We start from the raw sequence: 144,179 nt of genomic DNA, 5'->3' as shown, positions 1-144,179 counted from the left end.
TATCAATTTATCCCTAATAATAATATTATAAATGTGAATGTAAGTTTTTTTGTTACGCTTTCATGCCTAAACCGCTGAACCGATTTTTTTTCAATATAACCGAACTAAATTTTAATTTAGACTAGAGCTTGAAAAACGACATCGGCTACCTTTTATTGCAAATTAATGGAGGGGTTGAAATCGGGGATGACAGTTTGTATGTAAATTAGTCACTATCGAAGATCAAACCATGAAACATTGTATTTAAGCACTTGATATGAAATAATTTATAAACATTTTTGAAGCATTTTTGAAACTTTGACCAACATGGGGATGAAATAGGAGATTAAAGTTCACAGGGAAATACTATTAAAGAGTCTGTCCACAATGACAAGGGATATACGCTGTATCGGAGAAGAGCGGTGCCAGCAGCGGAAAGAGCAGTTTGTATTTGAAAAGTATCCTAAAAGATAAAAAAATGACCAAAGTAACTATTCAACGCGGGCGAAGTCGAGGGTAAAAGCTTGTATTCTCATATTTCGTATTTGGTGATAGACTTAGTGGCATTTCACTAAGTTATATTGTCTTTTATATCCGTGTTCCTGCAATATTTTAGGTATCTAATGTCGATACGGCTTGCATGTCTGAACTGAATGAATAGCGAGTACACTGAACTTTAAATTGTATTTCCTCCATCTTTTGTGTTTTTATTTCTTAATTTACATTTGTATTTTGAGTTACTCAAGGTAAGGTGAGTGTTTGATGTTTCAGTATTTTTGTTGCATCACTTTTCATAATTATCTATATATATATAAGAGACTTCCACGTATATAGTCACTCATCACGATATCTCTGGAACCATAAGGCGTAGAGACTTGAAATTTGGTAGAAATATTCCTTTCGCCGAGTAGAGATCTAAGAACGGATTTAAAGAAATTCCATCTGGGAGGTCTGAGAATCGGTCGTCATCTATTATTTACACACCAAAAATTTTTTCGTTTGCTGGGTCGGTTAGTTGTAATATAAAATTTGAATCTAAATTCTACATGTCCGCAATTTATTTCAAAAAGTTTCACATGCATCACTCAAATAAGCTTAACCCAAGCGCTCCCGTAATAGAAACGTTTATTTTAAATGAAATGATAACATTTTAAACTCATTCGTGATATCTAAGCATTTACATATTTTCTGGTGGTTTTGGTCTACGCCCGTGTGATGTTAGCAGATAAGTATATGAAAAAATATGGAAATTATTTTAAACAATTTGCGTGTAGCTGGATAGTGCTGTTACATTTTGAATCAACTTTGGATTTTGTATATTTTTAACCGACTTCAAGAAAGGAGGTACTCAATTCGTTTGTATGTTTTTTTTTATGTTTGTTACCTCAGAACTTTCGACTGGGTGAACCGATTTCAATAATTCTTTTTTTATTTGAAAGCTGGTGCTTCCCATGTCCCTTTGCAAATCCAAAAATAATAATATTTTTTACAAAAATTAGTTAGATTGTATAAAAATACGCATTTATTTTAATACTTTTTAGTACATATTATATCTATTGTTTTGGAATAGTGTTTTTAAGTCGGTTCTTTTTTTTGTTAAAATTTATTTTAAAACCCAAATTGTAAGTTGTATCATCATAATCATCATTACAGCAGTAAGACATCCACTGCTGGACAAATACCTCCCCCAAAGATCACCAAGATGATCGATCCGGCACTTCCCTCGTCAAACCTATTCAGGCAATAATGACTTAAAGATCTTGATGTAACATATTGTTGTATATCTTGTGAAAAATTGATTGTCAACAAATAGAACCTTTTATAACGTTATCCGTTATTTCCTCAATGTATTTGTATTGTTTCCCGCCGGCACCAATCTCGGTAATATAGTGTCGAAGTGTCAGTTGAGATAATTTGTGGGTTTTGTAGCTCGATAGAGTGATTTATAGCAGGCTCCAAATAATGTTCAATGCTAAATTGAGGTTGCTTTTAAAATCCAGAATAGAATAGAATAGAAATATATTTATTTACCATAGGTTTTCTATAAAATAAGATTAACATTTTTTTATGAAAATAAGGGACGAGACGAGCAGGACGTTCAGCTGATGGTAATTGAAACGCCCTACCCATTGCCGCTCAGGATTCTTTAAAAACCCAAAAATTCTGAACGGCACTACAATTGCGCTCGTACCCTGAGACATACGATGTTAAGTCCAATTTGCTCGGTAATTTCACTAGCTATGGCGCCCTTCAGACCTCCTAAGGCAAACGTTTGGGCGAGGTCTCCTCCGGCTTCCAACGCTGCCACAGAGGCCACTCCCACCACTCCCGCGGCCCCCGCGCCCCTCTGGCCACCGCTAGCGTCACGCCCGGCGGCGTCGGTCCCGCGTCCGAGGCCACCGGCGCCCGCGTCCGCGTCAACAGGCAACCAAGGCGGCACCGCCATTGCCTTCATGTTCGAGCTGTCGGAGCAGTTCGACATAGATGAAATCACGGCCCTAACGCTAAACTATTCCGCGCGATCACCGATATAAGGAAGAAATTTAATAAAAACATTCGCGATGCATACTAACATAAGCGGACGGGTCAAACCTTATACGCTCCGTATAGCGTATTTCAACGCCCAAGGCCTTAAGCCTCAACTAGACTTGGTGAAGGAGTTCGCTCAGGAAAATCAATTAGACCTATTCTTAGAGAAAGAGACATTTCTAAAACCACGTATACGCGATCCGCGTATCGCTAATTATAACTTAGTCAGGAATGATCGCACCATTCGTATGGGTGGTACCCTCAATTATTTTAAAAGGTCTCTACACTGTATACCTATCGATCTTCCGATCCTCACTAACATCGAGGTCTCTGCTATCCGAGTCAGTATGGCGAATCACCAGCCGATCACTGTTATTTCAGCTTATCTTCCGCCTAACAAACAAATATTAGACACAGATATCGAAGCATTACTCGGCCACGGGGCCGCAGTCATAGTGGGCGGCGATCTTAACGCCAAACACTCCAGTTGGAACAGTAGAGCCACAAATAGAAACGGAATTTTATAAGATTCTCTTACAGACACGCTGAACTTTTCAGTAATAGCACCTGACGAACCAACGCGATATCCGGATATCGTCGCGCACCGACGCGACATACTAGACGTTGCGTTACTTAAAAACGTAACGCTCAATGTAAATTCAATCGAAGTTTTTCACGAACTAGAGTCAGATCACCGGCCCGTCGTCCTAAATCTAGGCCCACCGGTTAACTTTCAACCACCGACGAAAACAGTGATCGACTGGCAACGGCTGGAAAAGGATCTCAAGACTATCAAGTCCGACGACCTTGACCTTATACCGGACGTGATCAACTCGGTTGACACGGCTCACAGTGCTATCTCTCATGTGACGGCACACATCCAGAACAGGATCAAGGCCTGTCTCCAGGCAGGTCCCGACGATGCAACCGCGTCGCCTAAACCTGCCACCAGAGGTCAGGCACTTACTCACGCAGAAGCACAGAGCCACTAGAGTTTACGATAGGTATCTGTCGGTCGAGAATAGGCGCCACCTCTGCTACCTACAGCGGATGGTACGGGAACGTATCGCGGAACTCCGCGGCGAACGTTGGGACCGCTTGCTCGGCAACCTTAAGCCATCACACGTGGCTTTCTGGAAGCTGCCTCGCGCGTTCAAACAGGAGCCGCCCACTGTCATGCCTCCTTTGGATAGACCGGGACTGCAGCCGGCGCTCGATGACGATGAGAAGGCTGAATGCCTCGCCGATTGACACGTTGACGAAGTTGATCGTGAAGTTGAACGTCGCTCCGCTCTGAGCCCTTCAGGCGATGTAATAAAACCCACCTCTTACGAAGAGGTGAAGCTAATTATTAAGGAGCTTCACTCCAAGAAGGCCCCCGGGCCCGACACTATAAACTATAGGGTTCTTAAAATCCTACCCTCGACTCTTATTACTTTATTGGTTACCATTTTTAATTTTCTTATGTCTAATAGCGCGTTCCCCGAACAATGGAAGGATTCCATTGTTCTCGGCATCCCAATCCCAATAAACCTAAAGCTAATCCGAGTAGCTATAGGCCTATTAGCTTAATTAACTCGATCGGGAAACTTTACGAAAGATTAATTCTCGCGCGTCTTAATCATTACATCGCGGAGCTTAACCTGATACCCGACATACTGTTAGGATTCAGAACCGCTCACTCGTGTCCCCAGCAGGCTCACCGACTCACCGAGTACATTCTCATACGGCGTCAAGTTCACGCTACCACGGCAGCCGTGTTTTTCGATGTCGCGAAGGCCTTCAACAAGGTATGGCACAACGGCTTAGTATTCAAGCTGTATCAACTGGGAGTGCCAGACAGGCTCGTGCGCATCATACGAGCCTACCTTACTGATCGCTCCTTCCGATATCGAGTAGAGGGCACCCTATCCTCACCCAGACCCATCAGGTCTGGCGTGCCACAGGGTTCAGTCCTCTCTCTCACACTTTTCTCGCTCTTCACGAGCGACATTCCCAAGTTTCCAAATGTCCAGCTCGCTCAGTACGCTGACGATACGGCACTCTACTTTTCTTCAAGCTTCATATTTTCAAGAATCAGCCAGATTTTATATCCGTCTATCAATACTGTAAATTTTCCAATTCATAGATAGATAAAAATCAGTCCATCAATCATTATACATGTTTGAAGTGTCACATGCATACAATGGATTACAAAATATCAATTAGTCTTTGAAGACTCGCTAAGATGTCAATGTTTGGGCATTTCTTTTTTCAAAGGGTAGGGTATTATATTATATCTTAGCTTCTTCAAAGCAAATTGTATTTTTCTCATGCTTAGTTATAAATAATGGCATCTCATTATGAGTTGTGTTCGAAAATGAAACCGGTAGTTGTAACGATAATCAAGTAAGACCTAGTAAAAGTTGAAATGAGTGTTGGTCAATGTCAATAACTAACAACTACTAGCTAATGACTTCAGTCATCTTTTTAAAAGGTATGCAACTCTCTTGATTCATAAGGTGTTGCACTCAATGTGAGCGACGATGACTTAAGGCGATGCTAAATGCCAGCGACCTTGAGCGAATAGGGAAGAGCCTGCGTTTGCACAATGCACATTTTTATTCCATTATGCGCTATAAACTTTCGATAGGGATTTTATAATATTACGATCGTCAAAATACATTACTTCAATTCATTTCATTTTTCTGCGGAGTATAAGCGTCTGCACTTTGCGTGTTAAGCAATTTATTGCCGCCCGTCGCCCACCAGGGCCCCCGATACCTTAATTTGTCAAAACATAATATGAAAAAAGGGCCTATTTTAAAAGATTGCCAGATAAAATATTTATATTTTTATAAATTAAAATTAATAAAATTTAATATATATAATTTTTAAAATTAAATTATTTATATTTATATAAATTACTAGCTGACCCAGCAAACGTTGTATTGCCGATATTAAAATCGCGATACAAAAGTAACTGTTGATCGTAGATGGGTGATAAAATTTGAAGTTGTATGTATTTTTTAATGCAGACTCATAATCAAATTAAAAAAAAATGACAAGAAAATTAAAAAAATTTTTGGCGTGGACCACCCTTAACATTTAGGGGGATGAAAAATAGATGTTGTCCGATTCTCAGACCTACCCAATATGCACTAAAAATTTCATGAGAATCGGTCAAGCCGTTTCGAAGGAGTTTAACTACAAACACCGCGACATGAGAATTGTATATATTAGACATTCATAAAAATATACCCAATGGTTTTTGCCTGATTGAAAGTAAATTTTTTAACACTATGTTTTAAAAACAGATATTCAGATTTGAAATCACTAAGGAAATAGTCTGGTTTTACATTTAGCTTAATTTTGAAACAGACTAGCCGATAGATGTTTTGTTGGATTTAAATGTATGTATAAACCTGCACAAGACAAAGGCACAAACGAGGTACGGGTCTTCCTGATGCTAAAGGTAACATCAGAACCGTACCTCACTCTTTTGTCCTCCTTTTCCATAAAAAAGTCAACCCGAGAGTATAACGCTGGAAACAAAGTAAAGAAATCGAGGAAAAGAAAAACATCCCGTTAATATTTCGACCTTGTACTAAGTACTTTGTGAATAAACAGAATAAATTAAAACGTTATCTCATCACCAATTGCAACGGGGCTTCAATCAAAAATTTGAACGAAAACTAAATTGCTTTTACACAGTTAGCATTTTACGAGAATTTTTCATAATTGTGTGGGCTAAGAGGAGGCTTGTCCTCGCGGACACTGCGATAATTTTCGGTATTTTTTCGCAGACATTTAAATGGTTTTCTTGGACTATAAATACCACTTGGAATATATTTGAATAACGCCTACAGATGGTATGATGTGCAATGTTCCCAGCAGGGGTGGAAGGCCCTTGTTTGACACGCAGACATTACGTATACCTTACCACTGGGCTTGTCAAATCATACAAAAAAGCATAAAAAAACTATCCTGGAAGAGTATCTTATTATATATTCTCTTAGAGTGCCATTGTTTTCGGCGGTGGAAAGTTTTAATTGACATTAAAAAGTATTCCAAACAAATAAATTTTGAGATGATATATGTATTTTGTGCATTTCGATACAGTAAAAGGGTTTTTCTTCACTTTAGATATCAGCTACGTAATAAAGTGATTTCAATCGTAACGTGGGACACTGAGGTCATTCTATTCAATTCCGACAATAATTAAAGAAACTAAGGCCCGGTATCCACCAGAGCGGAGAGGAGATGGGACGAGAGGAGATAAGCAGCGAAGCTGTCAGGTTATTTCCACCAGAGCGGAGAGGAGATGTGCACTGTGTTTATAGCAATGCTTTCGGGTGTGCGCCGCGCCAATTTGATCGCTCGACGCGGCACAAAATTCTATAGACAAATAAGGCATCTCCTCTCCTTTCCACTTGATCCATTTCTGATTGGTTATCAAAATACATCTCCTCACCTCTCCGCTTTGGTTAAAGCCTTTATTTTACAACAAAAATAAATACAATTTACGTGATAGACTGTAGCGGTAAATATAATGATGTTTCAATATCCGCCCAAGTTGAAATATTGAACAATTCAAACATAATTATCTAGGTTGAGTGTCGTGTTTGAATTGTAGAGTCTCTGGAGTACTGTGTATCAGATCGATACAGTGAGTGATCACAAGACAAATGACAACGTTTGAAGACTATTCATTTAATAATTTATATTATGTACGGTTGATATTGTAGTGAATAACTTATACTCATGAAATTACCGAGAAAAACCCGTTACACGCTGATACTTTAAGGTCATCTAAAAAAGATGGCGTGATCAAAATAAAAATAGAAATAAGGCTGCCAGTCTGTGTCATTTGCGCGTAATCAGACGTCAGAATGTATTCTAATTAGGACTCTTTCTAGTCACGCTACGTGTATCCTAACAACATATTGTCGCGTAGCAACGCTTTGACGTACATGACGAGAGTTGTCAAACTGCAAGGCATTGATAATTTTGACAGCTACGTCAACAATACTCGTAGAAGCTGGAGACCCGGGTTCGATACCTACCAGTGTAATGATTTTTTTGGTTTTGTAAAATTAAAGGATATTTCTAGTGAATTTGATCAAATTGTACAGAAAAAAAGGGTGGAAAATGTGTAAGCAGGATACAAAATAGTTAAAAGAAATTTCTAGTACAATAATAATAAATTTAAAGATAGAAGAGAATCATTTTGAAAATGGACCCAGGTGTATATACCCATAAGCCGTACTAAGCGTGGCCTACGGCACTTCTAGATCATACTCAAAAGGAAAAGAAGGAAAAGAAGAGAGAGTAGTGGAAAGAGACTCAGGAGGAGAAGAAAGAAGAGAACGACTGTTCGATGCGGTGTGATCTGCTGAAGGCACCGCAAGAGGAACAGCGGCAGACCTGCGAAGTGTAAGTTCGTGGAAGTGAACACAAATAAAGACTCCTTCCTTTAAGCTGTGTATTACTCCAAACCCCACTCTCATGACAATATTTTCTTCACAATAAACTTCTAAACTATGAACCGATTGAAATTAATCAAATTATTTGAAAAATTTAAATAATCATCATAATACACTGAGTTTAAACTTGAAAGATAAGATGCGTAGTATTTATTTGGGTTTTATTTCTTACTCAATCAAGTGTGCTCTAACTCGAGCTTAAAATCCAATAAACGTATTTATTAATTTTTTAATGAATAGTTCCTAAACTATCTATTGAAAAAATCCTGCTTTTGGAATTCACTCTTATCCATGAGATTGTTGACTTTTTTTGTTGCGCTATCATGAAAAATGTACAGAATATTAAGTATTTTTTTTATTTTTTCTTTAGAAGTTAATGGCAGTTGAAAATTAGTATGTATCTGATTGAAGTTTTTGAAAATGACAATTACAGCAATGCCTCAGAATTAAAAAAAAAATTAATGCTTAACAGATTAAATAATGTTCATAGAATGGTGCCGGCTCTCAGCCGAGCGGTCTGCAACCTATTTCAGGCTTTTGATCTTCAATAACCAATTTATTGACTATTGGCTGTATGGATTACTTTTGCTTTGTTTGTTTTTGACAAAATAAAATTACCCTTGCTTTGAGGTAAGCAATCCAATTATTGGCACTTTTTTTATGGAATAGGAGGACAAACGAGCGTACGGGTCACCTGTTGTTAAGTGATCCCCGCCCCCACAATCTCTCGCAACACCAGAGGAATCACAGGAGCGTTGCCGGCCTTTAAGGAAGGTGTACGCGCTTGTTTTGAAGGTACCCATGTCGTATCGTCCCGGAAACACCGCACAAGGAAGTTCATTCCACAGCTTTGTAGTACGCTGAAGAAAGCTCCTTGTAAACCGCACTGTGGCGGACCGCCAGACATCCAGATGTTGAGGATGATATCCTAACTTGTGACCAGACCAGAGATGACAGCAATACTCCATGTGTGGCCGGACCTGCGCTTTGTACTAGAATGTGGGCCGGCTTGAAGTATTGCCGTGCTCTATTAATGACGCCCAGTTTCTTTGAAGCCAATTTGGCTTTGCCCTCCAAATGGCCACGGAATTGGCAATCGCTCGAGAATTCGAGACCCAGTATTCCGATACTAGGCGAGGCTTTTAGGGAAGTGTTGTCGAAGAGCGGTGATACGACAAATGGGTTTTTTTTAGTGGTAAACGCGCAAACTTGAGTCTTCTGGGGGTTAAATTGGACAAGGTTCAATCTACCCCATTCCGCGACCTTCTCAAGAGAGGACTCGATAGAAGACACAAGTTTCTCCCGGCACTGGTCGACGATTTCTCGAGAGAGACCTGCATGGCCCGTGTATACGGCATCACCAGTGCTGTCGTCTGCATAGCAATGCACTTTGAGAAAAAGTTTTTTCACATCCCAATAATAAATACGTTACCATATTTGAGTGCAACCATACGATAATTTATTTATGTGTCGTTAATAATGTCAAGCCACGAGCGAGTACGAAGATGTTATTGTGCTCGTCATGGCTCAGGTGTAATCAGCGTGCGGTGCGAATGCGGTCGAGACAGAACGCCGGGCGAGCGCCGGGTAGGCAGTCATATAGCTGTGAAGTGAGACGTTTCTTACAGATTATATTATGACTGTGTTTTACTTGCTGTGGTGTTAGATGCGCACAACAATGGACGAACACCACGAAGATGCTGACCATGTTACTGGCCTTGCTCCGTCATATACACATATATCAAAATCAAATCAAAAATTTATTTATTTAGCATTTTAGTACATAGTATTTGAAAGACTTCCCTTTTAAGTTCGCAGAATCTATGTTAGGGAAGACCGCTCTTTCCAACGGATAAGAATGCTTACATTTAACAAAAACGTAAATACTTGAATAAACTTATCTTAAGCATAAAATAAACAAACTAAAAATGGTTTCAATATTGAAAGTAGATTAACATTTGCGTGGCTCACACTAAACATATTTATAAACAATTATTTATATTTAAATAAAGTAAATCATATATTTTCATATTCAATTAATAGTATGATAACAATTTTCTACTAATTGTTTATTTTCTTCAAGTTACATCAGGGAAAAGGGCATTTAACTCAATTGTATGTCCAATAAAACATAATTAGTTTCTAGACTTCGACAGCTTATTACTTTATAATAAGACTAGCTGACCCAGCAAACGTTGTATTGCCATATAAAGTAATAAAAAAAATTTTGGGTGTAAAAAGTAGATGCAACTGATTCTCAGACCTAACAAATTTATCGTACTACAATTATTGTAAGTATTGATCCATTGCCATCTTGCAAGCCTATAGCGGATTTGTGGATGGAATAGAATAATATAAAAATCGCGATACAAAAATAGGGGTTGATCGTAGAGGGTCGTATGTATTTTATAATGCTGTATCATAAAAAAAGATGGATGAAAATTTGAAATTGTATGTATTTTTTAATGTTGATTCATAATCAAACAAATTTAAAAAAAAATGTCAAAAAAATTAAAAAAAAAATTTCGTGTAAAACCTTTAACATTTAGGGGTATGAAAAATAGATGTTGGCCGATTATCAGACCTTCTCAATATGCTCACAAAATTTCATGAGAATCGGTCAAGCCATTTCGGAGGAGTACGGGAACGAACATTGTGACACGAGAATTTTATATATAAGATAAAGAGATATTTGTAAGATACTGACACGGGGGCGGGTCAGGGATTGGAAATAATACTCCGCTTATAGGAACGAGTCATCATTTGCGTTCACTTTTTTTCGAACTTGCACTTCGCCGGTCTGCCGCTGTTCCTCTTGTGGCCGGCGGTACCTTCAACGCGTCACACCGCACCGAACACTACTTCTCTTCTGTCTTCTTCTTCTTGGAACGCTTCCACTTTTCACTATTTCTTCTTCTCTTCTTCTTCTTTACACTTTCGAGTCAGAAGTAGAACTGCCGTAGGCCACGTTTAGTACGGCTTTTATATACCCCCGGATCTGTTCTATTTTCAAAATGATTCTCCCATTCCATCTTTAAATTTAAATTGTACTAGAAAATTCTTTTAACTATTTTTATTCTGCTTACACATTTTCCATCCTTTTTTTCTGTTCGATTTGATCCTAAAGTTACTAGAAATTTCCATTAACATTACAAAACTCAAAAATTTCCATACACTGGTAGGTGTATCGAACCCGGGTCTACAGCGTCTAAAGTAAACACTCTTACGCTAAAGCTACGAGTATTGCTGACGGGGCTGTTGAAATTATCAATGTCTTGAAATGTGACAACAATCGTCATGTACGTTGCTGCACGATATGACGTTTGACAACTCTCGTCATATACGTCGAAGCGTTGCTACGCGACAATACTTATCTTTAAATATGATTTTTATAAATGTGTGATTCTATTTGATACTGGGGTAATTCTGCCATCGACACTTTTTATCCCAGTTTAATATATTTTAATGTTTGGTAAATATTTATAAATGTATTACTACAAAGATGAAATAAAATATGAAGAAAACATTAAAACAAACTTCTTTGTTACATGTTAAGTGAGAATGGAAGGTTCATTGTGATTGAGGAAGTTACAGTTGGCGTGTCAAGTAACCACAGTTATAAATTCCTTCTTTTGCCGAGCTGTCTAAAAGGGCAAAGATAGGAAAGGTCCTCGTAAACTTACAGGAAATGTGTTGACGTTAAGATTCAACGAATACATTGTTGTTTGCAGTGTTGAAATGTTTGGTAACATTTAAACTTTTTAGAATTACATCAGTTACATTTTACTTACTAGGTACTTATTTCTTTTCATTGACATTTATAATTACAAGTCAAACGATGAAAGATGACGTAAATTCAAAATGGTAAACGACAACAAAAATCTAATATCTTGTATATATATATATATCGAATTCTCGCCCCCGAAACTACCTGTATACTAAATTTTATATTTTATACAGTTATATTTTATGTTTTATAAATATATATATATATATATATATATATTCAGAATATATATATTCTGAATCTCGGAAACGGCTCCAACGATTTTAATAAAATTTATACTAAATTTTATATTTAAAATTTATACTAATTATTATATATATATATATTCTGAATCTCGGAAACGGCTCCAACGATTTTAATAAAATTTTGTATACAGGTAGTTTCGGGGGCGAGAATTCGACCTAGCTAGGTTTCAATATTAAAAAATGTAATTTATCCGTGTTTTATAAATATATCTTATATCTTTAAACGAGCAATTCTTGTATATATATATATAATCTGAATCTCGGAAACGGCTCCAACGATTTTCATAAAATTAAGTATGCAGGGGATTTTGGGGGTGATAAATCGATCTAGCTAGGTTTCAATTTAAAAAAAATGGTTTTATCCATGTTTGAATGAGAAACAGCTACAATAACATTAGAATACAAAGGTAAATTTCGCCACTATATACAAGACTATTATAGCTCAGATGGGACATTGGGTGATCCGGAAAGCAGAAGATCCCGGTTCGAATCCAGATGTCCTATTAGTTTTTTTTTTGTTCAAGTTTTGTACATTCTTAAAAATCCGAGCAAGGCTCGGTCGTCCAGATATTATATATTATATACACAAGACTATAATAGCTCAGATGGGACATTGGGTGATCTGGAAAGCAGAAGACCCCGGTTCGAATCCAGATGTCCTATTAGTTTTTTTTTGTTCAAGTTTTGTACATTCTTAAAAATCCGAGCAAGGCTCGGTCGTCCAGATATTTATATATTATTTAAGAATTTCATTTAGAATGAAAATGAGTACATAAACTCTAACGGCCTTACAAATAAACTTGATAATATAAGGTTTTGCCTGAGAATAAAACGAACATCTGAAAAATGTTTACAAATAGACATTTTACTTATGATTGATTTATTCAGACGTATAACGTTTCCGAAACCTTTATTTCATGCAAGGCTGATTGAAGTTCGGAAAACTTCAGAATTATCATTATCACATTGTTGTCAGTGGTATAGTCAAAATTTTGCTTATTATTGCTTTATTCTCAGAAATGACTTTTTACCAAGTTTATTTGTAAGGCCGCAAAACGAAAGGATCCAAGCCTCTCTTCTCTCCGTGACATAATTTGATCAACTACATTGAAGGCAATTTTTGTCGATATTTCCATACAACTTAGCAGTGAGGAAACCTGTGATTGATTAATGTTTGTAGTTATCTCCTGCCCATTTTTATTTACAGCTTAAACTGCCTCCGTTTGTAGCCTCCCTAAAATATTTATTTTTGTGCAGTAAATCGGAATGAACAATCTATGATATATATATTTTTATTTTAAACTAGCTGACCCGGCAAACGTTGTTTTGCCATATAAAGTATAATTCACGCGATAGTTTTATAAGTAATAAAATATTGCCTATATTATAGCCTGTATGTACAGGTTACAGTTACATCAGACAATAGAACAAAATGATGTCATTTTGTTCTATTGTCAATAGTTTTTGCAGCGCACGCAAAAATAGGTTTTCGATTTTACACCTTGTGATACAAAATAGCAATTTTATTACGGATCCCTAATTTTGAAAAAAAAACACATAGCCTATAGCCTTCCTCGATAAATGGACTACCCAACACTGAAAGAATCATTCAAATCGGACCAGTAGTACCAGAGATTAGCGCGTTCAAACAAACAAACACTGCAGCTTTATATATTAGTATAGATTTGTTGTAGTAATTTCATTCGTATGAAACACTCAGAGCTCTTCTTCTCATTTCTTATTTATAAAAGCATTTTTTCAAACGCTACTTCGCTTGAATATTGTCGTTAAAACGCTTTTATTAGCTTCATGAATGTTTTATTATGTAACGGAAAATTTGAACAAAATTTTCTCCCACTTTGAAATGTTGGACTGAATTGAAACTGCACTTCCAAGAACCGATTACAATACAATAATTTAAATAGACTGTCCCTTTTTTACTAGCGTGGTATGTATGTCTGTTTGTATTTAACAATTTTAAAACGTGATTTTTGATCCCTTCAAAACCTCGGATTAATTTGATATATTTTACACTGGTCAAGGATTGTTAAGGTGTCAAAATAATTAATACCTTTTAATTATTATTAATAATTTAATTTATATAATCTGTCCCATTTTCCTTATCAGGATCTTCAGGATTATCGATTATTGTGTCAAAGACTATGCCACGTGCTAATCCGTTAGACATTACAATCATTTTAAGCCGAAAAAAAAACAATTTAGAAAAAACAAAAAAACTATATTTTTCGATTATTAATTACCTTCTTTTGTTACTAAACCACACTATTCGTAGTTCAGGCTTATTAAATATTATTTTCTACATTTTTTTATGGAAAAGGAGGACAAACAAGCGTACAGGTTATCTGGTGTTAAGTGATCACCGCCGCCCATATTCTCTTGCAACACCAGAGGAATCACAGGAGCGTTTCAGGCCTTTAAAGAAGATTTTTTTGAAGGTACCCATGTCATATCGTCCCGAAAACACCGCACAAGGAAGTTCATTCCACAGCTTTGTAGTACGTGGAAGAAAGCTCATTGAAAACCGCACTGTAGAGGAACACCACACATCCAGATTGTGGGGATGATATCCTAACTTGTGGCGTGTCGTGCAAAGGAGGAATTCGGCGGCAGGAATCGGATGAAACAGCTGTTCAGAACACGCGCCATGATAAATGCGATAGAAGACACACAATGAAGCGACGTCTCTACGCAACGCCAAGAAATACAGCCGTTCACAGAGCACTGGGTTCCCGCCAATTCGAGCTGCTCTGCGTTGCACGCGGTCAAATGGATCGTGCTGATACTGGGGTGCGCTGATTCTTCTTAGTTTAGTCTATTATAAAGCGCGTTTTTTTTTAAGTGTTTTATAACATTTTTTTTAAATTACTCATTTACATAAATGTGTTTAGATTCACAACAAATTAATCATTTCATATCATTTAAATTGTCTCATCACAGTAATGTTCTATTGTTCTGTTTCGTGTTAATAACTTTAGACCTTTTAGGGGGTTCTTGTATTTGTTGTTCAAATACAATAAATTCATAAAAATATTTACATATATATTGGAAGATCAGCATTCGAAAATATTTCGGCCTCTGAGCATGAAAGGTAAGCATATTGTTCTAACCCGTATTGAGTATTTATAAAGGTTTCGAATTTCCTATTTCAGACAAAGTCACATGGAAGCAAAGGCAAATACAGCTACAGAAAATATCGACTTTTACACATATTTTTTTTTTATTTATTTGAAGAATTATGTTTTCGTTGCTATCGTCAAGTCTTACAAACCATTTTTTTGTGATAAGAAGTAATACTTAATGAGACTTAACATATTAATTTAACTTTTACCAGTGAGATGCTCCTTTGCACAGTATGCCGGCTAGATTATGGGTACCACAACGGTGCCTATTTCTGCCGTGCTGCACGGCAGAAATGCGTAGCTAGTGGCAAATTAGTTGGCAAATGAGACTTGACATCTTATGTCTCAAGGTGACGAGTTTTTTGGGTTTTTCTAATAATCCTGAGCCGCACTGCATTGTAATGGGCAGGGCGGTTCAATTTGCATCAGCTGAACGTCCTGCTCGTCTCGTCCCTTAAAAAAAATATCTTATGTCTCAAGGTGACGAGTGCAATTGCGCAAATTCTGAGCGGCACTACAGTTGTAATGGGCAGAGCGTATTAATAACCATGAGCTGAACGTCCTGCTCGTCTCGTCCCCTATTGTCATAAAAAAAATACAAAACTGAAGCTTTGTAAGATTGCTCATTGGTAAGACGGGGTGTCTTACTTCTCCGCATAACGTTGACGCACGCGGGATGATAAACACGCAGCACTTTTAAGGCCACTTAATATGAAGGTTCCTTTAGAGCTTTGAGCGTACGCTTTGTCATTTTGCATGTTATATTACTCTTAAACAGTAAATTTTTTTTCAGTGAAATGGATATTTCTCTTCGTTTCACCCTTGTAATAATGAGCTCAGCAAGCATTTTATACGAGTCAATCTCTTTCTTTGATGACATGCAAAAGATTCGTAGCGGGATTCTTCATTTCTCGTGATAATTTTTCGTTAGCTCATAGAATTTCAGTGAATTCTGGCTTTAAGGGCGAACGCGGAAATGTTGCCAGTATTCTTGGTACACTTTCCCGTAAGGATAGTTTTAAATTAATGTAATCATAGTATTGTAAATAAAGTTACAAGATTTGTTTTGTTTCAATAAAATTATTATTAATTTTGTTAATTAGTAACGTCTACAACTATAAAAGTACTCGAAAAAGTCATAATCATACATTCGTTAAATATTGCACTAATAATAACTTCTAATTACTAACGAAGATTCTAAATATTATAAAATAATGAACAATGTTGTAAGAATAAAAGAAAGGAGAAAATAACTTTGGATTTATTTGACTGGTAAGTGTTTTCTAACTAGATATTTGAAGGTAGCCAAAGAAAAATAAGTAGTCACAAACAATTTTACTACAATAACTTGACAAGCGTAATGTATCGATTTCATATAAACCTCGAATAAACACGCACATTTGTGTGTTTTGTTTCACTTCCGGAAATAACACTGCTTATTACTATAAGACTACAAACAAGAAAGGAAGCTGGATTTTTATGGAAATTTGTTAGATTTTAGTAGGGCCAACTGAGCTCTCTCAAGGTGGTGGTGGACTGCATTTAAGTTGAAGCCTTCTGATACTGCAAAAATCACGTTAAAGATGGAGAGGGGTTCCGGGTGCCGTTGCCTTATTTATCGACGTCGATAAGCCACTACGCAATCCTTAGATTACGACGGAAGGGGTTCTTCGAGCAGCAGAGTACGTACCCTCTTAATATTATTGGATATTTATATCCAATATGCAAGTTCTCGAAAATAAATCACCTAATAATTTGTGAACTCTCTGCGTTTCCTTGTGAATGCGGTACTTACATATTCAAAACAAATTCAATTTTTTTTTTATTCAAATAAGATATGAAATAGCGTATTGGACGTCAAAAACTACCACTAATTAAAATGTATGCCTCTGACCTGTGAAGAACGGGCGCAAGAAACTCAGCTGGCTTCTTTTCTTTAAAAAATTTCATTACAATCAAATTTATAATTTAGATAGCCTTAGGGCGGTCGGTCCATTCTCTATCTGTGGTATCATTAAGAAATCTATTTAAGTAATACATTTACTACATAAATGTCTTTTAACAACTCTAACATATACATCGCCCAACAAAAGACTTACTAACTCTATACTTACTTAACCGAGTAATAGGCGTTAACGTTTGTTCCTGGTGATATCATTATAATTATCACAGTTTCTAGAAAATAAATAAATCTTGCTCTTAATGATTATTTAGGATATGTTATAAATAGCGCGAATAGCCCTATTCTGCAGCATAAAGATGGTATTGGCTGCATTGCCCCATAACAATATACCACAAGACACTGTGAAAATAACTGAAGTAAACTAGTCGCGCCGTATCTTTTTAACGGCGTATGCTTCAGAACTAAGTCTATTAGCCATTCCTTCAATATAGGAGCCACCTTAGAATAATAACGCTTAGAACGTGAGTAGGCCCAAGTGAAATGAAGCAGTTTCAATGTGGTCGTTTATGACCACATATGTTTCCCGCGGCGTAACTGTTCTTCTGTCAGCTCCCAGGACGATCAGTGCGCGAAAGGGTGTCACAAAGCGTCTAACACCTAAATACTATTTCAAAACTTTTAATTTAAGCTAATACGTTCGTCAAAACAGCAAAATATTTTATAAACGAAACAGACGCCATTAAAATAATATGTTGCCAACTATGAAAGTACTATATCGTATCCAGTTCCTCCGCTGGGAAAGCTTTTTGTATTTATTAGTAGATATTGATAGGAGGCTATAATGTACGACGCCACATGATGTTATCAGTTGTCAAAAAGTCAAACTCAAATAATCTTAATTCAATTAGAGTTAAACTAAGCGCTTTGAATAGTCACTATAAATATTTCTTTTAAATTACTGAATTTACCATAATATGTTCGGAAAAAGTTGAGCTCGTGAGAACATAGGTCACTCTTTTTAACCGACTTCAAAAAAGGAGGTGGTTCTGAATACGTCGGTATGGTTTTGAAGTGAAACTTCTTTATCGACGTATTTTTGAGAAATTTTATAGCAAATCGTCACGATTTTCGGTTACGCGCCAATTCGTTTTTTTTAAATCCAAGATGGCCGCCGCGCAAAGTTATGATTTCAACATTATGGATATCGTATCCGAGGTTATCGAGGGTACAGTGAACGAATTTGAGATCATTTTTGAAATCCAAGAAGGCTGCCACGCAAACGGCATTAGGGTTTAATAACCCTAATGCCAAACTATAATGATATGACCACCACGATATACGTATATAGCCCCAAAATAATTTTTCACCGCAGCCATCTTGGATTGAAAAAATCATTCCAAATTCGTTCTCTGCACCCTCAAGAACCTCGGATACGATATCCATTTTGTTGAAATCATAATTTTGCACAGCGGCCATCTTGGATTTCAAAAATTATCCCAAAATCGTTCTCTGCATCCTAGAAAAATTCGGATATAGCTGGGAACGGCGGCGATCGTCTTCTTTTTTTGTTTCATCCAGTTTCATAAACAACGAATCTAAAGAACTCCTTTACTTGCACTTCAAAAATTGTTGCAACAATAATTAAATACGTGACGTTTTTATTAAATTCTTAATTTATATTTTATTTCTTCTTTCTTATTACATATAACAAAAATATAGTATTTTTTTTCAATTTACTGATTTAGGGAAGTTTCTATTTATTTGCAGAATTATTTGGCTGTCTGTGTGCGTGTTGGCGAATGTAAGTGCGTGACGCTCACGCACACATTAATTATAATGTTACTTCTATATTGACAGGAACTATGAATGAAACTATCGTTCTGAGCGTTCTTATTCTATGAGAGCCACGTTATAATTTGGAATCAAGAGTAATGCGAAGAAATTTAGCATATTCCACCGGTTTTACCATCTCTCCGTTTAACAAAACACTCTCATCTACATTTTTGACGACGTGTTCATAGCTGTCTATCTAGGCGAAGTAGTACACGTAGGCTAGCCTACCTAAATAAAAGATTAATCTGAATTTAACAAGTTGGTGAAAATAATTATGAGCAGCCGAAGTTCAACACGATTACAAATTACTGGAGGGAAATGAAGATTAGTTTGCGTTCCGATGAGTCAGCATTTTTGATGTTACCCTATATCAATCATCTGATGGCAATTGTACGATATGTAAACACTTTTTGATAAATCGTCTCACTAAATTGACATATTGCACAACGTAAATAGAAGTAGCTCCACAAAATGTATAACATGTTCCGACACCTAATTGTAATGTTGACACCTAAACATATTGCTAAAAGCACTGACCTCGTCCTACACCTTCATATACTAGGATTGACATGTGGTTCCGTGCAAACATGCTGACGTATTTCTATATTGTTTACGATCTGTATTGATAATATATCACAGACAGAAAATACTAGTGTATGAAAACAAAAGCCCGCTGAGTTTCTTGCACCCGTTCTTCTCAGGTCTGAGGCAGTCTATTTTTAATGGGTGGTAGTAGTGTTAGACTTCACTTATTGAACAATAAGTGATTTTGAATAAAAATATTCGAATATATATGAATATGTCAGATAATGCCTGGCCAATTTTGATTTGTCAATATGTGTGTTAGTTAGTAGTACGTATTCGAAATATAAGGAGTTAATTCCAAGCGTAGCTGAGTTTTTACGACTTGTCAATCAAAATCGGTTACAGTAATAATGTATGCGTAAGCCATGAGTGCCTGACTGCTTCATCAGCACATGCACTGCTGGCTAGAAAGGCCTCCTTCACATTGACATATTAAATTTCATAAAAAATATGTTTCATCCAGTAACTAGCTCGGTGAAGGTTGTTCTATACCGGAATCTTAGACTAAAATGCATTATTGGGCTGTCATATCGACTTCACGCCACTATCTTCTAAGTCTGTGCGTACATTTGTTGAAAGCTTTGATTTAATACATATTTAATCGCTACTGGAATAGATTTAATAAGCGGTTGGTTTTATTATGAATAACACAGTTCATCTATAAGCCTCTGGTGACATAGACAGTGATGTGTTCAGCGTCGTAGAGCATTATTTTCCGCCTTATAGTGTTTGTGATGTATTACAAATCAAATAATTCTGTTATTGCTATGAGTAGATAATACCGGTTTACACCAGTGGGATCAATTACTCGTTTCGTTTTATGTCTATACAATCTACGTGCAAGTAGTGGTACTATCGACAGAATTGAATCGTGACCCATCTTAATGTCATTTTCCTACAGTCGTAATAAACAAGTAGGTTGAAATTCGCTTGAACATACATTTCCAATGATACTGGTATCATTTTATTAGACACTGACAATACGCCAATTGTCATACAATTCTTCATGCAAATAGAAAATCTAATTGTTTTTATTATTTTAAAAGAATTATCAGCAAAGTGTGTGATGTATTAGTGTTGTCGATGTTACACTAGAAGTATAGAAATCTAAATAGGAAGGTCGCCTCATAGGTAAGTAGTGATTTAGTATTAATTTTAACGACAATACAGTTTCAATTACACGTGTTTTATTCCTTTAAAAAGTATTTAATTTAGATAATGTTGAATTCAAAATGGGATGAATTTACATATAAACAAAGTAATTCTTATTACAAAATAATCTCAGAAGACTTCTGCACAGAGCGGCACTTTATTTTCATTGCTAACAATATTACGAGATGAACGAGTCTCCGGAGGATCATTATAAGAGAAAGATTTGAGTCAATATTGAACAAAAGTAATGGTGTGCCCATCTCTGGCAGCTTTAGTACGTTGTATATTTTTCTTTTAACAGAATTAATAGCGTCATAGGACAAAAAGAAGCCTTTAAGTAATAGCAGTGTATTAATAACTTAATAAAAAAATTGGCTGTTGTAATAGAGACTGCCGATAGAAGTGAAAACTAAGTGATCACCGCCGCCCACATTCTCTTGTAACACCAGAGGAGTCAGAGGAGCGTTGCCGGCCTTTAAAGAAGGTGTACGCGCTTTTTTTGAAGGCACCCGTGTCGTATCGTCCCGGAAACACCGCACTAGGAAGGAAGGAAGAACTTTTAGTATTTGGAAATAACATAATGTTTAAAAACAATTAAATTATTAATTTCAATTTATTTTAATTAAAATATTATTATTTTTAATATATTAACCAAACAAAAACACTATTTTAACAATGCACAGTATATATACATTAAACTTATCACTAAATCCATTCAATTTCACTTATAGTAATATAAACACAGCACTAATGTTGCACGATATGTCAGCTGTATAGCTATTGCTATTCTGTATCTAACTATAGATTTATATTTTTAACTATTTATTTATCGTGTGCATCAGAAATGAGCATGTCGGTGACGCAGAGTTATTCCTACAAAAAGGGCCCAACGTGGCTAAAGAAGTTTTCACTTCAACAATAGTATAGATTTTGATTTTGATGAAAAGTGCGGCTCAAAGACTTGTGCTATACCAGAGCTCTTAGAGGTGATGAGAGTCTGCTCTTTCCTTTGGGTTCCTAAGTTGTATCATATCCAGAATACATAGATGATTTCACAAAGTTCAGAACTTTTATCACTCAAATTCAAAAATACAATTCCTCCTTTTTGTTAATTGGAAGTGACGATTATTAGATTATTCGAAGCCAGTTTGGTTATGCCTTCTAGATGACCGTGAAATTGGCATTCACTAAAGATATCTACTGGAAATCATCAAATATTTGTTATTATTTTACTTTTTTTTTTATGGAATAATCACTTGAATAATTCTCAACATTAAAAGGCATAAAAGGCATTTATTTTCTCAAAATTAATTCCTTCAGAATTATTTTTAATGTCATTTGTAATATACTAGATCTACTACCGCTTCAGAAACTTCAATTCAAATTCAAATATTTTTATTCAAAATAGGATTTAAAATCACTTATTGAACGTCAAAAACTACCACCCATTCAAAAGAGACTGCCTCAGACCTGAGAAGAATGGGTGCAAGAACTCAGCGGGCTTTTTTTTAAATATAAAATATGGATTACAATGTGATATCGTACAATAAACATTTATAATTAAAGAGCCTGAGGGTGTTCGCTTTATTCCCAGTTCGTGGTGTCATTAAGAAAATCGTTTATGCTATAGTAACCTTTCCCACACAAACGTTTTTAAACAATTATTTTAAATTTCGTAACACATTTGTTTTGTATATTTTCTGGGATCATATTGTAGAAGCATTATATATCGCCCAACAACTAACTCGACCCAACCGAGCAGTAGGCATAACAAGTTTATGTTTGTCCCTCGTGTTAACATAATGAATGTCACAGTTTCTAGAAAATTCCTCAATGTGCTTATGAACATACAGAACATTATCAAAAATGTATTGAGAAGCAACAGTCAAAATGTTTATTTCTTTAAATTTTTCTCTTAATGATTCTTTAGGAGCTAGGTTATAAGTCGCGCGAATAGCCCTCTTCTGCAGCACAAAGATGATATTAATATCGGCCGCATTGAAAATGAATATAAGCCATTGTTTGTAGAGAAAACAGTACAAAATAAACTGGCTGCTTTCGGGAACAATGGAGTATTAATGCCAATGGTCAACACTCGAACGATCGTTATTAACGGCTTGAAATAAAAATGGTGAGACTAAAATATAAAATATTTGCCAAGTTGAAATATTTATAACATCATCAGACATAACAAAATCAATTCGAAATATTTTTACTGAAGTAGCACTTCTTCTAAAAGAAACAATTTTAAAAGTTAATTAATTACAGTTTAATCCTAAAAGCTTTGACTCCTTAAGCTGCTTATGTTAAGACGAATTGCAAAGAAAGTAAACAATTGTCTTTAATAAAGTTAAAGGCAAAATAATTATAAGAAAAATACTTATAAAAAGCTATTTATGACCTTTATTTTAGTAATATAAGATTAACAGAAATTACATCGATATTTAAAAAGGAATAAAGCGTTTTATATTGCATTAGTAATGACGTTTTAAATTAACATTTTTTATTTATCCCGTTTCGCGAGTAAAACGAAAGCTGTTAAGCACGCGACGGAACGCGCACGCGGAATGTATAAATAAATTATTTTCAGTTATTGTTTTATTTAATATTCGGATTTGTTCCCACGTTTTGCTGAATTATGCTGAAGCCACGGACGAGTAAAAAAAGAATGATATAAAAAAAATAACAATAATAAAAACCGCCTTCAAAAACATTGTATATAATGTGCACTAAAAAGTATAAAAATAATTGCGTATTTTTATACAATCTTATTAATTAATCTTATTCTAGTTACGATTATTATAATTTTTGGAGTCGGTGTCATCAAAGATAGGTTTGTTACTACATACATAGTTATAGGTGAGATGTGCTTGAGTCTTGAGGAGGCGAGAGGCGAGGGTGGGTTGTGGCGGAAGGACACCGATTCCAAAAATAACAATAATCGTGACTAGAATTAATTAATTAGATTGTATAAAAATACGACGAAAATACGATTTAAATATCGACCAGAAATATATCAACATTATAGAAAACGTGTATGAAAATAGTACATGTTAAACTGGAGACCAGCGGAGAACCCTTCAAAATTGATCGAGGTGTAAGACAAGGTGACCCACTGTCACCAAAACTTTTTATAGCGGTTCTTCTTTTTTTTTTTTTTTTTTTTATGGAATAGGAGGACAAATGAGCGTACGGGTCACCTGGTGTTAAGTGATCACCGCCGCCCACACTCTCCTGCAACACCAGAGGAATCACAAGAGCGTTGCCGGCCTTTAAGGAAGGTGTACGCGCTTTTCTTGAAGGTACCCATGTCGTATCATCCCGGAAACACCGCACACGGAAGCTCATTCCACAGCTTCGTGGTACGAGGAAGAAAGCTCCTTGAAAACCGCAAAAAAAAAAAAAAATTTTCAAAACCTTTTTAGTAAAATATATTGGACACACAAAATAATTCTGTTAAATGGTAAACACCTCAATCATCTGCGATTTGCAGATGACATTGCGATACTGGCTGAATCACCTAAAGACTTAGAGGAAATGATAACGACACTCCATCAAGAAAGTAAAAAAGTTGGTCTTGCAATGAACACAAACAAAACAAAAATAATGACTAACATTACAGAAGGCCAATACAAGTAAACGGACACACAATAGAATATGTTGACAGTTACATCTATTTGGAAAAACAAGTCTCATTCAATATAAACAGCAACTTAGAACAAGTAAAGAGGAGAATAACATTATCGTGGAAAAAATTCTGGTCGCTTAAAAAAATATTAAAAGGCAACTATATGCATGCATATGAAAAAAATCATGATGGACAGTTGTATTATGCCATGCCTGCTAATATATATGGCTGTCAAACCTGGGCATTCACAATAGAAATAAAACACAAAATAGAAAAGACACCAAAAGCAATAGAGAGAAGCATATTGCGGATCAGAAAACTACAAAAAGTACGTAGTAAAGACATTAGAAAGAAAACCAAGCTTACCGATTCACTAAGACACGCGCTAACATTGAAATGGCAATGGGCTTGCCACATTGCAGGTAAAAGATGCACTGGTAGACCAAAGCAGCGATGGGCAGATAACATCGTGCAGGCGATGGGGAGAAACTGGATCGATCAGGGCAAGAATAGGGAAAAATTTTAAAAGTCGGGGGAGGTCTATACCCAAAATGTGGGTCCATAGCCAAAATTAAATAAGAATAAATAATTAAACTGGTCACTTTAAATACAACTAACACTAGATTTTAAGAACTTTAAATTACTAACATTTGATTGTATAATATGGGTTATGGAATAAATGGCTTATTATTATTATTAAAGTCCTCTATACAATATAGTCTATAGGATTCTGTAGATTACATCCTGTAGATAAATCTCCCGTGGATTTATATATGCCAGCGAACCTTTTTGCCAACTTGACAAAAACGACCAAGTCTATTGGTTGTAAACTCAACACAAAAAGAGGATTTTACGAATGTAACATTTCAAGGCGGATGTCCGCGATATTATGTCCGAGATTACAAAATGGGTTTTTAATCCAATCTTATGGTCATACATTTTCCTATTATGTAGTGAAATGTGTTGTCTAAGCGTTTGCTATTTGTTAACTTTATTGAAGTTAAACTTTTCTAGGCGCGTTATGAAAAAATGATGAGAGTGACATTTTAAGATGCGCGCGCATCACTTTAACACAAAAGTAACAGGTTGAAGGTGGTTCCTTATATTTTCTGACGTTTGCGTCATTCGTTATTTTTTTTTGTTTATTCGTCCATTATTAGGACGTACAGCCGTATTAATTATTTGATAATTAATTGTCAGAGCTATCTTTGCAAGATTTTAGATAGGAAGAGGAATCAATCATTCTAATGATTTTTGCTTCGTTAGGTCAACTTATATACCTAACAGACAACTTCCGAATACGGATGGGTTCTGTAGAGCTTCCTATAACTGAATCATAGCTATTATATATATTGGCATTTTAGCAAGAAAGTTCTGTCAGTTGCAGAAAATTATTTTCACAGTTTATTGTACACTTTTTAGGAAGTATTGTAATGCAATGTACAGTACCTACGCAATAAGAGTCAATGTCGCTTGTACAACGTTTCTAATAATGTCAGCTGTTGGGGCGAAATACATTTCTGCTTTTTGGTTCTCTATAATTCTAGGGACTATTAATAAAGACAATCAGATATGATTTATAAACGGACTGCTTTGCATTTTTATTGTAAAAAAATTAAAAATAATTTGCATCACATAATTTTTTATTTTGGAAATTCTTATTGCCAATCATGATCCAATTGCCAGCACCGAGATAAATAAAAATAAAAAATACATATTATAAAACAAAGTCCTCCACCACGTCTGTCTTTCTGTCTGTTCGATGATAAACTCAAAAACTACTACACTCATTTTCATGCTGTTTTTGCTAATGGATAGCGTGGCTCTCGAGATAGTTTTTGCATACATATTTGTACACATATATTAACGATATGTGTAAAAAAGCATTTGAAATATGACAAAGAAATGTTTGGTGAAATTAAATACTATATCCGTTTTAATACTATAAAAAATTTACAATTATAAAGGTAATGTAAAAGCTGTTTAAATAAATACTTTATTAATGCTTATGATTTTATTACTTCATAATCAACTTTGATTTCCGATGGCTTTAAACTACATTATTCCCAAATACTTACGTTATTTTCTTTTCTATTGACTGAACAGGATGGGTCGGGTCCACTAGTGATATATAATTGTGTGTAAGTTGGAGATAGATTTTATCAAACCGCAAATCCCAGAGCGCCTTAATTAGTTACTGTAGCGTCATTGATCTAAGTCTGATGTCAAAGCCGATCTATTAACTTAGGACAGTAAGTAAATTGATTAATTAAGTTAGAGCAGCTTGAATTTCACTTGGCAGTAGTTCATGTTACAATACTGTTTGTGAGCCAACAATAGTTATTATACTGAAAACTATTGAGATGTTAATTTTGGTGCTCTAGTTGAATATGAAAGAAAAATGATTTATTCGATTAGTTCAAAATTATATGAATGTCAAAGATTTTACCACCACTTCGGAAATGTTGAGCTTGAACGAGAATAAGTGGCATGGAACTCATTGCCACACTTTTTAATCTATATTTACAGTCTTAGCACTTTACAACATATTTTATACACTGTACGTAAAGTAATGCATCATAATTACTAAGATATTTAGAGTTACTTGTGTAAGTTAAAAAAATGTAAAAGAAGTGATTATTCTTAAAAAAATACTCAAAATAATAATGATTTCTGTAGACGTATCAGTTCGCATACACTGTAAATAAATTAAGGTATTATTCGAGCAGATAAATATTGAAACAATTTACTTACAATGGTATATTATCAATTTAAAAATAAAAGATAAAAACCAGGCACCACAAGTAGAGCCGGTTCACAAGTATGGCGCATGGAGCATTATCATTTAAGCGAGCATGACAAGCCTTTCCTCGGGAACTCCACATGTCTCGAATTGTTTAACGACAAATATTAGCGGAATTAACACTAAAGAAAACTAAAATCATTTGAGCAATTGCCAATTCCGTGGCCATCTGGAGGGCAAAGCCAAACTGGCTTCAAAGAAACTGGGCGTCATAAATAGAGCACGGCAATACTTCAAGCCGGCCCACATTCTAGCGCTCTACAAAGCGCAGGTCCGGCCTCACATGGAGTATTGCTGTCATCTCTGGTTTGGCGCACCCCAGTATCAGCTCGATCCATTTAACCACGTGCAACGCAGAGCAGCTCGAATTGTCGGGGACCCAGTACTCTGTGAACGGCTGGATCACTTGGCGTTGCGTAGAGACGTCGCTTCATTGTGTGTCTTCTACCGCATTTATCACGGGGAGTGTTCCGAAGAGCTGTTCAACCTGATTCCTGCCGCCGAATTTCACCTTCGCACGACACGCCACAAGTTCCCCACCATCTGGATGTGTGGCGGTCCTCCACAGTGCGGTTTTCAAGGAGCTTTCTTCCTCGTACCACGAAGCTGTGGAATGAGCTTCCTTGTGCGGTGTTTCCGGGACGATACGACATGGGTACCTTCAAGAAAAGCGCGTACACATTCCTTAAAGGCCGGCAACGCTCTTGTGATTCCTCTGGTGTTGCAGGAGAGTGTGGGCGGCGGTGATCACTTAACACCAGGTTACGCTCGTTTGTACTCCTATTCCATAAAATAAAAAAAAATTTGAATAATTATGGATTTCCGCAAAGTAACGCTTACTTCAATAAATAGACACAGAAAAATTAAGAAAACTCGCAAAATTTTCAATAAAATAAATTATACCTTCATTAATTGTTATTTAACTTGGTTACTGCATATAATTAATTAATAATTAAATAAGTTAATTTATAAAATATATTATATTATGTGTATTAGTTATTAAGTAAATATTACGTTGTGTTAACTGTAATAAGGGCTTTATATATTGACAGACACATATAAATCCAGACAATATAGATAATATATATATGTTACTTTTTTCAATGTTGTAAAGAAGAGTAGTTTATAAATACATGTCCCAATAAATGGTGAAAATAAAACTGAAATAATAGAAGAATCCTCCCAAAATTTCAGTACAGTTGCAAAAGATACGCGGAAGCCATATTTAATTTGACCACTATCATCCTCGGAGTGAACAAGGACGATTTTTCCTGCTAATGTTAAGAGCCAGCACATTATTCGAACCACACCAGATTTATGTAGCGGATTAATCTTGTGTTTCATACACGGGTAAAAATATGGGTCATGATTACACTGTAAGAAATTTATTTAAAGATTCATTCTCTTTGTATTCCCCATATAGCCGAAAGTATTCAACAAAGTCAAAAGCAAATATTTTTATTGTTCTCTCTGTCGGCAAGAAACTACATTAAACAATAATTAATCTTTTAAAAATCATCTTTGTCATAAACTACTAGGTATATAAATATGAAGGCTATAGAGCCTATATATTAATAGTTCAAATATAAATAGTTTATTGAAATAGTTTAATAAACTTTTCACAACTCACTGACAACAGTTCTACAATTTTCAAGAAAAAACAAAAACATTTAGCGCACCCGTGAATACTTATAGTGACACAAATGTTTTAGTGATACCTAGCTCATTATCACCATCGGCGCATCCCGCGCCCCCCGTCCTTGCAAACCGCGGCCTACGAGCGCAAATCTGCAGTGTGAGACGGAACGTTATCGAGAACCCACTACCTCTATGCACTCACCCTGATGATGGACCTCAGAATGGTTCGAAACTCGTCGGCATGACCGTTTGAAATAAATAAAATAAAATCAAGAAAGATTTCAAGAAAATTAGGTCATCACACAATCTTACTACACGCAAATTTTAGGCATTGGCAACCGTTGGCTGAAGCCCACGACTTCATCCGCACTAAATTTGGATAAAAATGTAGGGCACATGTCCCTTCCTATCCAAGTATAAAATTTCATGATTATCTGTCTTTATAAGGGCATGAAAGCATTATTAGTAATCGTTTGTATTCTTATAATAAAATAAGAATTTCGTTATAATAAGAATAAAATTCCACGATCCTGAAGAATCGAATCTCAATTAGCAACGAGACGAACATAAATACAAGAAACTCAACGGCCACTCTTTTCAATCAAATAGAATATTTTAAAATGGTTGATAATACAACTTTTATATATGACGGCGTTTACGTCAAACGTCAGGTTGACACAACTGTCAATTTCAACCTAGCGAAGCGTCATTGTCGATGGCAGTGCGGGCGGACATCTTGACTTAACTTTTGAACGAGACGATAAGCTTTAATTTATATCTATTGCTCCTATATTATTAGTTGTAAGGTTAGAGCTAATTTGATATGAGAATATATTGCAGAGAGTCGATCAAAGAGAGGAACAAGAGCTCTTCTGCACCTTGTTTATTAGCACGATGATTCTGTTCAGTCAAACACACCTCTCAAAGCCGGTTCGTTTGCTGAGGAAGTTAGCAAATTAATTGATTGAGTTAGTGTTTGAGACGCTCGTAGTTTCATAGCTGTACTGATAAGTTTTGCTATACCTATTGTTATCATACTACATATTTATTGGGCTAATAAAAAGAGTGTAAATATCATACAAAGTGATTATGATACGAGTACAAGCAGTCTCCGCGGCCCAGTTAGCCCTTGATGTAACGAAAATGAACACATGAGGGGTACTAAGTAAAGACTAAGATTAAATTATATAAGTATATTACTTATTTTCTTGTATGTACAGCATTTAAAATTAGTCCTGTAATTCTGTTGCAGTGACGTAGTCTTTATACATTATAAAATTTCAGTGAACGTTTGATCAAAATTTGTCTCGCTTAAACATTGCAAGAAACATAAATACAGTTTAATGAATCACATATTTTCGTTAATAAGATTTTCTGACAGTTCGAAGCAACAGTACTTATAGTGTAGAAACTAAAATAACTCCTTAATGATTCAGAATAACAAAAGATCTGCAATAAGTATATTTTTACACGCTTTTTATTAGCTTCACCTGTATGTATTTTTACGACTTATTTGGTCGCGATTTTGAACCACTTTAAAGGGCCAGATATCGTTCAAATTTCGTAGATTTATCGAGGACCGATGACAATATAATTTGATATAATTATGCCATTCTTCAATCTGCAAAATAAGATTTTTGTTAATTTATACAATTTTTATTTACCGTCGATATGGCAGGAATTGATGTTAATTTTTAAATTTCAACCACTATATTTAACCGATTTATCTAACAATTTGATATTTTCGAATACCAAAGAGAATATGTTGCTCTTTAGCGTGTTTTTTTAGTTTTTAACTATTAAATAATATTATTTTATGTAAAATACGTTCTGAATGTAATTAGCATTAATTATTAAATTCACATTAACGCATTACAAAAAATATTTATTTACAAGCTTTACAAGCAATCTCAATGGTCTACCGTTCAACTTAAATTATTGTTGAGCAGTTCAGGGTTACAAAATCGAGGTTGAGTGTTGTGTTTGAACTGTATTGGTATTGTATAGCAGTGATGTCTCCTGAGTATCAGAGATCGATACAGTAGTAGTTATGACAACGTTATAATACCTACATTTGAGATCATTTATACGTCTAGATACACTGTGACATCTGTGAAAACATCGAAAAAAATTGAGTTAAGAACTAACCTCTTTTTTTAGCTATTCACACACACTAACACAAAGTGTCATACAAATCGCGAGTGTTAGACGTAGCTTGTCACGCAAACTCCTGGCCTGTTTTTATCGGTTGTCTTACAGCAAAGGGACTCTATCTAGGCGTATAAATTATATAATACCTACATTATATTCTGTTTTTATTAGTAAGCTTTATTTCTCCAACTTTTCGCGCTCGCCACGGTTTCGCACACAGAACAGAATTTTCTGTTCCGTGGTTTCGCAGATCGTCCTGTAAGGCTAAGTTCATATTATGACCGTTCATATACAATATATACATATATAAGATCAAAGTGAACGGTGATTGATCGTGCAATGTGTGGCGCGCTCCGACTCGTGGACAAGTACTTGAACCGCAAGTCGAAGCGCGGGTCAGGTTCTACAAAACTGTAGTGACCTGTTTAGATGACCCGATCGATAAGAATCAGAGAGACGCATAGATTTTGGAAAAGTAGTGAAGACGACATGTCGATAGCAGCATGTCGTGTTGCTCGAACTGCGCGGCTTTACGCGGTCATATGAACTAAGCAAAAAGCGCGCGACGATATGATGATGATTTAGCGCGGCCGCAGACTATTCCGTATTCGAGTTTTCGAATGCACGAACTTCATATTAAATTTGCAATCAGCTTAAAACTAAGCCTTATATTGAACGAAAATACCTTAAAACCTACTCATTCAAGCGAATGAAAAATTGCGATGGTGGTGGGATTTCTCTTACGACGATTACCTACCTAATTAGGGACATAAATTGTCAATAGAAAAATTGTTTATTGTTATATCTAAAGAGATCAATAACTGGGATTTTTTATAATATAATGGATCGGATAAACAAATGTAGGTATATTTTTAGGTAGGTTTATATTTAGTATAAATATTAAGTATTCTTTTGAAGAAGGGGTATGGACCCCTATAAAAATAATAGACTGGGTACAAAATTTCTTTTCACTATAGAAAACATCATGTAAAATGTTACTGATTATTTAATCTTTCAACTTGACCGTACATTGTCGAGAATGACGCTTGGAAGAAATGGCTTTGGGGTTGTGATCAAAATACGGAAAGTAATTGATAGCAACGCGTCTCACACCTACTGTTACACCGAAGCGATTAAACATAATATTTCTACTTATTTAATTTTGTATTATTTTCATTAGCATTTTCTTTACTAACAGTGATTATTCCGTCTATAATGTAATCAAATTTGTGATGACATTCTGATAATGGAAAGTGTTGTTTGCAAAGTATTTAAAAAATTATAAGTAGAACTTCTTCGTCAGAAAGAGGTGAAAATTACAATTTTTTATGATAATAAGAAACGAGACGAATAGGACGTTCAGCTGATCGTAATTAATACGCCCTGCCCAAGATTATTGAAAAAAGCAAAAAAAAATAGTTTTTTAGTGTTTTAGTGTGGCCCCCACACTCGATATTAAACTTTTATTTTATGTTAAACGAAACTTAAGTTTTTAGCCTGGTTTTTTATTTAATGAACAGATACGCAACTAGCTGTTTATACTCTGGGATAATTATTCATCAATTCCATCGAAATGTAATTACGAAATTCACAGAAACTACTTTTTGCTTATTTATTTTACAAGGAACTAAGAATTTTGAAATAATCTGAAGATGCCAGTGAAACAGGTTATTTACCTAATACTTAGGTGTCCGTTTTTTTTAAAGTATACGGGTTATTGAGCGAATTATACATTCGATTTCATTGCTATGTGATTAACTCCTCACAACTTACCTCATATCAGTCTGTTCGGTGTCATTGAGGAATGTATAGTTAGGATGGCGTGTCAAGCCGTCACTGCAACCAATTCCTTCATTATCTGAGATGTGCTAGGAAGGGTCATTGTCTTAGGAAATGTGTTCTCATATTGATGCAAGGCACACTAACCGCTTCTCATGAGGATAAAAAGGTTACTTACATTTGACCTTTACTTTTTATTACAGTTAATTATTTTATAAATATTAATTGTAGTTAATCTTAAAAGCGTTGTTGGTATTATTGTGTTTCTCAATTACTTAACTTAATTGAGATATTTTATTTTCTAAAAAAATATGTTTTCATGTCGAAACTGTGTCTGTTATGAGTTATATTATTTTTGGAAAAATAAGTAGATCTCATGAAAACTAGATAAATTCGTTATCTCCTTCTTCCAATGTTGCAAGTGTCAGCAATATTATTATTTTGATAAGTCAATATGGTATTAAGTTACAGTATATTTCTATATTTTATTTCAACTATATTATGTTTAATTCGTTTCGGAAGTTTTGACAGTTACATGCCTTACACTTGGCATACAAAACTGATAAATGACAACCATTTGACACCCATTATGTTACAACGGCACAGTTGGCAGTGGTTAAATTCTCTTTGCAGTTGGGTGTACGATCTGCTAGAGAGCAGACACAAAGAGGATATAAATACTACGTAATAAGAGGCGGGGCTGCCTAAGGCCGCGTTTCCACCTGCAAGACAACTTCCGCGAGAAATGCCCGATAGAATGTCTGATAGCAGCTTGCAAGTGAAAACCCCGTTGCAAGTGCTGTCGCGATAGTTTGTCAAGCGCTTCCTGCGAGTAGTTGCGAAAGCATGTCTAAACATCTCTGCATCGACTCGCGACAGATCTCGCTGCTTATCGGTCTAGTTTCGTATATTTCGAAGAAAGTTTCGCCCGCACGGCTTGTGTTTTTATTTAAATTGAAAATAATGAGTCATCACCAAAGGATTGAATGGTCTCGTAAAGAAACTATAAAGTTAATGGGGTTTTTATGATTGCAATCCTTGTTTGTCGAACAACCGGCATGCAGATTATAACAACTGAGTTAAAAAAAGCTCTGTGCCTAATTCCATCGTAAAACAATTCTCTACAACTGAAAATTAAATCTGAATAATGGCAGCGTCAAAACGAATCTTTCCTTGGGTGATATCGAATATCTGAAATGTGTGTCTTGTGACTTGATTTTTTATAACGTCACAACTGCGGTCATACGAATAAAATTGAAATATTGTTGACCATCTTCCAATTGTTTTTCACGTTATAAATTGTGATAAGCACCGGCTTCACATCTCCTAAAAATGATATTTGATATTGATATTGATATTTTTTTCTTAGTCAACAACTGATTGATAATATGCCTTGATTGCCTTGCCTTAAAATAAAAAATGGAGATTGCCGAAAAACACTTACTTTATATGCAACTGTTCGCTTTCAAACTTAGCCGGATTATACTTCGTCGCCAATTGCCATACTGTAATAACTACTAAATCTCAAATTTTACTTACACACTCTCGCCTCTTATTACGTATTATTTACATCCCCTTTGGCTGAGTCTTTGAAAAAGTATATATACTCTAAGGCCTGGAAGAGCATTGTTTAGGTTAGGTATGGTAGGTTCATAGAAATATTAGGTATTACTTAGTACATACGTAATATTTCCATGTTTTAATCATTAGAAATAACATTTAAATAACAACTTAAGAAAAAAACTGATTAATAATTTTCCAATATGCTGCTTGGTATATTCTGTAAGTTGCACATTTCCCGCGTTGGTTGTATGAGTGTAACCATTCCTTGAAGTAAAAACATAAAACCACTCACCAGCGATAAGTATGTATACATTATTACATTCCCCGCCCATTTATGCAAAAGAGGATCTAAATACTACGTAATAATTAAGGCGGCAACTTGTGGTAGGTATTTGTTTGTTTCATTTAAAATTATCTAATTGTAGAAAAATTATTGTATGTGACACTTTGTATAACTAGGTCAAAAAACTCTCGTGGCGTTCTTCAACCCACACCACTTGTGCATTTTGACCCTTCTTATACAACTGTTGCATAATATTTATTAATGCAACTGTTATGTAATAAGGGGTATTAAAACACGAATGTGGATTTATTGATAATACATAGTTATACATGAGTGTTTTAATACCTAATCATCAACAGTTGCATACAAGACTTTATCTACACCTAGAATATGAATCCTCTAAAAGATTCTGAAACAGTTAGCTGCTTACTGCTAACATTAACACCAGTCCTAGTAGTAACCTAATATCATCCATTACTGATTATATACAAGTAAACTAAGTATTAATGAAACAATTATTTTAGTTTTAATTTACATTTTGTATAGTGGAATTATTAAAATTCACTAGATTATAATGTTCTTTTGCAGCGTTTGAAATTAATCGCTCATTTTTTGTAAACAAAACAATAAAAATATCGAAGAAAAATGGCGGGGATTCGAATAACCTACTTTATTTTACGGCGTGCGACGTTCTGGTAGTGTGGAACGCGCGTTAACGTAAATTTTCTATTTTTGAAATTCATACAGATTCGAGCAATAAGAATGTGGCTGTCTGTTGAAAATCTTTGCGCATGAAGGGATCGAAAAAAAAAGAGGAGTGTTGTTATGAAATTCAGTACAACATTACAACACTCGATTGGGTGATGTAATGGTTATAAGAACATTGGGTGTTTTAATGTTGGCAATAAGCTAACTGTTTCAGCATTTTTAATAGAGGATTTAAAGCATGGGTGTAGATAAAATACTATATTGTAACAGTTTAAATTCACAAAATATATCGCAGAAATTTACGTCGACAGTGGGAAAACAAATGACTCGTCGCTGGCATTGAAATGTTCCAACAAAACGGACACTAAAATTGATTTGCTTTAAAACTGAGTTAACATCTGAATTGTTTCTGAATTGTAATTATTTCAGACGTGGCGCAAAAAGAAAATGTTTATTACAACAAGCTTTGCAAGGAATTTATTTATTTGTTTAATCATAAATTGCGTTAGATGCAACTTAGTTACTAAACATATTATGATGAAAGGATGCATCTCGTAAGGCACAGCAATGAACACCAGAGGAGCAGACATTTAAAATTGTTTTCCTCAAAGTATTTATTAATAGAATAGTAACCTTTTTCAAAAGTAGCTGTCTTAAAGAGCTAATTTATTTATTTATTATTTATATGCAAACTAAGACTTAATGAGGCCGCACTGTATGGCCTTCAGAGGTTTATTACATCATCGAAGTTCGTTATTAAAGTTAAAGGTTTTCCGGGTTGCTTTGATTGGAAAATGATTACTTTTTATATAAAGACAAACATTTATACAAGCCATGATAGTTAAAAATTACGTTTTTAAACACGTTTACGATGACAATTTATCAAAAGATATATTCGTCAAAACAGAACTATTTTTAGGGATTCGTAGCCAAATGCTAGCCAAAAATAGAACCCTTATAGATTCGTCATGTATATCTGTCTGTCTGTCCGTCCGTATGTCACAGCCACTTTTTTCCGAAACTATAAGAACTATACTGTTGAAACTTGATAAGTATATTCTGTGAACCGCATTAAGTTTTTCACAGAAAAATAGAAAAAAAAAAACAAAAAATTTTGGGGGTCCTCCATACTTAGCACTGATAATAAGCAATGATCCTAAGCAGCATCAACTGAATTCACCGGTAAAGGCAACGTGATATCCTAATTTAACGTCCCTAGAAGAATGTTCTAATAAATAATAAAGAAAGGACTACATAGTTGCATGCAACAACACAAAGTTCTATTATCAACTTCATAAAACATATGTCGGCGAAAAAGAGTATAATTTTCATTTACTTTTCACCATAAACTCCAAACTTTACTTCAATGCTTATGAAGTTTCGTTCGTAGTTCAGCGCATTTAAAAATATTTATGAGCAAAATAATTTTATAATATTTCCAACTGGCTTAATCTTTTCGAAAACTGTTATATGAAGTTTTATAATCATCGGAGCTTAACGCCCTTTTATTAAAGTTTTAGGATTTATTTCAGTTGAAGTTTAGGTCAATTAGGTAAATTGTTTTAATGGTGGTACAATACCACCATTAAAACAATTTATGAGGAATTGAAACAATATTTTTCCTTTATTTGACGTACCTATCATAGCTTATATAAATTACTTTACGTAGCTAAACTGGAGCGTCGGAGAGTTTAGATATTTTTATAATAATAATTATAAAATATTAAAAGATTTTAAGTTTAGAATAAGTGTACTCTCTTTTCCTCAAATAAAAACTTAAGTCTCATGAGGAGGACTTAAATTGTTTAATAGTTTGTTTCTTGTATATTTTGAACAATATATCAAATATCTTGTATAATTTGGTTCGCAAATTCCAAATTATTAAATTTTCTAGCTAAATCGTTTTTTTATTCGGTATTTTGGGTGGTATACCATCATGAAATATTATAGCTAAAAAAAGTATTGTTATCTGAATACTGAAAAAAATATGGCTGCTTTTAAAGATTAAAACAAAAGCTAGATAAAACACATGGTTTGAATAGTTTCCCAATGAGCCCGTTTGATATAACTAATTTCGAGGGAAGAAGTCCGGAGTACATATAACAAATTATTATTAGAGATTGCAAAAGCTCTCAAGAGAGAGATGAAACGAGATGGACTGAGAAGAGGGTCAACGGAAATTAGGAAGCCATCCGGATGTGAGGTAAACACAAGGTCCAAGAGTGAAGGTGTATGGCCTTCCTCGTGTTCGCGCAATAAACATTTGTGTCACACCATGTCCCTGCATGAATGATCGGTGGTACGGTAGCCTTGCCATTCGGCGTGGTGGGTGAATAGCCAAGAATCACGATCTCTGCAGTGAGGAACTGGTGTAACACGGAATCTGTAGCTGTTTGGGTGAGGTCAAGGAGCTGGTCAGTGTTGCCAATATTCTTGAAATACGCCCTAGTGGTGATAGTTTTTACTTCATATAAATCATATTCTGTATTATAAATATAATTGTAAGCAGTATTTTGGTGTGAATATATATATTTTTTGATTTTATAAAAATACGGGACAAGACGAGCAGGACGGTCAGCTGATGGTAATTGATACGCCCTGCCCATTTCAATGCAGTGCCGCTCAGGATTCTTGAAAAGCCCAAAAATTCTGAGGGGCACTACAATTAGGCTCGTCACCTTGAGACATAAGATGCTAAGTCTCGTTTGCCCAGTAATTTCACTATCTACGGCATTACTGCTTCACGGCAGTAATAGGCGCCGTTGTGGTACCCATAATCTAGCTGGCTTCCTGTGCAAAGGGGCCTCCCACTGGTATAGAAAGATGCATAGCTCATCAGCGGGCTGATTTCCGTAACTTGATGTCTTACGATGCGCCTATTTTGCATAATGGCTAACCCAATCCTACCAGGATATGAAGTTATATATTAGTGTCTCATATTTGAGACCACAGATGTAGCAAAATACAAATGCGATCAAATCTTGGCAACGATACGACGACGCATCGGAACCTCCCGAGAGCATTATGAAAATTCTGAATACAATATTGATAGATTTATTGATGGTGCGATTTTAAACTTGCTGATGAAATAATTATTTCATTGAGATCTTTACGGTATTTAAGTGTTCATATTATATATAGTATCAGTATTCATAATTAGATTCTAAATCAGTCAGAATCTTGTAGATCGTTTGTAAAGAACATTTTTCTTATGAACACTTGGAGATTTAATGTTGAAATAAAATAAACTAAAGAGTTAATAACCATCATACAAAATATAACAGTGTGTACTTTTAAATACTTTTGTAAGCGAAAGAATAGAGGTCACATTATCAATATTTAAAAACTATGAAAATCTAGAGAGCTCTATTATAAAAATATTATGTTAAAAATCCTTAATTTAGAATACGCCATCTTGGATTTCATTAATTATTTTTAGATAAAATAATAATCTTAATATTTCAGCTATCCTTGGTTTAACTATTGCAGTCCGTGAAATACTCCAAGCTGACAGAAGACCAGACGAACTGACAGCGGAACCTAATTTCTGCAATTTGACGACTGTGCGCCTGTTTTGCGTGTGTGGGAATATATTTGTCATTCCTGCCACCTTAATTCCTCCAGAAACCTTAGCAACCTCTTCTCCTTCCTAAAGACTTCTGGGAGTGTGTTTGGGGTACCAAGATGTTGAGCCCGGTAAGTTGCTACACCTGGACAATGCAGAAGTACAAGTGCAGTAGTTTTCACCATGCAGGCTCTGCACAGGGGGCTGTCAGTTATGCCCATATTAAAAAGATGTAGGGTCGCCGTAAACCGTTTAAACTTGAGGTGCCAGATCGACCTGTTATAGTTAATAAATCATTGTATTTGTTTGATGGAATTACTAGTTGTGACAGTAATCACGACCATTATGTTCATGAAGCATCCTTACAAAACAATGAATTCAAGCTCTAATGGTTGATGCATCCAATATACGATAATTTATATTTATACAGTTAATTCTTTATTACTTTTTATGAAATAATTTATATTATTAAAACACGATTCATATATTTGATGCAGCACCTTACCAACAACTTTGTTTTGTACATTGTAAAACAACTCTATTTGATTGAAAAGAGTGGCCGTTGAGTTTCTTATGTGTTCTTCTCACGAGCTCAACTTTTTCCAAACATAGGGTAAATTCAGTAATTTAAAAGAAATATTTGTATATTTCATTTGTGATTCAAAAGCGCTTAGTTTAAGCCTAATTGAATAAAGTTTATTTGACTTTGACTTGAGTCATGAAATATATTTGAATTTTTGTTGCACTTGCTAAGATTTTTGTGTGATAATATATTCATTAAGACTATATGACAAATGAATTGACTAAAAATGTTCCCATAAAACCATTAGTAACTTGTATCTTAATAACTTAAAATAATATAAAAAAAAAATCAAAAATGAATAAATAATAGAACAGCCAGGGCAAATGACAACCCCATGAATATGATCACTCAATAGTCATCGACTAAGAAGAAGAATTAATTATTTACAGGTGATCAAATCCATATACCCATATACTATAAAAAAAACATATCATAGCTATCAGCTTGGTTATATACAGTCTCGCAAAGAAAAATTAAAAAGTAATAAATATTATGACTGTTCATTGTCAGTACATTTATGAAAATTTAATATACGTTCACAAAAATCGTCACCTTTTTGCTCTTAATGGTGATTTCATTAATATAACACTAGAAATAAGGGATTGCTTGTAACTAATTCTAGTAGGCTTCATAAGATACATAATAGCTTTAAAGGTAAATGTATAACACTATCATAATAAAGTCCCAGCCACTGTTCAGGCATTATCATAAATAAATTTAAATGTTTTATTAAAAAATGGCTCTGTCATAAGTCCTTCACAGCTAAATATAATAAAGTAATCGGACGTCCTGGGACTAGATTATGATTATTTTATAGCAAAAGCAATGACTTGAATTAAAAAGAGCGCAAAAAAAGAGTGCTGGGTAAGTATTTCTTGCGCCGCTTCTTCTCTCTCAATGTGCCATTTGTTTCCGAAGCGGTGGTAGTATCTAATATAATAGAAATGACATAAAAAAGAACTCTAAAGGAATCAATTTTAAGAAAATAAATATTCCTTTTATGCCTTTTTATAAGAATCCTTTGACGAGTAGTAACGAAAACAGTACAACCGACGTAATGTCTCGTACAAATGTATGAAGTTGAGACATCTGTACAGAAATATAATAATTTTCTCCCGGCACATATAAAAGCAAACTGTAAATCAACTCGACAGGACATCAACAATAACTTTTGCCCGTAACGCGTGTTTCATTTAACTTACACCATATTTTTTCATGATTGATATCACTTGATGGAAAACTCTGAATAACTTTTATATTCAAGTTTATTCGTTGGAAAAGTATTGAATTAAATTGATTTTCAAATAGGAAACTTCATACATACTAAGCTTATCTTAAAGAGAGTATTTTTCAAGACATTATGACGTAGAGTTTATTTTATATCATGACCAAATTTGCAAGCATTATACACTTAACTGGAAACCTTTGGGGGAGACCTTTGTCTAGCAGTGGACGTCTTCCAGCTGATGATGATGAGGATACACTTAAGTGCAGACTTGAACACTGGTATGTGGAGACCATGGAATAAATTCAAGATAATCATGATGGCACAATAAGTGCTCAAAAATACAAGACATTCATTTATGTAATATGCAATTCTTACAAGTAGAGTCACTTGAATCTTATTTTTTTATTTTACTTTACAAACCAACAATATTTATGCACAAATGTAAAAATATCAACAAGGAGACTTAAAACTAAAAGACACATAGCAAAAATATCAATAACTGGCATGTACAAAAGATTTAGAGAGACATACAGATTATTTAAAGTAGTGTAACAAAATTATTGTAATTTCTACAAATTAGCTCGGAGGGAGTCAATGACATTATGTCAAAGCAGGTTGACGTGGAATTAAATAAATTGAGTGGCTGATTATTTTGAGAAAGTGTATTAAGTTGGCTTAGTACGGCTACGATTATGTTTAAATATGTTGTTGGTACAAACTGTACGTTTAGGGATTTTACAATTGAAAATTACAATATAGAATGTCTAATATCATATACCTGTTACGGTGACATATTTATTAATTAGTTCCTCAAAATGGCGCCTTGAATCAAACAAAAATCTAGTATATAATAATATGTTAGGTCTTAGTAGCTATGTAATTTCGCTACGGTGTCGTGTATACAGGCTTAACACATACCTGATGTAAAGACACAAGGTTTAACACTGACCATAATGTTCTAAACCTTTCTACTATTACTTTAACCTCGACAATAATCATACATGAAAATAAATCATCTACAAAGAACGTATTCAAAAAAAGATAATCATTTAAAGTGCATGTTCGAATTTCAGTCGGATAAACTGAAATTACTTTCACACTGAATTGAAGCGAAAATATAAAAGAAACTCTCGAATTGCTTCAATGCTTGTGTGTTCTGTATCTGTTATTTTTATTGTATACTTTTATTATGGGTTTAAGAATGCAACATTAACTACAGCTGAAGTAGTCTGTGCACTAAAATCAGTTTCATCTGATGCATTTATGCTGGGCTTAGTTTTGTATAGTGACGTAAGCTATCGAATAAAATGTTTTTTTTTACAAAAAATATGGATATTTTTTTGCTATCGCACCAGTTTCAATATTTCGTTAATGTTTTGCCTAACTATCGCCTTTCATATAGCTAATGGATTTGTCCAGCCCTCATCGCATCAATACCTGTCAAGTGATAAATAAACAACTTCCCCAAACATGTCGCAGGAAAGAATACCCATGAGACGTATTTCTTTAATGGTTTTCTATTGGTGTGTATGGAGTCTGGTTTAGTTTTACGCAATAGAATAATTTTTTGACCGTCCAAATTTCTGGATATCAGTCGGGATTAAACCTAGCATTAAGCTACATCAACTTTGAACCAGTGTGTATTGCCAGTGATGACTTACGGTACGCAGTTGTACCTTATGTGAAAGCTATAAAGCTTATGAGAAAGCTCATGGTCGCGGTCATGAGGTCGCTCAGGGGGCAATGGAGAGGGCTATGCTCGGAGTTTCCGTGCGAGATCTTACAGAAATGAGGAGATCCGTAGGAGAACCAAAGTCACCGACATAGCCCAAATTAACGCGAAACTGAAGTGGCAGTGGGTAGGGCACATAGTTCGACGGATAGATGGCCATTGGCGCAGTAAAGTCCTCGAATGGCGACCACGTACCGGAAGACGCAGTGTTGGTAAGGCCCGCACAAAATGGACTGGCGATCAATATCGCCGGGCAGCGCAGGAACCGATCGTTGCGGAAATCTTTGGGGGAGTCCTTTGTCCAGCCATTGGACGTCTTGCGGATGATGATGATGAAGCTATATCACTCAGTAAGTCCTGAATACATAACCATCATGTATGTATGCACCTTCTTGTACGTAAATGCCTTATTTTTTGTTCAATATAACAAAATTTTAAGAGAACCCTTCAACTAATCCCTAAACTAGTTTTCTTATGGAATCCATTTTAAGAACTGTTCTTTTACAGGACTTGGACATAACACTGTCGTTATTACAGAATATTTTCCTGTCGAAGGATTAGAAACCTCTTCCTTTTTTAAGTTGGTTGAATTTAATCCTTATGTTATATCAAATATACAATCAAACATGCGTGATCTATACCAAGGTCAGACAATACCGCTCCATTGGGCTCCCAAGCGATAACGCCCCGCATGCAGACATTATATCTCGAAACATTAAACAACGCTATGGTAGCCGCATACTGCGCCCATTATTTGTGGTAGATATCAGCTTTCCGCTTAAGTGCCCTCACTATTCTCTGGATACATAAAATGTGAAACTGTTTGTTTATGTTTTCTACTTAGTTTGATCCAGTGAGATTTTTTTCTTGGAAAATTTGTTATTGCCTGCTTTTACCAGTGGGAGGCTCCTTTGAACAGGGTGCCGGCTAGATTATGGGTACCACAACAGTGCCTATATCTACCGTGAAGCAGTAATCGGTAAGCATTACTGAGTTTCGGTCGTAAGGCCGTAGCTAGTGAAATTATTGGGAAAATGAGACTTAACATCTTATGTCTCAAGGTGACGAGGGCAATTGTAGTGCCGCTCAGAATTTTTGGGATTTTCAAGAATCCTGGGTGGCACTGCAATTTAATAGACTGGAATATTAATTACCATCAGCTGAACGGCCTGCTCGTCTCGTCCCTTATTGTCATAAAAAAAGCTTTACAACTTAATGAACTAAAAAATAAGAATAAATTCATTACCGCACATTATATAAAAAACTGTTATGGTTTCAAACCTTGGATGGATGGATTTACTGTTCCAGTACGGTGGAGAAGAACTTGGTTCCTGATATACAGGATACCTCCTATATTAAGAATTATGGATACAAATTCTTCCACCTTTACTGCGCTATAATAAAACTCACATTAAAACTGAATCTTTTATATGCAGTATTAGCCGTAAATGTTGGCCAAATAACTGGCACAGAACCTCCGATCTCCAGCATCGCTCAAACGAAAGTCTGCAGCAGTCTGAGAAGGGTGCAGGGACGTGGCCAAACAACTGGCACAGAAACTCCGATCTGCAGCATCACCCAAATGAAAGTCTACAGCAGTCTGAAAAGGGTGCATAAAATAAGAGCTGAACCCATAAAATAAGGTTTCACATGGGCAACAAGTGCGAATCTCAATCACACATAAACACTTCATGTTAAAGATATACCTCAAAAAAATAATTAAAGAGTAAAGTTATTTGATTTAACACTATCGAGGTTGGAGGCATTTTTATTTTAATAATAATAAATATAAAACTCGAACCATGATCCATTCAATTCGATCAAAATTCGGCTACATAATATACAGTTAAACACTTTTATAAACCTTTCAACGAAAAAATACTGGCTTCAATCACTTATTTTAGAAGAAGGTTACTAAAAATTAAGAATAAAATGTTCTCTACAACATCTTGACTAATAATTATAATGTCCCAACTGACACGGTAAACTTAAATCACAATTTGGACGGGCGTCCCTTGTATAAAGATAGTGATTTTAATGATTTAATTATAAATGTATAGTTTTCAAACTTATTAAAACTTGTAGTATAAGACGGTATTACTTTATAAAATTTCAAAGTTCTCTCCATTTGAGGTAACTCTTAAAATAGTAATTTAATTTAATTTATAAAACTTTCGTGAAATATTTTCAATTAAATATGTATTTGAAAAAGCTTAAAGCATGCTCCATCGATGTAATTACCGATTAGATTCGGATCAATCAGAGATCGCGTCGTTTTTCAGGCACTGCGCGCTTGAACTCTAAACGCGCGCCTTGGAGGAGGGGGGCATAGAGTTCGCTTACGGTGATAACAAACGCAGCGAGTTAATTTAGCAACACTCCTGTGCTACCTCTGGTGTTGCAAGATAATAATAATAATCAAGGTGGCCGTGATCACTTAACATCAGATAAAAAAGAAACTTGCTGCCCAATTCTTTTTATATTACCTATGTAGCTATATAGAACTAATAATATAATAATGAAAAAATATAATAATGTATAACATAATTATAGGAAATAAGAAAAGAAAAATTAAATGATAAGTTAAGTCTCAATTCCCATAAAATGTGGAATATGTTACATTACTTTGTTTCAATCTGTGTCGATATCATCGTAAAATACATGACATATATGTTAAAGTCCTTCGTGGAATTTATTTATAACTAGGTGACCCGACAGACGTTGTTCTGTATATAATAAATAAAATAATGTTTTTATTTGAATATGTCAATAATATATCATAACATCAAAAATTACCTCGTAAAATATGCACCCTGCTGTCGTAATGAAATTGTTTCACAGCAGAACTGTAAAACCGTGCGTCAATAAATTCTCTCATAGAAATTATGTAAATTATGGACACATCAAAGGAAAAACAAATTTGTTGTTTTTATTTAATTTAGCAGCATTTTCCTATTTATTCACCATTTAAACCTTCTCTGGACTTCCACAATAATTCAAGACCTAAATTTGCCAAATCGGTCCAGCCGTTCTCGAGTTTTAGCGAGACTAACGAACAGCAATTCATTTTTATATATATAGATTGGAGAATTATAAAATATTTACATATCTACTGTGAGGCTAGATATTTTATAATTCTCCAATCTTATGGTTTTATGCTGATATACTTCAGGGAACAATATATTCAAGAGACATGATTTAGACGTTTATATAGCTTTATCTCAGCATAATGGATTTATGTTAATTAAATCTCTGTGCTAAATGTTAAGCTATTTCTAGCTTCCAGCACTAGATAACCATTATTCCGGACCATTTACATTGTACTTCAGCAATAAATTATATGTTAATTATAATTCTGTGCTTGTTTTAATGAGTAGGTTATCTTGATTATATGGAAGAACCAACGGTGAAAATAGTGAGGTACTTTTTGAGAGATCTTTAGAGCGTACTTGGACTTTGCTCAGACTTTACTTACGTAAAACTTAGCTGAGTGTAAACTTAGCGTAATCTTTGATAACGTTTTTAGAGTCGACAACTGAAATTATGTTCTGCTTAAGCTAATACAGCCCAATGCAAAAGTCAAGTTCACTTTTATTACACTCAGCTAAGTTTTACGTAAGAAATGTCTGAGCAAAGTCTTAGTTCACTTTCTGGATCTCAGACTAAGCTTGAAAGTCCCTAAGTCGTATCGGTTCGGGAAAAGTGTGGCCGGTATTTGATATCACAAAGCAGGTGTGCAAATCCATGTAAAAGACTATCATACCACCCAAATGGCCCTTAAGAAATGGATAGTGGTGTTAAAGTTATAAAAATCCATTGAAAATAAAAATAAAATTATCTTGTCATCGCTGGTAAGGCTGGTACAGACAGCATATACATGATGTCAACTCTTGCATGCCATATTTCTTATTCATAGCAACCAAAATTGTCGTCGGATAATAGAACGGAGTATCTCTTGAAATAAATAATCTTAAATATTAATATTTTTTTATATTCCTGCCCTTTGAACTGTCATCTTCCGGTGTTATTAATGAACCCTCTTACCTTTATGAAATTCTATTTCTTTCTTCTTTCTAAGATGAGCTAGCATCTTCACGAGCTTCATACATGGTGACCTGATCACCATCCTATAGATAGCTGGTTGGTACTCTGCAATGTACTTCTGGACGATTTTAATTTCGTCCTGAAGTTTTTAGGTCTTTTAACATACTTTGCAGACTTCTCGTTATACATTTTAATAAATGTAACGTTTTTGTTTCAAGTTTCATTTTACCAGTGGGAGGCTCTTTTGCACAGGAAGCCGGCTAGATTATGGGTACCACACAACGGCGCCTATTTCTGCCGTGAATCAGTAATGTGTAAACATTACTGTGTTTCGGTCTGAAGTGCGCCGTAGCTAGTGAAATTACTGGGCAAATGAGACGCAACATCTTATGTTTCAAGGTGACGAGCGTAATTATAGTGCCGCTCAGAATTTTTGGGTTTTTCAAGATTCCTGAGCGGCATTATAGCCTGTTTGCCAAATCTTGCAAGTAAATTTTCATCTTCACTAAAACAACAATTTAATATTTCATTTGACATACCTCTAGGAAGCTAACCTTTACCAAAGATACGCAGACAAATCGCGGGAGCACTCTTGTCTTCAATAAACCAACAATTTTATTTCGGTATCTTTACATTATATACTGGACAGCAAATAAACCGGGCCAGCAACCAAGTTGGATCTCTGATTCAATTTTCTTTACAAGTATAACACTTAGACACTGTCAAAATTATACTTGCAGAAAGTGGAAAGAACGATCATTTGCTGCTGATGTGGCCCTAGTTCTTCCCGTACGTGGACGGCGATCGAATGCTCCAGTCTCTAGGTATCGTCTGTTAGCTTGTTGCACTGAAGATTTGCTGATTCGAAGTCTTCGAGCAACCTCACGTTGCGTAAGGCCTGCTTGTAGTAGTGCTACAGGTTGAGGTGCTTCCTGAGGTGTCGTATCCATTATAGACCGAAAATAGTAGCATAAATAAACGTCGTATTTAACTATTGATTAAAATTAAAAAAATAGATAAGAAATCCGACTACGCCATCTTTGTAGAAAAAAAACGCTAATCGCGATCACACGAACAAATTGTTAGCGTTGTGTTTGTTGCTTGATTGCGATGTGAGTTTTTGGCACTTTAGAATAAATTTATAGCGATTATAATCATCATGTTCAAGTTCAAGTTCAAGTTTTTATTCGTAAATACTATTACACATCATACTATAATTATATCATACTTAACATAATAATTCAATTATTAATTTATAAATTCATTATATGAGTAAAACGAGCGCTCAGTGAGCCACCTTTTGAGTTTATATTAAAAAGTGTTACAATTTGACACGCTTGTGATATAGTCCGGGAGTTTATTATAAACCCGAGGGCTCATAGCATGTATTGTGCGGGAAGCTTTTTCCAGGCTATGTGGGACTGTATTTAGGCGATTTGCGTGTCGCAGCTGGTACTGGCTGGTGTCGCCTCTTTTTTTATACTGGTGTAACTGAGCTCGGGCGTATGCTTATACGCCCGAGCTGACGAATATTGTGATGAGGTGACCCGCAAACAAAGCAGCAGTTTATGTACTTCAAAGTCCCAGCTTTGCTTACTTTTAAAGGTAAACAACCTTACTATACAAGTACTATATACTACAAAACCCAACCCTTTAAAATACGTAAACAGTTTTTGTGAAATATAAGGTAGGCTTCTACCTGTAGTATCAGGAGGCTTGGTATTGTTAATATTTTTTTTTTCATGAAATGCACTTTCTGTAGATATAACTTTGATACTTATAAGTTTTATAGTTTTCGAGAAAATCAAATCAGAGTTCGAAGGTAGTGGGAAGGTAGTGGCCCGGTTTATTTGCTGTCCAGTGGTTTTAATTTCCTCACCAACACTCTGACGGGCTAGCATTACAAAGGGAATATTGTGATGAGGTGACCCGCAAACAAAGCAGCAGTTTATGTACTTCAAAGTCCCAGCTTTGCTTACTTTTAAAGGTAAACAACCTTACTATACAAGTACTATATACTACAAAACCCAACCCTTTAAAATACGTAAACAGTTTTTGTTAAATATTTATTGAAGTTTCTACTGATTTTTTATTGAAATAATACTTATACAATTAGCTTGTAACACATTTTTTCACTCCAAAATGGCTGTGACCGTTTTTAATGAAATTTATAGACAATTTGTTGAATATTTTTTTTCTTTTGACCAAAAATCCTTAGCACCATATTTAACAATATTATATTTTTGTCGGATTGAAGATTGAAGTTAATGGTCGTACTTAAAATAAAACGTATCGATTACGATTTATTTACCAGGTATTTTTTGTGGTATTCCGTTTTATCACAGAATTATATGAGTTTACCCTACCTATTAGATAGGAGGACAAACCGCACTGCGGAACTACACCATACATCCAATCAATGATTTGGGAGAAGAAATAAACGATTTATTATCTTTTATATATATAAGAGGGTGCAAACGGGCAAGAGCTCACGAGATGTAACATAATGAGGCAGCAGCCCAAGGGTATCTGGAACATCTGGGTTCAATAGATGCGTTGCCTGCCTATAAGTAGGGAATAGGGACTATGCTTGAGGGTTATTGAATTATTGTTCTGGAGTGTTAGAATAATGGCAATAATGTTAGAGCAATATACCTTAAAATTTCAACACTCAGTGTCTTTCGGTCCAACTTCAGCTATAGGATAGTTTTTATTTCTATTCGTGATCCTTAAATATTTTTCTTTATTTTTTTTTTATGTATATTTATTTCTATGTGATATATTTTTCACACACGGTTTGTTAGTTTAGAAGGAAACAATGAAATACCTAATTGTTTCAAAAGTAGCAAAGAAGGATTTTAAAGTATTTTAGTTTTATTAAAAATAAAATTTATACATTATTATTGCTTATTTGAATTAATTAAAAAATTCATAATATAGGCCTATCTAAGTTAGGTATCTATATTTTGTATTATAGAAAATGTAAGTACGTAAGAAATAAAAATTTTTTCATCCGTATGAGTTTGAAACAGGTAAAGATACAATTAAAACAGCCAGATCATGAAATAAGCACTTATAGTAGAAGATCCCACTGCTCGATTCTGCAGGTACGGTTTTTTTTTTATATGATAGGCGGCAAACGGGCAAGAGGCTCACGGGATGGGGAGAGGTGAGGCAACCGCCCATGGACATCCGCAACAACAGGTGTGTCAAGAAATGCGTTGCCGGCCTTTAAGATGGGAGTATACGTGTTTTATGATAAAACTAATTTTAAAAGAACGCTGAGGGATCATGTATATTATTTATTAGCGAGGTTGCCTTTAAAAATTGTCTAAATTTACGTGTAATTTAGTTGAGTACAATTAATTTTCTGATGTGGATCGCAACTTTATGTTTTTTTAATCAATTGTACGTCATTTGAAAGGAAAATGGTAAAAAAGGAAATAAAAAAATATATTATGGTTACTAGTTCTCCGTCAGCCGCAGTCACGCAACGTAGAAACCCTATTCTAGATGTAAACTGGTATTTTATTTTTAAATATTTATAGCCATCTGTTTTTTTATTTAAAATAAATACATATAAATATATTTTATAAAATAAAAGTCATAAACTTGTGTTAAGTTATTCCGTATATCGTAAGAAACAGATTTTTTGACAGACACGTATTATCGTTTAATATCTTAATATGCTTATTAAGTAACTAATATTACGTAATACGTATAAGTAAGAAAGAGAGTAATTGTATGTTTTCAATGATATTATGGGCCAATCTCGGCGGCACTGCAATGCCGGGCCGCCCCGTGACAGGAGTGGAGCGAGCCCCTAACACCCCGTCATTTTCCAAAAATCAGATTAATATACTGGTCCCGCTATGCGGGAACTTTCAGATAATAAGCTGAAAAGAACAGATACTACACTTTGATCTTAGCCAAAAGGCCGAGAAGCGATGCCTAATACACGTGATGACATCTCACGCGCGCCCGAACGGCGCGTGGGGGATGATGATCGAGGCGATAGCCTCCTGCATCAGGTATCAGCGCTGGACATGACTATGTCCAGGTCATTTGGGTGGGGTTCTTTCGTCCCCCATGACGTTTTTCCTTCCGTTTTTCATCTTTACTTCCTTCATTTGGCTTCTTGGTTGGCGCCCCTGCTTGTCCCGAGCGATCGAGCCCCGTAGGAAGGATACACGGGGCGATCAGCTGGTCGGCGAGGATTTTCGGCTTCAAGACTTCCGGGACTAAGTGTTCTAGTTGGAATGCTTTTATGAAGGAGCCCAACATTCCAAATGCCTCGTCACTTATGTCCTCACTTCGCAATGGTGGTTTTTCCATTATGCGGGTACTCTTCTTTTTTCCCTTGGCCTCTCGAGGCAGGGCTTGATTTGTCGAGGCCATGGGTTTGGGTTCGTCTGCCGCCACGTCTTCTGGTCGTGGGGTTGGTTCTGGGCGCAACAACTCTTCATGGTTGTTGCGGGTATCGACTTGTGAGAGGGGCGGCGTGGGGGAGGCAACAGGCTTTCTGGAGCCGGTGCGCGTAACCGTGCTTGCGCGTCTGTTGCGAGCCTCTTCTTTGTAGACCCGGCAGCTTGTGCTGCTTGCCGGGTGGGGTCCACCGCAGTTTACGCAGGTGGCGGGTTCCGTCAGTGGACGGCTGCAGTCTTTGGCTGGATGCGGTCCGCCACATCGTACGCAAGCTTGCTGCCGATGGCAGCCGTGCGACGAGTGTCGGAAGCCCTGGCAGCGGTGGCACTGTGCTGGCCCTTTCTTCGAGCGCCACGGTTCTACCTTGATGCCCTCCATGTTGAGTAATTCAGTTATCTCATATATGGCGGGGGTGATTCCAGGAGATCTCTTCAGGATTATAAAATATATGCATCCTGGCCGGCCTCTTCTTGCTTGCACTCGCCGGCAGTACTCGGGACTGTACCCCCGTGAGCGCAAAGCATCTTCAATATCTGCTGGTTCAGTGTCGACCGGTAGGCCCCGAATCGCAAACTTAAGTCTGCGATCTGCCGGCAACGAGTAACTGAACCAGGGGAGCTTCGCGGTTTCTTCTTGACTTGAGAGGTACTGTTGTACCACTCTGTACTCTGCTTCGTCCGCTGGCAGGAAGCGGACCCCTTTGCCGAAAGGGCGGGCATTTGGGGGCCGACCCAACTTCTCGCGCAGGATCTTAAAGTGTTGGATCCAGTTGGGCATTTCTTCAACCACCAGCGGCGGCATTCTTCCCTTGCGGGTGGTGTCGGCGGCCGTGGGGCCGGTCGTGGCCGTGGGGACAGTCTGCGTCTTCATTTGGTGGCCGGGAGTCGATACAACTGCGGCGAAACTCGCAGTTGGGGATGCATTTTGTGGTGGCATCTCAGGTGAGCTTGCCCGTATACGGGTGTGCTCACCTGTTGATGGGTGCTGGCTGCAGGTCGATGGAGGTGCACTGTAGGTCTGCATCTCCTTGATCGTGAGATCCTCTTGACTTGAGAGGTACTGCTGTACCACTCTGTATTCTTCTTCGTCCACTGGCAGGAAGCGGATCCCTCTGCGGTATGGACGGGCGTTTGCGCTCCGACCCAACTTCTCGCGCAGGTTCTTCATATGTGGGATCCATACGGGCATTTCTTCAACCGTCAGCGTCGGCATTTTTCCCTTTGGGGTGGTGGCGGCGGCCGTGGGGCCGGTGGTGGCCGTGGGGGCAGTCTGCGTCTCCGTTTGGCGGCCGGGAGACAATGCAACTGCGGCGAAGCTCGCAGTTGGGGATGTATTCTGTGGCGGCATCACAGGTGTGCTCGCCCGTATACGGGTGTGCTCATCTGTTGATGAGCGCTGGCTGCAAGTCGATGGAGGTGCGCTGTAGGTCTGCATCTCCTCGAGGATGCTCTCCACACTAATATAATGATAGTTTGGAGAGAGCTTCTTTTCAACCGCGTGGCAGGCGGTCGTGACCAGACGCGCGTATTCCACCTTAACACCCTCGACCTCGATCCCCAGACCAAAGTGCGCAACTGCGAAGTTGAGCATGCTCTGGCTACACAACATAATGTTGTGTGCTAGGGATTCGGTCTTGGGCTTCAGGGGAGCGCACTGGATGGTCTCGACTGCCGTATCGTCGCGGGTCTGCTGTGGCGTCTTGCTGGGCGCAGCGCGTGTTATAGACGCGGCGGGCGCTCGCGGCGGTTCTGCGCTGATGTGCGGCGCGGAAGCGATAGGCGTCGTGTCCATCGGCGATTGTGGTCGCACGACGGACGGCTTCGTTTTCTTGGACTTCTTCGAAGACATGGCATCGGGCTCCAACGTCGGAGGAGCTGGGACCGTACTTCACTGCTCAAGGCTAGCAGCACATCCCTCCCTGCAGTTGTGCCGTTCTCCGGGGGATCCCGCTGGTGGGAAGCCGGGTAGTAGGTACTGAGCCTGGAGGGCAGCTACGTAGCCGGAGATCGGAGCTGGTGACGGCGTCCTCGCACCACGGATGATAGCGCGGCGCTTTCTGAGGATAGCTTTAAAAATAAAGCGACTCAGAGAGCTAGGTTGACAACGAGCACGAGTGAATATGGCAGTACGGTTGCCAATCCGTCGATGCCTAATAAATTTGTAAAAGTAGATAGTGACTATTATGCAATAAATTTAAATAGCGCGTCGAAACATTGTGATAATAATGTGATACCGACATCTCTGGGCGTTCATATAAACTAACCCGACTGACTAACCTCGAAATGGGGGCCACAGCTGCAAACGGAGCGGGTAAAACATACGACTCAATGGTGGGATGCTGCAATAACCTGCAATAACGGGCCGCTAACTTCCAACTTGCTCTGACTTGAAATTAATTATGAACACTTATTATTATTTAGTTTGATTATAGACGCTCTCTCATAGCCCAAGATCTAACTGTTCCATTCTGCAGGTACGTGTTTTTTTGATAAAATTAATTTTAAATGAGCGTTGAGGGAATATGTAATGTATTAGCGATAGGTTGCCTATAAAAATTGGCCACAATTACCTGTAATTAATTTTAGTACTTATAATTAATTTTCTAATATAAATTGCAACTATATGTTTTTTTTAATAAATTTTACGTCAGTTTAAAGGAAATTATGTAGAGAATTCAGCTACAGTAGGGTGCTCAGGTCACACTTAACTGGAGGGAGAATCGTTTATTGAAATTATGGCAGCCTCAGCTTGCGGCCATTTTTTAACTGGCAACCTTGGTTTATCGCAAATAGTAAATATAAAATTTCAATTGTGTATTAAAATTAACAAAAATAGAGATGACTGTAAATTATCAACAAAAATATACCTAAATCACCTGGCAACCCTAATGTTGCTGAATGACGTACAATTTATTAAAAATTTACAGTCGCAATTGACGTCAGAAAATTAATTATACTAAAATAAACTAGAGGTAATCGCAGCCAATTTTTATAGGCAACCTATCGCTAATCAATTACTCACTTATTTTCCTGTATCCCCTAGCTGGGGCAGAGGGCCTCCACAGTGCATCTCCATCGCGATCGGTCCTGAGCATCTTCTTAATTTCACTCCAGGTCTTTCCGATGTCTTTCACTTCGTCAATGACAGTCCGCCGCCAGGTTTGTTTATAGCTAATACATTAAGTAAATACAAAATCCATCAGCGTTCTATTAAAATAAGTTTTATCAAAAAAAAAACACGTACCTGCAGTACGTACACTGGGAGCTTAGGATATTAGACTTATCACTAATTTCTCATAGCAGCAAAAAGTATGTTTCAAAAATGTTTTATTGTTAATGCTGCACATAAAGTCAAAATAATTCGCGCCTTACAGACTACAGCTTCGGGCTTGGAACACAGGTCGGTTGTCTCGCCGGAATTTGTAAAGACTGATCGAGATTATCGTGTTATTGAATCCATATAACTCTATAAGCTTAGGCGGAGCTAAGGAAGGAATCACATCTACTTGAGTTATACCTACATCTCAACTCTCTTCATCAATAATTGTGACCTTTGGTGGAAACCGCATAAAAATCCGATCGACTGCTTTTGAGTTTTTCTCACACGGACTGACAGACAGGCACGGCGGGGAGAATATATTTTATATTATGTATTGATTATTAATACCCATTGAAAAATTTGATTTGTAGTATTTTGGATAAAAAGCACTTAATACACATTGCATTTCAACGTAAGATAATTACCACCAGTAAAAACAATTTAATGACTCCAACCGAAATCAATAGGCATACAACACCAATTCCCGAATACCCTATAATTTTATCAAATAATAACAATGACAATCACACTTTATCTGAACACAATAGAAACGAATTTCCAATGAACAATGTTGCATGATGGCGAACTGAAAATAATCGAGTTTCCAAGATCAATCTCGTAGAATCCAAAACCTTGGGGATTGGAAATGTGGAGTATGGAGATCCACTTTTACGGTTCGCTTGTTGAGAATGGTTTACGCCTGTCAGTTTTATTTGTTCGTGAGTAATATGTGAGACTTTGTGGATTTACTGCGCTTTGCAAGTACAATGTAAACGTTTTATAGTAATAGTATAACATAAACTATGTTCAAACTGTTTGATCTCTGAACTGATCTCGTTCAAATACAAATAAATGTTGGCATGAAGAACAACCCACCACCGCATACAATTTTATAACGTTTGTAGAGGTCAGAGGTTAGATCTAAGTTCTTTCGTGTGAGTTGCTGCTTTTGTGAACAATTTAATAGATACAGGCGAAACAAATTTGATTTGTTTTATCTTATTTCTGTAATTATAAATAATTAAATTTATGGACTATGCTATTACGTCCCCAACTAAAGAAAAAAAAGGTTTTGGTAGGTCAAAAACATATTCGCGTAAACATACTACATGTATTTGGCATAGAATAATAAATTATGAATCAATGGTAGTTGCCGAGTTTTTAGTTAAATTGAAAATACTTGTAATAAAAAAATGATGCTAATCAGTAGGTATCTAGCTAAGAAATGGCGATATTTATAAATGTAGCTGGAATCAATCGAACTCTTTAATAAAGTTTATCAACCTTAGCACCAGACTTAAACCCTCACTTCTAGGATTAATACACAAATAAAATTTGAAAACAAAATTTTATGAACGATGTGGCACTCGAACCCACGACCTATGACATTCCGTGCCAGTGCTCTAACAGTTCGAGTGACGTATCGTCATAAAATCTTTATGCTTTGTTCAACTGTCAGGTTGTGGCTTCATAGTTGATAGAAGTTAGATCACACGTTTTTCTCATATTAAAAATAATAATTATAGGTCCGATTAATAAGAATATTATCTATTATTAAACTTTTTTCGTTTCTTGTAATTTTTCAATTTAATTAAAATATCGTATAAATGTATTTTATAATTTATCGCAAAACAATAGGTAACCGTTATTTGCATAAATGCCAAATATTTAGCGAGTGTATTCGCGTGTGGATGTTTCGTAGTATCCTGTACGTTAAGTAAATAATAACCTTAAAGTTAAAATTAAAGCAATGTTCTCATCAAAGAAGATACTTAAGTTTATATATTTAATAAATTCTGGCCACCATGTATACAAAAATATATTCTCTTTAAAAAACTATGTACCTATTTTCTTTATAAAAAAATTGCATGCTTTATTCACATGATGCTTTAGTTATTGCCGATAACAACATAATATATATAAATTCTCTAGAAGTTTTCTATTCTGGGGAAAGAATTAGATCCTGCATACCTATAGATACAAATAAAAGGATATTATTTCTTACAAGCAATTGATATTTCGGAACAAGATTTAATTTGCAGAGCATGAGCGTCTTATCACGAAATTGGTAGAGTTATATTAGTATCTTTTTATGGGAAGCTACTTAACTGATCAAACGTTGGCGCACCTGAAGTGAAGCTGTAGCAGCTGGCCACCTTTCTAGCCTGTATGGCGAATGAAATAGCCAATCTTCTGTGAACTCTCTGTTTTCCTTCGACATTAAGATATGCAGAGCGGGCTTAAAGGCATTATTACCATCGTGTTTACAGTCTACCGTATTCCCCCTTTGCACTGGCTATAATTCTCACTATCTGAATGTGTCCTCCATAGTACGATTTCAAATAAACTTCCTGCCATGTAAAGCAAGCTATGAAATGAGCTCCTTTGCGTGGTGTTCCAGGACGATTCGACTTGGGTACCTCTAATGCGTGTATGCACACGTTCGTGAAAGACCCAGGCCAAGGCTAATGTAATTCCCATGGCGTTACAAGATACTGTCCTCTTCCATAGTAAAAAAATGTAAAAACTATTTGAATATATATCGAATAAAATAAAATAATTGGTGACTCTCATCTATAAATGAAACCTAGAAATAAAGTCACACTTTTAGAAATCAGCTTTTTTTTATTAGATACTCAGTTATTAATTATTAATTGTTGATTAAGGATTGGTCTCCGCTGCGCTCCAACTAAATATCGCACTATCTAAGGACAATAGGTTTTTTATAACGGCAACTATTAGATGCTTGAGTGTGTGGCATCTTAGCACAAAATGGCATCTTTCAAATTTTATTATATACGCTTCGTGTTATTTTAACATTAAAATTAATAAAATACAAAATACTTACTGTTGCCATGTGACCCCAGTGTCTTTCTTATTTCTTGTAGAATTATTTTTACAAAGTTTTACTACGCAACCCGGTGATTTTAGTTTCAATTATTAGCAAAGTTTAACAGAACATGTGGCACGTCAACCTCACACATTGTTCGAGACTGGCTCGAGTACGCCCACTTGGGCGTAGTATTAGTTGCAATCTGCGACTACGCCTGCAGTAGGAGGAGTTGTCCTAGTTGGAGCTCAGCGGAGACCAATCCTTAAACTAAGTGATAAATATTTGTTTTATAGTAATTTATTTTTTATACAATATAATACATAACAATGTCCAAAATTAATTTTATTTCAATTTTAATCACGTATATAACAGCAATAAATTCTACAGAATCTAAGATGCTCAACGGTTAACTAAAATAAAAAATCGTCTTCCTTGTCAGTTGTCAAGATGTCGACAAAGATTAATAGCTTTCAGATAGTGCGCTCATCTCGACTGAACTCAGTTCTCACATTAAAAATACTGCCGCTGACATATTTGGCCCATCGCTATTGTATAATGTACTTTATCCTGTTCAAGCATTTTTTTTATGAAAATAAGGGACGAGACGAGTCGGACGTTTAGCTGACGGTAATTGATACGCACTACCCATTACAATTCAGTGCCGCTCAAGATTCTTGAAAAACCTAAAAATTCTGAGTGGCACTACAATTGCGCTCGTCACCTTGAGACATAAGATGTAAAGTCTCATTCACACACACATAATTATTACATTGCACATAATCTAGCCGGCATCATGTGCAAAGGAGCCTCCCACTGAATGATTTATATGGAGAGCAAAGTTACGAAATGTAATTGCATATTTTACTAGTAAACCGTCACACACTTTACTCTTTAACAATGACATTTTATTAATCCCTAAATAGGTATGCAGAAACCAAAGCAAATAAACATAGCATTATTTTACTATAGGTAGATATAAAATTGATATAAGACAGAACCTTAGATAATTTATACGTCTAGATAGATAGTCTCTTGCTGTTAGACAACCGATAAAAACAGACCAGGATACAGTTTAGTGTGCGTGACAAGGTACGTAATACACTCGCGAATTGTATGTCACCTTGTGTTAGTGTGCGTAAACTGCTCAAAATAGAGATTAGTTCTAAACTCAAATTCTTTTCGACGTTGGCTATTTTCTTTTTTTGTCTTTTTTTGTAACAAAAGCATAAGTGTAAAAAGTATGTTTTACAGGAGAGCGAAAATACTATTTAAATTGGTATATCTTTTATTAGTAATCTGTCGAATCCACTGTTATATTTAAAAAATATGTCAAAAAAATCTTCTTTTCACTTATTATACAAGCTGTTAGTAAAAATTAAAACTTATTTAGAAATTTTCTAATTTGTAAATTACGCGACTCTTCATTAGACAGTTTTTTTTTAAAGAAATGTGTATGAATAGATAAGTCAATGTTCATTAAAAATAGTAGATTTTACAACGAGTGCACAAAACGAACCATTTACATCCGAGTTGGGCTCGGGCTGATAGTAATGTCGAGGATAAGTACATTCAACCTCATCAAAGCGATTGTTATTTAAGTAATCCGCTAAATCATTATTTATTACTATTTGATCTGTCTGAATACACAACAAAAATTGGTTCGATAAAAGTTTGAAACCTTTCTACTTATATCGCTTCAAGTAACTTTTGAAAACATACATCTGAACTTGTCAATTTCGATATGTTTATCTACGTCTTTTAATATATTTAAACACCAAACGTATAATTTGATGATTCTTTTTGTAACTATGTACATACAAATAAACACATGTTTATAAAATGTGAGTCGATAAAGTACTACTACTAAGTAGAGACAATCTGAGCATGGGCAAATTGATTTCACAGATCACTTAATATCAGAAAAATAACTGTGAAAACTATTGAATATTTAAAGAAAATACACTGTCATTACGGTTGATATGACTGCACCTGTGCCTTTGCCTTTCCCATTTAAATAGAAGAATAAAAAGTACTTTTTTTTTTCTTCTTTTTTTTTTACACTTTAACAGTTCAAACTTTTTTGTTTTTTTGTTTTTTTGGCGGGAACGAGTGAACGAAGGAAGGCGCGCTTATACAAAAAAAAAATTGTTTAAATTATTGTTCATAGTGCATATATTTTTCATACTTGTAAATTGTTTATCCTGGTTTATAAATATTCGATTTTTGTATATATAAATTGTTAAGTGCGCTTCCCCATCGCCATGGGGAAGCGTACAGGTAAAAGGCCGAAGAACGGCCAGAGCGACGCAGAACCAGCAGACGAACTTCCCCTATCCGAATCCTCGGTATCTGACGCGGAGGTGACTGAACGTCTCATTGTAAGAAGAAAGGATAAAGAGAAGTATACCCCTTATAGAGCGACAAATTATTATAGGTTATACGACGAAAATTCAAATAAGAAGGAATTTATTGTATTTCTCAATCGCAAGCAGGGTGAAGTCAAAATATCAGACAAGGACAGGTTGGGTCTGTCAAATGGAATCAGGAGGCATTGCGTATCGGGTGTGTTGCACCTGAGGTCCGTTAATGCTTTTAAAGTTGGTGTTACCTTTGACCTGCCTAACAATGCGAATGTATTTTTAAAAAATGAAAAGTTACTTAGCGAGTTGGAGATGGTTGCCTCAATTCCGGCTTCTGAAACGGAGGTCACTGGAGTTCTTACTTCTGTTCCCACTGATTACTCCAACAAAAAAATTCATCAATTAATTGCATCGAGTAAAAAAGTTATTGCTGTGAGAAGGTTCATGCGGCGAGTAAAGGACCCACAGGGTGTTGTCTCCTTTGTTCCAACGCAAACTGTTGCAGTCACATTTGCATCAACGTTGTTACCTGAGTATGTAACACTTGATCACTGGAGGCATGAGGTTAATGTATATGTACCCCCTATTAAACAGTGTCTACGCTGTATGAAATTTGGCCATATTGCTAAATTTTGTAGAAACAATGAAGTTTGTTCCATATGTTCTGACAATCACAATTTTAAAATGTGTCCAAAAACTTTAACAAAATGTGCCAACTGTGGTGGAGATCACATAGCTATCTCATCTACCTGTCCTCTGAAAAAACAAAAAATTGAAGAAAACAAAGTGAAGTCCCGTAGTGTTAGATACTCAGATCTCTTCAATGAATCTGCTTTCCCTCAATTAAACTCAAAGTATATTGACACACACCTGAGCAATCTTATAAAATCTGACAAATTTATGAACCTCTTGGTTGAAGCAGTTTTACAAATTTGTACGAATAAAGATAAGTTAACTATAAATTCAAATAGTATTAAGGAAATTCTGAATAACACTTTTAGAAAAAAGACATCTAGTTAATTGTTATTATGGATACATTGAATATAGTGCAGTGGAACGCTCAAAGTATTATTAGTAATAGGCTTATTTTTACAAGGTTTTTATATGAAAATCATATCCATATTGCTATAATTTCGGAAACTTGGTTAAAACCACATCAGTATTTTTTAATAAAAGGCTATAACACAATAAGGAATGATTGTGGTAATAAACACAATGGTGTAGCAATTTTTATTCATAATAATATCACATTTTCTAACATAAATACATATTTTGATAGTGCTCTACAAAATGTTTGCATTAAAATTAAAATTAATAACAAAGAACTGAGTATTGTGAGTTTTTACAGTCCTTCCAATTCAAATCCTCCATTTAATAAAAACAATTTAAACAGTTTAATTAAGTCCATTCCAGAGCCAATGATATTTGCAGGTGATTTCAATGCTCATCACATGTTGTGGGGATGTGTTGATACATTGCCTCGAGGTAAAGATGTTTTAGAGGTTATAGATGAGAATGGTCTTGTTATTCTGAATAATGGTCAAGCTACCACAATAGGATCTCCATCTTGGCGTCCTAATGCTCTTGACTTGACTTTGGTAACTCCATCTTTGGCTCTTTTATGTGACTGGTCAGTTATTGACAGTCCTCTGGGCAGTAGTTATCATCTCCCTGTAATAATAAAAATGGCAGTAAGTAGTGATAGTATTAGTTTGCAAAACACATTATGTAATAATCTACATTTACCCACTCACCCTAATTATAAGCAGGTGAATTGGAATATGTATAGTAACTTAGTTGTTTCTTATTTGGATGATGTTAAATTTGACACTTTATCTTCAATAGATGCTTTTAATTCCTTTTGTAATATTTTACTTTCTGCTGCCAAGCAGTCAATCCCTAGCTGTCTGTTTTCCAAAAGTTCTAATAGTAATAATGTTACTAGTTCTTGTTCACAAAAATCTTTTAAATATCCTTGGTTGCCTTGGTGGAATCAGAGGTGTACAGAAGCAGTTTTAAATGCTAAAAATGGTTACATTAATTTTAAAAACAACTCCACTGATGAAAATTATGTGGAGTTTAAGAGATTGCGGGCTTTAAAAAAACTTATCTTAAAAAGTGAAAGAAGAAATAGCTGGATAGGCTTGTGCAATTCATTTAATCGTTGTACTCCTTTGTCTTCAATTTGGAAATACATGCGCAAATTTAACAAAACTTACATTCCTGACAGTGTGTTGAATGATAGTTGGATTCCAGATTTTCTACAAAAGTATACTTCTGACTTTGTATCAAATGAGTTAACTAACTATGTAAATGTTGTTAATGATAGTAATAAATATTTGATAGAGCCTTTTTCTTTACAAGAACTAAAATCCGCTTTATTTACTAGAAGAGATACATCTTTCGGTCTCGATACCATTCCATATATTTTACTCAAAAAACTTAATTGCCACAGTCTCAACATCTTTTTAAATAATCTTAATCGCCTATGGAAGGAGAATACTATTCCTCCAGAATGGAAAACAGACTGTTTAATCCCAGTTTTAAAGCCAGACAAAAATAAAATGTTACCTGACTCTTATAGACCTATAGCTCTCACGTCTTGTGTTGGGAAGATATTTGAGCAGCTTCTAAAACAACGTCTCGAGTTCTTTATAGAACAAAATTGTCTTTTGCCTAATAATCAGTTTGGTTTTCGCAAAGGTCGGTCTTCTAGGGAGAGTATAGCGCAGTTGCAGCTTGATGCGCATCAATGTTTAGCAAGTAATCAATATCTTTTGTCTGTATTTTTTGACATCTCAGGTGCCTTCAATAGTGTAAATATTGCCGTGCTTTGTGACGAGTTATCAATGTTAGGGATACCAGGTAAAATAATAAATTGGATGCAATCCTTTTTAACTGACAGAAAAGTATATGTAAAATTTAATAAACATTTGTATGGACCACGACTTTCTTCTCTAGGTGTTTGTCAGGGGGGAATATTGTCTCCTTTAATTTTTATTATGTACATAAGACGATTGAACCTTATTTTGGGGCCAAATATAGTAAACCTACAGTATGCAGATGACTTAGTCGTCTATGTATCGGGAGTTGATCTGATTAATTTAGCCGCTACTATTAATAAAGCACTTGTAAATTTATATCAATACTTTTCTTATCTTAATTTAAATGTAAATCCAACCAAATCAAAAGTCTTTGTGATTGGTCGTAAACGCATCATATTGCCTCCCATTTTATACAATGGCATTCCACTGCCTATTTCATGTGACATAAAATTTCTAGGTGTAACATTTACTCCAAAACTTTCTTGGAAAAAATATACAGATAGTGTTATAATTAAAGCGAATAAAGCTTATAATGTATTAAAATCTTTGTGTGCAACGTCGTGGGGAGCGGACCCTAAAATATTGTTAATTTTGTATAAATCGCTTATTCGTAGTCATTTTGAATATGGCTTTCATTGTTTCGCCGCAGACAGCAAAATTGTTAATAGTCTGGATAAAATACAAAATAAATGTATGCGTACAATATTGGGTGCACTTAAAACTAGCCCAATAGCTGCTATGCAAATCGAGGCCAACCTTCCTCCTTTGTGTATTAGATTTAGTTATCTTAAAGAAAGATTTATTTTAAAGCTCTATAGCTTGCCGACGAACAATCTTCTTAAGAATCTTATTGCTTATCAATCGTCTTCATTTCCGAGACAGTTGTTTATCTTGCAAGATTTTTCTTCATTTTTTAAATTTCTACAAGATTTAAATATTCATCGGAATAATGATATACTTCCCTGCCATGCAGGTTCTTTTCGATGTAAATATTCTGCAATTAATGTTGTAATAGATCCAAATTTAACTTCAAAAGAGGAGGTTCATGTATTATTGTCAGAATGGTCTAATTGTAAATTTGTTTATACGGATGGCGCAAAAAACAATAATAATGTTTCTTTTGCAATCTACCTTCCTGAAATTAGGAAGGGTATTGGCTTTAAGATTAATAGATATGCCAGTATTTTTACTGCTGAAGCCGTCGCTATTCTTTTTGCTTTAAAGCATATTAAGAAACAAAATCAACTTAATAAGAAGTGGGTAATAGTTAGTGATAGTATGAGTGTGTTAAAAAGTTTGTCAAATAACAAAATGAGTGCTAACATCAATTACATCATTTTTGCTATAAAGGAATTGTGGTTCGAACTATGTTTAATCGATATTAAAGTGGATTTCGTTTGGGTCCCGTCCCATATAGGAGTAGCAGGAAACGAAAGCGCTGATTTTCTAGCTAGAACTATCATTAATATATCCGATCTATCCCTATATCCTGATTGCAAAGATCTAGACATTAACATACCATATACAGATATAATAAGTAATCTAAAACAGCGTATGACTCTTCTTTGGGGAAGATATTGGTACAATTGTACAGAAGTTGAAAATAAGGCTCATTCGTATACTTTGTTAGATAATCCCGTTAATAGCACACCCTGGTTTTGTAAGTTTAAAAATAACGCTCACAGAAAGTTCTATACTACAATAACACGAATGCGTATTGGTCACTATCGATTGAATTTTCATCTTCATCGCAAAAAAATTGTCTCCTCTCCTTTTTGTGACCATTGTAATAAGCAACAAGATCAGTCTCTGGATCACATCTTTTTTGATTGTTCGTCCTTTGGCATACAGCGCCTTGTGCTGATGGATGAGCTACTGGAAATATATGGTGCACCCAATATAATCCCGCTCTCAGTAATAGATCTATTAAAGGACACATCAACTTATATGTCCTTGTATAAATTTGTATGTAGTACTGTAAATACATTGTAATTTGTAGATACATACGGTGTAAATTTGTTTATAATTATGTAAATACGTTATAACTTGTACATATACAACTAGTAATAGCAGAGCGCAATTCGCGAACTGAACAGATAATGTAAATAGGTAGGTATTATTCTAAAAAGTTATGCAAATTACACTGGATTTGACTTTAAGAAAAGGGGAAAATTATTAGAGACTATATTACTGGATTTGGACTTACTAAAAGGAAAATATGGAAAATATTCTTTAGAGAATTATACATTAACGGAAATGGTAAAATAACTGATGAATTTATGACTGGATTGGATTTGATGAAAGAAACTACTATAAATATTCGCTATCGAATATACATAATTGGAAAAGGAAAATGGAAATAATGTAAGATGAAATGAGAAAACTGGATTGGACTTTTTGTAAAACAAAATAGTGAAAATAATAAATACCAAAGAAATGAAAATACTAACGACAAGGCAGTAAGGCCCCTGGCTATAGCCTGTTCGAAAGAACGAATTAATTTAAAAAAAAAAAAAAAAAAAATCAAACTTTTTTTTTAAAGAAGGAACTGTCAAGGTGTGAAATGTCAAATATGTTGTGACATGTTATGAATATGAAATTTATGAAAATAAAGAATCCATTAAAATTTAATACGTATTCGTAAACATAATTGTATTTAAAAAACTTATTGATATCATGAGTGAAAAAAGTACACTACGTATTGATTGGTTTGACGGGACTGTGATTGAAGATACCAGAGGAAACACTTCAAGGTTTTCTGATGAAGAAATAAAAGAGAAAGACCCAACACCTCCCTCAGTATCCCAAGAAGTTGAAAGAAAGGCAATTGGTTTTAAACGATTACTAGATATATCCTTTTTACGACCCCCCACCTTGAATTTGGAATTATCTAACCGGCCTGGGTTTTGGCTATTATTCAGTGGCCCTATAAAAAGTGATTTTATTGTTTTGCTAATAAAAATCCTTAGTGCTGTCTACAGCTCTTTAGATAGAGGAGAAAAAAATAAACTTACTGGACTTTTAGAATCAAGATTTCTTAATTCAGACTTTTTAAGCAAAGTTAAGGAATATATGATTGGGCTACCAGATGTTAGAATATCAGAAAAAAGGTTGAATATGCAGCTGTGGGAGGATGTAGAAACATTTTATTTCAATGTGCTTACATTGTGTGAGGGTATGTTCAATTATGGGCTGCCAAAGCATAAATTACAACAGGTTTTTCAGTTAATTGAAGTTGCTGAAGACAGTTCTTTGGGTGTGCAGGAAGAGCATTCTGAGAAGATTGGAGAAAGTTTCTACACAAGAACATTATCTTTAAAAGATAAAATTCAGAAATCTTTGGCACAGGTTTGTTTTTACTATAATTCATTGAAATTATTGTTTACTGTCTTCTTAATTTGATATGTCTGTGTTTATTTACCATGTGTCTTTTATAATTGAAATATCATGGGCAGCCTATAGTATTTTGACAATACTGACTCGTCACTAATATTATGATATTTTAGGATGAGCAAAAGCTATAAAGTATATATTAATACTTGGTAATATCTCACCCATCATCATAATAGTATGCAAGTCTAGTTATTTAAACTTAAGTACTTATATGATTCACAAACTTAAACCAAATTAAATGTCTAACTCTTCACAGCCTTTATATTGTGAATGGAGGTTAGATAGCTTGTCTGAATTATTATAAAATATTCAAATACCAAGACTCACATTTTAAATATTAACCTTTCCGTTCCGGGGAAACTCTGATCATGTGGTATGCCTCATATCAGTGAGATTTTGGCGCTCACACAGAGTTCTGTCAATGCATATTATTTTATGTGTAGCAATAGATTTCTTATAACTAGAATGATTTGAGTGAATGTTTCATAAACCTATTGAAGAACATGCAAAATAAACATCTTATAAACAAAATAATGGTGAATCAGAACTTGGTGAGCGAGTAGGGTGCCATTCTGCACTTTCTGTTTTGGTCTATCTGAAAAATCAAGTACCCTGGGGCACTGCAGATTTGGGATGGTTAGTGATATAATTTTTTCTACTTTACAGGACATAGATGAAACTACAATGGTACATATAAAAAATGAAGACCCACTTTATTATAAAAATTTAAATATATTTCCTGCAAGAGAAGACTTATTAGGACAGTCCAAAGTGATTATCAAACCCAATTTAGTTGATGGTGCATACCCTAATGTTGAACACTACTTGGATTTACAATTCAAGCTCTTAAGAGAAGATTGCTATGGGCCACTACGGGAAGGAATATGTTGGTAAAAAGTTGATTTATTACTGGGTTGCTTGTATTGATGCAATCAAGTTTTGATGGTTTGATTGCATCAATTCATATCCACATATAATGATATAAGAGATGTTTGGTTAATAACAAAGGATCAATTAAGTTTTGGTTTAATTTTATTAATCAGCTGGAAATCATTATAAGATTGGTATTTATTATCTGAACAAATGTGAGATTTTTATATTTTTTAAATATAATAAAAAGTTTAGTCATCTGCTTTGTTCTTCAATATGAATATAGTGTTGCCATAAATACTGAAACAAAGAAAAAAATTATTTTCTATTGCAAATAACATAAAATTTAAAATATATTATAAAAAGCTTCTTCGAAGTGGTCTTCATTGGCTGCAATAGAGTCCTTTAAACATTGAGGCCAGTTATCAATAGAAGCACTCACTCTTTCCATGGGAAAATTCTTCACTGCCAATCATATGGATTGTTTTAGGGACTCCAAATTATCTATCAAGTCATCTTTTAAAATATGGTTCATTCATGCTTCTAGATTTTTGTATTTAAGTATGTAATTTGTGTAATGAATCCCAGAACCCTCACAGGGCTATCACTTTAAAACATAACAAATTGTTAAGATTTGCAAGAGCAACATCTCAAGTCAATTTCCTAATATGCAAATATTGGGGTTGAGCATGTTATGAACTGTAAAGTAGATCCTGTAGATGAAGCCACAACAACAGCCTAAGAGTTGAACAAAGTTATGGTTGGCTCAGTTGGAAAGAGCACTCTCACAGAATGCAAGAGGTTGCGGGTTCAAGGCCCGCATCATTCTAAAAATTTTGTTTTCAGTTTTATTTGTGTTAGAAAAATATTTTAATAATTACAATAAAAATGATTTTTTTGTGATTTCAGTGAAATATTTGGCTGATCCAACGAAAAAGCAGCAGGAAAACATATGGTAAGTGCTGTTGCGGTTTTATTCTTTATTTAAGTTATAATACAAATAATAAAAAAATACAGTGAGTATTATTATAGACCATTATTTTTAAATAACCGAAAACAAAGGTCCTATGCTCATTTATGAGAAACAAAAATAAACATTATGTCAGAAATATTATCCCACGAAAATACAAAAAAAAGGTGGTCCCAAAAAATTCATTATATTATTCATAAAATGCTAGAAAAATCTGACAATACACTGTATACACTTTTTTGGAGGTACCCATATCATATTTTCATGGAAATACTGTGTAATTCCTATGTTCCTAAATTCTATAGTATGTACTATTTAATTATTTTATAATTGCTGTATCTTTCAGGATTTACCCAAAAGTTTCTATTGTTCATATGTATGTAAGTAACAATAAGGTTGGCTATTTAGTGGATATAGCCAGGAATGAAAGACTCAAACATAAAACAGTGGACTGTAAACAGTATGCACATAACAAGAGGCTGATGTTTGGTTCACTGCTGTTGTTTACAAGTGACAACTTTGAGACTATCTTGAGTGCATCAGTGTTGGAGTCTAGTTTAAGTCTCTTAAGTGATGGTTATGTAAGTTTTATTTATCATACTTTAATCAACAAAAATTGTTTTTTATACGTCTTATTCTATTAGTAACATTATGGTCTGCCTCACCATCATTTTATATTCTCTTTTCAACTTGAATTTATCTTTTAATTAAACTGATACCAACTATATTTTTCAGATAGCTGTTACATTTGATAGCCCTGTGTCGAACACTATCTTTGCGAATGAATTTCTAATGATAGAAAGTGAAGTTTTCTTTGAGCCATATCACAGAGTATTGAAAGTGCTGCAAAGTTTTAGGACTGATGAGCTGCCCATGAAAGAGTACATTGTTGATGTTCAGGTATTTTCTTATTTTTAATTTTTATATATTTATATTCCATTGATGTTTTCTAAGTAAAATTTGATAGACTAGTGGTAAAAAAAACATTTTGTAAAAGTTTTATGCAATGCAATTGAGTAGTAGCAGTATTCCAACATGTCTTATATGTTAATTGAAACCAATTAGACCTTTGCTAAAATGTGTAATATTGAGAATGTTCCAGAAACCATTCAATCCTAAACCTGTTACTATCAAGGGAATTTCATCTTTATCTATAATCATAAGGTCTAATATTGCTTATCACTCATATTTATCTTGTTTGTCTCGCCATGACTCCTAATATAAGTATAAATATGTATTAATGTATTTTTTACGTAAATACCCAATAATGTGTTTTAGCCGAAGATAGAATCACCAGCCTATCTTACATCAGAATCCATATACAGCATTAGAACAGAAAAATCAGAGGAAATTTACTTCCCAGTACTTGACAGATCCCAGTGGCCCAACAAGGAATGTTTTGGTCTAGACCAATCACAAATGGATGCTTTTCATTTTGCTCTTACGAGAGATTTTGCGGTAATTCAAGGCCCTCCTGGTACTGGCAAAACGTTCATAGGAGTTAAAATAGCTTCAACGATTCTTAAAAATTTGTCCCTTGAAGGAACCCCAATGCTTATTATCTGCTACACAAATCACGCCCTTGATCAATTCTTAGAAGGCATACTAAGTACTACTACTAGCTTAGTCCGATTGGGAAGTCAAAGTAAAAGTAAAATCCTAGAACCATACAGTTTAAGTAATCTTAGAAGTAAAGTCAAGTCAAAATATAATTATTTATATGGTAAGAAGCTGTCGGAATTAGAGAAAGTATTTAAAGAAATAAATTACTTTCAAGCAGAAATTGAAAAGTGCAATAATGAAATTGTTGGGTATAATAACATTAAGTCATATTTAAAAGTCAATGAAAACATACATGCACTCAAAGATAAAAATGACGATGGTTTATTGAATTGGCTTCTTGACTATTCAGAGAATAACACAACTTATGAAAGTGATAGAAAAGAATGTAAAGATTGGGAAACACAGTGTGCAGACTTAACTATTCATGATAAAATAGAGACATGTTTCTCAGAAGAAATAGCTATAAACGAGATAGATTCGATGAAATGTAGTATAAAATATGTAAAAGATATAACAGATGATGTTGATGAACGCAAAAAGATGATAGATAAATTCAATAAACAAATTGAAAAAATTGAAAGGCGCCTTGATTGTTTTAAGGTTGGTTTTGTTTTAATTAAGTAGTGATGGACCACTAAATAGCTTAGTTGACAAATGCCTCCCAATTGTTATAGCAATATTTAGGATTACGTGATATATTTAATAATCATTACTTGAATGATTACATTAGGTCATCACTCTAGTTATATTATCATTGAAACAAATATCATTTATATTCTATCTCTTCCCTTTAATTTTAATTGAAAATAATTTAAATTTCAATAATAATGAAGGTGCCTTAAGAAATGACCTTCCAGAAGATTATATTAGACATATTGTGTCCTTCGTTCAATTTTAGAGATCAATACTTATATTTCGGCAAAATGACCCGTGTCGCGCGACCCGTTCGATCGATTGATTGGTTCAGTTCCGGACAATGGTTCACGCCTCAGAACCAGAACCGTTGCCTACATACAATAGTAGTATGTAATTGCTAGCTACTTAGTAGCTAGTAGTTAGTAGTTACTAAGTAGCAACTGACGTACCACGCATGCCTTCTTATGTTAATATTATATATATTATCTAATAATAATAATAAGTACTTTAATATCCAATAAACCTTTGTTTAGATACATAAATTTGGTTGTGGCAATTCAAGGTAATAAAAGTGCCCGCCCATGAAAACAAAAAAAAACACAAATTATTTAAGATATATATGCAGGTAATAAATGAATTTACAATGGAAATAAATAAAAAAGTTTTGTGTTCAAGACAGATGTATGCTTTTGATCTAACGAGTAACGACCCGGGTCGCGCGCCGCGGTTCAATCGGTCAGGGTGAGAGAAGGGGTGCGCGGGCGGTGGCGGGTGGATGGGTCGCGACGAGACTAGATCTACTGCGAGAGAATGAATCACTTTTGCCACGGCGACCGGTTCGATCGAGTGGGTCGTGCACCCAGGGTCTTTTGATTCGATCATTAGCGAACGACACATATTTAGAACGAATCACTTTTGCCACGGCGACCGGTTCGATCGCGTGGGTCGTGCACCCCGGGTCTTTTGATTCGATCATTAGCGAACGACACATATTTAGAACGAATCACTTTTGCCACGGCGACCGGTTCGATCGCGTGGGTCGTGCACCCCGGGTCTTTTGATTCGATCATTCGCGAACGACACATATTTAGAACGAATCACTTTAGCCACGGCGACCGGTTCGATCGCGTGGGTCGTGCGCCCCGGGTCTTTTGATTCGATCATTCGCGAACGACACATATTTGGATTATATTACCAATAAGATTTCCAATTGAATTGAATTGAATAAAATATACATGGTTTATGTGGATTGTTTAAATCCATGTAGATTTCGGATGGTTGCAAATTTCAAATTAATACAATAATTTATATACGTATTTTCAGAAGAATATCCGTTTATCACGTGAAGGACGAAAACACCTAAATATAGGTAATACTGGTGATTTATATGAACTGACACCTGAACAACGATGGTTTGTTTATTTCAACGCAGTCGATTGTTTAAAAGGCCAAGTAGTGGAGAAAATGAAGGTTTTAATGGTTCGTTTTTTAGTTGTTTTGTCTTATAATTAAGAATTGTGTATAGCTAGTGCAGTGATGCTTTATAACAGAAATAATAAAATAAAAAAGCCGTGTGCTTAAGACTACATGACAGTAGTGAGTGGCTTAGTCGTTTGGTCCTTCTGGGAAAGGTTTGAAATACAACAATTTTTTGTTCTATATTCATAATAGTGTATAAAGTACTGGTAAATTTTGCTCTGACTTATCGCGTTCCTTTAGTCGACTATAGCGGTCGATTTTCGAAGCATCCTAATGTTTTGAGACTGGCAAGAGACATGGCAGAGTCTGGCGAGTCAACATGTCCTGAGGATGCCTCATGTAGAGGCGAAACACATGTCGAATTGTTTGAAGACTAATACGCCTACTTCAATAAATTTTCTTTTATCCGAAGTGTTAATGGCTATTAATTTATGGCCGTGCCTAAAGTGCTTACCTTTTGGCTTGCCGCTTTTACAGTTTTACTAATAGTATACGATTTATAAGAAATCGAGTTTATTTTAGTATTTCAAAATGAAATACAAATTCAAATATTTTTATTCAAAATAGGATTTTAAATCAGCTATCACAAACTACCACCCATTCAAAAATTGTGTGCCTCAAACCTGAGAAGATTGGGTGAAAGAAACTCAACGGCCTTCTTTATAACAATATGGATTACAATGTAATATCGTACAATAAACATTTTTACTTAATCTTCTATTCTAATACGGTTTGCGGGCAGGAAAGACACAAGTCACTTAGCGCAGAGTTAGAGGAGGTATCGACGTTAATCGATAGTGACGTCATGAAATCGGTTCGCGTGGTCGGAGTTACGACCACCGTGGCTGCGAGGAGGCATGACCTTATGAGGAAGTTACTATCACCTATAGGTATGGTATACGATAATGTAATATATTCTCTAGGTACTAATAATACCAATCACATAATATATCTAATGAACATTTGTCATTAGGTCAGTCAAAATGACTGCCAGGTCGGTTGACTTCACATTTATCCACGTAAAAATTTCCAATTATTATTAATATATGGCAGGTACCTACAGTAAGCGCGCGACTTGAATTCACTCGGGGCCTGGGGTAAAGTCCATACGCCTCGTATCACACGCCTATAGTGTCGTGCTGTGCCGTTGTTGTCGCTAGCCGTGTTATCGCGTTAATTCTGAAGTTGCAATCTCGTGTTATTTTTTTGATTTTAGTAATGACTGATCCGAGTCCATTTGTTTCCGTTTAAAAAAAAACGAGTTATTATTCATCTTGGCGATGAGAAATGGCGATAAATGTTTTAGACATATGTGTTGAAGCAAATCAGAACATAACTTGAGAATTAATTATTAAGTTAAAATGATAAAAAAAATATAATTATTTTTTTCATTATTTTAACCTACTATTAAATGGTAATATAATTATGTCACAACACTATTGCAGTCGTGAACTCTGCATTTAACTCGCGCGTTATTTGTTCACACAAGGCCAATGTAGATTAGCAATATTTTACTCTTCAAGATGGCGCAATGTTTATAACGAATTAGATATATTTAATGGTAAACACACAAACTTTTGTTTTCTGGGGTCAAATGAAACTATTTTACCCTATTCGACGGACGCCGGCTGCTGTTCTAACTACAGAATTCACAATGGTCAATGGATGATACAAGAGTAGTACTATGACTACAACAATACGTGTTAAAGACATCTACTTGTATTATTTATCAATGATATTTTGTCGAAACGCCATAAATTTCGTAATTCTCCAAATTTATTTTTTAAACACCATTTTAAAGCTTTCGCTATTGCCATAAAATTACTATCTTATATTTTAAGGTATTTAAATAATTTACCTACAAAACTATATAAATGTTACATCTGATAACATTATAATTAAATAGGTAATTATTTCGTTGTATTGTTTATTTGGGATTTTTATCTTTAATCCATTTTTAGATTAAATTACGATTTGTTAGATTATTTAAGTGTAACCACAAATTGCGTGCTAATTATGCGCACGGGATGCCTACATATAATTCATATGCAAAGTAAAATTATTAAAATCTAATTTCAGTGATAGTTGAGGAGGCGGCGGAAGTTTTGGAAGGGCATATTGTAGCATCTCTCACGAACCGATGTCAGCAACTGATATTAATTGGTAAGAAATAACGAGAAACAATCTGAATAGTATTATGGTTTTGTCTTTGACTAAAGCGAGCATCACACTTTTAATAACATCATAATGATTTTGAGTAATATTGTAATTATAACTGAACTTTGTAACTTTATAGATTTTTTTATTGTACCTATACACTAATAAAAATTCACCTTTATTTATTTTACAATTCTTATGCTTATTTTATTGATTGGTTAGATACATATTGTATATCTACCAGTGGGAGGCTCCTTTGCACAGGATCCCGGCTAGATTATGGGTACCACAACGGCATCTATTTCTGCTGTGAAGCAGTAATGTATGTTTCGGTTTGAAGGGCCGCCGTAGCTAGTGAAATTACTGGACAAATGAGACTAAAATCTTATGTCTCAATGTGACGAGCGCAGTTGTACCTAGTGCCGCTCAGAGTTTTTGGGTTTTTCAAGAATCCTGAGCGGCACTGCATTGTAATGTTCAGGGCGTATCAACAACCATCAATTGAACGTGATGCTCGTCTTGTCCCTTATTTTCACTAAAAAATGTTTTTATTACAAAGAAAAAAGCTATGTAATTGGTATATAGATTAGCAAGGTAAAAACATATGACAATATTTACATATGATATATTTGTGAGTAGATTTTTAAAAGACACGGTAATTTGTTAATTGCATGGCGCTCATTTTGTTTTCACGAAGTTGTTTTTTTTTTACCAAGAGTTCAAATTTCAGGTGACCATAAACAACTTCGTCCTACAACAGCCTGCTATAAGCTAGCGACACAGTACAAGCTGGAAATATCTCTCTTCGAACGAATGCTTCGAAATGGAGTCCACGCCAAGACATTATGTACGCAGCGTCGGTTGAGGCCGGACTTCGTTAAGCTATTGGTGCCGGAGTTATATGAGAAGCTGGATAGCCATCCGGTGGTCTGTGGCTATCCAAACGTGAGAGGAATGAAGAATAATTTATTTTTCTTCAATCATGATGCTATTGAAGATTCTGGGGTAATGTAACTTCTTTTATTTCTTGTTGTTGTATTTAAAGGTTGAGTGAGTTTGTGATAATTTATCCAAAGAAAGGGCGAGAGATTCATACCTAGCTGAAAAACCGGCTTGAATACTCAATGAAACGCGTCTTCCCAGAGATGAGACCTGGTTCGATCGGTGTTTCGCCCCCAAAAGTCTCCATGTATTAAATTCTTCAAATATTATTATAAGTCAAGTCAAAGTCAAAAAAATCTTTATTCACTGTAAAACGTTATAAGTTATTTAGTCAGGATGAAGTACAAAAGTTACAATAGCATTCAAATGAGTATAACAATATTCTTTAACAAAATTTAGAACATTAATTCCAACTATCTTTATCATTCAAATAATCTTTCACGCTATAATAGGCTAAATAGCTGTTAATTTATTTTTTACGATACATTTAAATTTTTTAATAGGTAACATTTTAATTTCATTTGGGAGTTTATTATAAAATACAACACAATCCACTTTAAAAGATTTAGTAATTTTACGGAGCCTAGTAGATGGAATTGCGAGTTTATGTTTGTTTCGAGTATTGCCACTGTGTACAATGTACATCACTATTCTTTTTAAATTGACTAATATTTTTATGGGCGTATAGGAGGTTCTCGTATATGTACTGGCAGTGTACTGTCATAATATTTATTTCACTAAACTTTTCTCTCGATGAATCCCTTGAACGCATTTTATAGACTGGTCGAATTGCTCTTTTCTGCAGCACAAATGTTTTCAATATCTGCAGCCCTACCCCACAATATAATTCCGTAAGACATGACACTATGAAAGTAGCTGAAATATACAAGTTTAGCCGTTTCAACATCTGTCAGCTGCCTATAAGTATTTTTCGTTTTATTGGATAAGATTCAATAAATCCAACACAGAATATTATTTCATTTTCAAACTTTTTTCACGGAATAGAAAGGCAAATAACATAGAAAAAAGGCGTTCAGATTGTTCTTTGGGCCAGTTCCCAGCTTCCCGATGCTGACAATACACTCATTATTGGTTCAAATAAACCTGCCAAACTATTGGTTTCCATGGCAAATATTTCCTTTTAGTTATAGGTTCTTTATAGAGTCAGAAGGTAAAAGCAACCGTGGTTCACTTGACATCAAGTGATCATTGCCTCCAGCGCTTTATTACAAAAATGGAGTAATTACAAGAGCGCTGATCTGAAAACACCACCCAAGTACATTCATTCTACAGTTTGGTTGGACGTGTAAGAAAATTAATTGAGAATCGCCTGTGAAGGAACTTCACACCTCCAGGTGGTGATTATATGTTAGGCGTTGGAGAGATTGATCTAGTGATCAAAGGTAGATTCACCATAATTGGTTATCAAAAAAGTACAGCTCTCTGTTATCTACAAAAGAGCATGGGATTACCATTTATATTATTTCATTTTTTGTATGTTTGTGAGCATTAAAATATTGGATATATGGAAATTAATGTATTGTTGCAGCTCCTTTAAATTTCATTACTCTTAGTTATGTGCTTTCAAAACGTTTCAAATTATTCGGGCTTTAGCTGGCTCCACAGGTTTGCAGCAGCATATTAAGATATACTCTGCACTTCCTGATACAACTTACATCCTTTCCTTACATCGTATCTTGTATTGAACCCATTTTTACCTGTGTCTATTCAGCTGTAATAGCTTTTAAAAAGCTGTGAATTTAATCCATAATATAATGCTTTCGAGTGTTTTCGTTGTTTCAATTATTGCCCTAGAATTTTTAGCTAGCAAACAAAAACGAACTAAGCCAAACTTTGGGTGTGGAGTGCAGTAACATGTACTGCATTCTCATTCTGCTTCATTTTTATTAAGGTTCGAATGTCCATTTAAGATTTTGTTTAATTTGGCCGGAGCCATTCAATTAGTATTATAGATTTCATATTGTAGTTGTTTCTATCAGGGGAAAGGCAAAATAGGCTTTCTATTTCAATTAATAATTATGACGATTATTCATTCAAAAATGCTCATCCTAATTCTAATTTGTAAAACTTTTTAATTCTTATTAAATATGTCGGTTTCATTTGCAGAATGGGGACACACATAGTCATAACAATACTTATGAGGCAATGTTCTGCGTGGAACTTGCCAACTATTTACGACAAAGAGATTACACATCAGAAGATATTACCATACTAGCTACGTACACTGGGCAAGCCACACTCGTCAAACAGGTGGGCACTTTATTTCAAAAACATTCCATCTTCTTTATATATATAATTCTTCTGTACGTGTGTCGACATTGAATTCCTCCTAAACGGCTGAGCCGATTTGAATTAAAATTTTTGTGTGTCTTCAGGTAGATACGAAGATGGTTTAGATTCACAATTGAACTATCTCCAAAACGGCTGGACCGATTTTGATGATTTTTTTTTGTCTTTCAGTGAATTTGAGATTGGTTTAGATTCTCAAGTTCAGTCCATATATAATTCTCCTGCCCATGTGTATGGTAGTTATCTCCACCCAACAGTTGGATCCATTTTTTCAAATTTGAGACGTGTGTACAGAACAACGACTGTCGGGTCCGCTAGTATATACATAATATTTTGGGGCCAGTCGTTTTCTTCCCTAAGGTGTGTGGTGTGAAGGAGTGAAGCGATGGCTGGTGCATGTTTCATGCGCTGCTTGGGGTAACCTGGTCGACCCTGTCATTGTAAACTCAGCTGTTGAATTTTTATTAACAATTAAGAAATATTTTACAAATTGTTACATACTTCACATAATATATTTAAGACATGATACTTATTTTTATTCAATGAAATTTTATTTTAATTGTTAGATTATTTGTGTTGCATCACCGTGCAAATATATTTTATATATTGTATATATATTTTATATTATTCTGAATTTCTTTCAACTTTTACTCATTAAAATGTATCTAGCAGCTTTGACAGTCTTGAGCTTAGATTTGTAGGATTAGTCTCCACTTCGCTCCAAAAAGGTACCATACTACCTTAGAACAATAGCTGTATGTAATAATATTTGCTGTTTGTAAAGATGCTTGTGTGCGTGGCATCTTTCAAATTTTGTTATTTTAATACGCTTCGTGTTATATTACATTGAAATCTACAACCGTTCAACAAATAGTTTCTGATGATATGTTATCCCATTGTCTTTCTTATTTCGTAGTATTATTTTTACAAAGTTTTACTACGCAAAACACACATTGTTCGAGACTGGTTGAGAACGCCCACTTGGGCGTATAGTATTAGTTGCCGAACTTTGCGACTACGCCTGCGATATCTATTTGGGGCGCAACGGAGACCAATCCTTAATTTAAAGTCATGGGTATCTTTTTTTACATAGTGTAAAATGATTTTTTTTTAATTTAAAGTCATAGATTTTATTCAAAATCATTTCATCACTTATGTCACCACCACCGTTCATCAATGATGATGTATTATTCTTTTAAATGTGTTATTCCGTTCTAGCTCAGCAAAAAATACGCAACACTAAGCGATATAAAAGTGACGGTAGTTGACAATTTCCAAGGAGAAGAGAGCAAGATAATCATATTGTCTTTGGTTAGAAGCAACATGGAGGGAAGTATCGGATTCTTGTCTGCCAGTAATAGGGTGTGTGTCGCTCTGTCTAGAGCTAAAGAAGGTAATTTAAGAAATAAGTACTAAAAGTATATTTAAATTCTTGTTTAAAAGTATATTTAAATGTTTATAAAGTTAATGAAGTTGCGATTTCTATATGTTATTTATCTTGCGTAAAATTTGCTATAATTGGTTCAATAGTTATCGATTTACTACATACATGGACTAGTAAAAAAGAAGGACTCCGCGCCGTGATATTAGCAAGTGAAGCACCTTTATGCTAGTGTGTGTGCGCTTACGGGGTATACCAGTTACACAATTTTTTCTCCCTTAAATAATCAATATCTGGACGACCGAGCCTTGCTCGGATTTTTATGAAGTTACAAAAAGAAACTAATAGGATATCTGGATTCGAACCGGGGTCTTCTGTTTTCCGGATCACCCAATGTCCCATCTGAACTATTATAGTATTGTATATGGTGGCGAAATCTACCATTGTATTCTAATGTTCTTGTAGCAGTTTCTCATTAAAACACGGATAAAACTACATTTTTTAAAATTGAAACCTAGCTTGATCAATTTCTGGCCCCCGAAACTACCTGTATACTAAATTTCATTAAAATCGTTGTAGCCGTTTCCGAGACTCAGATAATATATATGTACATATATATATAAGAATAGCTCGCTTAAAGATATAAGATATATCCACAAATACTTTTATATTATTGTTTTTACACTTTTTCACAACACACAACGGCATTTTTAAAATATTTTATTACGACGCAAACTGATCTGTTACAGACGATGGCAAATCTCATAATGGCGGCCGATCGGCTTGTATTAGTATAAGTGTATGCGTGGGGCTATGTATTTACACATTTACCGGCTTGTTTTGGTGCCTCACTGATATGTAATGTGACACGAAGTCCTTATTTTTTACTCGTCCATGACTACATAGTACACAATTTGCTTTTGGTGACATTGACATTCCTAAATAATAATATAATAGTTGTTCTGGTGAATATTTTAAACGAAAATGCGTTAGGGCCTGTCAAGTACTCATTACGCGCCGTATGAAATATTTAAATGTGATATGACGGACTTAGTGAACTAGGCAAGCATGTGTTTTCATTATTTAAAAATATTATACTCGAATGTTTGATGCTCGAATTAATGAAATAATATTCTGTATCCCCAATGACATTCTATACATTTTGACATATGACTTGATATGTCAAAATGTATAGAATGTCATGAATAAAAACAAAGTCGAAATATGGAACATGCCACAAATTGTGTCAATAAACACCATAATACGCTTCGAAGTTCGACTACTATATTCATACATTGCCGCATTTACTCTATTTGTTTTATGGTGAATAAGCAGCAATGTAAAACAATAATTGTTAGAATTTATTCAGTTCAGATTTCAGACACACTACTAAGGTGAAAAGTGTGTGAAAAGGGGTGCACTTAGGGGTACATATCTGTATTGGTTTTATGGTAAAAGTTTTTATTTACTTAAGATACTAAATTAATCTATGACACTTGGTAAATAACCATAATTAATGGTTCTATTTGTGAATACGCGGATTTCTATTGGTTAAAATGATTACTCGCGGACTGCCTTACTAAAGGTAACATGGTTATAAGTAATTAATATTATCTACTAAGCAATATTTGTAATGTAATGCTGTTCGATGGATTTACTTCGAACAGTGCACGCACACTTGCCGTTCCGCTGTCAGACTGCGAATTATATGTGTATTTGTATATCCCGTACCATTCGTTTGTGCCTACTCGTTAACCTAACCTATGCTCGTTAATGGCTGACATAAACATTATTCACTGTCAAAATTTTTAGGTTTCTATATTTGTGGCAACATGAAGTTATTGAAGAGTGCAAGCAGATTGTGGAGGTGTATCAACGATAAGCTGGTGTCCATGAATGCTATCGGTGATCGTGTGGCGTTGCACTGCGATCGACACCAAGCATCGCTCAATGTTAGTTTGAACTTGTTTTTTGCTACTTTTTTTTTAAATAGTTTGCGCATTTTTGATAGATCTTACTCACCCTTAGATTATTTACACCTCTAGATAGACTGTGTCAGCTGTGAAAACGTCGAACAAAATTGAGTTTGACAGTAAACCTGAATTTTGATCAATACTGACCTATATAAATACCACTGGACCGTCTGCTCCATATGTTTGACAGCAAATTTTCTGTGCCTATTTAAGCGCCACTCGCGAGCGTCCAGAGAACTAATTTTGACGTATAATACGTAAATGGCTGCAAAGGAACGTACAATACTCTGAAGTATTTTTACATTATGAATTAATTTTGTTCGTTTTCAGTGTTATTTATACTTCGAAAATCAACGTAATAAAGTACACAATTTTCTTTTTTGTAATAAGTTTCCCACCATCTATGTTGTCAACACTAGTTTTACCGCAGACTCTAGGTACATGGCCTCAAACAGGCACAAAAGCACTTTGATAGCCGCCAGTCCAGTCCATAGTAGAGGTCAGTGATGCACGCACACTAACACAAAGTGACATACAAATCGCGAGTGTAAGACGTAGCATATCAGGCACACTAAAGAAATACACCAGGCCTGTTTTCATCTGTTGTGTAGTAGAAAGAGGCTCAATCTAGACGTATAAATTATCTAAGATTAGAAACCTTTAGTCTAAATGATATAATATGCTCGAAAATTTATTAATGGGCAAAATGCTTACATTTTAACCAACCCAAATGTCGCATTGAAATCAATTTTTTGCGTCGCAATGACAACAAGCCATCATGAATTTCGCGGCTTTAACTGGACACGTCGGATTCAATTATTTTTTCACAGAACATCAATGCTAATAATAGTAGTATTGTCTGAACTCAAAGAATGTCAACGCGGCTTTTTTCTAATTTACAGTTTTGACGTCCAGCCCAGTATTAAGACAAATAAAATAATCATCTTTTTTTATATAAAATTAAGGGACGAGACGAGCAGGTCGTTCAGTTGATGGTATTTAATACACCCTGCCCATTACAATGCAGTGCCGCTCAGGATTCTTGAAAATCACATAAGTTCTGAGCGGCAATTCAAAAGCGCTCGTCACCTCGAGACATAGTTAAGTATCATTTGCCCAGTAATTTCACAAGATAAGGCGCCCTTTAGACCGAAACACAATAATGCTTACACATAACTACTTCACGGCAGAAATAGGCGTCATTGTGGTACTCATAATTTAGCCGACATCCTGTGCAAAAGAGCCTGCCACTTGTAATAAATCTAAAAACATCTGTGGTTTTTTATATGTTTAGTAGCGATTATTGTGTATCATAATATAATAAATATATGTAACATTTGAAGCACTATTTAAGGTATTTAATTATTCCATTGCAGATCAAAGAGCCCAAAGACTTCATAAACTGCACGAAAGGACCTTGTCTGAAAAATTGTAATGGATTTTGATATTATGATATGTAGTTATTATTAATAAATTATTTATTGGTACATTTTTTTTTATTTCTGAATTTATAAATGAGCTTATATTTTGGAGAGAATTGTAAGGATACATGTAATATTAAACTGTAGAAACTCTTAAAGACCAAAACCGAAAAAATATTTGTGAGTTAAGTCATGAAGTTGGTCTCTACACGCGCTGAGCACTATATTTTATGGATATTCAATTATATTATCTGTTACGCTCGGCTGTGTAACGCTTTTCCTCTTAATGTCGGCCCGAATTGATGGAGGGAGCGCGATCAGTTAGAGCAAGCCTTACCAGAATAATTTACACACAAGTGTTTATAATATAATTGATTTTGAACCATTTGTATAATTTCTCGGGATGTCCATAGGCAGCTTCGATAGAATCGCTTTCTGCAATTGCCGATCAAACTAACCACCTTCCTGTCACCTCGATAACTCGGAAAATTGGATATTTCACCCATAAATAGGTAAATTTATCTAAACCTAATACTACAGTTCGTCACAAAAATACGTTCAGTTTTTTTTATGGAATAGGAGGACAAACGAGCGTACAGGTCACCTGGTGTTAAGTGATCACCGCCGCCCACATTCTCTTGCAACACCAGAGGAATCACAAGAGCGTTGCCGGCCTTTAAGGAAGGAGTACGCGCTTTTTTTGAAGGTACCCATGTCGTATCGTCCCGGAAACACCGCACAAGGAAGCTCATTCCACAGCGTTGTAGTACGTGGAAGAAAGCTCCTTGAAAACCGCCCTGTGGAGGACCGCCACACATCGGGATGGTGGGGATGATATCCTAACTTGTGGCGTGTCGTGCGAAGGTGGAATTCGGCGGCAGGAATCACGTTAAAAAGCTCTTCGGAACGTCCAACGAAAACGGAGCTCGCCTCACAGTTTTCTGTCTGAACTGTACTTCAGGCATAGAGCGCTGACACCGCAGGATAGTCGGCGGTGTTTTTCCGTTGTCGTCAAGAGTCGAGTTGGAGGCAAAAAGAGCGGAGGAGCAAAGGAGATCAGCTTTCTCTTTTGCCGTATGGGCCAGGGTGTCATTTCTCATGTGCAATGGCGTTCTTATGTCTTATAATTATGACTTATAATATAAAAACTAACTTACCTTAGATGCAAGGCCTTAAATAAAAACACATTTACTTTCAACAAAATTAATTTATTTAGTAACCATAAGGAAAGCCACTTATATAAATATAATAGGGAAAACTTGCCTAAATCTTGCGCTTAATTCGCACCTCGCTTGTATCTCGGATTGGGTAAAAGCTACTAGCGTCACAAGTCTTTTTTTATGGAAAAGGAGGACCAAAGAGCGTACGGGTCATCTGATGTTCAGTGATCACCCACATACTCTTGCAACACCAGAGGTATCACAGGAACCTTGTATAAAAGTGTACACGCGGTTTTGAAGGTACCCATGTGGATCTTCCTGGAAACACCGCACAAGGAAGCTCTTCCACAGCTTGGTTGAACGTGAAAGAAAGTTCCTTGAAAGCCGCAATGTGGAGAAACACCACACATCTAGATGATGGGGATGATATCTTAATTTGTGGCGTGTCGTGCGAAGGTGGAATTCGGCTGCAGGAATCAGGTCAAACTTTTCGGAATACTCCCCGTGATAAATGCGATAGAAGAGACACAATGAAGCGACGTCTCTACGCAACGCCAAGTGATCTAGCTGTTCACAGAGCACTGGGTCAAAAACTGAGTCTGGGATTTTTTTTTTATCAAAGTCACCGTGAAAATTCGTCATCTCAGGAATCAGAACAAGAATTTGCAATGTGCGACCAAGAACAACAGACAAAACTGAAGCGCAAAGCGTTCTGATATCAAATAAATACCTAGATATCTTGAGCGAAGACTATTCCTATATCTGTGTTTTATCGTCCAACCAACAATCTAACCACAACAAAAGGTGTGTCTACAGTCAAGGTAAAAGCTACTCAAAAGAAGCGAAAACTGTCACCACCCGAAGACAATTAGACGATTGTAAATGATAAACATATTAATATATTACATTAAATAGGAATGTTTTACTAAAATATTAGTTTTATTACATATTTTGTTCTATAACTAAATTTGAACTATCAATCTAATATGAGGAAAGCCGCATCTTAAACGATTATTTCAACAAATAACAATTCAACACAAAACAATATAAACATTTCTTTAATAATTAGAACTAAATAAAAACCATTTAGAACGGAACCGTTTTCATTAATTATTATTTGAAAACAAATGAATAAGTTAAAAACTAGCATAATTTAGTGTTTTAAGCTTACGCAGTTATTGGCTACACTTAAATATTTCTAATAGGTAGCAGACCCCGATTTTCAATATGGTCGCGTCAGGTTAAAAGCCTTAACACATGTTCGGATTTGGTCCGGCTGAAGCGTCGGACCGGCCATACTAAATCCGACCATGTGTTTAGACCAAGTCCGGTAAATTAAGTTTTGTTTTGAATTTAATTTAACTTTACAAATTTTATTTATAATATTATATTCCCATGCATCCATAATGTAACAATCGACTATTATTGTTTAAAATTATTCTGAGAATATTTGAAATTTAATTAATGTTACTTACCTTTTTGTTATGGCCGAATAGCGTGTCGCGAAGTTTTACAACAATAAACTATGACTGTGTTATAAAAATGTATAAACATCAGAATAGTGTCATATTTTATTAATTTTGTTTTTAGTGTAGTAATATGTTTTTAAATTGTAATTATTGTAGATGTAGGTAGTATTTATATACCGCAGTCACTGTCCGTGCTGCGAAACACGGTGCCTACTGAAAATCTGTGTTGAGGCTCAGAAGGCTCGACGCAAACTGAGTGGGCCTCCGATTGGCAATACTAAGTGATTGCACTGCTCCTCAATTAATTGTTCCTATTTTAATCTTACTAGGTCTGTTTAAATTATTTTTTAGTTGTTTTTATAGTTTAAGTTTAGTTTGCTTAACTTATGATTTTAGTTTTATATATTATGTGAAAATTACTTTTTTGTTAAAAGTTCCCTTGATGTATTATAATTTATGATATATTTTTAGCAGTGTATATGTTGCCAATAAAGTTTATTATTATTATAATTTGTGTCATACCACTTACATCCAGCGAAACGCATAGACGCGGCCTGAAGCGTGGGTTAGGAGGCAGAACAAAATGACGTTTCGTGCTTTGTTGCCAGCAAAAAAATTATTCAGAAGTTTTTCTGGATTATCCGGACTTACCTTGTATCAGAGCTTAGTCTGATGCACTTATGTGATAATAGTTAAGGCTGATTTCGATATCCGATCTCTAGTTTAACACTAAATTTTAGAATCCAGATTAATATTATGAATCTGCACTGGAAATATGGCAAAATTCATTTGCACATGTACCTAGTATAGAAAATGCTACCATAGAAATGTTTTGAAACAAGGAGTTGATCTGTTATTAAAATGCCAAAAGCAAGAAATGGATTAAGATAATAATTTGAGACGGAATTTTAGTATTTGCGACTGAATATTGAAATCGGCCGATAGCAGTTTATCCACAAACAAGGCACTTGTAAGGATGCGTACAAATTATGCCCATGTTTGACCCGACTTTACGTTAATTTGCCGCGCGAGCCAATATGTTGATATTATTTTTTTATAACACGACTGCCCACAGTAAATTTCATAGTTATTTGTGCATTTTTACGTATTTTCCACGCGAGGTATTCACCAAGACTAAAACCGTACAGAAGCTCCTTTATGCTGGGCGCAAACGTTCGGAAACCGGATTAGGTTTCTCGATCAGGAATTCAGATTCGGAATTCCGTGAGACTAGCGCAATCGGATTTTTTTACGAACAGTACGAATAGAGACGCTTGTGAAAGCACATGCAAGTATTATCATGGACGACGAAGACGAATTGATTACTATTGCACTTTTACTGGCGCTAAACAAGAAGAAGAGGAGTCGTCTGGGTACACCCGTTGAATACTCGGAGATTAACAGATAGTCAATTTTATCTCAAAAGAACAAGATTAAGAGAACACCCAGATGAATTTTTGAAATACTACAGATTGTCAGTGAAATCATTTGATGAGCTTGATAATTGCATACGAGAGAAAATTAAATTTGTTACCTACGATGAGTCTACAGACGTCCACTTGCTACAAAGCTCGCTTTGCGCGAATCTAAATTGAAATTTCCGTGCGTGTGCGGCGGTTGAACCGAAATGTACGCGAGAGTTGCGTTCGGGATGACGTCATTCAGTTTTTTCCGTTCTTACGAACCGAACGTTAGGTTTTTTTCCGTTCGGAAACAATAAGAATAATGTGCGCCTTGTTGAATATTTTCTATGTAATTAAAGCATTCAGGTTTCCCAATCTGAATTCCTGTTCCTAATCCGGTTTCCGAACGTTTGCGCCCAGCCTTAATGCGGCCTCGACAACCGAAAGCGAACGGTTATACGAAAAAGATGCACATCTCTGCTCGCTCGAGCCCGCGGCAGCACCAACACTATCCCGGGTGTTTTTGCAGATCAGCGGGAGTACCCCCTTTTACAAAGTTGGATGTGGCTTAACACCAATATGAAGTAATTTCGATTTACCTACTAACATTAGTTTTTACGTAAAACATTAACAGAGATATATAATTGGATCTGATCCGAAATAAATGTTTTATTATTATTATTAAAAAGTTATTAACACTTAGGAAATTAAATAAGTGACTATGTGTAGTATACTGATCTAAATATTATAGCGATGCCTGCAGGTGATTGTTTAAAGATAACAATAATCTATTACAATTTCTTATGTGATCTAAAAAAGACTAATTACAACAACAGCCTCTACTTAATTGTTCCCAATGATTTTTAATTAACACAGACTATTCCCATGGATACAAAGCTTACTACAACTATATACGTAAATATGGTTAATATTCAGGAAATATGTACATACTTATGCGTAAGTAATTTTTCTTAGGAATTCGATATAATATAACATATTAACACACTTGCTCGTAAAGTGAGCGTTATTAAACCGACCTATAACACGCACGCGCATAATAATACTTATTACACACTAGTGCATAATATAATTATCCCTACAAAGTTAAGTTTACAGAGCATTTTCAATTTTACCGGATGATACAGTTTTTTTTTGTAACAACAAAGAGGTTTTATTAATCTAATCCAATCAAAATCAAAAATCCATTTACATTTTTGAAATTAATAAAAGACGAAAAAATTTTGTATTAATATCAAATTACTTATAATTCACAATAATTTGTTATAAGTAAAATATATGCATTTTATCACTAAAATTACAATTTTGAAGTAGGCTGTATGGCTATATACCTATATGTAACCAATCACCTTACATTTGGCGCAACCAAAAAAAAATAATTTGAGCGCCATTTCCCATAATTTTCATATTTTGTTTGAACGATTTATGCAATACGCGTTTGTTTTTCCTCGCGAGTGTGTTGAAAAAATGCGTATGAACATAGACACTCGGCTGAATTACGCCCTCGCCTACGACTCGAGCTGCAACCCACAGCCTCGTGTTTAGGCAAGTAAGCTCACTTGAATCATAATATACTAATGTAACTCAGCAATAGCAGTGCAAAATTAAAAGCAATAATTGCTATTTGTTTACATACATGACGAAATCGTATCATCACCCATATAAGCACCCGTGTTCTAACTAAATGTAGATATGGAGCATATTATGATGATGTACAATAAAATATATAAAAGAACAAATGTTGATAAAATAGAAATGAAATTTAATTGGTTAATTATATGCTAATAGGTTTGCACGCTGCCGTCGTGTGACCCGGTTCAATAGGTCATAGCGACTATTCGAACAGTCATTGCACAACTAATGTCTTTTATTGTCTGCCCACTACTTGACAGTTGAGTAATATTTTTGAAGTTACACCTCTTTAGGTGCGTCATGAAAAAATGATGAGAGTGACATTTTAAGATGCGTGCGCATCACTGTAACACAAAAGTAATATAATATAATAATATTGAAATACTTAACACAAACTTGCCCCAAATTAGGCATATATAGCCAGTGTTATGGCTTGCTATATTGATATATTTAATACAATATATTACTTAAACATACATATAAACATACATAAATAGCTCTAGCTTAGTAGGTAGGATCGCTAACCACTCGGCTAATAATACAGGTCGTCAAATTGGTTGAAGTTGGTTCCTAAAATTTTCTGACGTGTGCGACATTCGTTTTTTTTTTTGTTTCATCGTTTTAGGACAGGCAAAGGGTTCAAGCCCGTACAGCCGTATTCGTTATTTAATAATTAACTCTCAAAGCCATCGTTGCAAGATTTATACAATATTGTTCTTTCTACGAAAGTAGAATAGCACGAGGAATAAATAATTTTAAGGATTTTTGCTTTGTTAGGCCAAAGAAGTATAACTTCTTGCGTACATACATAAGTACACACACACTTTTTGTATCTAAATGTACTGCGAATATCTGCCTTATCTTTGGATTTATGAAAGGCCAAAAAGGCTATTTTAAAGTGATGGTTAACGGTAGGGTCATCGACATACTTGTGTATCTTGTTGCTCAACTTAAGTAAACGAAACTTAAACCAAAGTCTAATTCCACTACAAATCACCGCTTTTTACTCTGAATGATCTATTTTATGTGATCGTCATTGATAAAAGCACATAAATACATTTTTAGAAGCACATTATTTGAAATTAGGGTATTTCGTCATCACAAAGGAATCGAATTATGGAAATGTCTAATTCAAATGAGTACGAAAACATTTATACTTCGAATACGAAATTACGTGTGAAGTGATTTAAATTTGATGAAATCTTGGTTGGTTCAACAGTTGTGGCTCTAAATTAAACTTATAAATATTATCTCAAACAATATTTAATATTACTTTTTATAAGTAGATACGTATACAGTTTGACTTTATGACAAAACCAAGACTTTGTCAAGGAAAGGTTCGAACAAAAAATTCCATCTACAAATTCCTTAAAGAATATTAACACTAATAATGTAAAAAATTCCTCCGCCTTCCAAATAATATTATTTATATTAACAATAGCCAATTTTAATTAATCAAATTGGTAATACAAATATCAAATAATTAACATACCTAGCATTACTTAATAATTAAGATAAAATCTTAGATTAAGGATTGGTCCAACTAGATACAGCACTAACTAAGAGCAATAGTTTTTTTACTACGGCAACTATTAGAATCTTGTGTGCGTGGCATCTTGGCATTCAATGGCATCTTTCAAATTTTGTAACATATGCTTCGTGTTATTTTACATTGATGTAAAAAAATATAAAATACCTACCTACTGATGATATGTCATTCGAGTGTCTTTCTTTTTTCTTGTAGTATTATTCTTACAAAGTTTTACTACGCAACCCGGCATTTTAGTTTCAATTATTAGCAAAGTTTAACAACACATATGGCACGTCAATGGCACACATTGTTCGAGACTGGCTCGAGTACCCCCAATTGAGTTTTGTATTAGTTGCCGCACTTTGCGACTACGCCTGTGGTATCTAGTTAGAGCGCAGCGGAGACCAATCCTTAACCGAAGGATAAAACTAATTGTTCTTCAGTAATTTTATGTCATATAATATTATGACGTTGAAACAATTAACAGATAAAAACAACTTACAAAAGACGGATAGTAAGTCTATAAAAATTCAAAATAAGTGTTCACTAAAAGTAATAAATACGTTAAGTTAATTACAATACTATTTGCTTTACACACTGGGATAATATGTAATACGTAAAGGAGGATGGCGAGAATGGACCCACATAATATAAAAATTAAGGAAGCATCGTACACGTACAAGTTTATATTAATTATAAACTTAAGTTTATACGATGTTTTTACAAAAAATATTTAGGCGCTAAGATATGGGAGTCAAAAGAAATAAATAATTATAATTTACTAGCTGACCCGACAGACGTTGTTCTGTATATAATAAATAAAATAATGTTTTTATATGAATTTGTCAATAATATATCATAACATCAAAAATTACTTCGTAAAATATGCACCCTGTTGTCGTAATGAAATTGTTTCACAACAGAACTGTCAAACCGTGAGTTATTTTTATTTAATTTTGCAGCATTTTCCTATTTATTCACCTTTTAAACCTTCTCTGGACTTTCACAAGTAATTCAAGAGCAAAATTAGCCAAATCGGTCCAGCCTGTTCTCGAGATTTGGCGAGACTAACGAACAGCAATTCATTTTTATATATATAGATAGATTAAAAAATAAGTCATCTTGTATTAACGGAACGTTTTGCGCAATTGTCATCTACATTTATTGACATGACAGTATATTTTATATGGTTGTTCCGACACCATCAAACTATGTATACCTACTCAAATCAGTAGTAATTCAAAATAAGAATCAGTTTACTACCGTTATTTGATACTAAAATCGGTAGGTAAGTATCTTTAAAAGATTGCTTGAAAAAAGAATGAATGGTGAATCCTCAATTATGCTGGACAAACTTTCACATAGATATATATTATATTATCTTTTAGCAGACAGTAATTAGGCATAGACCTAAGATACAAATTATTAATTGAATAATAGATTTTGATTAATAATTTTAGGTTATATTATACTTTTAGGTAACTATATCTTTTTTGTCCCACTTTTTTAGACTTACTTACGATTTACGTTTTTCTTAGTTTTGTTACGTTCTACAATTATTAATAAATTTCCATGATGTACGCCACTTCTTTCAGTGGGTCCCACAATACATGCATCCTCCTTTTCTCTACTTTATTAACTTACCTTTAAACAAATTGAAATAAAGATAAAATAGCGCATTTCATGTGCGATCTCATATAAAGCGAAGCCTTCTAGGCTAATTCTAAATTATCACGAACTTTGTACTCGCGTAAAACAATTAATATCACACAATTTTCGGTATTATTAATAGTTTTTTAATATAATATATCTTCTATGAAGTCTTCTATCAATCCAACTATATTTCCTGGCGAATTCAGTTGAACGTGATGCGTTCCTTCAACTTCTACATAGTGTACGTCTGCCGTGGCCTTCATCTTATCTACAACTTGAAGATAATAGTCTAATCTATCCCATTTATTCCCGGGAATCGCTCTGATGTTTAAGACTTTGCATCTAACTTTACCTGCGTATTCCAAAGCTGTCTCGATTGACATCATACCTAACACAGCCACCTTTAATTTTGGATCTCTTCTGAAGTAATATCCCTTTTTCTTCGCGTGCACCGGCGTTGGCATTATTCCTCTTTTCATCAACACCTTGCAGTTTTCTCTGGACACTGAACCTTTGTAAGCATCAACTACTATATCAATCATCTCCTCGTAATCGTAACAAGGGATTTTATCCTCAGTTAGATGCTCATAGTCCAGAACTTTGTCGATAGATCTCCCAGTAGCGTCGACCATACCATCTGGTGTCCTGACAGCAGGGCTGGCGATATCTATGCAAATGATTCTCTCAACCTCATCAGGGAAAGAGGCCGCGTACATGAAACTCAAGGCCCCTCCTAGAGAATGTCCCATTAGGCTTACCTTCTTCCATTTGAAATGCTTAACTATTCGTCGCAGTAAGACGATACCATCCCAGAATACGTAATAGAGCATTCCTTCGGGATAGTGAGAGGAAAGACCGTGGCCTGGAAGGTCGATGGCTAGGACGGGTGTGGTAACAGGAAGCATGGGTATAAGATTGTCCCATGTTCCTGCGTTGTCTTGCCAACCGTGTATCGCGACTATCGGCTGTTTGTTTCTCGGTCCCCACCACCTTCCGGCGACATGGCCCCATGGCACTGGTATTTCAATTTCTTCCACCGAGTAACCAGCAGGTAAATCTGCAAAAGAAACGATTGGTCAAAAGAGCAATTAAATTTTCTTTAAATCAAGAAACAGTTCAAGATATTATCATTGATTGCTAATTCAACAAAGATCGAATAGAATATTAAAAGTCATACCTAAGTAAGTAGGTACATGTTCGTGAATCAAATTCTTTAATAATATTGTGTAGGTACAATCTAATGTAAATTATTTCGTTATTTTATACGCATACTATAATATGATTATTATCAATAAAAAAAAGACTTTTAAATGTTGGACTGCACTGCAGATGTCCAAACCAAAATAAACAGTTAGTTTATATATATCAATAGACTGAACACTTATGACGGAGACCTATTCTGTTAATTTCCATACTGAACAGAGAGGAGTAGTAGGGATTCGAGGAGACGATCATAACATATCTACAGGCTGTGTTTTAACCGCGCAACATAACAGCGGCTTATGTCTACGGATTTTTTTTTTTTTGTAAAAATTATTATTATTTATTACTTACTATTACGTCAGAGTAGTAAAACACGAGTGCTTCAAAAAAAGCAATATTTAATGCATGCATGTTGTAAAGTAGCCTAATTGCTCATACTACATCCTATACTAGGTAACTCTTCAGTTTTATTATACTAGCATAGCTAATCGATATAAAATATATTAAATATATCAAACGTGAACAATGTTATAATGCTCAAGCGTTAGATGCACGCGCGTTCAAAGGTTGCCATTGTGTTGCGAACACTATGACGTAGTGCTTATTGATTTTATTACCTACCTATTATCTTTTATATAAGAGCGATATAATACTACAATTTGGCTGTGCAAGTGCAAAATTATATTCATCATCATCAGCCGAAAGACGTCCACAGCTGGATAAAGGCCTCTCCCAAAGATTGCCACGACGATCGGTCCTGCGCTGCCGTCATCCAACGTATTCCAGCGATCTTGACCAGAACGTCGGTCCATTGCTGTGTGTGGTGTCGCATCAGAATAGCACCACCCCATGTCCTCCCGTGGGTATCGTAAGAGACTAAGGGATATAAACAACGGAGGATGCAGCATCTTTCGTTAAGAGCACACCATCTACTGCAATCGCCAACCCGCCTGCCAAGCGTGGCGATTATAGCAAAAACCCCCCAAACATGACAGACACAAATCACATTAAGAGTACCTAAACCTATTCATTCATGTTCATTGAGGGACATTCATTGATTCTATGTCGACATCAAAGAAGCTGATGTGAAACTGTACTCATAATAGCAGAATCAAAAAAGTAGGGCGACCTAGAATAGAGCTAATACCTTATAAAGGCCACTATGGCTGTGGTAGGCGAATGAGAGAGACTTATTGACTTCGGCGTCGAATAGGTACAAGCTGTCAATTTTGAACACCTTTTTGAAAAGAGCAAGAACACGAACGAAATAGATCTCACCTGACCTAATAAAAAACAAAGTTTATTTAAAGTAATAATATTTTCAATAACCATGATAAATATTAGGTACCTGCATTATTAAAGAAGACAACCCTAATGTCGTCAGAAGAGTCACGCGATAGAAAGAGAGGCAACTTCTAGGTGAATATAAATGTACGTTCATCGATGCGATCTGAATTACACCTTATTTTATGGCCGCAAGAGTCCCTATTTCTTTAATTGATTTTGCGGAGTGTGACTACTCTGCTTGTACTACTACATATTCTTTGATATAATAGGTCATAATATCTGTCATCCTAAGATAATAAATACGATTCTTTCCACCAATTCTAGTCAGAATGAGAAATTTTATTTTAATTTATGTTAGGTAGGTACATCCCTACTTAATATTATAAATGTGAATGTGCGTTTGTTTGTCACGCTTTCACGCCTAAGCCTCGGAACCGATTTTGATGAAAACTTAGTACAGAGATAGACTAGAGTTTGGAAAAGGACATATGTTACTTTTTATGCGAAAAAATAAATGCCCTCCAAGTAAGGAAGTTCGTCATTATCGAAGATGACACCATAAAACTTTGTATTAAGGAATTTGATAAGAAGTAATTTATAAGTATTTGATCGAGCATTTTCGAAACTTTGACCTACATGGGGATGAAATAGGAGATTTTAGTTCGCTGGGAAATACTATTAAAGACACTGTCCACACTGACAAGGGATACCCGCTGTATCGTAGAAGAGCACCGCCAGCAGCGGAAAAAGCAGTTTGTATGTGTATTCTTTGCAAAGTATCCCAAAAAATAAAAAATTTGCCCAAAGTAACGGTTCCACGCGGACTAAGTCAAACAATATAGCACTGCGGACATTGCTCATGATAAGATGATATATAGAATTAATTGGAGTGCCTATCTATACAATGTATATACAACTACGTCATAACGACCGTAACAAGGACAACCGACAAACTTGCACGCTACAGTTACGTGTTGGAAGTGAGGTGCTTCCAAATTGCTCATTGCAAATCGTTCATTTATTGGAACGCTAATTCAACTGAATCATTGAACACAGTGCGTCATCCATGATATTGCAAATATGGACGTAGTGTGCGCGAATTTAGGTATTTCCTTGTTATTATTTAAAACGTTTAAATTTAAAAAATATAAATTGTACTAGCTGACACGACAGACCTTCTACTGTCAATAGAAAAAAATATGTAAGTACCTAATTATTCGGGAATAATGTAGACTAAGGCCACAGTAGACATATGTACCAGTACGGAAACTTCCTACAAACGCTCAAAATGACACACTCCCACAAACATGCGCATCGACGAGGCCCTTAAGCGGTTTTCGCGGTCAATAAAAGTCGAGTGTCACGTTGTTATTTTAAGTTACAGCTACTTGAACTTGGCTGTATTAAAAATCCAGTTTTCGTTTTTTAAACTATAAAGTAGTATACTATATAAGAATTATTTATTGTTATATTATTATTATAATTCGTAGGTATTCGAATTGCAAGTCCGTGAGATCGATTATAATAAATTCGTGAACATAATTCACAATTTACACTAAGATGGCGGCTGCAATATTTATTATAATTTTTTTATGAGTGTGGTTTAATGGTTATCTAGTATGTTTTTTATATTTATTTATTTAGGACAAATACTTACCTACATGTGTTTTGTCATGGTTTTCGTGATTGTTGAAACCAATACCAGCTAGTGCTGTCAAAATAAAAATTCAAGACGGCGGCTGCAAAAAATTATCAAGATTTTCGTCACGCGTGTCGTTTTCATGTTTTTCGAGGGTTTCTAAAATAGATAGTGGTGTCAGAATGCAAATCCAAGATGGTGGCTGCATGAAATTGTCAATTTTGCATCATGGGTGTCGTTTTCATGGTTTTTGAGGGTGCTCAAACTGATAGTGCTGAAATAGATAGTGCCGTCAAAATGAAATTGACAATTTTTTCTTCAATGCGTCATTTTCATAGTTTTTGAGGATGTTGAAACTGATATTGCTGTTGAAATGGAACAAATCCAAGTTGGAACTACATGAAATTATGAGCTTTTTTTTATAGGTGTTGTTTTCATGATTCTCGAGGGTGTTGAAGCCGATAATGCTGGACTTTTGAAATTAAATTGTGTGACTCTCCCGATTTATTGAAAATGTCAGATCAGTCATCTTGAAACTTGAAATGGGTGTCATATTTGTAATTGCTACTCCCAAAAATCTAGAAAATTAAAACAAGCATTGCCCCGTCTTGACATGTTTGTGGGATGACTGCAGGGAAGAGTTTCTTAAGACTGTGGTAGAAGTGAAACTTCAACGGACAAAGTTTAAAAACACATATTTCCAAGTTTCCCGTCAATATTTCAAATAAAATATTTCAACGAATATTAAAAAAAATCAAAATTAAAAATAAATTAACAAAAACACAACCGACTTCAAAACCACTATTTCAAAACAATAGATATAATATGCACTAAAAAGTATAAAAATAATTGCGTATTTTAATACAATCTAATTAATTAATCTAATCCTAGTTACGATTATTGTCATTTTGGAATCGGTGTCCTTCCGCCGCGACTCGCTCTCGCCTCTCGCCTCCTCACAACTCAAGCACATCTCACCTATAACTATGTATGTAGTTACAAACCTATCTTGGATGACACCGACTCCAAAAATTACAATAATCGTTACTAGAATTAGATTAACTAATTAGATTGTATAAAAAAATGCAATTATTTTTATACTTTTTAATGAATTTGAAGTACGCTAACTAACAATTCAATCATGGATTCCGTAATCAGAACCTAACCAAACTCTCACCAAACAATCTTTGAAGTATATCCTTTCCAAAAAAAAAAGAATCATCGAAATCGGTTGGCGCTATATTGAGTTATTCGTAAATTTATCATCCACTTTGCTATACGTATGTATAGCAAATTTAAGACTTTTATGGTTTTCTCATGGATGCCATTGTCAGATCTGGACCAAATTACAATGGGACTACAGGAGAAGCACCAGCTTTCAAATAAAAAAAGAATTATCAAATTCGGTTCACCCAGTCGAAAGTTTTGAGGTAACAAAGATAAAAAATAAACATACCGACGAATTGAGAACCTTCTCCTTTTTTGAAGTCGGTTAAAAAAATATTCCATAAATAATTAGAAAAACATTCAATAAAATGTTGTTTAAAATATCACATAACAGTCATCATTAAGACTATAATATTGCAGTATACACTGTATAGCTATCAAACATACCCTAGGATACATAAAAATCTTACGCTTTTTACTTTATTACGCTCCGCAACGCCCCATAAGGAACTTCGTTCCAAAACTCCTTTTTTAAAGTCGGTTAGTAAAATAACCTGACAACCCTATTGCTTCAATGGAGAGTACGCATGTAGGTAAGTATTTTATCAACAAGGCTTAGTTTCCGTACTGATACATATGTCTACTGTGCTAAGGCCATTAGAAATTAATGGTTTAATAATATGTAGTAATAAACTAATAAGGATTAATTTCGGTTTTTTTTGGGTAAACAGCTTAATTACATTACCAATTTATAAAATTTGCTTATTATCCTTAATAAATAGACATACCTATTATGCCATCGCTTGCCATGACTTTTCTGTAGAACTATATAGTTACACAAAAATTCCACAATACATTATTTTGTTATATCTCAATGGGTTTTGACAGCGTTTTCGTTGATAGTTCACAGATGGCTTATTTTTTGACACTTGTAACAAATATTATTAATGCATACAAAATATATACAAAACCTAAACAAACTATATACTAAAACCTTCCTCGAGAATCTCGCCTATCCATTGGTGAAAACAGCCTGACAATCGGTACTTTTTGAGTTTATCGCAAACAGACGTAGCCGATTCGCTTTATAATATGTAGTGATAAGTACGTAATCGAAAACTTATTCAGTGATCGAGAAACTATTTTGTTTTAAAAAACTGGAATTTTTTTATCAAATTAAAGCGAAAGGAGGAGAGCTAATCATGTTTACTAACTGTATGATTTATATCATGTACAATGTATCCTTCAATTATCTAGTGTACACAAACAACATAATAATATAGTTTTAATAATAACTACATCAATAAACCAATTTATTTCACAATAATTTGTCACTGATTCGACATGACCTTAATTTATATAGAATATGTTTTAGAATTCATTCCTTCACATCTGACGGTCATAACTGTAGTATGTAGATGAATTGCTGTATTATCGATTGGTCTCCTCGTGAGGTGAACCTGTTCGTCCGATGGTTTAGATCAGGGGTGGGACAGAGGCTCATCAAACTTACCCCACCAAAAAAAAATGTTTTCTATTTTTGAATTTTCAAAATCGCATATCGTGAGTTCGTAGATTGTTCTTAATTGTTCGCTATAAATTGTTGTTTATTTAAAAACAATTAATTAAAAACATACCCTTTAGTTAGCCCCCGCCCCCTGTTAATGGCGGGAAACGCCTACTATTTGGTTCTGGCACTCGCCGGCCGCTGCCGCGGCACGCTACGCTCGGCTCGTGCGTTGTTTTAACTGTTCTAACATAACCTAACCTAACCAATTTTAATGAATTGCAATTTTTTTTTAAATAAATAAATCGAGAACAAACAAATGTTTACAGAGAACAATCAAGAACAAATGGCGAACTAACGATGTAATAAAAAAAAATTATAAATTATTATAATAATTATATTATAATTAAATCTGGGGGGCTAACTTTCTTGAGCTTGGGACAGACGCCTTATAGTGACGGTTTCAGAAGGCTGTAGTGCCATCTGTTAGTTAGCCCGAAAATGAAAGCTTCGTCAGCTGTCACTCGCTTTGAAACCTTTCTACTTTTCTTTAATTGTATCACTGCCCAATGGTCATAAAATGGCGGTTATTTCTATCGTTTGCGCATGTATGTAGCTCTCGTGTTCCATTTTGCATATTTACACTACTAAATCTATCCTTTATGTTCTATGTTGTGACAAAATTAAATAACTAACTCTACGCGCAATTTCAACATGGTAAAAAATTGGAATACCTACATTAAAAAGTAGAGTTAGTTATTTAATTGCGTCACAACATTAAAAATTAATTTTATAATTTCGAGCATATATATAGTTATTTTCGGGGCCAATCTCCAGATGGCTCTAGTTTTCAAATAGACAGCTCATAATGCGTAGAGAGGGCTCTCTTTTCCCTATATATTATTATATTCTTTGGTTTTGATGGTATTTAATTTGACCATCTTTATAGGATTTTTTCACAGGTATTCATTTAGAAATTGTAGAACGCAAACTATAACGAAACCATTATCTGTATTAGAATTGAGATAGGAGATGGAAAATGGTGGAACCAAAAGTAATAAGTTATAAGATTTGTCATTTTTTACATTTATGATAGGTCACCCTTTGGAAAGTTGTGGAGAAGAACTTACAAAATTTGCAAACAAAGACTGGATGTAAACAGCCCAAGATAGGGGAAAGTGCAGAGAGATGGAAGAGGCGTATACGCGTCGAGAGGTCCTTTAGTTAAAATTATGTACAAAAAAATTATGTATTATTGTTACATAGGAGTCCTTAGTAAGGACGGAATTCAAGAGGCTATATTATTATATTATGTATAAGTGCAGTATAGCATATACATTAGTGTAGACAACGTGAGTGAAACTGAAAGATTTTAAGCATAGCCGCTATAAACAAGTACGCTCTTTGTTCTGCCAATACCATTGAGTATACATGGGGATACTTCCAGCTAATCGGAACTATTTGAATTTAGAATGTTATATTTTTTGAAATGTTGCAACCTTCTTAGTTATAAAAAAATAATTGACGGGAAATCATTTATCAATTGTTTTTTATCACACATCAAAGTTCTACGTACGCAATGAAAATGGAATTAAGTCAAAAAGATTTTAGAGCGATGTTTTTTTATTATTTTAAAAGTTCTCTCTCTCCGCAAGACTGTGCCGCTCGTCTTCAAAATGCTTTTGGGAGAGAAGCACCTTGCTTGAGCACCGTGTGGCGATGGTTTGAGAGAGGTCGGGATTCTTTACATGACGAATTTCGTGATGGGCGGTCGTCAACTGCCGTCAACGAAAATAATGTGGCTACTGTTAAGCGGCTAATTGAAGAAAACCCGCGTATTATCTATGAGACTATTCGGGGACTATTGGGGATTGGTATGAGCCAAATTCAGAAAATTTTACACGAAGAATTGAAAGTTCGGAAGCTTTGTTGTCGTTAGATCCCTCATGAACTGACTGCGAAGCAGAAGCGGGCTCGCGTGGAATGGTGCTCACAGATGCTAATGAAGTACGACCACGGACATTCTAATGCTGTTTATGACATTGTCACAGGAGACGAAATGTAGATTTATCTTTATGAAAATGAGAACAGGCCAACAAAACTGAGGCAGGCGAGAAACGTTAGGCTCAGCTACGGGTCCCATCTAAATAATTCCACTCGAAGATAAAAGAGTGTTAATGTCGAGTGGTATTCTACCATTTGTTTACTCAGGGTGTTAAAAAAAGTTCCCGAAAGGCGAAAGCTTTCCCAAAAAGCCGCGTTGTCCTACATCTATACAAGCTTCTTCAAACACAGCCATCAAAACTAAGTCATTTTTAGCTTCCGGAAAAGTACAACTCGTCGTCACCCATCCTTCACATAGCTCCGACATAGCACTCTGTGATTTATGTATTTTCCCCAAAATCAAAGATTTGATGAGAGGTCTCACTTTTACCCATTCCGAAGAGGCAGTCATAGCGTTCAATCAGCACGTAAAAAAACATGCCTTCAGATCTGTAGTCCTCCTGTTTTAAAAAATGGTTCGATCGCATGAAAAAATGTTTAAAATGTAAAAGAGAGTAATTTGAAAAGCAATAAACATAATACTTTGGATTTGTTGTTTGTTAAAGTTACGCAACATTTTGTTTTTTAAAGTTACGCAATTCTTTTAGCGTGACCTACGTATATGACGTATGTATTTTAATCATTTGTAAATAATTGGTTTACGATTTGTTGGCTAACTGAAACTTGTCTGCGTCAATGAATTAAACACGAGAAAATTAACTGTTTACAATTAGTTTAATCAGTTAAAACGTGGTCGCACTAATCACACCGATAATCTTCATGATGGACGGCCTTCTGCGGCGACGACTGAAGATAACATGAGTGTTGTACGGCGTTTAATATATACTGATAGAGTGACCTCTGCGATTATATTAGACATCGGTATGAGTCTATGCACAATCCTACATGAACATTTAGCGTTCAGGAAGCCTGTGCCTATACCTCGTATTTTGACAGGCCTAAAAACCCTGTCGTTTTGAATGGTGCCGTTAAATGGTTGAAAGATTTAACGGAGGCGACCCAAATGCTGTAATCAACATACTTTGGAGTGACGAAAGCTGTTTTTACTTTTGCGATCGCGAAATCAAAAGACAGTCTGCTCAGTGGGTGTTTCCTTTCAAGGAGTCGTCAACTAAAGTGAAGAGAGGTCTAAGCGTGGAAAAAAAGCTATTGACTCCGTTCTTCGGCAGAAAATGTAATTACACGACAATTATTTTAGAGGATCGAAAAGGAGGTACTGTAGAATGGTAAAATTACAATTGTTTGCCACTTATCTTGGAAAAGTTCGCGAAAAACGGCATCGCAGTAGGGTCCTTCTTCACCACGACAACGAACGCTCGACTATTTGGCGACGTCACTCGTGGAGTCACTGAGTCACCTGGCGTATATCTCGTAGCTCGTATCTTGCGATTTTTACTTATTCCCGAAAATAAAGGAAAAACTTCGAGGAAAACTACAAAATAATTCACAACAAACTATACAGTTTAGCCTGGGTTCAACACAGCTGTTGCTCCACCTATTAAAGACCCGCCGAAATATTTTATTAAAGACTACGAAAAAACACTGTTACATTGCCATTATTATTTATTTTATAAGATATTATTGAAAGAGGTTTTAAAAAGTTGGGTTAATTTATTGAACTTTGGGCTTGGTTTGAAATAAACGTTTACTGTACAAGACATTCAGATATACAAATTCATCATTTTATGAAGGAAATAACGACATCTTAGACACTACTAACCCTAATAGTGCCATTTTTTTAATTATTATCCAAATAATTAGACATATAGATCATACAGAGATATGTTAATGTATTACTTCTTCCTATAGTTTAGATTTAAGTAATGGCTTTAAATAAATTAATAAAAGCAGCATTTTCTTAATGTTACATGTTTGGCTAGTCCAACCTCAGGTCTGACAAGAAGTTTTAGTCAAAGATCGAAATCTGAATTTATATTATATATATATATATATATATATATATATATTATGCAGATGAATTTTTCAAGTGGATGCGGATGTTAAAATCCGAAAATATGAAGAAATCAGAGGAATAGCTAAACATATTCAGACTCGGACCCAATTTTCATAAAAACTAAACTATATCATTGGTTTATGAAAACTCAATATTCCTAGACAGAAATCAAACCAGTTGATTTTGAAAAATGTGTCACTAATAAGGATAAAATTTAAAAGTATTCACACCTGTATTTTGTTCGAAATGATACTCAATATTGTTAGCTCACCCGCAACCTCTGCATCATCGTTAAAGCCAAAAGGTCACAGAAAAAGAAAAAAATAAACAATTGAAGTACGCAATATGTAAAGTTCTAAGAAAATACAATAATAAATATTACTTTTATATATCTACATACGTTATAAATTTTATACCTACTAGCTTTATAATAAACTGTTGCAAAAGTTGTACCATGAGTAACAAAAGATGTCTTGACTTTTGCAACTGGTTGTATTAAAAAATAAACATTATTGGCCATGCAGTACCTCTTGACAGATAATGAAAGGCCAGTGCCAACTGTGTTTTTCATTTCATTGTTGATGTGGTATTTTGAATGAAAGAATAAACTTTGTCAAAATTTTAGATGAACTGCTTGAAGAACTGGATATTTTGCCTTTGCAAAAAACCTACTTTTGCATTTCATTAAGAAGGTGCTCCACCCCATACTAGCTGCTTAGTAATGAAGGTACTGACTCAGCAGTTTCAATAAAATGTTATTGCAACTTATGCTCCTATTCTGTGGCCATTGAGGTCAACAAATCTTACCCCCTTTATCCGTCAATCTCAATGGAATCAATAATAATGACATCAAATCCAGCAATATTTTGAACAATGGTATTCATTTTGAAGAATTAATCAATTAAGGTTTAGTAGAATAGAAAGAAAAAGAATTTTGTTAAAAATTAACTCTTTCCTTAAGTTTCCTGTATGTTGTAAAATTAATTTAATTTTTTTAATTTAAAAAATTTAATTAATTTGTTAAATTAATTAATTAATGTCTTGTGTGCTAATTTTATAACAGAGTACGAAACGGTGGTCTCACGCAATTGCCATATGGCAATGGCAGCAAACAGGCGGTTAATGTTTGATGTCTTGAAGTTTATCATGATGATTATCACATTATAACGGTACAAAAGATAAGGTAGACTTTGGACAAGGCTATAAAAGTGCTACACCTCAAATATTAAAAGAACAATAATTATTTTTTGAATAAAACCTATAAAAGGCATTATTTATATAAAAACAATTTTATTAGTTGTTAATTGTTTAAGGATGAATTAAAACTATATTGATATTTGATAATACATGATACATACTAAGTGTTATTGAAATGATTATTTTTAATATACTAACATACTGTATATTTTATTTATTGCGCTTATTATCAATTAGGAACGTATGTGAAAGTAATTGTTTTTACTACGCAAAATGTTTTAATACATTGATTTGCTGATTCCAAAAATAATAATAAAATGACATTTTGTATTTTTTTTTTTCAATATTTATAAATGGAATAAATACCTTCTTCAATTTTATGTCCATTCATATTTTCCATTAAGTCACTAAGTGCAACACTTCAGCCACACGAACTGTTACACGGTAATTATTACACTGCTCTAATAATTAGTGAATAAAATTTTTTGAATATGTAAATACTTATAATTTAGTTGGTATTGATTTTTATATCAGTCACGTCTTAGTCACCAGACACCAACAACTTATAAAATATAATCACAATCAAATATTGTAACACGTTTCAAAGTTAAAATTAGCAACTACCCAAACACAAATCACAATTCACACTATTCATATTTTACTATTATCTATTTACAAATTAATTAGTAGGTACCTATCAATATCGATCGATCATCGAGTGTCAACTGCCAAGTGCCAAGTGTCAAAGATTTAACCTGATATTGACAATTATCAGCTGTTCCCGAGCAAGTAGTGGACGGAGAAATAAATGGGCAAGGCCATCGCAAGTTAAATATCAAGAGAAAGCAAGGACTTCCTCAATCGCTATGTTAACCGTCGACGAGTCAATTCCATTCACCTGATGTGAATGGAAATTCCAAGCTTAAGGAAAAAGAAATAGCTCATGCTGAATTAAGTTAACCTACCAATTTTAATATACCAAAAAGCATTTACTATCAACATTTTTCAGTCAAATCAGCAGATGAATTAAAACGACTACAAAAGTTAAGTTCAATTGCACAACAACTAGCTACACAAATAAATAAATTCAACTATCGTGAGATTAAGCCTCAAGATTGCCATTTTGTTTATTTATGCCTTTGCATTTTGTACTGCCTCCTGAGAAAACTTTTTAACAGACGTGATGAATGGTTTCTAATTGCAGACCTTGTACAGATGAATCGATTTCTCGTGCTGTATGGGCCATGATAGCCGCCATGATTGCGTAGCCGTCTACACTGTCGGCCATGATGGACAATCACAGAATGGTGATTGCCACTTAATTTTTCCACGACTGCTTTAATTAGCAACATTTGGCCTGTGGACATCTACCGTGTGTCACCATAAACCATGGTCGTTGAAACAGTAGCAGCTGCCGCTGTTTATTTATTTAGTGTGTATAACTACTATATAAATGTGCACAGTAAAAGAGTCGTTGAAAAAAAAAATGGAGACAAAGAAGGTGGTGGATGCTGACTATACACCGAAATATAACCAGGTCAGTTCTTAGTATAACTAAATGATGTTTTTTTAGTGTATGAAAAATGTACTGTAATTAAATATACACAGTATGTATTTATTTATATATTTTATAGAAGTGAGGGTTCATGAGGGTTCAGTTTCTCTTTTTTTTCAGACAAAGTATGAACAATCAGCTCGCTGACCTTCAAGCAGAGCCATCTGGAGAATTTGATAACTTTGTTCGCATGTCTACTACCGATTTCGAATATCTTGTACAAAAGATATCTTCACTGGTTGCAAAACAGGATACTGGTTGGAGAGATCCAATACCAGTAAAAATACGACTTGCAATCACTTTAAGATATTTAGCTACTGGTGATAACCACAGAAGTTTGCATTATAGCTTCAAAGTATCTTCCCAGAGTATATCCAAGATGATTATTGAAGTATGGCTCTAAATGATTGAAAAATTCGATTAACGTAAGAAAATAAAACTCATGCAAATGTGTCAGAATTATTATTTATTAGGGTACTTAGGTTAATTATTAGGTAATTAGGTAGTTTATAAATTATTGCCCATTTTCAAACAATTTCCCTTCATAGCATGCATGGGAAAGAATATTCAGAGACTGTCTATGTTGGGGGGATGGTTGAGATTGAGAATTATAATGCATAGCTGAAGAAGAAGCCACATTTACAGTAAATTTTGGAGATGAATTTACTGAATCGGTTGACATGACTTGTGGAGAAGTGGCATAATAGTAGCTATTTTCTGTTGGGCTGGGATGGGAATAATCAGTGTACATAGTTCGTGAAGATGATGGACGAGAAAGGATAATTTGGGATGGTGATCCTGAAGACACTACATTACGCTTTCGTTTTTTTAAAAGCAAAACATCGATCTCATACATGAGCTCTTGCCTTTCTATGGCAGAATATGACTTTAACTTATAAGGTAGAGGTTTCTGCCAATTGCACCGGTTTCTGGCAACGTCGTTTTTGTACTGGGATATGTACGGGGCGCTGAACACTATTATTAGCGTCTAATTGCTTTTCTTCAGCACTAGGATCTTCATTCATTGATGGGAATACCTGTAATTAACACAACATTTTTACTTTTTCAGATTCCAACCACAGAAAGAGAATGGCTCAGTAAAGCAGAGAAGTTCCGATTCCCTCATTGCCTAGGCGCGCTTGATCTTCCCATAATTATACAAGCACCATCTCATAGTGCATTAGATTATTTTAATTATAAAGGAACATTCAGCATAGTTCTTTTAGCCTTAGTAGATTCCGATTACAGCTTCCTGTATTCTGATATCGGTACCAAGGGATGGATTAGTGATGGAGGAGTATTTAATAATAGCATTTTGTGGGAAAAAATTTCTACTGAAAGTCTTAATTTACCGCAACTTAATTCACTCCCAGGTAGTGACATTATTACACCCTACGTATTTCTAGGAGATGGCGCATTTGCTTTGAGTACTCATGTGATGAATCCATTTCCCGGACATCATGGGTTATTCACGCCTGAAAGATTGTTTAGTCAAAAACTGTCTAGCTCTCGGGTTGTGGTAGTTGCTCCATGCATCGCTTACATAACATAGTAAAATAATTATAATATTCATTTTCATAAATATAATGAAGGTATGTAGGTACAACCTATTCCCTAAGTACATACATACCATGTACCTAGGTAATAGGTTTGTACCTAATAATATAGGCCTTATACATCTATATTAGATGATCTAACATCGTCCAGTGGTAACTTTCTACCTATACTAGATAGGTGAAGTGACCACTCGGACGCTGCATATGTTTTTATGCCTGGGACATATGTTTTTAGATGGAACAGGCTTGCCCAGCACCTATCCCATCCTCCAGATTAGTCGGCGTAATCCGCAGGAAAGACAGCTTCAATACGTATGGAACCAACTAAGCTACGGGTTTCCTCACGATGTTTTCCTTCCCAGTCAGCGAGTGGCATTGCTACTGAAAATTAACAAATGTATTTAACTTTGAAAAGCGGTGGTAGCCTAGTGGGAGAACGCCTGCCTTTCATTCGAGAGAGCTCAGGTTCATATCCCAGCAGGCATGTACCAATGACTGTGTGTTTCAAAGGTTATACCTACATATATACTATATATAAACACACGCACGAAATTCTTAGGGGGCACTACCCAAGGCACGTAAAAAATACCTTTTCAGAGCAAAGATAATACTATTTATTCTTCTTACTACTTACCCTGTTTTTATCTTTATCGAAGTTATATTTCGGATTCCAAATTGTAGGCTCCTGTTGGTATAGCTCAATAAATTTGAAAGTCTCCTCATTGCTCCGTTTCTGTTCCGATATTGTACGTAATGCGTTAAAATCGTAGGTGCCAAAGGTAGGTTAGCTACAAAAACATACAATATAGCACGCGTCTGCACCGCACCGTAAGCAAATACGAACTGACTGATCGGCGATCTTCTGGACACGCTTACAATCATGGCCGCGATTTCCTTTGATGTTTGTCCGAAAAACCGACATAGCGGCGATTGCACGCCAACGTCACCCATCATGGGCCAATGCAGACGATTATGCCCTCTACACGTTCGTAATAGCCTGTATTCGTCCATCATGGCCCATCATTTAGAGGTGGCATGAGGTCTTCCGTTATAATGGAGCAATAATGGTGTAGATCGATTCATGAGTCGGGGCTGTTTTACTGCTAGTTTTGCTATCATTGTTCGGAGTTTGGCACAGTAGGCATCTGTCGTCTGCTTGACCAGATCGGAGAAAGCTATAGTGAATAACACCATGCTGAGACCACCAAACAGCTACCATTGCCTTTTTATTGGTTAGATTTGCTTTAGGAAACTGTTGTGGCGTTTGACCTCGGGTCAGCCATGGCATTTTTCGCTTACGGTTATCGTAAAGGAAATATCGTAAAAACTTTTCATCGTTTGATCACATTTCGATCCAATATTTCTTCATTTCTGTATCAATTCCACAAGTTTCAACCCGTGTTTATTGCTGCAGATCAGTCAATTCATGAGGCGTCCATTTTTTTTTTATTTTATCTGTTTGTTGCAAATGAGTCAAATTTGTTAGTAAGATAACTTTCATCCATGCCGCTAATTCCTGGGTACTTTGGCTCGGATCGGCTTCCACCATCCCTTTTAATTCATTGTTATTCACCTGTGTGGTGATTGGAAATGTGTAAAATTAAAAATAAAAACCACAGGCCCACGTGATTCCTTCTTCAAATCAAAGTTTCCATGGCAAAAGCACTAAAACCAAAATCGCACGGTGCTTAATTAGCAATCCCCTCTCCAAACGCAACATTGATATTGCGAGCTATTTCTGCCGCGTTAGTATCGTACTAAAAATTCACTCGAATTTTCGAAGTATCCATCTTTTTTGTCTGAGCTCTTTTTAGTCTGTGCTCGCGAGTTACCTTCCGCGTCTTCATGGCATTAGTTATCTGTCAAATAAATACATGGGTCATAAGTTGACTGTTGACGTTACGTCACTGTCAGTCTCCTATCGTCATCAATCAAATCGTTATTCGTCGTACATATTTTATAACTTGGAAGTTGGAGCATATTTTTGTAGATGTGTAATATTTGTTTAATTCTTAACATTTCTTAATCGGATTCGCTGAACAATATTTTGTTATGGCCGAGAAACGTAAAACAAGAAAACGTAAAGAGGTGCGTATGACTAGGTACTTATTTATTTAATTAGTCATGTAAATATTGAGACCTAAGTGCCGCTATATTTACTTCTACGAAGCACGACGAAAAAACAATGTTCTCGTGGTTATATAGAATATTTAGAGTTCGTGAAATATTCCTTAAAATCATCATAAAACGATCAATATCACTATATATATCGATAAACTTCTATTAATATTGTGATCTTATGTCTTTTAAATATGCATCAAACTATATGTGCTTCTATGTACATAACAATAATAAATCGACAATTTTATGTTCACACTTCACAGTGCAAAATAAATTATTAATTAAAACGCAAATAATATTCTGCGCAGTTCAGCATGAAGATCATAACAATTTTAAAAATAACTTCCATCCTTCCGGCTATAATGTCTTTGTTTGATCTCTGCCAAGCCTTTCGGGAGTTAAAACTACCTTGTTTGATTTTTAATGCTATTGTCATCTTATTCATGGTAATGTATAGCTTACAAATTTCATTTTAAATTTGTTCTCATTAGAGTTTTTAATTGCTCAATTTTAAATAACAATGTTTTATAGTATCACTTCATTGTAAGTCGGTCAAGATCCTTACTACCCCAATTCTCTGTAACTCTATAAGATCACTTCACATACAGAAGCCTACATGTGAAAAAAAAGCTTGTATAAATATCATAGGATCACACTTTCATGTTGTAGTATAGAGTTTCCTCAATATAGGTCCAACTGTAATTGTAAAAATCTTATAATAATATTGTAGTGCCCAATCAGTTGAATTAAAATAATAAAGCACTGTTTTTTAATGATATATAGGTAGATTTTATATGAGTATTGTGAAATTTTAATATTAGTCAAGGCTCTCACCATAACTAAGAGAAAAAAATAATGGGTTGCACTCCGGCAGAAGTGAAAACTGAACATTAACATGTATGTGTTTTTTTGAATATATTGGAACTATAAGGGAATAATTTAGCACAGATTGCATTATTTATCAGTATAAAAGTACTTGCATTTATGTGGTTAAATACAATATTCATTTATTGAGCTATCATACCCCCAAGTAAAAATGCTCAATTCCACTAAAGAAGTTTTCACTTTAAAATATTCTTTCAAATGTTATATTTCTGTGTATTTCAAGAAGAGTATTCTGAAGAGCTGTTTCACATGAGCTCCACCAGTTAATTGCACTATAATACCACAACATGCCAGAAATTCATCTTTCCTCATAATTATTGCACAATATAACTATGGAAAGAACTTTCTTGTGCAATGTTTCCAGGACAATATGACATGGTAACTATTAAGAGATATCATATCCTTTTTTTGAGTAAAAATATTTGAATTAGATCCTTTAACAGCATGTACATCAAAAAGTCTTATAACTCACCAAGTTGTCTTGCCACTTTGGAGTGTTACTGGCCTGAACTAGCGAAGGTGGCTGATATGCTTGTTGTCCAATTCCATAATAGAATATCCATAAAGGATTCCAGAAAACAAAAAATTGAAATAAAATTAGACCATTAAATGCCTCAGACCTGAGAAGAATGGGCACAAGTAACTCAGCATATATAGCATTTTCTCTTTCCCGTAGGGGTAGAGACTACTTCTTTCCACTTGCTATGATCCTTACATACTTGTTTCGCTTCATCCACTTTCATTATTCCTTTCATACATGCTCTCCGGTTTAGGGTACTAGGAAAAAAGGTGAGGTGATGATATATATGCTGATATATATATCATATATATATGATGACTTAAAAAGACCACTATGGCTATGGATTAAATTTAATTATAATATCATTTAATTAAAAAAGAATCTCACAGATTTCTGTATTTGGTCTCAGTTTCAATCTCTACAATATATACAGACAATAGGGTTTTATTAGAAAGGGAGCTATCAATTGTAAAAGACCCGTCAGTGTTTATATATTTTATTTTGATGTTTAAGATTCATTCATTTATGTTTAAGTTTGTTGGCTTAAGTTCTGAAAAAAAAATGATTTTATTTAAATCTCATCAAATTGATTTCATCACATTTTACTCATTAAGGCTTCATGTTTCTCATTTAAATATCTATTAAGAATATATTATGTGGTCAGGGAGTATGGTTATTGTAGTTTGTTTCTTGAAATGAAACACATGTGCATTTCCTTTCATATTAAGCTCCTGATAGTATTAATTACTCACAACAATATTCACTTGGAGTAATAAACCAAATGAGATGCAAACTTCAAACATGAAAAAAGTGGACTGCAAATGATTACAAACACACATTATCTGACCTGGGCTCATGCATCTCATTGCATGACTTGCAATTGTGGACAATCTTATTGCAATTATTGATAACCTGCAAGTAAGGAATGTATTTGTGGGAGACTAACACTGCACTCATAAGATGATATTAGCAGTTGCCACCTGATTCTTACAATGTTTGCACACCAAAAAGTGACCCAGTACCCTTGCCTTTTGCATAGACAGTTTAGTTAAACTCATATAGGCATCCATTCTCCAATCCATGTCTAAATATTTTTTGAGTGGGCAAAAGGATGAGAGAGTCATATGATAGGACATGGTGAGGCAACCGATATAGACATCCGCAAAACTAGGTTAAGATATGTGTTGCCAGTCTTATATATACTTATTATAGAATAGAATAGAAACACTTTATTAACAGTAAAACACACACCTTCAATTTACAGTATAAATCTTAAAGTAATAAATTAAATTAAATGTTAAAAAAAATTATTAAAATGTAAACAAAAATAAAATATTAAATAACTGTGTGGTGTGTGATTCCCTGCTAAAAGGAGCTGACTCAGTATATTGTTGGTCAGTGCAGAAGACACCATCACAACACTGGTTTTCAGCAGCCCCTCGTGGCATTTGGAGTAAACAGCTTTTGTAGTTTTCCCATTGTAATTTTTTATTTATTTTATTTTTATGGCTTCTGTTTTTATGCTGATGTCGCGAGCATAAACATTCGTACCCGTACCAGTGAGAGGCTCCTTTGCACAGGATGACGGCTTGATTATGGGTACTGCCGTGAAGCAGTAATGTGTAAGCATTACTGTGTTTCGGTCTGAAGGGCGCCGTAGCTAGTGAAATTACTGAGCAAATGAGACTTAACATCTTATGTCTCAAGGTGACGAGCGCAGTTGTAGTGCCGCTCAGAATTTTTGGGGTTTTTCAAGAATCCTTAGCGGCACTGTAATGGGCAAGGCGTATCAATTACCATTACCTGAACGTGCTGCACGTCTCGTCCCTTATTTTCATAAAAAAAATCTTAACACCGGAGGAACCAGAAGAGCGTTGCAAAATAATAATAATTATTGTACGTACCAATATTTTTTGCCCGTATTAATATAGCGGGGGTAAAGTGGGGACAACTTGTTCATGTATCTCTTCTGCGCTCTATTGTCCCTATTCCAAAAGATATTCCAATACGGATCTTGTGTATCTAATAAAAGTGTGATTACGACAAAAAAAAATAAGTGCGGCGACTATCCCTTCAATGGCGGGGTCCTTTCTTCAAGTGAGTCCCTCGTCCTTTGAAGGCTGAAAATTTCATTAAAAAAAAAAATTAAACACGTTTTAATTAAAAATTACAAAAATGAGTATAGGCCGCGCTCTTCTACTTATTATAGTGTCAATGCCGTCTCCTATTAGTTAAATACTCGAAAAACCTACACGATTCTCAATCATCAAGAAACTGTTCTATTTTGTTGTAGTAGTAAAATGTCCCACTTTCACCGACCGACCCACTGTAAGTCATTCAGTATTTGTGCGTTGTCGCAGATACACGTGAAAGTGTAGGTATGAAGGACTATGTAAGTACATATTTTTTAAAATACCTATAAATTTGTGGGTGGAACCGGTTATATATTTAAATGGAATTTCTATGAATATAGCGTCTGTTAGTCAAACTCTATTGTTAGGCTACATAGGTAGATGTATTTTTTTCATTGAGTATTTTATTATTATTATTATTTTATTTATTTTTTATTTATTAATATTTGGGAGACTTACAGCTAGCTTACAATTCTAACTTATGAAATAATTAAAACGAATGAAGTCTACTTAAATAGTAGTTACTTAGTTAGTAGTATATAAAATATTATTAAATATTAGGTATACTTACATACCTAATATTTTAATCTAAATAATCTTAATTGCGTAAACCAGTATATATCTATGATCATAATCTTATGATTATATTTTAAGTAAATTTTTACATTGAAAATTTGATTTGCCTTGAAACTTCTCACATTACCTAATTCAAGTCTCCTAAAACGGTAACTTCAAAATTTATAGGTAAATTAGTATTAATTAAATTAAAACACATGCTTTAATAGAAAACCAAAATAAAAAGTATATAGAAATGTTCAATGCCAATGTATAAATTAGTGTGATAAGAAACAAATATGTATTTTGTCGTTGATAATGTAGTGTTCAAAGTTTTAATTAAATTCGACATTTTAAAGTGGGTGAAATTCGTGTCCAAAGATTCCGTTACACATTACATAGATATATACAGATCAAGCTAATATAAAGCGTAAAAAAGTACGTTTAAAAAAACCGACTACAAAAACTGAAAAGTATCAAATAATTAAAAAATTTGTTTGGTACACCTCTTATGCTTTTTGCATCTTTTTTTCTTTTTAGTGCCAGTTATTAATAATAATATTTAATCAACTTGATTGAAAACTCCTAAAAAAGCCGTACACAAATAACAATTATATCATCCACGTAGACAAAAATGTTCATAAAATGAAGGTAGGCCAAACTATGTAAAATTTTATGGGACCAAAGTGGCATCTATTCCGCATCGAACTAAAGAAGAATTACATAAATCGGATCATAATCAGAGTAATCGGTGTACATGCATAAAAAAATATCGAATTGAGAACAGGAGATCCTTTTTGAAGTCGGTTAAAAAAACAGTTTCAGTATCGAGAAAACTTCTTTTTTGACATGTCGAGAGTAGAGCACGTAGTCGACGCTTCACTTATGAGGCGTGCAATATATGGTTAACATTAACAAAGATTGGGTTATATTTAGTAAATTTTTACACACCGCGGCCCATATTCTCATAACACCGGAGGAATCAGAAGAGCGTTGCAGAATAACAATAATTATTCTACGTACCAATGTTTTTTGCCCGGGTTAATATACCGGGGGTAAAGTGGGGACAACTTTTCATGAATCTCTTCTGCGCTCTATTGTCCCTATTCCAAAGATATTCTTATTCGAAGTGGTCTTCATTGGCCGTAATACAGATATCAATAGAAGCACGCACTCTTTCCATGGAAAAAATCTTCACTGCCAATTGTTTTAGGGACTCCCAAACTATCATGGCGTTTAGAGCAAGCCGTTCTCTCTAAAAACTGACCATAAATCATAATCCAGCGGATTAAGGTCGGGACGGCCAGTCTTCATCTCTGATGAAGTCCGAAACGTTCGTTTCCAACCAAGACTGCGTACACCGAGATTTATGACCGGCGCCTATTCTTGCTGGAAGGACCGTTCTTGGTTATTGAACATGATGTTGTTAAGGCGCTTCACTAACTCCTCATGAATGGTATCCTGATACAAGTGAATCAAGATATTTTGACACCTTTTTCACAAAAGTGTGCTCAGTCACTGCTTCATAGCTAATGCCCACTAAACCACTTCAGTGATGAAGTCGGATAGTGCCCGCGTTGCACTCTGTCGACTAATTGGGAAGCTTCCTTAGAGCTTTAAGCATAAATACGGTCATTTTGTTTGTTAAAATGTTGTTCAAATGGAAAAAATAATCTCATCCGAAAACAAAGATTTTCTGTGACCTCCCTTTGCGTACCGCTTCAGAAGTTGTTTCGATTTTACCACCCTATTTTATTTTAAATTATCAGTTAAGAAATGACCAGTACGTCTCTTACAGACTGCAAGTCTAGGTGCTGTTGCATAGTTGTTGTGCTTTTTCTGTCAAAAACAGAGGAGGTCTCATTGTACCTATTAATAGCCTGGTACACAAACTTTTTACTAATACGAAGCGAGTGGAGAGTTTTATAAATTGCATTCGGCTCCATACCTACTTTGTGTAGGCTTTGTGTACAATGACAGCGATTCGGTTCTCTTTATCACCACACGCCAATATGAGAAATATCAATTAACAACCATATAAAAATGACAGATTCCAAATTCAAATGTAATATTTTGTTTATTTTTAATTGTAACAGTATTTATGGCCACAGTAAGTATATAAGTTCTTCAATCTCTGACATTACGGTAACCACGAGCTTCAGTGCTTTTCTCCCATACCATAAAGCGACCAGTTTTCACATTAAAAAGGGCCCGCGTTTCCTCAATTAAGGCTAGTAACGCGAATTACTCTGGTAAAGAAGCGAAACAAAATATTCGGACTTACCCGATCCTCATGTCTGTGACAAAAACAAGTTTAATTTTCTTATCGGGTTAGAAGGGCTCGTAATATTTATTTCTTAAAAGGTGGTCCGATTAGGCAGTTGTGTTACAAAGTCTGCCCAGTCTGAATAAAGTTGTGTGAATAAATAAGTGACTAAATATAAATATTTTACACATTTAGTTATGGTAAGTATTAATACTGCATATATATATATAAATAAAAATTACGCCCTGTCGTACATACCTACCACATACACACATTCACCCGTACAATGTAATAAAAAACCTCAAATAAGGTTATATAATTATTTTTATTAAGTAACTAGCTGATTCCCACGGCTTCGTCCGAGTAGAAGAAGGGTTTTTAACAATCATAAGCACGTTTGGAATTGATTTTCGAAGAACAGTTCCGGTTCCCGATTTCGCTCCCGTTCCCAACATATTTATTGCATCATATTTCGAAGAAGATTGCTATGGCAATCTCAACCTATTATTGGTATAGTATAGCTCATCGACGTGAATTTATGTTTTTCACAAATCCCGCGGGATGCATGGATTTTTCCGGTATAAAATGTAGCCTATGTCCTTTCCCAAGCTCTAGTCTATCGCTGTACAAAATTTCATCAAAATCGGTTTAGTAGCTCCGGCGTAAAAGCGTAACAGACAAACTTACATTCACATTTACATCTAGATAATATTAGTAGGGATGAATTGTTGATTTATTTCTATTATTTATATCATATATTATATTCTTCTACTTTTTATGGTTCAATGATGGTTTTAGCTCCATAGGTTTGCGACATAAATATCTTAACTGAATAATTTCTATAAACAAAATGTAGAGTACACTATCACTTCGCTCGACAAAATGTCCAAATTAAATTTAATTGAAACAATGTGATTTCAAGAATTTATATAATTTATCCGACTTATCTCATATTTAAGTGTAAGATTATAATTAGTTTGTTCCATAAATAAATTTTATCGACATCAACGACTGAGGTGATTACGTAGTTTTGAGGTGAGTGCTATAAACAGACAGGCAGGGTTACTTTCAAAATAATTTAAAATCGTACATTATATTGCAATAATAGAGATTGGAATTACTCAGTAATGCGATTATATTATTGCAATAATTTGATGGTATTTGATGTAGATTCAACTTGTGTGCAGGTAAACTAATTTTCTTTATAAATTACTAGCTGTAGGCACTCGTTTCAACTTTCCCGTGATTGCTCTAGTTCTGGGTGCTTTCGTTTGCCGTGAAAATCATAAAACATAATTATTAATTATATTGTTATGTAACCAGTACACGTAACCTTTTCTAAAAGTCTCCTGTGGGCGACTCTCCTGTGATTCCTCTGGTGTTGCAAGAGAATGTGGGTGGCGGTGATCACTTAACATCGGGTGACCCGTACGCTCGTTTGTCCTACTCCTCCACAAAAAAAGTTATGTATGCGCGCAAGAAGTTGGCCCAACAAAGCAAAAACCCTTAAAATTATTGTTTACGTTTGTTCGAATAGCAGGAGGGCTTTGACAATTAATTAATAAATAACGAATACGGTTGTACTTCGCTAATCCTAATAATGAACGGAGAAACAAAAAAAAAACGAATGTCGCAAACGTCAGAATATTTTAGGAACCAACTTCACCCTGTTACTTTTGTGTTACAGTGATGCGCGCGCATCTTAAAATTTCACTCTCATCATATTTTCATAACGCGCCTAAAAAAGTATAACTTCAAAAAGACAAACCCCGGAATACGTAAGAGTTACTTAGAGCTCCCTTTAACTGTATCATAGCTATTGACATTTAAGCGAGAGAGTTCTGTAGTTGCAGATTTTTTTTTAAAGGTTTTTTAGACTTTAGTAGCCAGCATCATTATGATTCAATGTACAATATTAAATAATGAAATAGTTTATATAAAACAAGCTAAGAAGCACAAAATTCTCTTTGGTATTAAAAAATTTCCTAATGTTAGATAAATCGGTTAAAGATAATAGTTGAAATTTATTAATAACATCAATTCCTGCCTTATCGACGATAGATGAAAATTATATAAATTAAAAAAAATCTTATTTTGTTTTTTTTTTTTTTTTTGCAAATTTAAAAGGGGAATAATTTTATCGAATTAATGTTTTGTCATCAGTCCTCCATAAATCTACGAAGTCTGAACGAAATCTGGCCGTTTAAAGTGGGTCAAAATCGCGCCCAAATGAATCGGTTACAAACAAACATACAGTACGTGAAGATAGTAAAAAGCGTGTGAAAACGCACTCAATTGCATTATATTATAATTAAAATAATCTGCAACACTTATTATATTTTTTATTATTGAATTTTTACTACCAATATATTCGGAATCATGGTCCAATTAATAACCCCCAGTTTTAGAATGATAGTTTTTATACATCATCTTATCTCTAAAATAAGCAGCTCATGAAATCGTCGACGTTATTTATTTATATTTTGGGTCGTTTCGATGCGACGCAGTCATTTTACGGAAATGGTTACGTTCAACCATTTTAAGCTTAAAATAAACTTTTGCCTTTGAGACTTGAGTGCATCGCGCGAGAGGAATTTGAGTTGTTTTGTTTATTGTACAATCATATTTAATAAATAAAATGTATCGATCGATTCTTTACTTATTAAACGTTTTAAATGAACTGTTTCTATATGAACGAAACCAAATTTCGCAGCTTTCGCTTTCAGCAGAATATAATAGATAGTAAGTCTTAACTTACCTTGCGGAATCAAACATTCGGATAAAAGTATAAAGAAATTAACATATTTACTGATTTGTCTGATCCAAACTCTGTTTGACACGTTATAACCCAAACTATTTGACATGTTATTACCCCAAGCTCTATTTGACTCGTCATTACCCAAACTATTTGACACGTCATTACACAAGCTCTATTTGGCACGTTATTACCCAAACGATCAGCTTAAAATCGAACACAAACCGGCATGGTTTATATAAGATACCGTCGTAAGATTTATATAGTATCTATTTTCCTAATGTGGTATCCGAAAGCTTTCTTCCTTCATTAGGTGGGGCTCACTTTATTGTAGCTTATAACCACCGCATATAGCATCAATGTGTGCTGATCGATTCACAAATTTAGGTGAACATTGTTCCCGCGACCTCACGCTTGTGTAAAGGTCGTCATCATCCTCTTATCATTACCAACTCACATCAGATTATTTCACTTAATTCAAAATTTAATAATTATATGACGTATCATTATGACAGAATATACCTGTTCGTTCGGTTTGAAGGCCATTGAGGTCAATGTCGGTTTCGGTTAACGACCGCAAACTTTTATTTTTATTATAATTTTTACGAGTACTTCGATATATAACTCAATAAAATTATATTTTCAAATGTCGCATTTGCCTGTATCTTTCCTTTGGCTTTAAGGCTTAGTGTTTTTTTTTATGGAATATGACCTATATCCATGATGGTAAGTAAACTCCGCCGCCCACCCTTGCAATACTACAGGAGTCACAGGAGCGTTGATGCCCTTGAAAGGTCTTTTTCGAATTGATTGTACGTGGAAAACTTCCTCGAAAACCACACTGGAGGAACTCCACACACGATCTACCTGGTCATCCAGGATGAGTGTGTCGTGTTTTTTTGTTTTATGGAGGAGTTGGATAAACGAGGGTACGGGTCGTCTGATGCAACACCAGAATCGCAGGAGCGTTGCAGGCCTTTGGTGCGATGATGGATTACGGAGACGGGGATCAGATCAAACAGCTCTTTGGAACTCTCCCCGTTATAATAGCGGTAGAAGACCCACTTAAAAGCGACGTTTCTACGCAACGATAAAAGATCACCAGAAGATATCCAATCACGTGACCAAGAACACTCTTCGCCTCGTATTCCATAACATACCCAGGTTTTAATGTATGAATGATATTCTACAGTGGCTATGTCTCAATATATTTCCAGGAGTTCGGGGACGCTGTTGAGTCTGAATCGGCAACGAAGGACGAGTACGCCGTCGCGAAATGGCTCAAGTCAAACGTACCGACCAAAAAGACCAAGTTCCTGAACCACCACGTCGAGTATTTTACTGGTTTGTGGAATCTGAATCTCACTTAACAAAGTTACTTATCAGCTAAAGCAGTATGGAGACTACGTACAAACGTAAGATATAACGCACGCACACATATGCAGGTGTCATGTATGTATACACGGCACACGCAGGGCTCGTGACGTGACGTCCGCTTATTGGCCTTTTTGAGATCTGCGTCTGTGTGCGTATGTCGTTTCGAACGTTAGCGTATATATATATATACTGTGCTTTAGCTCTATGTGTTATATAGAGATGTGTTAAGGTTAAGCATAGATAGACTTATTATCAGGTCCGTTCTGAAATAGTTTTTTTTTCCAAGATATACAAGGACTTACGGTCCGGTGTCGGTATGTCAAGTGCACTTCACAAAATTTTACAAATATTGCCTAGTTATAGTCTGGTTATGCACCAAACGCGATATGAATAAATTATTTAAGAACATCTCTGACATAGATACAGCTAGAAAAGAAAAGGTAAGCGAATTTACTCTTATGTAACCGATTTTGATTGACAAGTTGAAAACAGTCAGCTTGGCATTAGCCCCTTACGGCCGTTCGGAATATACCTACTAAGTACAGATAGATATAAATTACTACCTTCTACTGTCAGTAATTAGCTGTCAATAATCTGAAGCTGTCCCAATATACCCGATAAGTCATTCTTATCGCCTTATATTAGGACGCGTGAATTGTAATTTCCATTCAAACTTCTATAGCAAAGGTAAGCTATACAATATACATATATACATTGACAGACAATGGATAAGGTGAGTGACAGAAAAGTCAACGATAGTCACGATTTTTATCTCATGTAGGCCACAACCGGAGATAGACTGAATATTAAACCACTCGCTACCGCACACATTGACAAATCAAAATTAGTAACGTAATATTTGGCTGTCAGTTCGTCTAGTTTCTATATTCTAAGTCTATGGTTAGAATGGACTCGATCATCTTACTCACATACACACACACACACACACACACGAAACACACACACACACACACACGCACGCAACACACACACACACAAACTGATCTCAGTCGTATACATCACAAAATGACATGGATGTATCGTACCGCAATATAACCCCAATCACATCATCTCATGAGCCTGTAACTAAGATTAGGATGCTACAAAATCTTTAATTAAAGTAAATCAATTCATTTATTCAACTCATTAGCAAGATTTTGACCAAATGCTAATGACAATTGAATACAAGAACTTACTGCTATTGAAACAAGATCGAATTCTCTTAAAATCTCTCCGCGGGGTTAACGTTCTCTTGTTTAACGAATTTTATATTTAATAATATCCTCAGTAGCAATAAAAACAGGAGAGTTTGTTTTGCTTTTGGTAAGTCGAAATAAGACTTTGCTTTTGTTTGAATACATTATATTACTGGTTTAAGAACGATCTCTGTGTGCTTGTTAATTTCAGCCAAAAATCAAAGAAAGTTCATTCCTGCTGAGTAGTTGAATAGGATTTTATATACAATTTTATGGATTTAAATTTTGTACGAAGAAACCTTATTAGTTTTTGAAGTAAAAACTTCTTTAGCTTCGTTGAACCCCATGAACATCGATGAAACGAAAAAGCGAGACACTAAAAAGAGACAAACACATTCATAAGTTTCAACGTGGGATAAAATGAGATCGGAAGCATTATACAGTGTTTCGGTACCAGGCGATCATAGTTGAAGAAGACATTGTCGTATGTATGATGCGTGTGTACCTTAATATATTCTGACGTCATGCGCACGACGTATTACTACATAGACACCAGGAGAACATAAATATGATAGTGGTGATAGTAAAGTCTTCCATAGCGGTTGAGATATTGTGTCATCCTAGCAACATGTACCAGGACTTCATATGCAGTTTAGAGGTTCCTGTACAATGCAGGTTTCACTTCTGACATGTGTACTGTGAAAGTTTCATCAACCAATGTTTTTTATAAGCATTACGTGCTCAGTAAGCAAATAAAAATAATTAGTTTAAAAATAGCATTTCATAAGTACATATATTTTCTTTCCATGTGTTGTCTTTTCGAACAATTACCTCCTCTGAAAAACTGTTATGAAAAACGTGTTTAATAACTGTATAATGCACATTATCAAAGGTTTTCAGTCATTTGAATAATGCATGGCTATGCCAAATTATTGTTCGTCATAACATACTAGTGGCAAGGCAAAATCATACTTATTGCGATTGTAGTATGCTTCCAAAACATGTGTGTTCTAATGACCCAATAAGGGTTATCTTTGTTATTACTATGTGAACTTATTCCGCGTTGTAACTGATGTTTGGTGTTAGATTTTTTATGGATATTATTATTTAAGTTAAGAACGTATTAATTGCTTATGTTATCTATAATAATATGCATAAAGTGTTACTTTTATGTGTTAGTATTTTTGGGGATAACCTCTGAAACTATAGAATTTGTTTTGAAAATTTCTTCACCGATATCATTCTGAATAGCATCGGCAAAATCCATATTTATGAAAATTTGTGGGAGTTTGTGAGACTTGTATTATTTGTAATTGGTTCCGGTTGGTGGATCTAGGGCCGATTTTTAGGAAATGTACACATTTTTTATAAGTCTTTTTTGTTTCTTTCTTTTTAGAAAAAAATTTACTTATATGGCACTTAATAGAAGTAAAATTTCACGACCATCATGATCTGTTTCTCGTTTATATGCTTTTTTGTAATCAGTGTGTTTGGGCAGCCCAACGTCCGTCATGTCCGCTGGTGATTAGTGTGTATCGACTAAAGATGGACTCAATCATACTATAGCATTAGCTATGCTAATGTCAAACAGCCCGTACCCGCCGTGCCATAAGCCGATTGTTAAGTAGTACCAAACTGCAGGCGCTAGTTCGTCGATTATTGATTCTTTACTTTTGTATCAATTATAAATATGCAAAACTTTATTACAATCCATATATAGTTCATATTTTGACTTAAAACTTCTTTTATTCGGGTTGGACTTAGTATCCCACGACCTTCGGCGTTCCGTGCCGATGCTCTAATCAACTGAGCCAACCGTTCGAGTAACATATCGTTACAAAACCTTTTTTGCTTTGTTCAACTCTCAGGTTGTGGTTTCATCTACAGGATCTACTTTACAGTTGATAACCTACTCAATATAATTTATAAAAATTCTGATTAGGTCAGGTTATGTTACAACAGTTAAAACAACGCACGAGCGTAGCGGGCCGCGGCAGCGGACGGCGAGTGCCAGAAACGAATTCTAGGCGTTTCCCTTTCTTTCCTCCCCATAAAAATGTCCCAACCCTTATAAATTACATAATTTGAGGTTAGGTTATAATGCTTTTTTCTCTAGAACGGTGCCTTGTAATTAGAGTGGTAGCATTATAATCGTGGACTAAAGCTCTATCAATTACAATTCTTTTTTATTAAGATTTAATAATAAAAAACCCAATAATGGTATAATTCTTAGTAGATATATTACTAGTTACGAGAGATTGTATTTAAATTTGTTTAAACGAATTTAATTAACAGAATAGGGCTCTTTTGGTTGACTGAACTTCTTAGCGACATGCTATGTCGACATCTGATATAATATATATAATATATAAAATTTTATACGTTTATATGTGACAGATGGGAAATCATCGAAAAAATTGAGACGTAGCTTGTAATAAACCTGGCCTGTTTTCATCGGTTGTCTATCACGTTTAAATTATCAAAGGTTTGAAAATTGATTTGTGTTAAAATGACTGTTTAGTCATTGAAGTAGCAATGTTAATTTGGAATATACGATAAAAAATAGATATTTATTAATTTAATGTTTAGGTGCAAAAGCCGTGGACGCGCTTCTGTCATCAAAATGGGCGACGGGCAAAAACCCGCTGTTCACAACGCGTCTCGAAGTTACCGATTTCCTGCATCAGATGCTCTTGCACAAACTGTTCCATAGGGCGAAAAAGGTTAGTATTATATCTACAACTAAAATATGGTTACGCTTCTCTCTGACTAATCCTTTCAAACTCTATTAATTTACGATATACGTGGCCCTTTATTTCTAACATGACGCTGTGGTGGTAGGTGTTCTGTGCTACTTGAATTAAAAATGACGGACATCTATGGGTATAAGATATTCAACACCTGGAATATCTTATAGATGCCCTTATACCCAACGCTTCGACTTCTTTAAACTTCATACACTAAAATCTCGTCGCAGCTACCTAGATTTATTATTTCTGCACAAAATAGTTAAGGATAAAATAAATAATTCTGACCTTCAAGAATGCATATCCCTCTCAGTACCCTTTAAATACCCAAGACAGACGATATCCAAGATCTTTCACATTCCTTACTGCAGAATAAACATTGGACTCAACGCCCCCATCGTCAGGCTTTGTAGATTATACAACGAAGTTAACTCAAAAAATTCAGAAATCGATATTTTCAACGATAATTCAAAAAAGTTTGTATTATTCTCGCACATCAAGCTAACCTGTGACGTTTTTTTTTCCAAGTAGTATGTACCTATATCCTCTTCATTATAAAACCATATAAATTATATCCTTACTTTATATACATTTTATTACTTAGACATTTTTGACTGTATAAATAACACTGTTCACTGTTACCATTGAATGATGTGTTCATCTTTAATTGTTACATATATCAGAATAATTGTACCTAGCATAAGTTTATATAAATGTGTAAAATAATGTTGATGTCTGGTATTTAAACTGCGCACACCGTATTTATGTAGTCAAGTGCCGGCTGCAGTATTTTCCGAACCAATTTAACTTGAATAATCTCCAAGCTAGGTGCATCGCATGTCTGAGACCTCTGCAGGCATTGCAGATTTCAATGGTAGTGATTACCAGTGGGAAGCCCGTTAGCGCAGGATGCAATCTACTTGGATGGGTAACGCCAAGCAAGGGTGCAAAAACTATTTGTATTTCTGTTTGAAGGGAGCCGTAGCTTGTGAAGTTACTGGTCTACTTTAGGGTTGTCAATCCTGTTTTCTCAGTTTACGTCACCAGCGGTGTGGCTAACATATTTCAAGCAATGCATATCCGAGGAACAGTACGTACGTTCAATATTTGTTTTTTATTTTCCAATACTTTATGAATCTCTTAAATTTACTATGATTTAAGGTTCCAGTGAGCGAGCAAGAGCTGAAGGGAAAGTCGAAGAAGAAAGAGATAGAGAAGTCGAGTAAGAGTGGAGACGAGAAGGATGGAGACAAAAGCCAGGCCAGCGCTTGTGAAGGCAAGGTACGCCGTACGACGCTATACCGTACTATACCATATAAAATATATTTTTTTAAATTAGACTAGTTTTTCAAATTATATTTACTTACCTCAGCAATAACAGAATTTATAAATACAGTTAATTATACGTAAATCCTATTACTCCACAACTGAATATCTAAGTGATCGCACAGCCTGGGACTAGATTATGATTTTTTTATAGCGATAGAAATGACCGTACAATATTGTATATTTTTTTTTAAATGAGCGCAAAAAAAAGTTTGCTGGGAGAATTTCTTGTGCCGTTCCTTCTCTCTCAGAGCGCCATTTGTTTCCGAAGCGGTAGTAGTATCTAGTATATTAGAAATGACATCAAAAAGAATTCTAAAGGAATCAATTTTGAAAAAATAAATGCCTTTTATGCCTTTTTATTTATGCCAGATCAATCATTTCTGTTTGATTTTTTTTGAAGATAAACCTTTGGAGCATTAGAGAAATCTTATCATAGTGAACTTTTACCTTTCTTTTTAAACGTGAAACCTGTTAGTTGTTCAACTACACCATTTGTATACTTCAGCTACAATAAGCCTCTTGTCTCTCCTATATGTACTTAATTTTTGATAAAAATAGGAAAAAGACGGCAAGGAGAAAGAAAAGGAGAAGAAGAAACGCAAGATTCGTCTCGAGATGCACATGGAGCAGTTGTTCCTGGACAGTATGGACGCGTACGTGTGGATCTACGACCCCATGCCGTGGTACTACTGGCTGTTCGGCGCGCTCGTCGTCTTCGGAACCATCGGCGTGTGCATGTTCCCACTGTGGCCGGCCACTGTCAGGTAAGGGGGCTTCCAAACGTAACTATCTAAGCGTAATGCTTTTTTTTTTATAAGAGTGGGCAAATGGGCAAGAGGCTCACATTATGGGGAGAGGGGAGGCAACCGCCCATGGACATCCGCAACATCAGGTGTCATGAGATGCGGTGCCGGCCTTTAAGGTGGGAGTATGCTCTTTTCTTGAAGGTCCCTAAGTCGTATCGGTTCGGGAAAACCTCAACCGGTTATTTATTCGACAAAGTGCCAAAAATTCCAAAAAATACTCTTAGAGAATGAGAAAATTTGGTAGTTGTAGAGACTATAGCCGATAGAACTTTAAACTTTTAGTATTATAATTTGAAATTCCCATAAATGTTTAAATACAATTATATTATTAATTTTTAATTTATTTTTATAAATTATTTTCAATAATAAATTAATCAAACAAAAAAATATAAAACTTTCACTAAATCCATTCAATAAATAAGATATACACAGCACTAATTCACAATTAATCAAAATTGAGGTTAATATGTCAGCTGTATAGCTACAGATATACTGCTATAAGTATTTCGGCGACGCAATTCACGAGATTTCACCCATCCAAAAAGTGTCTATATATAAATAATCTTTTTTTTTTATTTATTTATCGCGTGCGCCAGGCTTGAGCATGTCGCTGACGCGAACCTATAAGATTTTCGCCTACCAAAATGTACCTCACGTGACTAAAGAAGTTGTCGCATCATACATTTCTTACTACGGATGACGAGATATGGACCATAGAAAATTAAATAACAAGATACTAAAATGTTTATTTAATTTTCTATGGTCTATATTAATATCAAAATTTTTGATACTTTTCGTTTTGTTTTTCAAAAGTTATTGATATCATTTTACTGATTAGGTAACGGTCTTTCGATATCAGTTTAAAGTCAAACTTAACAAATGCAGCCTGCACAAATAGAATTTGAAATCAAAAATTTATGAACGATGCGGGACTCGAACCCACGACCAACTGAGCTAACCGTCCGAGTGACGTATCGTCATAAAATCTTGTATGCTTTGTTCAACTCTCAGGTTGTGGCTTCATCTACAGGATCTACTTTACAGCTTATAACCTGCTCAACCTTAATATTTCCATATTAAGAAATAGACTTGAGATGTGGCACTTGCAAATCTAAATAATTTGTTATGTTTTTAAAGTGATAACCCTCTAAAATTTGAAAACAAAAGTTTATGAATGATGCGGGACTCGAATACACTACCATAGAATTACATATATATTATTATACAATGAAACATTGGACCAAAATAACATTTTGGAGAAGCTAAACATCTAGAAATGTGAAAATAAAAAGCAGTTTTAGGGAACTTAAATCTTGTTGGTTTCAGAAAGGGCGTGTACTACCTGAGTATCGCTGCGGCCGCGTTCCTTGTGTTCATAATCGTGTTGGCTGTTCTACGTGTGGTGGTATTCTGCGCGGTCTGGATGGTCACTCTGTCCCGGCATCATCTGTGGCTGCTTCCCAACCTCACCGAGGACGTAGGATTCTTCGCTTCCTTCTGGCCTCTTTATCACGTACGTCACTACTCCTACCTCGATTTTTATTTATATTTTAAGAATACCAATAGCTATTAGCTATCTCATATCTATGTCAATATTATTACAATGGGGCCCCCATATTGAAGGATTGGCGAACAGACTTAGTTCTGCAGCATACGCGGTTAAAAAGATTAGACAATTAACTGAAATAGATACGGCGCGACTAGTATACTTTAGTTATTTACATAGTATTATGTCCTATGGTATATTGCTATGGGGCAACGCTGCCGATATTATTACAATATTTGTGCTGCAGAAGAGGGCTATTCGCGCTATTTATAACCTAGGTCCTAAAGAATCATTGAGAGCAAAATTTAAAGAAATTAACATCTTGACTGTTGCTTCTCAATATATTCTTGATAATGTAATGTATGTTCATAGGCACATAAGTGAATTTGCCAGAAACTGTCATAACCATAATGCTAACACCAGGAATAGACATAAACTTATAATGCCTACTACTCGGCTAACTCGAGTTAGTAAGTCTTTTGTGGGGCGATGTATATGCTTTTACAACAAGATCCCAGAAAATGTTCAAAACAAAAGTATAACGTTATTCAAAAGAATTGTTAAAAAACGTTTGTGTGGTAAAGGTTACTATAACATAAATGACTTTCTTAATGATACCACAGATTGGGAATGGAGTGACCGCCCTCAGCTATTAAATAATAAGTTTAATTGTACAATATTACTTTGTAAACATATTTATTTGATGAAAAAAAAGCCCGCTGAGTTTGTTGCGCCCATTCTTCTCAGGTCTGAGGCATTCATTTTGGAATGGGTGGTAGTTTTTGACTTTCAATAAGTGATGTCACATCCTATTTTGAATAAAAATATTTAAATTTTGAATTTTATTATTAATTATAGACTTCCACCAGTAGTGACAGAATAATTAAATTCAACGATACTAATATACACTAAAGTATGCTACTAAAATACAATGCACAATTTAAAATGACCACACAATTAAAACAGTTAATACACAAGTAAAGATTCAGTGTCATTACAGTTCTACTTTTAACTACTATCTTAATATTTATTCAATTAACGCCGGCTTAACATGCTCCTATCTGACATAAAGTTAGTCTGAAAAAGATGGATTAAATTATCCCTAGATAATTTATTAAAATTATTACTTTTTTTTTTGTGGAAATGGAGGACAAACGAGCGTACGGTTCACCTGTTGTTAAGTGATCACCGCCGCCCACAATCTCTTGCAACACCAGAGGAATCACAGGAGCGTTGCCGGTCTTTAAGGAAGGTGTACGCGCTTTTTTTGAAGGTACCCATGTCGTATCGTCCCTGAAATACCGCACAAGGAAGCTCATTCCACAGCTTTGTAGTACGTGGAAGAAAGCTCCTTGAAAACCGCACTGTGGAGGACCGCCACACATCCAGATGGTGAGGATGATGTCCTAACTTGTGGCGTGTCGTGCGAAGGTGGATTTCGGCGGCAGGAATCAGGTTAAACAGCTCTTCGGAACACTCCCCGTGATAAATGCGGTAGAAGACACACAATGAAGCGACGTCTCTACGCAACGCCAAGATCCAGCCGTTCACAGAGCACTGGGTCCCCGACAATTCGAGCTGCTCTGCGTTGCACGCGGTCAAATGGATCAAGCTGAAACTGGGGTGCGCCAGACCAGAGATGACAGCAATACTCCATGTGTGGCCGGACCTGCGCTTTGTAGAGCGCTAGTATGCTACTACTACTTGCTCCCCAAAGGAATGTAATTTGTATATAGTTGGTACTAGTAAGAGGAAGATATACCAACCTGACCATTATTTTGATATGGATTTTCATTTTGTGGAAGAGAGGACAAACGAGCGTATAGGTCACCTGATGTTAAGTGATCACCGCTGCCCCCATTCTCTTGCAACACCAGAGGAATCACAGCAGCGTTACCGGCCCTTTAAAGAAGAGAAATAAAGTTTTTTTTTTGAAACGTATAAGTAGTATGTACAAATACAAAAGTAATAAAAAAATTTAAGATTGATAAACAAGCAAAAAACAAAAAGATTGAAACATTTCTCCTATATACGATTAAAAAAATGGTCCCAACTCAGCATGTTTGCTGGTTTGAAAACCAACGCTGGTCTTCTGTTGGGCCATTTGATGACGTCACGATAAATATTTAGAAGGTACGCGCTTTTTTAGAAGGTACCCATGTCGTATCGTGCTGAAAACAGCGCACAAGGAAGCTCATTCCATAGCTTGGTCGTCTAAGAAAGTTCCTTGAAATCCGCACTGTACAGGATCGCCACACATCCAGATGGTGGGGATGATATCCTAATTTGTGGCGTGGATTTTGCTTACAATTCCGCAGATTAATTTTTTTTTGCATAACATATACATCTTTTAAAATGATATAAATAATATTTAGTGCATTATTGGTTATCATCAACAATAGTTTAATTTTATTATTTGTTGAGGTCTTGAGGACAATCCTGATGGTAGGTATGTGATCACCTCGATTGATACTCTCTTGTTACACTAGAGGAATCATATAAAAGGCATAAAAGGCATTTATTTTCTCAAACTTTGATGTAATTTCTAATATACTAGATACAACTATAGCTTCGGAAACAAATGGCGCTCTGAGAGAGAAGAAGCGGCGCAAGAAACTCTGCCAGCATTCTTTTTTTGCGCTTTTTTTAATAAAAATATACAACATTGTACTGTCATTGCTATAGCTATAAGATAATCATAATCTAGTCCCAGGCTATTGGATCACTTAGATATTTAGCTATGGAGTAGTAGGATTTACGACAGAACCATTTTTTTCTATAAAACATTTTAATTTATTTATATATAATGCCTGAACAGGGGCTGGGAATTTATTGTAATTGTGTATACATTTACCTTTAAAGCTATTATGTATCTTATGAAGCCAACTAGAATTGGTTACAAAGAATGAAATGACGATTTTTGTGAACGTATATTAAATTTTCATAATTGTACTGACAATGAACAGTCATAATAGTTATTTTATATGGAAGAATTATATAATTATTTTATATGGAAGAATTATATAATTATTTTATATGGAAAGATTATAAAGAAGCATTTCCGATTTTATGTGTCAAATAAACGTGCACATGACTTCAAAACCGAAAACACATTGGGACGTGGCGGGCGAGGATCGAACTGGTGGTCTGTGGCGAGAGGCAACGGTTACATCTATTGCGCCACTGACGGTTTTGATATTTGATATCTAGGTTCGAGGATAACATAACTGCAACATTCGTAGGATACACATTTTTGAAGATTTTGTTTTGGTGTGTTAGGGAAAAAATATATGAGTGAATTCTTACGATGCGCGCGCATACCGTCACGCAAATGTGACACCCTGATGTTAGCTGGTTAACTAGACCATTTTTATCATACTTCAGCTACCAAGCCTCTTGTAACTCATATGACTACTGAACCATAACCAATTGACGAGAACTAAATAACTTTCATTATATCGTATGAGTTGTAAAATATAAATAGAATAATTTCTTTGTAATTGTATTAAAATGATTTAATGATATTATGATAAATCCTTTGCACAGGATGCCGACTAGATCATGGGTACCACAACGGCGCCTATTTCTGCCGTGAACCAGTAATGTGTAAGCATTACTGTGTTTCGGTCTGAAGGGCGCCGTAGCTAATGAAATGACTGGGCAAATAAGTCTTGTCATCTTATGTTTCAAGGTGACGAGCGCTGTTGTAGTGCTGCTCAGAATTTTTGGGTTTACAATTATCCTGAGCGGAACTGCATTGTAATTGACAGGGCTTACCAATTACCATCAGCTGAACGTCCTGCTTGTCACGTCCCTTATTTTCATAAAAATAAAGTTATTTATCTGAATAATAATGTGGTACAGTAATATTTTCATTGGTTGTATTTAATACCTTTATTACAATATTGCTCATTCTACAAAACGTAACGTCTGTGTGTTGCATGTCGCGTGACGGTCGGGCGGCTCCTATAGTTCGCAGCAGCTGACCCTTAAACCCTTCTAAAATGTTGTTTTCAGTTTTTTTATATGTGTATATAATCTAGATAATTGTTAAGTATTATGTATGTCGTACTCTCCCTGATTAAAATATTGATTGAAAAGTATAGGGAATCAGTCACCCCATGTAAACTGTATATACATGAAAAAGAATTGAAAGTATTCAAATTTCATCAATTTTAATCCTTTTCAATCGATATTTTTAACCAGGGCTAAGACACAGAGTTCAATAAAAATATTAGTTGGAGACTTAGTCTACTTTTATTATTTCCCATTATCATTAAAATTTTCCAAGTATAAAATTAATTTTTATACCCTTAATGGAATATTATTCCAAACATTTTTAGTTAAAATGTCTATAATGTGAAAAAAAGTTTCACGTTTCATAAAACCACACAATCTTTTTTGTTTTACGACCTACAAGTGCTCGGTGATAATGTCACAGTAGGTGAAAGAATCAAATTGATTATGGTGTTTTTGAGATTATTCATGATCGATAGAATACCTCCTTAAAGTCAATTCGTTTCTCTTTATTATTTTAGATTATATGAAATATTACGAACGAGTTTGACGAACGAATTAAGAGCTGTAGCTATTTGTTTTTGCGTCGTTTCCTTCAAGGCTTTATAATGAGTCCTAAGTAGTGACGTCAGTGCTTATGAATATATAATATAATAAAAATAAAACTATTTAGATGCCGTTGACTTTTGTTTGCCATTATAATATTTGTTATAACCAACATACATACGTACATACGCTCACTCACTTCTCTCTAACACTCCTGGGATTCTTCTAGTTGTAACACATTTGTGTTACGAAACTCCGTGTGTAAATCCTCCTTTAACAAAATCTGGTTTCATTTAACTGTAATAATATCATTTTAGTACGAGTACCGCGGGCCAGGCTCCGAAACTGACAAATCGAAGAGCAAGAAGAAACGTAAGAAGGACAAACAGTCAGACGAGGAAGAGGAAAAGACTCCGCTAGTCCAAGCGGAGCCGCAGGAGACTACCAGCGAGCCTGTACAGCGGACTGAAGCTGCTGCCGGGGCCTTCAAGTATGCAGATGGTTTTATTAATTCTATGATGTGATTTATTTATTTATTACAAGGTAACATAACAAACACATCACAAGAACTGAACAATATAGGAAGAGATACAAGATATATACATGCGTTTTAACTCATGTTTCATTGATACAATAATAACAAAAAGAAAAATAATACACATTCACACACGCAAACATTCACAGAGATATTTAATTTGATTGTACACATTGATACAAAAGATCAAAAAATTTAAATTAGGGGCAACGATAACAACTTATTAATTCCAAATTCTGTCTGCAGTACGAAATATGTCGATCTCAAGAAAACAAGTGTTATAAGATTTACATATTCTGTTTGAAACTCAATGTTTGTTCTTGGGGACGATACTTCAAAAGTAATGCATGAGTGGAGATATATAATATACTTTAATGATGGAACAAGTCCAAATACAATTCCTTAGACATTTGTATAAGAGGCAATATGGATACTATCCATTTATGTACCCAACACTCAACAAGGACATCTGAGCTTTGATTCACTGCAGTTACGTAGGTACATAGCTCTTACTAAGTTTGTTCTCAAAATAATTCGGGGCAGAGTGGACTGCATATACTTATTACAACGTTTGTTGCGTTTCTTTGTACCGACCTCGTACGTACGCGCGCGGCGACACGCACTATTAGCGCAGCCACCTGCACGCACTCAAGCACATAAGCACACGCCTGTAATACGAGCCATCTGTCTTCTAAACCCTGTACTTGAGGTAGCACTACAGTGTGATCTATTTGCCAGCTCGATGGAATGTTTGGTCAAAGAATGTAAGAAAAGATTTGAGAGTATGATGCCTGGAAGCTCTATAAAATAAGATAACTAGTTTATAATTTTCATTGTTGTTTTTTCTTTAGTATTATATCTTTGTAACACTTTAGATTTAATCTGTTATGTTACATTGTATCTTTAATAAATAAATAAATATGGTTAGGACGTGAAAGTGTACTCCTTCATAAATACAGACTATCTTGTAACGCCATACTTACAATGTCATTGAAAGATACTAAGATATTAATAATATCGGGACTAGCGCATGGTACTGTAACTCTATCAATGCACTCTTTTTCAATGTTGGATTAATTTCTACTAAAGAACGGTTGAATGTTTATTTATTGATTTGATTGGATTTATTTTCTTCAAATGGTAACGTTGGATTTACTTCCTGTTGAGTATTTACGTTGTAAACGCCGCGTCACGAATCTCATGCGTTCCCGCGAGTCTGCGCTTAGAAACGCATATATGGCAGGCTTTTGCCACGTACACGTGTCATGTAACCCCGATTTATTTATTGTGCTTTGCCTATAAGAGGCCGCCCATAAATTACGTCACACGATTTTCATGATTTTACATCCCCCCGGCCTTGTCACATTTGTGAGACCCTTCCCTACCTAGTGTTATGTCACATATTTCGCAATTTTATATTTAGACATTATTTTTATTGTTACTTTTTTTTTAAAATAAAATCAACATTAAATGAAACAAGGGAATCATAATTAACAAAATCATAATATCATATTTGTTTTGGTTTATAATTATGCATATTCGTTTACAGAGAAGAGCCCCCAGAAGTAGAAGTAGCTAGTCAGGTGGATAAGGTGTCAGAATCGGATTCGGAAGTGAGCCAGCGCTCATCCACTGACCGTGACTTCGAAATAGTGGAGTCAGCTGACCTGGAACCAGACACCAACACATAGTTTCGCTGCTTTTTATTGTATTTAATTAGTCGTTTCAGATAAAATAACTGGAATTGAACTCGAGTTTTAAACAAATCGGGTTATATTTATGAACTGTCAGAATAATCTTATTTATTTTTAAAACATTTTTGCATTGAATAATTTTTTACAAGTATTATCGATTCGAATTATTGCGATAGGAAGGATAGACAAAAATACATGTTATTTAAAATAATTTCAATATAACTTGCATTTGATTATAACAGTAATGTATAACCTAAAATATAACATGTAAAGGAATGTATCAAAGAGGAATCTTCAAAGGAAATCTTTCCTTCATCAAAGGAAAGGAAAGGAAGATTCCATTTTATTTTACTTATCTTATATCCTTATTGTTATTCTTATATCCTTAATCAGAAATTAAGATACTGTACCCTAAGCGAAAGAAACTTTTATTAATTAAATTGCGGCCATCTTGGATATCGCGCCATCTTGTTTTTTAATTATCTATTGTTTTATCGACAACACTGTCAAAATAAGTATCAGTTGCGATTGACAGACAAATAGCTGAAGCCTGTTCCCGTTGGTCCCGTACACCTAAATGCAATATTTGTGTTTTCAATGTGTGTGACTAAAAGTCTTTATAATATCATATTCGTTCCAGTTATTTTTTTCTGAGGTTAGAAATCAATAGGGAATTTATTTTAGAATTCATATTATAATAATTTATATTTATAACACTTTAGATTTAATGTGTTTCACCCTTTTGTCACAATCTTAAGGCAGCTATACACATTCCCGCCGTTGTAGTAGATTTAAATAAATTCCATTTTCGAATGTCACAAACGTCAGGTTTTTGCTATTATTTTGGCATGAACCCTATTTTAAGTATTAATCACAATACAATAAGTACTTATTACTGCGTTCATGCTAAAAATAGTGAAAAATCTAAGTTTCTACGGATTATTCTCCATCAATTATTATTGAATTCGAGCATTTGAATCTACCAACGCCTCTTTCTTCAATATTGCAAGTATTAGGCAGGCCTAAGTCGAAATGCAAAAAACGCTTAATAAAATTGAGTTATCCGGTCGTTCCATAGATTATTGTGTTTTACTGACACTTCTTTAGATTACTACGAGAAACTACCAACATCGATCTGTGTAGTAGCTTGAAATTATATTCATTCAATAAAAACAAACAAATCGGATTGTGTGTAGCGAGCCTAAAAGTGATTGCCTACAATAACATCATCAGTGGTAAGGAAAACTTAAGCACAAAACAAAATTAAAAATGTATTGACTGATCTGTAATTTATGTATGAAAGTCCTCATTTCTTTTAGTATGTAATATATATTATATTGCAATTATTTGAAAAGGTTGACTCAAGAAATAACTTAAATTGATTACCGACTGGGTGAATTTATAATTTATTGTGTTACCTTGACCTTCACGAAAATAGCTGACCTTCGAACACTGACACTTAGGTTATTTTTTTATTATATCTGTCTTTTACACGATTTTATGTTTGGAATAAAACATTTTTTGCGGACGGTACGTTAGACATGAAGGATGTCACTCAGTGTTTTGACGCAAGTCACCTGTCAGACACACTAATGTCAAGATGATATATTCCCAAATCTGACAGGTAGTTTCACATAATATTATTGACTTACCAAATAGTAACTACAACACTAATAATAATAAAGTTTATAATTTGTTGTTTAATTTGGCAGAAGCTCATTTTATGCGCTCAATCTCTAAAAAATGTTTTCTTATAGCAATCATAAGCTTTTTACTGGCAATGTCACGTTGTCAGCCAGAACGTAGGTGACATTTTTGACAGGTAAATTACGATTTTTACGGCTTTGGGTTTAAGCCCTTTAGAGCCTGTCTACTTACTAATTTTTTACTTAATTAATTACGTGACTGATGTTGTGCAATATATTCGAAATGGTGCGAAAAATGTTGTATTCTATCTTCGTTTTGTCTATATTCTTTGGTGCTGTTATTTTATCGAGACGTATTGTTTTACGCGGACTTTTTTATGATTTGTCGACTGACGTCACAGATTTAAATGTGGAATTTTTTGTTATTTTTATATCGTATTTATTTACCTTTAGTATCACAACGTCTATGGAACTCTATCTATGCTAAAGTTATAAAAGATTTTTTAAATGTTTACCTATGTATTTTCATGAAGATGTTCATTAAAAATGGTTCAACTTTAAAATTTGTTGTCCCTGTCTTAAAAATGCAGAAATTGTATTAGATGACATCTTCGCTGAGTAAAAAATTAATTATATTTTTTTGTTATAAATTGGGCTACAAATATTTAAGTGCTGTATTTGTACATATCTCTCTATCTTAGATCAAGGTCTAATTGTATTACTAGATGTTGATCAAGAAATTTTAATTCAATAAAACATTGAATAATTTGAAATATTTTTTATTTAACTAATAATATTTATAATTATTTAATTATGCGAGCGATATTGTAAACACATTTATGACCATGATCCTACTATAACAATATTGACTGACTTTTACTCTATTAAACGCTAGTCAATCTACTCAATTTGTAATTTGATATTCTTATTATATTAAAAGAAAAGCATAATTTGTCGATCAACACTTACCCCCTTATTCATAATGGTCCGCTAACTTTAAACAGCCGCTAAGGAGTGTTTTTTCTCATTCTGACTTAGGTCAATAGAAGAAGACAGAGTGAGAATTAGCAATGCTTTAAGTTAGCAGACTATTATGAATAAGGGGGTTAATCTATAACTAGGATCAAGTATTAAATGGATTTACCATGCACCCGAAAGTGACACACAAGCTATACGCTTGTGGTGTTAACACTTTCTTTTATTCAGAGTATAATACTTTTACTATTTGAATCTACTGATTTAGTTAAACCGCAAGAGGTCGCGGGATCGAGTCCCGCATCGTTCATAAAATTTTGTTTTCAGTTTTATATGATTTAGTTGAATAATAATATACTCATTATGGTGATAATAACTTTAACTTCTAATATTGTGAAATTTTTTATCACGTTTTAATATGCTACTGCCCTCATTCTATCAATATTATGAATTGAATAAGATTTTATTTAAATCGATCTCTTTACATATAAATCGTCATAAGATAAGTATTAATATTTTACAAGCTTATATACACATCTATATTGTGATTGTCAATGAATCACCACAATATAAAAAATCTAATTAACTATATTTACATAGCAAGGAATTTATTAATTAAAAATCCTTCTTGCGTAGCTTATGATTTTGCAGAATAATATATACATAAATAAAATATCAACATGTTTCTTAAAAAGACAAATTTCACTTGTGACCAACAAACAAAACAGAATTTGACAAAGTCACAACATTGTCAGTAACAGTAACAGTTTTTGTATGTTAAAGTGATCAAGTATGGTATTATTATTTGATTAGCAAATCCAGGGTGATACTTGATCCTAGATCTATAACAACATTCAATATTTCTACTTTTTAATATGGAGTGTTATTTTGTTATAGTATCGTTTTCATTAGAGGTTGCCGCGACGTTCTTGCTCGTATTCTATTGATTCAAATAACGTCTTGAAATTGCCAGCTCCGAAACCCTGAAAAGAATTACATATTATTTTTTCCTTAGTATAGTTCGTTAGTTAGTTATACTTAGTATCGTTGATTTTAGCATTCAATATTTAAATAAATTTATTAATCAAACCAACTTTAACAGGCACGCGTAACATTCATATGTATTCTTTTGAAAGTCGTCTTAGTAAAACCCTAATGGTTTCCGATTCAACATTCAGGAATTTAAAAAAAATAAGGGTACTTTTGAAGGGTATCTATTCAAAAAGATTGAAACAGAATGGATGTTATGACGTATCGTATGAAGTGTTTTAGTCCTTCTCCGTGATCGAGTGTGTTCTGTCACTTTCTTCGTAAATGTGGATAAAAGAGACAAAACATACTCGATCACGGATTGCGTACTGAAACGGCTTCTGCAATACGGACTTTGTTCCATAAAACTCACATTAAAGTTTCTCCTCTGTATAACTTCAAGGAACAGTGTAGGTCTATCCTGGGTGTTCTTTGTGAATATCTGCAGAAGGTAGCCGTTGTCATCGTAGTCTATGAGGATGTTGAGTTTCTCTAGTGCATCGATGCTTTCCGCGACCTTCACTTTGCTGTGCTGAAGCCGATCGCGGATTATCGTGTAGTATGAAGACGGTATTGACAGGAAGTCAACACCCCGGGCACGCAGATTTTCAACCTAGAATAAAAAAATCGTCAAAACAAATCACAGTACAATATTCTCATTAGATACTTTTAGGGACATACCCTAACGTGAATCAAAAGGATAAACAAGAAAATACCATCTCATTGGATATAATTAAGAACAAATCGAGCATCTTGTTGTTTTAAATTTCAAATTTCATAGTTAATACTTACAGAATATCTCATTATTCTTCTCGATTAGTTCGTTTCGTTTTTTTTATGACAGTAAAGAACGAGGGCGTTTAGATGATGGTAATTGATACGCCCTGCCCATTACAATGCAATACCGCTCAGGATTCTTGAAAAACCCAAAAATGTTGAGCGGCTCTACAATTGCGCGCGTCACCTTGAGACATAAGATGATAACTCTCATTTGCCCAGTAATTTTACTATTTACGGCGCCCTTCAGACCGAAACACAGTAATGCTTAAACATTACTGCTTCACGGCAGAAATAGGCGCCGTTGTGGTAAACATAATATAGCCGGATCTTATGCAAAGGAGCCTCCCACTGGTGAACCGCATTCATTTCATCAAAAATCTGTCCTCCCTTCAATCTTATTACTTCGAAATATTTAATGGCAGCTCCTAACTATATTTTTATCCGTTTTATAAAACTCAAGACAATAATTTTTCATAATATTTTGGCGACAGGGCGCGGGTGGGAAAAATGTATCACTGGCACCAAAAACTAATGAGTTGACTACCACTGGTAGGGGGGTAGGGGCTTAATATTCAGAATACTATAAGGACCTAATACCAAGTGTAGCTGGCTGTTCGACTTGTAATCAAAATCGTTTACAGTCACAATAGACTCGCTTACTTTCTCTATATTGCTGTACCCCGTTAGAGAAGTTCTCTCTTGGACACTGTTCGTCCATATGCTAGTAAACCCATAATGCAAATACAACTATCTATTGTAAGTCTATGTTTTTAAGTTTTATTTGTGTAAATAAATCCTAGAAGTGAGGGTTATCACTTTAAAAACAACAAATTGTTTAGATTAGCAAGAGCGACATCTCAAGTCAATTTCCTAATATACAAATATTGGGGTTGAGCAGGTTATCAATAATCTACTGTAAAGCAGATCCTGTAGATGAAGCCACAATCTGAATGTTGAATAAAGCATACAAGTTTTTATAAACGATACGTCACTCGTACGGTTGGCTCAGTTGGAAAGAGCGCTCGCACGGAACGCGAGGGGTCGCGGGATCGAGTCCCGCATCGTTCATAAATTTTTTGTTTTCAGTTTTATTTGTGTAATTAAATCCAAGAAGTAAAGTTTATCAATTTATTTATTATACAATTACAAATTGCCTAGGAAGAGATTTAGTTCTGTAGGAATTCTTAACTTTAGGTCTTTCTCGTCTCCGCTGGGTATACATCTACATTAATGGTGATTGACAGAAGTTTATACCGACTGAGTTGAAAAAGGGTCAAATATATAGAGCAATCTGTTTACTCAAGTCAAAAATAATCTATGCACACTTATAAAAAAGTTTCTCAAAATATTGTCTCTTTGTGGGTTTGTCTGTGCCTTTTTTGCACGCAAATCTTGGAAACTGGCCAGCTCTTCATTATATTAAGTGTTATGTATAAATATGCGCGGGCGCATAATAACTGTATTATTTGCGAACTAAGTACTCGCTTCACTCACCGCAGTTATAATATCCTCTGTATTTAGAGCAATGTGCTGTACACCGGCGCCTCCGTGGTACTCCACATACTCTTGGATCTGACTCTTCTTTTTCCCCGGGGCGGGTTCGTTGATGGGCATCTTCACCGTTTCCTCCCAGTTCGCCATCACGATAGACCGTAAAGCTGAGTACTCCGTGAATATTTGTTTGTCATCCACCGACCAGAATCTAGATTAATAAAATACCAGTTTAGAATTACTCTAAGGAACAACGGCGTATCCAGTATAGTTGTTTGGAAGGGGTTTCCGGTGAAGGTAGACTTTAGTAATCACTCAAAAAGCATACAACATTTTATTTTGCATAATGCGTAAGCCTCCGCCTTAACAATTTTCTCAATACGATGTAAGCAATCAGAGATATCCAGGAGATATCTCGGCAGGGACATAGGAAGCTTCAAAATAAAGGTAAAAAACCATAAAACAATTTAAGGGCGAGGCGAATTTCCTTTTCGTAACTCGTGATCGAATAGATACTTCGATATAATCTTAATGTGTTTGATGTGTACAAAACTGTTAATTAGTTTCATCATGTAGAAAGAAGTAAATTTACTGCACAGACTTACGCAGCGAATATAGATGGAAGTGCTAGAAGAAGAAGCGCATTCAAAGATAGGATCGGGGATTCAATTAAGAGCTGATAAGATAAAAGTACCAATAATACGAGAACATGTATGTAAGGGTAGATTCGAGTGGAAAACGCCAGGATTTTAGCAAAAGAGACTCATAATCCTCATCTACTTCTCTGATAGGCAGGCGTCCTTGATTCCTGATATATCTACCTACCTGTGAAACTGTAGACATTTCTCGTACCAGGATGCTGCTGTTTCCATCTCGTTGTCTGGCTGGTTTCCAACGACATGGTCTATGAAGTTTATCTCCACCTTCGGCCTGAAATAACACTACTTTTGAAAACTTGTTTTTATATTTTTCTATAGGCTGATTAGTACCTATGCTTTGCACTAAGTTTTCATTTTGTCATTAAGACTTAATGACAAATACTTAGTATTGTATTGCAACAGTATTTGATGTTTTTCAAGAATTTTTCTGGAATTACTAGATGAAGCAGCGGGTGTTCATTGTGCACCTATGTGCTGTTTGTTCCCGAGCAATCAATCTTGTCTTTGCAAAGGCATTCACTTCGTCAACAATAGTGGGCCGCCAGGTTGCCTGATTTGCGTTTTCCTTGGAAGACCTAATTTAGAGCTTGTCTTGGGCTGTGATTTATAGAGCCTACTTAGACTATATTATGACTTATACGTAAAACCTTACTGAGTGTGATAAAAGCGAACTTGACTTTTGCAATGGGCTGTGTTAGCTTTAGCTCAGCAAAATTTCAGCTGTCAAATGACTATATAAACGAAATCAATGATAACCATTAAAGCTAAGCTTTTTATTTTATGGAAAAGGAGGATAAACGAGGTGTTTAGTGAACACCGTCACCCATATTCTGTTGCAACACCAGAGGAATCACATGCATGGTGCCAGCCTTTAAGGAAGTTTACGCACTTTTTTTGAAGGTACCCATGTCGTATCGTCCCGCAAACACCGCACAAGGATCAAATGGATCAAGCACTGGGGTGCGCCAGACCAGAGATAACAGCAATAGTCCATATGTGGAACAATACTCCAAATAAATAAATAAATGTGCAACGGCGGTGGGGATGGCTGGTTGAAGCTATCAAGAGCAGCTTTCGACAACGTCCAGAACTTAAAGAAGCTTACACTCAGCTAAGTCTTACGTAAGTAAAGTCTGAGCAAGGTTTAAGTACTTTCTATAGACCTCAGCCTTAGTTTTGGTATTGTGGAACATGGCTTCATTTACGGCACTTGAATTGTTAGTGATCGCAGTCATTGCATCATTCCCAGGTAATTTTTGGAAACACTGTCAAATCTGTATTAGTACAAATCGTTAAGTACTTACAAGAATTTTTGTATTGGATCTGAATCTTGCGTTTGGTATCCAGGTAAGAAAGAACCCCTGTATTTCGATTTATCTATTAATGTATGAGTATTGTCGCCGTACTGAAAAGATAAAAGCGTAATTTATATCCTAATACTTTTGTACAAACAAATAATAACACTTACTCGATTTAAATCAATAGGATTTTATTTTGTCGACTCTAACCTCGTAAGTGTTAGCCTGAAGTCGTAATTCTCACAACAGATATTCAATAGATGCAATATCACTAAAACTATAAAATATAATGGTTATCAATTTCTATAAGTACCTAGCATTGAGTTTCTTAAATTTATCATTTCTGCCTCCTCAATATTTTTGTAAGATAAAAAATACCTTTAAAAACACAATTCATGGCATTTATTACATCAGTTGGAATTCACCTGTATTCTGTCAATCTGCAGTATAATTGGTGCATATTAAAGCGATTTAAATAAAAATGATTCTTTTTTAATTTTCATGTAGGTATGCACGAACATTTACAGTGATTCGTAAGGGAGGCGTTTTAAATTTATTCAGTAGAAACCTAAGGATTCAGCTGAAAAAAAATTACACAAAATTGGTGCATTTTCAGGTGCTTAATGTTCAGTTTAAAGATCTGCTGCTACCTGCTACCTTAAATTTATATATTACTACGTTTTTCGACGAGTCATTTTTTAATAGTACTGAACAAATTCTGTCGAAACAGTCATGATAATATAAATTCTCGAGAATTTTTTTGCGTAATAGTAGTAGTCAGAAACTCACAGTTTTCAACACAGCCATCCTTACTATCCCGTTTTTATCACTCTCCTCCCAAATATCCTTCACAATGACAGCGCCCTGTTTCCTCGCGTACTCCACGATAAAGTCCAGGTTTTCTACCTCAAATGCCACGTCCTTCACAAAGTCTCCATGGAATGCTACCTCTTTCACAAATTCTGTTTCTTGTGGCTCATATTGTGCTTGCAATATAAAGATTATCTACAAATATGTGTTATGTCCGTTATTTTACACAGCTTAAGTTCAAATATCTTTGTATCACAGCTTCTATTCTTTTTTAAATCTGTGTAGTAATTGCAACAGTATAATGATGTGATCCAAGAATGTACGCTAAAAAGTTTGAATTTCAACAATATTTAAAAAAAGTAGAGCTTTACTTATTCAAATATTCCGAACAGTGTATGTAAATTTGTATTGAGATAACTAACATTACAAATTTTAATTTCTCGGAAGATATTATATTTGTAGAACAAAATTAAAAAACTCCTAATTTAACAAAAATATTTAGCAGTATAGCTGTAAAGATAATCTGTAAAGATTTTTTTAGGTATCCCACACTTAAATCATTTCCACAGTACAAATACTTTTGAATATCAAAACATATATCTTCTAGAAAGATCGTAGTTGTTCTTGAATCTAAACTTTAATTCAACAATTATTACTGTAGAATCTCACTAACCTTGTTTAATCTGACAGCGTGTGATACTATTCTTCTTGAGCCAGTCTCGAGTCCTTGATATCCAAGTGGTTCAAAACCAAAGCGAGAGATGTAGTAGCTTGCTGCCTAAAACGTTATTTTTTAGTACAAGGGTGTGCTGATAATTGGTAAGCATTTAAGATAATCTACAGAAGTGTTTGTAAGCTAACCTATGTATGTAAGTAAGTGTACCTATGTTTAATATGAATAAAGAATTAATAAAATCTGTCGCCAAACAATTGAAAGCTTAAAAAGCTGTCTATTTTTAGTAAGTAGTCCATCGTATGGAACCGTTAAAAATTGGGCGCTGAATTTAAACGGGTCGGACCAAAACGTACCACAATTGCAGAAGTGTCAGTTAAAATTTACGACACTGTTCTAACCAACCGAACACTGAAATTGTGACATTATGGGCATATCTAAGTAATGGGTTCCTCACAATTTATCTGAAGAATTCCACATGATAAAATTATCGTCAAGGTTGTTCACTATAGACAGTAGGCATTCGCATGCAAATTTCTGGTATAAAAGTACTAACACTGATTTTCTGCGACGGTTTGTGACTATTGATGTATCATGGATTACAACACTGCATTTATGACAAAAGACCCGGGCCAGCAAGAAAAAAAATAATTTTCACCAAGACAACGAGTTTGTCCATACATGTATAGAATACTTGATCACCTGATCCTAATAGACCACACCCGGCTTGATCACCTGATCTGCCGCCATTAGACTTACATCTGCTTCGAAACAAATAGTTTTAAGTTGGTAAAGAAGTTAAGAACAAAATATATGAAGTAAAGGCTGCAGTAGATGGCTATTTAGAAGGCAGAGATGGAGAATGTCGCGAGTTGAAGTGAATGGATTCGCTGTAAATTGTCAAATAATATATAATAACTATTTTTACCACCTTGATAAAAACTACTTTCATCCTATACTTTTTCCCTTTAGATAAAAAAGAGAGTTCTTGGATTGGGGAGTGAGTATACCATATCTCTCTTGAAAACATTTTGCATTTGATACAGAGATCTTAAGATATTTTCAAATTCAAATTAATTTTTTTTATTCAAAATAGCATTTAAAATTACTTATTACATGACAAAATCTACCACCCATTCAAAAATGTATCCGTCAAACTCGGAGGGCTCCCGTTTTTTAAATATAATATTGTTACAATTACATTGCAATATCGTATAATAAAATTTATTACTTAATAGCCTGAGGGCGGTCGCTCCATTCCCAAGCGGATACAAATCCTTAATCTAAAAAGTGTGGTGTTCATTATTAATATCATTTTTTTTTAACTAAATGACAAAATTTTGATTGTTAACTTACTTGTTTGGCGTTTGAGACCCAAAAGGTGATGTGATGAAACGATATGAACCGACCGTCTGATGGTTTCGACCCTTTATCTGTGTACGACGTCTGTAACATCAAAACAATTATAGAATTTACCAGAGGGAGGCTTCTTTGCACAGGAAGCCGGCTAGATTATGGGTAGGGCGTATCAATTACCATCAGCTGAACGTCCTGCTCGTCTCGTCACTTATTTTCATAAAAAAAAGAATCTTAACGATATATTTTTTTAAATAAATCTACAAGACTAAAGGGCGTATAATGTACAACTTGAACTAAAGTAAACATATTTTTATTTGTAGCATTCGCGTGTTTTACAACAAATATAATTTTTAACCGTGCAGGCTGTTCTTAATATCAATTTAATTCGATGATGATGAAAGGAACAATCTTAGATTACGTCTAGATAGGCTATGACAGCTGTGAAAACGTGGAAAAAGATTGAGTTTAGAACTAACCTCTATTTTGAGCAATTCACGCACACTAACACAAAGTGTCATAGAAATCGCGAGTGTAAGACGTAGTTTGTCACACACACTTAAGTATTATTCGTGGCCTGTTTTTATCGGTTGTCTAATAACTCTATCTAGACGTATAAATTATCCAAGGGAACAATCATATTTGTTCTTAAAAACTTGTGTGAATTGTGGTAATAAAATCAATAATTTATAAATACCAAATTATGTACTAAAAATATTCATGATAGGATTTCTTTTGTACAAAAATTAAAATTAATTGCAAAATAAAATATCTATATGTTTTTTTTAATCAATAAATTAAAACTGAATAAGAAAAAAATATATCCATATGAGATTATTTTGGCATCATCTAATAGTATTTTATTGGTACTGCCTAGAACTCACCATTGCTTGGTAGGTACGTATTAAATAAAAATATTAAATTCCGACACATGAACAGACAAAATGACACAACGGCTGCCTGCTTCGTAGGACAAAAGTGGACTACAATATTCTAGAAGAAACACTTGTATTATATTATTCAGAAAGCAGGTATTTATAAACTCTATCAGCATAGGAAACGTGTATATAAAGGCAAGTTCACACTGCAATCAACTTAATATTACAGACACAGAAAAATATCTGATGATGAAATAACTTTTTTTTGTACAAAAAGGGGGGCAATCGGGCAAAAATCATCTGATGGCAAGTCATTATGCAATCCCAAAGGTTTCAAAGATGCATTGGGATGTTTCAAATTATAATATATTATATTTTGTATA

General features: G+C 35.0%; 4 protein-coding genes and 1 non-coding gene across 8 annotated transcripts; 2 read left to right on the top strand and 3 right to left on the bottom strand.

Annotated features, from left to right (window-relative positions):
• Positions 1–50,079: 50,079 nt before the first annotated feature.
• On the bottom strand, positions 50,080–50,272 carry LOC126972932 (U2 spliceosomal RNA). Its single transcript, XR_007731224.1, has one exon. It is a non-coding gene; the product is annotated as a U2 spliceosomal RNA (small nuclear RNA).
• Positions 50,273–64,655: 14,383 nt separating this feature from the next.
• On the top strand, positions 64,656–81,245 carry LOC126972748 (NFX1-type zinc finger-containing protein 1-like). 2 transcript variants are annotated; one of them, XM_050819762.1, is made up of 14 exons: positions 64,656–65,432; positions 66,144–66,363; positions 67,257–67,302; positions 67,664–67,898; positions 68,053–68,217; positions 68,596–69,480; positions 70,840–70,995; positions 71,738–71,885; positions 73,075–73,158; positions 73,883–74,157; positions 76,222–76,365; positions 77,623–77,797; positions 79,598–79,737; positions 81,135–81,245. In XM_050819762.1, the coding sequence occupies exons 1-14, from the start codon at positions 64,761–64,763 to the stop codon at positions 81,201–81,203; spliced, it is 3,414 nt and encodes a 1,137-aa protein (XP_050675719.1). In that variant the 5' UTR covers positions 64,656–64,760; the 3' UTR covers positions 81,204–81,245. The 2 variants fall into 2 exon arrangements, with proteins under 2 accessions (XP_050675719.1, XP_050675720.1); XM_050819763.1 differs by lacking the exon at positions 64,656–65,432 and having other exon boundaries at positions 66,196–66,367.
• A 1,121-nt stretch (positions 81,246–82,366) lies between these two features.
• LOC126972844 (probable serine hydrolase) lies at positions 82,367–102,787 on the bottom strand. Its single transcript, XM_050819939.1, has 2 exons — positions 102,430–102,787; positions 82,367–91,102 (listed from the first exon to the last, which is right to left on the bottom strand). Exons 1-2 carry the CDS (start codon positions 102,461–102,463, stop codon positions 90,189–90,191), a joined length of 948 nt encoding a protein of 315 aa, XP_050675896.1. The 5' UTR covers positions 102,464–102,787; the 3' UTR covers positions 82,367–90,188.
• A 4,308-nt stretch (positions 102,788–107,095) lies between these two features.
• Positions 107,096–134,620, top strand: LOC126972828 (translocation protein SEC62). Of its 3 annotated transcripts, none has more exons than XM_050819913.1 (8): positions 107,096–107,262; positions 117,626–117,752; positions 121,571–121,704; positions 122,890–123,009; positions 123,616–123,821; positions 125,190–125,376; positions 130,290–130,462; positions 132,057–134,620. In XM_050819913.1, exons 1-8 carry the CDS (start codon positions 107,227–107,229, stop codon positions 132,196–132,198), a joined length of 1,125 nt encoding a protein of 374 aa, XP_050675870.1. In that variant the 5' UTR covers positions 107,096–107,226; the 3' UTR covers positions 132,199–134,620. The 3 variants fall into 3 exon arrangements, with proteins under 3 accessions (XP_050675870.1, XP_050675871.1, XP_050675872.1); XM_050819914.1 differs by lacking the exon at positions 107,096–107,262 and adding an exon at positions 110,995–111,092; XM_050819915.1 differs by lacking the exon at positions 107,096–107,262 and adding an exon at positions 113,734–113,853.
• LOC126972825 (4-hydroxyphenylpyruvate dioxygenase-like) lies at positions 134,611–143,916 on the bottom strand. The gene is made up of 9 exons (XM_050819908.1): positions 143,803–143,916; positions 142,919–143,008; positions 141,563–141,667; positions 140,869–141,084; positions 140,086–140,186; positions 138,948–139,052; positions 138,126–138,333; positions 136,225–136,464; positions 134,611–135,805 (listed from the first exon to the last, which is right to left on the bottom strand). The coding sequence occupies exons 1-9, from the start codon at positions 143,803–143,805 to the stop codon at positions 135,731–135,733; spliced, it is 1,143 nt and encodes a 380-aa protein (XP_050675865.1). The 5' UTR covers positions 143,806–143,916; the 3' UTR covers positions 134,611–135,730.
• Positions 143,917–144,179: the final 263 nt, after the last annotated feature.

Source organism: Leptidea sinapis, chromosome 27 (genome assembly GCF_905404315.1).
Source record: "Leptidea sinapis chromosome 27, ilLepSina1.1, whole genome shotgun sequence".
Classification (NCBI taxonomy): domain Eukaryota; kingdom Metazoa; phylum Arthropoda; class Insecta; order Lepidoptera; family Pieridae; genus Leptidea; species Leptidea sinapis.
Note: the sequence above shows the minus strand (reverse complement) of the source record. Positions and strands in the feature narration are given on the sequence as shown.

Coding starts and splice junctions, on each gene's coding strand:
- LOC126972748 (XM_050819762.1), top strand. CDS start 64,761: ATGAGTGAAAAAAGTACACTACGTATTGATTGGTTTGACGGGACTGTG. Junction 68,218..68,595: donor AGTACATTGTTGATGTTCAG/GTATTTTCTTAT, acceptor AATGTGTTTTAG/CCGAAGATAGAATCACCAGC. Junction 71,886..73,074: donor GAAGTTACTATCACCTATAG/GTATGGTATACG, acceptor ATCTAATTTCAG/TGATAGTTGAGGAGGCGGCG.
- LOC126972844 (XM_050819939.1), bottom strand. CDS start 102,463: ATGGAAAATATGAATGGACATAAAATTGAAGAAG. Junction 91,103..102,429: donor TGGACATAAAATTGAAGAAG/GTATTTATTCCA, acceptor TTTCTTTTGCAG/ATTTACCTGCTGGTTACTCG.
- LOC126972828 (XM_050819913.1), top strand. CDS start 107,227: ATGGCCGAGAAACGTAAAACAAGAAAACGTAAAGAG. Junction 123,010..123,615: donor CCAGCGCTTGTGAAGGCAAG/GTACGCCGTACG, acceptor TGATAAAAATAG/GAAAAAGACGGCAAGGAGAA. Junction 130,463..132,056: donor GCTGCTGCCGGGGCCTTCAA/GTATGCAGATGG, acceptor ATTCGTTTACAG/AGAAGAGCCCCCAGAAGTAG.
- LOC126972825 (XM_050819908.1), bottom strand. Junction 140,187..140,868: donor GGATGGCTGTGTTGAAAACT/GTGAGTTTCTGA, acceptor TTATCTTTTCAG/TACGGCGACAATACTCATAC. Junction 139,053..140,085: donor GATCCAATACAAAAATTCTT/GTAAGTACTTAA, acceptor GTGTTATTTCAG/GCCGAAGGTGGAGATAAACT.